This window comes from Ammospiza nelsoni, chromosome 19 (genome assembly GCF_027579445.1).
Source record: "Ammospiza nelsoni isolate bAmmNel1 chromosome 19, bAmmNel1.pri, whole genome shotgun sequence".
NCBI lineage: Eukaryota > Metazoa > Chordata > Aves > Passeriformes > Passerellidae > Ammospiza > Ammospiza nelsoni.
Window position 1 is genome coordinate 6798208 of NC_080651.1, and position 124719 is coordinate 6922926.

General features: G+C 43.0%; 1 protein-coding gene across 1 annotated transcript; it reads left to right on the forward strand.

Moving 5' to 3' along the window:
* Positions 1-14888: 14888 nt before the first annotated feature.
* TNRC6C (trinucleotide repeat containing adaptor 6C) lies at positions 14889-120338 on the forward strand. Its single transcript, XM_059486098.1, has 24 exons — positions 14889-16204; positions 36757-36856; positions 37402-37423; positions 62076-62429; positions 80524-83109; positions 89888-90097; positions 91326-91492; positions 92131-92235; positions 92678-92758; positions 93357-93414; positions 93622-93767; positions 99102-99251; positions 100462-100608; positions 101012-101134; positions 102436-102519; positions 103070-103301; positions 105708-105875; positions 106938-107129; positions 107883-108026; positions 110718-110834; positions 113053-113250; positions 114526-114596; positions 116198-116337; positions 117908-120338. The coding sequence occupies exons 2-24, from the start codon at positions 36794-36796 to the stop codon at positions 118266-118268; spliced, it is 5919 nt and encodes a 1972-aa protein (XP_059342081.1). The 5' UTR covers positions 14889-16204; positions 36757-36793; the 3' UTR covers positions 118269-120338.
* The last annotated feature ends 4381 nt before the right edge of the window (positions 120339-124719 follow it).

The following is a 124719-nucleotide window of genomic DNA, read 5'->3' on the forward strand; positions in this document are numbered from 1 at the left end:
GCAGGGGCAGGCAGCACCTCGGCCACAGCAGCTGTGCTTTGCCCACAGGATGGGTGGGCTCTGTGGGGCTGCACAAAGGGGCTCATTCCCAGGCTGTGATCTCATCCCCATCCCTGGCCAAGCACTCCAGTCTTTAGAGAGCCAGGATATACTCCTTGCACAGACCTGTGGAGGTGAGGGTAGCACGGGGAGGGGGGAACAGGGGCCATTTTGTGCCAAACCACTCCTGTGTGTAACACGGGGTTCTGCCCTGTGGTGGTTTGGTGGCAGTAGCTGCTCTTTCCAAACAAAGGGCTCCTTTCTTCCCAGCAAGCAGAGGTAGCTGGTGTGAGCTGAATACAACCTGCCTCCAGCCTTTGTTCCGTGCTACCTCGCCCATCCCAGCACTTGGTGCTCGGCATTTGGGCAAATATACAGCAGGAAAGAGATGGTCCAGCCCCCGCAGGGCTCAGAGGAGCTGCCTGGCTTTGTCCCACCACTCCATCCATTCATGGCCTTTCCCAGAGCCAGGGATGTCCCAGCTGAGGGGGGTGGCTCTATTCCTGCACTGGCTTGTTGTGCCAGCTGTGTGCAAGCACCTGCCCCAAGCTCCTGTCCCCTGCCCCATCCTGGCCCTGGACACGCTGCCACGCTGCTGTGCTTTCAAACAGGCACAGCTTGTCTTGGGAGGCAGCTCTGAGGTGGGGAATTCGGGCATGGCTGGGGCTGGAGGCTGGGGCTGCAGCAGGGGGAGCACAGCAGCACTGCTCAGCCCTCAGAGGTGGAAAGCTGGTGCCAGGAGCCAGTACCATGGGCTGGTGTGGATGTCCAGGCTGTGATCTGGTGCCATGGATGTCCAGGCTGTGTCCCTGTGCCATGGATGTCCAGGCTCTGACACAATGCCATGGATGTCCAGGCTGTGTCCCTGTGCCATGGATGTCCAGGCTGTGACAAGTGCCATGGATGTCCAGGCTGTGACACAGTGCCATGGATGTCCAGGCTGTGTCCCTGTGCCATGGATGTCCAGGCTGTGACAAGTGCCATGGATGTCCAGGCTGTGACACAATGCCATGGATGTCCAGGCTGTGACACAGTGCCATGGATGTCCAGGCTGTGTCATGGTGCCATAGATGTCCAGGCTGTGACAAGTGCCATGGATGTCCCAGCTATGTCCCTGTGCCATGGATTTCCAGGTTGTGACACAGTGCCATGGATGTCCAGGCTGTGACCCTCTGCCATGGATGTCCAGGCTGTGACCTAGTGCCACAACCCATCCAGCTTTGACAGGGCTCTCCTGTGCTCCAAAGTGCAGCTGTCCATGTCAGCTCCCTCACAGTGCCAGCCAGTATCTAATGAAGCAGAGAGGCACCAAGATCGTTTCTGGCTGACACATCACTTGGGAGGAAATTTTAATGGTTTGTTACAGTGTTTTAAAATCTGGGTTAAGCCCAGATATGGCTCAGCAGAGGTAAATGTCAAACAGCAACAAAACGGTGCCATCTCCTCTTCCCAGCTGCACAAGGCCACGTTATGACCAATCCTCCTTTCTGCTCACATCACCTTTCTAGATTTATCATTTTAATGTTCTCTGGGCCACCAAGCCCCACAGCTGTAAATTAATTTTTAAAGTAATACAGGTTTTAAAACTTCCATCTGCTTTAATGAGCTTGGGGGAATCCTGTTGTATTAAAAAACATGCATGCAATTATTTTTCCATCTTGGGTTTCACCAGCTCCCAGCACCACTCGGTGATGACATCTTCCTCCCCTCTCCAAAGTGTTTTCCTGTGATAATGTGGCATTGTATCCTGATGGTGTGTGTGTGTTTTGCTGCACGTGGGCAAGGCTAGAGAGGACTTCTCTGAGGACACAGCAGTTTCATTAGCAGGTCCCTTGGTGGCTTCCCAGTCACCTTTCCATTAATCCAGTTCTGCATCACAGAATTACACAGCAGCTAATGAACAGCTCCAGCGCCGGGAGCCTGGAGGTACCGCATTAACCGGACGTCTCTTTGAACTCTCTGATTTCTGGTGGGAAAACTTCATGGAAAAACGAGATTGTGTTTGTTTTCACAGCCTTCTGCATCTGTTTTTAAATATTTGCTCACAGTAGTTCTGGGCTTCTTTTCTCTTTTTTTTTTTTTTTATTAGCAATTAGCCTAATAAGGCACCTTTTCATTGCTTTGCATGTAGATTAACCACTTCAGAGAGTACAAAATAAACATTTTGCAATGCATGCGTGTATCTTCTGGAAAAGATGAGCAACTTTCTTCCACTGAGACAAAGTCCTCTTAACATCAGGGTTTTGCTCTAATCATTAGTGCCTGAGATTTTTTGTTGTTGTTGTTTGTTCCCCTTTATTTCCCCTTACAGCATTTGTTAACCTGAATTTTAAACACAATTAATTCTTATTTAGCCAGTACATTTAAAAATATATTCTTTATAAGTAACAAATAAATAGCCTGAGATTGTGCAATTTCCTTCTGGTATCTGAGCATTTAGAAGATGCATCTCGATCAGCCTGGCTGGCTCTCAGTTGAAGCAGGAGCACAGCCAGGGAGTTGCTGTGCACTTTGTAGAGACCCTCCTCTAGTTCTTCTCCCCCACATTTGTAGGATCTAAACATTGTCCTGGCTTCTCTCTAGGTGTTCCCACAAGAATGTGTCCCCAAGGACGTGTCCCCAGGATGTACCCCCAGGACCTACTCCCAGAATGTCACCTTGAGGATGTACCCCAGGATATGCCCCCAAGGATGTCCCCCATGATATACCCCCAAGGATATCCCCCCATTATATCCCCCAGGATATGTCCCCCTAAGGATGTCTCCTAGGATGTCCCCCCATGATGTCCCACATGATATCCCCCCAGGATGTTCTCCAGGATGTCCCCCCGGATGTCCCTCCTGATGTCCCCCATTATGTCCCCCCTGATGTCCCCCAGGCTATCCCCCCGGGATGTCCCCCATGATGTCCCCCAGGATGTGCTCTCATGATGTACTCCAGGATGTCCCCCCATTATGTCCCCTGGGCTGTCCCTCATGATGTCCCCCAGGCTGTACCCCCCATGTCCCCCTAAGGATGTCCCCCCTGATGGTCCCCCATTATGTCCCCCCCTGATGTCCCCCGGGCTGTCCCCCCGATGTCCCCAGGTTGTCCCCCCGATGTCCCCAGGTTGTCCCCCAGGCTGTCCCCCCGACGTCCCCGGGCTGTCCCCCTGATATCCCCGGGCTGTCCCCCCGATGTCCCCAGGTTGTCCTTCAGGCTGTCCCCCCGATGTTCTTGGGCTGTCCCCCAGGCTGTCCCCCCGACGTCCCCAGGCTGTCCCCGGGCTGTTCCCCCGATGTCCCCAGGTTGTCCCCCGATGTCCCCAGGCTGTCCCCGGGCTGTCCCCCCGATGTCCCCAGGCTGTCCCCCGGGCTGTGCTGGCTCCCCCGGGCCGGCCGGGCACGCCCCATCTCTAACACGATCAGCGCTGGGCGCTTTCCCCGAGTAGCAGCGGGAACAATGAGCCTCTGTCCCAGCGCCGCCTCAGCGCGAACAAGAACCAGGCCGAAAAACAGAGAGCAAAAACAGAAGGAGGGGAGGAGAAAAATCCTCATTTCTGAGCGAAGCTGTGCCCGTGTGCCCCTCCTGCCTGGGCAAACTGAGCCGCTCGGTGCCCAGCCACAGCATCACCTGCCAGCTGTGCCCAGGGACAGTGTGGGGTTTTCCATCAGCCACCCCCTCGGGGACCCTTCGCTCCTCTGTGCCCACACGGCCCCTCTTCAGAGGGGTGACAAATTCCACATCATTGCAAAGGAATTTCCTTTCACTTCCCGAGGTACTGGGCCAGGCTGGGTGCAGCAGGGTGGCCCCTTCCCCGTTGGCATCTCCCGAGGGGGTTTGCTGTGCTGCCCAGGGGGCAGGGAATGCCTCCTCCTCTTCCTTCTTCTCTTCCTCCTCTTACTCATCCTCGTCCTACTCCTCCTCCTCCTGCCATCAGCAAATGGGGTCCGTGCTCCAAACAGAGGGGGCTTTCCTGTGCTGCCCCGGGGGCAAGGAATGCCTTCTCCTCCTCCTTCTCCTCCTGCCATCACCAAAGGGGTCAGTGCTCCAAACACGAGGATAACCAAGCACTGAAATGGAGATGGGTACGTGGGCACCACACTGTCCCAAATCATGGAGTCACAGAAAGGTCTGGGTTGGAAGTGACTTTAGAGGTCATCGAGTTCAATCCCTACCACGGGGGGATGGAAGTGCTTTCACTGTTTTTCCAGGATTTTGCCTAAATGACAGCTGCAGGTTCTTGGGGAATTTGATCTTCCTGCCGCTCTCAGGGCCTGGACAAGCCCAGGGTTTCCTGCTGAGCTGCTGGCCCTGCTCCAGGCTGGCTCCTCTGAGCACTCCTCACCCTGCAGGAGTGTGGCCCCAGCAGAGTCCAGGGCTGTCAGCAGGACAGCAATGACCTTGGACCAGCCAGGCTGAGCAGGCCCCACAGGATTAACAGAAAATCCACTCTGGATTTTCTTAGGAAAGGTGTTTTTTTGGAGAGAAGTTCTCAGGAGAAGGTCCTTCCAATGAGGCAGGAATCGTGCTCTTCCCTGCTGCTTTTTTGCCTAAATCTTTCCCATGGGCCAAGCAATTAGTTGGTGTGACTCAGTGGCTTTGATGGAACAACTGCTGATTTACACCAGTTGATGAGCTGCTCTGATTTTCTTATAGAAAATCACAGTTAGGCTGTTACACTTAACCTGTACTAAACTGTGCATGAATGATTTATTGTGAACTTCTCATGCAAATGACATTAATAGACTCTGTCATACATAGGAGAAGATGCTAGAAGATTACTAAAAGCTGCTGCACTTAAAAATGTTTCAGAAGAAAATAATGTCTTATATTGTATTACCTGAGAAATCCATCTGATCTCCCCTTGAAACATGAACATGAGAGAACAGTGTGAAGGTTGTGCTGTTCGTGTGTAGTACCTTGAGGCTGTACCAGAAAAGCTACAAGAAGTGTTTTAAAGGAATAGATATTGATACCCAGAGCTGCATTACAAGCAGGGAGAGAGCTGTTTTCCTCACACACATCCTTCACCCCGCCTCGTGATCCAGGAGTGTTTGATGACTTCAGGATCACACTGCAGAGAAGAAACAAACCAAAAGCAGTCCTGTCTAATTAACTGAACATATTTACATGTGTAAAACTCTCCTGTAGTCCTCGTAATGACTAATGCATAATTATGCACAGACAAATCCCCACAGTAAACACAAATATTTTTGTTTGTGATTATTTATCTCAGGAGAGCTTGGCAATTTGTCAGGGCTTTGCTGAGCTTCTCAGCTGAGCCCAGTGAGGTGTGGGCAGAGAGTGGCTGCTGTGGTCACCCCAGGAGCCCTTTCAGCCATGCAGCAATAGAGGAGGGCAGCTTTGGGCTCCCAAAATGCCTCTGCATTGAGAAATGTAGATTTGTGGAATCACAGGATTGTTTAGATTGGAAAGAACCTTTAAGATCAAGTCCAAGCATTAACCCAGCATTGCCAAAACCACCACTAGACCATGTCCCTCGGCACCACAGCTACATATCTTTTAAATACTTCCAGGGATGGTTTGGATTAAAACAAAGTATTTTGCAAGTTTATTCCAATTCCATGGAAATCCTGTGATTTTTCCCAATTTTAGGCAACATTCACAACCTTTTCATTTGACAACCTTCTTTCTTTTGTGCTGTCTCCCTCAGGTCGCTGGGATGGAACAGGCTCATGTGTGCTCATCTTGTCTGGATGTTACCAGGTGATGTTTGCCCACAGAGAAAAGCCATGTCCCAGTGGCTCCTTCCTCTGTCCATGTTCAGTTATCTGAGCTGCAGGAGCCAAGCAGGTTTTGTACTTTGTACTTTGACTTCAGCTTTTGTTGTCCTGGCTCACTCCAGGGCATTTCTGCAGGGACAGACAAACCTCCCCTACCCAGCCCCTGACCAGGGCCAGTTTGACATCAGCCCTGATTCCCCTCGTTTCACTGGGGCATCTGCACCAGAAAATCCATCCTGTTTTGATTCTCCACAGCACATTGTGGTGCTCTGGAAGGCTGTGGGGAAGGAGGGCATAGGCACCATGGCCAAACCAGCACTGCAGCAGGTACAGGCAGCTGTGGTGTGGAAACCCAAAACATCCCTCTGGCTGTCCAGGACAGCCAGGATCCCTGCCAGGGGTCTCAGAGACCCTGGCACAGAGCCCAAAACTCCTGTGACTTTGATTATGACCCATGGAGCAAATTACCAACCTTATATGAGGATCAGCAAGCCACAACAGTTTAGGTAGAATAATAGTGAAGTTATCACAGGGTGGAAAAGTAGATTTTGGGGTTTCTGGTATGGGGGTTCAGGAGGCAAGATGGAGGGAACTGGGTGTGTCCAGCCTTTCTCCTTCTTCTTCTTGGCCTCCATCTTCTGCTGTGATGGTGGCACTTTTGGATTGGTTTAGAGTAGAAGCTCACTGTCTAACATAGGTGAGAGGTATTGGAAAGCAATTGTAAACATTGTATATGTAGTTTTTAATATAAAGCCATAACACCGCCCTGGGGGCAGGCAGAGTGCCTGGAACTGTCCTGCTGGACAGACCTCGGCAGGGCAGGAGAAAGAATTTTATAGGTAAAATACAATAAACAACCTTGAGACTGAGAACTGAAGAGCCCTGACTCCTTCTTCAAGTGCTGGGCTGGGAAAAGAGACTTTCAAACTCTTCTTGGGGTCGCTGATAAGCAGAGATCCTGACGCTGTGGGAGCATCTGCCCAGTGCCCTGAGCCTGTGTGAGAGCTCTGACCCACCCCACTGGTGTTGTGTCTCCTCCCTGAGCTGCCATCACCCTGCCTGGGAGCTGTGTCACATCTCAGCCCATGTTGCTCCTGCCTGAACCCCCCCAGGGCCACCAGGAGCTCTCCGAGCCCTCTGTGCCATGTCATCTTAATCCATGGAGCCAAGCAACCCCCAGTGACAAATTCATCACTTAGTCATTGCCTTTCCTCCTAAAATCCTCTTCAGGGAACAATTCTCCCATGTCTGATGCAGTGACTAATTGATAACTTTCTTTAAGGGGACTGCACAATAACTTTCTTTAAAGCAGTGTGTTATGATCAGTGGATTTTCCAAGGAGCGTGCTGCTCTCTTAATTCTCACCTTCATTATTTTAATATCTCTGTAAAATGGATTTCTAATGGATCTATATTGCCATAAAATTTTAGGGATGGTGGGTGGGTGTCAATAAATTCTTTGCAATCCGAGCGGCTCCGCCAGCCGGGTAGGGAGCAGAGTGACAGGCTCTGGGGACAAGCCAGGTCTTGACTCAGGATTGCAGCTTCCAGCAGTGTGACCTTCCCTGATTTGACCCCATCCTGCTGTTTCTGAACACCTTGCAAAACTTCATTAAGCAACATGACTAGTATCTGTCAGAAGCAATTCTTTCTCTCCCACCTCCTCACCCCAGGGATAAGTCATATCAGCTCTGGCAGGAATACAGAAGCTGCCCTAGGTACAATCCAACCCCAAGTGTTGATACCTGGTGAGTCTGTGCAGAGCAGCAGTCATCACATCTCAGTGTTTTCACCCAAAGTTCCCAAGGCATGTAATAAATGTACATTATATTGGCATCAATCCCCTTCAAAACGTCCTCTGCCACTGACAGAGAAGGAAAGCAGCAGCCAGGGTGCCCAGCTTAATCAAAAAAAGAAAGAAAGCAGTGGATGTTGTGGCTCTCTGAGGATTTTACAGAGGTCAAATTATTCCCATGTGTATTAGCCAGCACATTGGGAAAAACTCCTTTACCACTGGGTCCCATAAAAACTGCCCAAAAATCTCATTTTTTTCTCATCCATAGGGGCTATCATAACTCATTTTTACCTTGAAGACTGAAATTGCTGGCCCAGTAACTGCTCAGGAAGGAGCTGCAGCTGTAAGCATTGCCACTCTGCCATGCTTTACCCTGAAGAGCTCCAGGATTAGGAGGTGATAGAGGGAGGGTGATGTCCACTGTTATGAACAAAAATTCGGTTAATATTTTTTTCTGTGAGAAAAAGTTACCACTACTGCTGGGCTGCTGCCTTTGTTATTGTAATCACGGGTCGTTGTCGTTAATGGTTGTTTTTGTATTAGTAAAAGCCCTGGCTGGGGCGAGTTAATGGCCCTTCTCCTGAGACTGTAACGGGTGGGGACCTTCCCAAGGCTAAGTTTTACCTTTCCCAGAATAGTGAAGACACCTGAGAGGGTGGCGGGGGTTATTCAAAGTGACTCCCAAGACCAGAATGCTTTGTGGAACCCCCGACTCCAAACCCACGGAGAAACCCCAAAAACAACGAGCCACCAAAGAGTTGAGAGACTGGAGTGATGTCTGGACGTGAGGAGCCGAGTGCTGAGCCTGCAGAGACGCGGAACACCTTCGGACCCTCTCGCCCTGACCACGAGAGTTGACCCCGGCGGTGAGACCAAGCTGACGGAATGGGAGGGGCACCATCTGACGGGATCAGCAGGCCCTAAAGGCTCCCAAGAGGATCTGATCCCCAGCTCTGCTCCTGGTGGACAGAGCTGTGCATATCCTCCTCCTCTGACTCGCCCTGGGAGAGACGACAGGAGACTGCAGCCCCGCCGAGCTACCCGATCCTGAGCTGATCACTTTTAATAAAGGCATTAAACAGGAGAAGAAGTCTCCTGGCCCTTGTTTATTTCATCCACACTCAGCATATGTGACATGAAGAAATCCTCTGACAGAAATGGTGGGGGCTGAAATCTGTTCTGTTGTTCCACTGCCAGCATGGGATGACTGGATATTATAAAGTCCTGCTGCAAAACCCCACCAAAGGCTGGTTTGCCCTGAGGAAATGGTGTTGGGCTGCCACAGGCACTGCTCAAACCAGTGTGGGAACAGTGCCGGGACCGAGGTTTATTTTTTAACTTAAGCATTTGCACGTTCTTTCACCACTGCTTTAATGGCTGATGGGGTGCTAGGAGGTATTCTCCCTAGCCCTGGTTTCTGAAGAGTTTTCATCCCTTAGGTGCTTCTTGGGTGCAGCTGTTTGAGCTGCCAAAAAAAGTCAGACTGGTGTATACAGCAAATTAACCTTTTTTGTGGCCCCAAATCTGCTTTTTTTTTACTGGGGTGAGAGACTTGCAGACAGGTAAGAAAACCAAAAGCACCTTGACTTTTAAGCACATCATGAAAACAGTTCCAGTGCTTCCCATGTGCAGGAGGCTCTGTGTGGGGTGAAGATAAAAATCTACAAGCTGAAGGAGACTTGGAAAAACCTTTTTGGAAAGGCTTCTTTTCAGCAAAGAAGCACTGGCAGCTTCCTCCCAGTTAATTGAAATGTTGGGTAATCAGGGTTTTTTCCCTTTCTGCTGCAGGATTTTTATTACAAACACTTGGCTTGGTGCCCCTGTCAGTACCAGGGGTGACAACTCCAGTATTTCACTGGGGTTCACATGCTCAGCAAGGGTTTTCTGTGCAAAACCAGGGATTTCTGTAACATTTGCAGTGCCTGGATGATGAGCACTGCCTGTGCCACTGAAACACCCTGTGTCTTCCCTCTGCTTATTCCAGTCCCCTTGTACCAATATGTGATGACCTAAAAAACAGAGGAGGAGAGGCTGATTAATGGCAATACTTTTATTCTCAGAAGCACAACGGGAAATTTGCATCTTTGCACATTCCTCCAGCCTATAGACTTATCTCAGGGTGCCACATTCAAAGGTTCCAACCTCTAAATCATTGCTTCCTCCCCCCCAAAATAAGCTATGGGGCAAGCAAATCCTGGGCTCTGAGCCCTCTGTTCAGGGCAGATTATGTATTTATTGTAAAACAGCTATTGATAATAAGCAGAACATGTTATCACTGCTGTTGTGGCAGGCAGGGTAGGGAGTCATGTGCTTCTTGCTTGCTTTTTGGCCTCAGGACACTTGTGTTCCTGTTTGTACAATAGCTCTGCTTGGAGAGCAAGAATAAAAAATCCCATGTTTTCCCCCCTGCCAGATTGCTGTTTAGCATCGTGCTACATCTGTCTCGTGGGAAATACAGGTTGGAGACTCTCGGGTTGGGGAGGGAATTGAATCCAGATGTTGTGTTTTCTGGGCAAATGTTTCAAGTATTTGGTTGTTACACAAAAATAAAAAGGGGAACCAGCTCATCCAGTGCAGGGTAAAAGGTGAACTGGTGTTTTCTGGGCAAATGTTTCAAGTATTTGGTTGTTACACACAAAAAAAGGGGGAACAAGCTCATCCAGTGCAGGGTAAAAGGTGAAGTGTCAGACTCCTGGGATGATGCTCACCACAGTGGGTTTGCTGATGTGAAATGTCTGTGCCAGGCATCAGGAGGAACATGGGGTACCAGGTTTTCAGGAGCTCTTTCTGCTTGGGCCAGTGCCATGAGAGGACATTTCATAGTTGATGTGGAGGTGTCACAGCAGGGCATGGTCCCAGCAAGTGGGAGGAAAACATGGGGAAAGAAATATAAGTTATGAAAGTGAATTTTTCCAATAAAAAATTATGTATAAGCTCAGTACAGTTCATTAATGGTTGAATCAAAGACCTTTGAGGTCTTTTCCAGTTCAACAATTCTGTGATTCTATTTAAGTGTTCACCCTAAAGACACCATTTGTGTTAGGGTGGTCGGGGAGGGATGTGCTTTGCATCCTTCAGAGGGACTTTGTACAAATGGTTTGCACATTCATATTTTCATATTTTCCTTGGAAAATTTGGGAAGAGCCTGTGGTGTCCTGGATCCTGGCTTCCCAGAGTGATCCTGCCCTCTGAGCATCACCTCAGACAAGGGAGAGCCTTGGAGCTGTAGCTTCACTTTGTGTGGGCTCTGGGAAATCCTGTTCAGCACCAGAGACTGGATTCTCCTTAAGGAATGGGGCTGTTTGTCTCACAGGAGCACAGCACAAGGCTTTCACTTTAATTTTGTGTGTGCTCCTTATTGCTGGGTTGTAGCCCCACAATTCTCTTTGCAGAGAAAAGCAAGGCACAATTCTTCCCAAGAATATTCTTATCTCGTTTGCTGTGCCTGTGCTTGTGCAAAAGTAGGATGCAATATGGAGATTGTTTCCCCACAGTGATGGTGTTTTGTTTCCTTGGCCTGTCAGGGCCAGGTGTGTTTGTGTGGGGACTGTTGAGTGACAGTCACAAGATTTAGTGCAGCTGGAGTGCAATTGTGTGCAGGGTTGAGTGCTTGGCAGGTTCAGTTTTAGATGTATAGAATAATAGAGTATAATCAAATAATTAATTAGCCTTCTGATAAGATGGAGTCCTCCTCATCATTCCTCCATCGTTGGGGCCTTCTCAGCACAGCAATACTGGGTAAGAACTGTAAGAAATGCTGAGTGATGATTTTGTGCTCGGTTGGGTGATACAAAACCAAGCAAGGAATATTTTGCCTGGGTGTTGAGCCATTCCAACACAGCCCTGAACGTGTGAAGACCTTTGCTTAGCTTGGTTTTGTCACTCTCAGCAGAGAAAAAAGCTGTATCTGCGTGAGTGCCTGGCTCTGTGTGCTCAAAGCCACCCACCCTGGGGACACTGTGGTCACAGCCCTTTCCCTAACACACAGGCAGACTGGGCAAGGAGGTTTACAAGGCAGCAGAGGAACTCCTGCTCTGTGAGCACTGAGCCCTGGATCATCTGTCCCTTGGCCTCCCTTCACCCCAGCTGACATCTGCTCTTACCCACATGTGACAAAAGCACTACCTGGCTGCTGGGGAGAAGGAGAGCCTTCAAAGGCAGCAGGGGCTGCCTGGAGTGATGGTTCCTGTGCTGGAGCAGCTCTGGAAAAACACAGCTCAAGGAGAAGCCTGTGCCCTGCCACGGTCCTGCAGCTCAGGGCAATTAGGGGACAGATGTGCCATGAGTGGTGACAGCAGCCACCAGCTGCTACAGAGCCCTAGGTGCTGGGGTGACAAACCCACCTGGATCTGTGTGAGCTCCCCAGGAGAGTGGGAGGGCAAAACCCCAGTGGGAGACCAAAATAGGGGAGAAAAAAAATCAAATTACATTGGATATAGCCCTGTATTCAATGGCAAAGAGCTCAGGTAAGACAGGAAAAGTTTACTGGAATGTGTTTACTGGAACAATCAAGGACAGTATTTCAGAACAGGGGTGTCAAACACAACAGGCTCTCTGTGGGGCTGTGGTTATATCATGCTTTTGGTGGTAATTTCTCCAGGGCCAAGAAAACAGATTAGTACACAAATCACTTTCAGTTTTATTCCATTTTGACATTTCAGGGTCTCCAGCAACTTGGCATCACTCTGCGAAGCCAGAAATATTTGTGTGTTAAGAGCGTGTTTTGAATTACAAATATTTCAACGTTCACACCACGGAATTTAGGGGACCAGGAACATTCCTGGGCACAGTTGCCAAGCAGAGTTTTTGGTGCAGGGCAGCCTCCTGTAAGTGCATGTTGTGCCATAAACATGACATCTCTGGAGTGAGAAAGGCAGAACAGAAGAAATCTCCTTTCCAAAAGGAATCTCCTTTCCAAGTCTCCTCGGAAAGCAGCAGTGGTGCGCTGCTGCAGCTCGGGGGTGTGTTGGGAAGGAGTCTATAGGTGCTGACCTACATTTAAGTGAGGAGAATGAGGGGCAGCTCAGCTGGCCCTTGGGATGACACAAGGGCATTTTCCCTCCAAGCCAGGTCTGTCACCATCCTGGCGTATGAATTCACTCCCGGTGAAAGGTGCCAGACTGACATTCAAAATAAGAGAGGAGAAAAAAAAGAGCCTAGTTCTTAATAATTCTTTCTCTTCTTTGTGCTGATGAAGTACAATGGGACATTTAAATCTGATTTTTTATAACATTTTGCATTGCTATAGATCACGGTCTGACCTGGAGAAGACACTTTGTTCTGACTACAATGATCTGATATTTCATATTTTAGTATTTTTTTTTTGTCTTCCCCGTAGTGTTTCTCTTGCATTCTGGCACAATATGGGCTCCCTCCAGTGGTCAAGGGGCTCCGGGCTCCCGGTGTTGTTTGCCCAGGGGCTGGCACAGGGCGGCTTTGGGGCTGGCATCAAAAATGCCAACGGGAATCATGCTGGGATTGTGCTTCTTTGCCCCCAAATCCCCCTGCGGGTGCCAGGAAGCAGAACCACCCCTGCTCTGTAACCCCTGCTCCATTCACATTTCAGATTTCAGTGGAACAGCCCGAGAAAATAAAGATTGAGGCTCTGGATTTCCTTGCAGTTCCCAAAACGTTCGCTGCAGAAGGGGGAGAGGAAACAGGAGAGGAGAGGGAACCGGAGATCTGCTGGAAGACCCAGACACAACAATTTTTAGCAAAAAAAAAAAAAAAAAAAAAAAAAAAAAAAAAAATCTTCCCGTGGGATTTTGAGATCAGACCCTGACTTTCTCCTGACAGAAACACTTAATGTGGTTATTGTGGGGGACAAGTCAAGCGCTGCCACTCTGAAATGTGACATTTCCATGTGCTCAGCCAGGGTTGCATTTCAAACTGGGGAATTGTTTTTGGAGTCCCCGTTTAGGACGGGGATCCCCTCCGATGGCCCTGAGCCCAGCAGGGCTGTGCAGGGAGGTGCCCTGGAGGGCAGGGCCGTGTCCCTGGGTAGCCCAGAGTGTCCCCAGGTGTGTCCCTGCAGTGTGTGCTCACACCTGCCACAAACAGGGGTGCTCTTGGGGTGCAGCAGGGATGTGTGTGTGATCCCCCTTTCCACCCCTGGACCAGCCCCACAGAGCCCCTGCCCGCGGGAGGGTGTAAGGAGGGGTGAAGGCACCGACCCCCATTTGCAGGGGGTGGAGGTGAAGCCCCACTGCACCCCTTTATACACCTTTGGGGGGGTCAGATCTCCTGCCACCCCGTTCCCAGGGGTTGTGAGGAAGGGATGAATGCACTCAACCCTGTTTTGCGGTTTGTGGGTGTGAATGCACCGACCTCCATTTGCAGGGGGTGGGGGGAGCCCTCTGCACCCCTTTATACACCTTTGGGGTCTTCAGCTCTCCTGCACCCCCGTTCCCAGGGGTTGTGAGGAAGGAGTGAACACACCTAACGCCGTTTGCCGTTGTGTGTGTGAAGGCACCGACCCCCTTTTGCACGGAGGTGGCGGTGAAGCCCCTCTGTGTCTTTTGGAGGGGGGGCACAGCTCTCCCGCTCCCACCACCTCTCCGTGGGGGTGTGCGACCGAGGGATGAATGCTCCGACACCCATATGCACGGGTGTGTGTGTGTGTGTGTGCATGTTTTGCATCCCTTTCGCAGCCCTTCTGGGGGGACACAACCCCTTTGGGGGGGACACTTTTCTGTCGCCCTCTCTCTCCCCTCACGCACGGGGTGGAGGGAGGTTTGCGAGGGAGGAGTGAATTGCCGTTCGCTGCCGTTGTCACGGGGGTGGCGTGTGTGTGTGTGAAAGCACCGGCCTGCCGGGGTGGGGGTGACCCCCCTGTTCCCCTCTGGGCTGTGAGGGGATGTGGGGGGGGGGGTCACATCCCTCTCCCCCCTCCCCCCGCGCGCCTCGGCGGGGTGGGGGCGTGGCCCGCGGCGCGCGCGCGCGGCTTCGCCGCCGTTCGGCTGCGGCCGCCGCGCTCATTTGCATACCGGCGGGGGCTCCCCCTCCCCTCTCCGCGTCACGTGGTCGGAGGGGCCGGGTCGGTGGTGGTGGTGGTGGCGGCGGGCGGGGGGGGGAGGGGGAGCGCGGCACTTCCTGTTGGCAGCCAGCGCGGGAGGGGGCGCGCGCGGAGCCGCCCCGCGGTCTCGCGCTGCCTGGCGGGGCTCTGTCAGTCAGCGACAAAATGGCCGCGGCGGCGGCAGCGGCGGCAGCGGCTCCTCTGCTCCCCAGGGCGGCACCGGCGGCAGCGGCGGCGGCGGCGCGGAGGAGCGGGGGACCGGCCCGGCGGCACTGAGCCCGGCACCGCCTGCCCTGCGAGCGGACGAGGCGAGAGCGAGCGGGAGAGACGGCGAGCGACGCTGCGTTCCCTCCCCCCTCCCCTTCAGCACCCCGGCGGACCGACCGACCCTGCCCGAGGCGCTGCTGCGGCTCCCCGGGGACACGCCGCCGCCTCGGCTGCCCCGCTCCCCGCCGGTCTCTGCCGGATCCCTGCGGAGCACACGGAGAGAGCCGCGGGATCGCCCCGCTCCCGCCTGCCCGCGGATCCCGCTGCGAGCCAGGCACACAGACTGTCGGGTTTCCCCGCTCCCTCCTCCCTCCGTGAAAGACTTTGCTGGATCCTCCTCCCCGGATCCCCTCCCCGCGCTCGCTCCTTCCTGCGGGAGCGGCTGCCGGATCCTCCTCCCGCCGCGGATCGCCCGCGGGGTCCCTGCGGAGCCGCGGACCCTCCTCCCCTGGCAGAGCCTCCGCTGGATCCTCCGCCCCCCCGGAGCTCCCGGCGGGATCCTCCTCCTGCCCGCAGCCCCATGTGAGACTCCGCATCCCCCGTGCCTCCGCCGTGCTCTTTCAGTTGGGTTTTTTTTTTTTGTTTTGTTTTTTTCCACCCCCTCCTCCTTTTATTTTGAAGGGGGGATCCATCTTAAAACTCTTTTTCTGGATCCCGGTTTCTCTTTTTTTGATTTGCACTTTTTGAAAAACCCTCAAATGCTCCTCCATGTGGACTGAGAACCCATCAAGACACACACACGAGAACTCATCCCGATCAACTCCAAATCCTGGCTTTCCGTGGGTTTTGCTGCAACACATGAAAGCAAACTTGTATTTAAGACACACTCGTGCAGAAATTTAGCTGGGGACTTGAACGTGTATTTTGTCTTGGTTTCTTGGTCTTGGTTATTTTTTTGTTGTTTTATTTTTCTTTCTTTTTTTTTTTTTTTTTAATTTTGCTTCACTGGAAATCAAAAGCTTGTTTTGGAATTGGACCTGCTTTTGCTGCACTTCTCCTCTGGGCTGGATAACACTGAAGCTCTTCGCTTTTCTACTTGGATAGTGTTTTCCTGTTGATCTGTTGGGTTTTTTTCATCTCCTGTGTGGCAGACTTTTTTTTTTTTCCCTGAGGGGGGTAAACAAACGACGACAAAACAACAAAAAACTTAATTTTTTTGGCCGTGTGAGATTTTTTTCGTATTCATATTCGTGAAATTACGGGTACACTTACAAAAAAATTGAAAAAAAAAAAAGAAGCATTAAAAATAAGAAAGGAACACGTCAGAGAGACCCCTACACGCTAGACAAAATACTCACTTGTTTCCTTACAGCAAGACTGAATCGAAAGCTGCCAAAGAGCCCCATAAAGAAAAGACTAAAAGGTAAGAAGGGGTAAGAGCATCTCTTAATCCGGGCACGGTAGAAGTTAGCAGGGGAAGAGACCTGCAAAGCCGGTGCATTGCTCCTTTTTCACAAGTCTAAACTAGATTATTATTATTTTAAAACTGTTTATTAGTCAGCGAAGCAAGAAACACCCCAGAACATTTCAAAATCTTTTATTTTTATACGATTTTTTTAAAAATACGAGCAACCTCCGGATGTTTTTTAAATGTAGAATTAACTGGGTGTTTTTTCTGTGTCCGGAATCGCTGTTTCTCCCCGCACAGCGAGCAGAAAGTGCCATTTGTGAGCGTGTTGTGCCATTCAGACATGACACGAAGGCAGCTCCTGCTGCAAGGCACGGCCGTGTGCTCTTGCTTTAGAACTTACACGTGTGAAAATTATCGCACAGCGCCTTGGAAATGATCCCAGGGCTGGAAAATTGTGGGCATGGCCAGCATTGCTGCCCTGTGGGCGAGCACATGAGCTCCAGCTTTGTCCTTCATAGCTGCTTTCTCTTAAAAGTTCAAATACCTAGCTTTGGGTTATTTTTCCTCTTTTTAACCCCCCCCACTCCGCGAAATGAGATTGTGAGGATCCGCAGTAATTTTCTCCTGAGTATTCACAGAGAGATCTTCGTCTAAACCTGGAATGTCCAGGGGGAGAGAGAATAGTAAACAGAGTTTTATTCCTTTAACTGCGACGCAGAAGGGTAGGAAAATGGGGAGGGCTCAGTTGTTAACCTGAGAAATCCTGAAACACTGGAAGTTTATTAATTGTTCGAGGCTTCTTTGTTTGTATCACAAGTTTGTGTCAAAGGTTAATCTTCTTAATATGTAATTAGTTGAAGGTTCAATTATGGGATTTATTGAACTCAATTGGGTTTCCCCCCCCTCTTTTCCCATTAAAAATAATACTGCAGGTCTTTGTGACTAGTTTATTTTCTGCTACAACTCGAGTGTATCTGCGAGATGAGATTTATTCAATTATTCTAACAACCAGTTTAAATTTAGAAATAATCTTTGGGACGTCATACCCATGTCTGTTGCATATTTTTCCTTCTCGTTTGCATATGTATGTATCTGGCGAATTATGCTAATTTATGTACAGAAATTTGCTGTGGACATTAGGCCGGTTAAGGTAATTAAAATTCCAATAAATCCCGCTGTTAGTGGTGCAAAGCTTTAAATCAGGTGGGTGTTGGTGGTGCTGTGGACCTGAGGACAATGCCAGAGCTGAGGAGCAGGAGAACATCTGCACTGCTGCTGGGTGCACTGGGAGAGCCAGGCACGGCTTCCGGATCCTGCCCTCCTTCCCTGCGGTGGGTGGGGTTTTTTTTGGATTTTTTTTTTGGATTCCCTAGCAAATTTAAATGAGAATTTAAATGGAGTTTCCTCTCAGATATTACATTAAAATAAAAAAAAAATTTCGACAAGGTACACACGGGTTCTCACTGCTTCCCCTGGTGTTTTCCAAGGAAATAGGAGGTGACTTGCAACCTGTGCTTAGCACATCACAGAGTTTCCTTCCCGCGGTTCCTGGGCTTCAGGAATCCCGGGGATGTCTGGCTGGCTGCTCCTGTGTGTTATTTGTGAGCTCAAAATGGTGTGTGCTGAGCAACAGCCCCCGGATGTGCTGGCGTCCCTGCTGTGGCTTCTGGAATTCTTTCCAGAAGGTGAAAGCAGCAGTGTCAGCCCTGGATACCCCAGTGAGGAAGCGGCTCCAGCCTCTGGAAGCTCGGGCTGCTCTGGGGAACACTTGGTGTTTTTTGGCTGAGATTCCTCGTGGATAACGTGGCAGCTTCTGAGCCCTGGACTCAGTCTGTGAGAAAAAACCAAACCTGTAGTAAATCAGATTAATTTCAACTTTTTTAGGGAAAATGAGTGCTTCAGGGCAGCAGCAGTAGTTTAATAATGCCTTGTGTGGCTTTGTCCTTATCTTCAAAGGGGAACGGATCATTTCTGAGTGGAAGTGATCTGCCTGGCTGCCTGAGATGAGGAGGGTTCATTGCAATCCAGCCCCCGGAGAGCAGGTGCTGCCACGGGGAAAACTGCTGCAGCCAGGACTTGCTCCAGGGGGAAAGGGGTGGGCATTAGTAGGGGCTCATTTTAGCCAATATTTTGTACTTTTGTCTAAAGGTTTTGTTCATAGCAATGAAAGAAACAAGACAAACCTTTTATTGAGAGCTCCTCTGGATTGCAGCAGGATATATTCATTTTTCTGTTCTATGTGTGGATTCCCATATTGACAGATTTAAGTCTGGGATCCATCAGCCTAAGAGCTGTTGTGCGTGTGCTGTACATCAGCTTTGCAGCACATGGATTATTTTGGGGCTGTCAGCGGTGCAGGTTGCCAGTCCCAGTGCTGGGAATGTCCTTGTGGGCAGCCTTGGGCTGTGCCATTTCCCCGCTGGCCACAGCACAGTGGAGTTTGCTCTGGGACACTGCCCTTGGGCTGAAAACCCTTTGGGGACTTGGAGGTTCACCCTCAGCCATGGAATCCTGGCTTCCTCCAAAATCTGTCTCTGATCGCCTGTGAGTGGATGGGTTTGCCCGTTGCAAAGCCTGCTGGATTTGATGAGATCAATGAAAACCCCAGCTCCGCCTTAATTTCTGGTTTCTTCTCCAGGATTTGCCTTTTCTAATAACATCTCGCACTCTGCTTTTAATAAGTTGAGGTCTCTCGCTGATGTTTGTAGGAAGTAAGGTAATTCTGTACTCTTTTTGCTTGAAAGAGGTTTTTAAGACTTAGAAAATAATGAGATGAAATTTCCTTAAAATAAGAAAAAGAATTGGGCATAAGACTATTTTAATCTGAAGATTCTTTGTTGAAGTTCTCAAAGCTCTTATGTTCCATACCTTGCCCAGTATGGACTAACAATAAAACAAGATCGAGTGAAAGGTTTTGTCAAGCAGGGGTTTATAATCTTGTGTAGTCAAGCAAACTGTTGCTGAGTGGCAGTCTTATAGAGAGCATAGCCTTAAATTAATCTAGAAATAAACCCGCTTATTTTTCAGTTTTTCATTCACTTCATTCAGAAAGGGCAGGAATTTTATTGACAGAGTTACTGCCTGCTGTTCACTCTAAATGACCGGGACCTCTGCAGCCCCTTCAGATGCTCCGTGCCATGGAGACTCCTTTTCTCTTTCATGTTACATTTATTAAAAGCCCAATGGCAGCGTTTACTTTCAGTTTTAGCTGTGAAGACTTAACCAAGAGCGGGGGATGTGGGAACGGGTAATATGTTAACTTAGCAGCTGGCCTCGCCGAGATAAACATGCGCTTTTCCAAATGCTGTCATCTGGCCCCTTTCCAAAACAAGCTGAAGGAGGAGGTCAGGGGTGGAGCCATCCCCTGCTTCAGTAAAAAGAGGCTTTCATTTGGAAAGAATTGCCAGATCGTATTGACTAAAAGAACTGCAGATTTTAAATAAAATGACCAAACCTTTCCTGAGTAAATCAAATGGTCTCTCTTGATGGCTTAAATTTAAGTGCCTTGTTACAGTGCTGCTTCTCTTTGAAGGTTCAGCAGCTTTAGTGCAGAGTGCATATTTCTGCATTTTTTTAAAAAAATCAGTGTTTTATGTAAGACTTTGAACACGACAACTGATAAAAAATGTATCATCTTTGGTAACACTAAGAGACCTGCAACACAAAAGTACTATTGTTTTAATTGTTTAAAATTCAGATTACAAGATAATGGTAATACCATTAGAAGGTTTCCCCTTGGCCTGGAAGCTGCAGGTAGGAATGTGTCGATCCCTCAGTATTAAAGATGAATGATAAGGAAACCTCTTAAATGCCTGTGACGCTGCAGTCTAGCCAATTTAGGATCAGCTGATGCTTTCTAGTGATAATGGCTTGAGGTTTTCAGCTGTATTATGAAGATATCAGCCAGGGCAAATAGTGTTTAGAAGAGAAGTATACTTTATTGAATGGGGAGATGATCTAGAAGTGACAGTAAATTGCATTACTAAATGATCTATGTGCTCTGTGCCGTCTCTTCACTGGCAAATGGTGTTGGTAAAATGAAAGATGGTTATTCTTAATGTATGAAAGCAGAGGAATCAAAGTAGTATTTGATCTCCCTTTAGGAATCTGTGCTAGTTAGGAAAATTGTCAACTGAAGGCATGGCTGAGTTGTACATCTTAAATACCAGAAGGAGATGTACTTGGGCTTATTTTATCATTACTTAATCATGGTTAACTTCGCTGTGGATTCCCAAATACAGTTACAACTGTGTTTTCTGAAACTTCATTGTGCTCCTTCCTGCCTCGTCACTAATATGTTTTAAAATCTCCCGCCCAAGGTACAAATGTGTGGATTTGATCATAAAGAAACTGGCACCGAGCAGTCCCTGGGCTCTTTGAGGTCGTGTCAAAGATGGTGGAAAATACAGCACTACTCTAAAACATGCATCTGATTCTTTTGTCTTATTTTTGAAGAGAGTAGCATGTCTGTCTCTTCCTCCCAATAAAAAGGCTTCTGTCACTGAAGGCAGCTGTAAAATCACTGGCTGTTCTTGCATCTCGAGGTTCAGGGTACCGGGCAAATCCGAGTGAGTTTTGGTCTCAGCCCTGGGTGTGAATCAGCGCTGTAATTTTTCAGCGCTGAGGTCTCAAACGTAGTTGTAATTCAAGTTCATAAAATATTAGAAGCCCTGGCAGTCCTGAGGTCTGGTTTCTGGAGCTCTTCCCCGTGGGTTTGCAGCCAGGGATGGCTGAGAGGGAGAACAGTTATCTGTGCTGCAGCAGTGATGGTTTATGGCTGGGTGCCCAGATTGTCTGGCTTTGCACACAGCTTTATAGTTTGCCTTTGAGGGCTGTGGAGGAGGTGGAAGTCATTTGTAATAAACAGCTATCTGCAGCCTGCTTTTTCTGGGGTTTGAAATGTACAGCCATTTAAAAAATTGCAAACCAGATGTACATTTACTTAGATTTCAGTCCGGAACCTCTGTGTTTTAGGAACTTGGTTATGAGAAATGGTAACAATTGCTTACTGCTTTGTATTGAAAATACCTAATATTTATCCCTTGGATGTTGCGCTGTTTTTTTTAAGCTCTGCATTGCTAGACAATAAGATTTTTCAGGTGTTTTTTTTTTTTTTTTTTTTTTTTTTTTTTTTTTTATTTGAGAGAAAAATTGACTTGTCAAATCGGTTGGCATCCTTTGTGGTAATTAAGCCCTAGAGAAAAAATATGTTTATATATCTCAAAATAGTTATCATGCAGCTACCAGGTATAGGCTCATTTAGGAAAAGATAACAGCCACCCCCCTTCCACAGCAAGGAAAACAACCACCCTGGGCTATGTTTAGTTGCTGCCCATGGGTGTTTTCAGAGGGAGATCCATTCCTCCCTCTATTTCTCTCCCCCATCTCCTTGTTCTGGGGTCTGTGCGTGTTTTCCCATGCTGATTTTCTGTAGGGATGGTGCTGCTGCCTTTGTTACAGTGTTGCCCAAGAGGAGTCTCTTAGAATGACATTACCTGATTTTTCTTGGTTGTGCTCTTTTCCTTCCTATTCCTTTCTTCCCTTCCCGTGCTCTGTATGCACAAAGTTTACAGTTTTCTCTCTCATCCTGCATTTCCAAAGCTTCCCCATGGGAAGTGGGAGAGCTGTTTGTTTTGGTGGAGGGATGGGGAGTGCTTGCTGCGGCTTGAACACATTCTGGGTGGTCAGTGTGTCTGTCTACAGATCGATTGTTAGTCCAGGCTGACTTCTGCCATGTCTATTTTAAGCTCAGCCAGATATCTGTGTTGTGTCAGTTTGATTTCAGTCCTGCTCAAGCCTCCAACTCTCAGGTCTTTGAGTTCTTCAGAATTCCAAAGTGTTTTCATGGCTGATGCTCGCGTCATTCATTGGTGCTGACAATGGAGATCCTTGTTTTTAAACAGTGGCTGGTTACTGGTAAACAAAAGAGCATCAGCCCAGTGCTTTAACACAAACCGTTCTAGAAAAAAGGAGCAGTTCAGGGAGAATGCCAAGGGAAAAAAATAAAAATCAGCTGTACAGATGCATAATGTGCTGACTGCCATTTTCCTGTGTTCCTACAAGGTCATTCGTAGACCATGGAAGGTGCTCTTGGTGGTGTTTGTAATGTTTTTGCTTGAACTCAGTGTGTGTTCACAGTAGCCTTGAGGATGATCCTGCGCATGAAATATGGAGCTAAAATCTTCAGTAGCACTGCAGGCATAACCTAATGGGGGTGTGTGTAAAACAAGTAAATCACTCCTTACACTACACGAGTGTGTTACCAAAGGCAGGAGCAGGATTCCTCATTATCTCTGTGCTAACATAGTTCTGTCCATCTGCAGGTCTCAACTTTCCTCTTCCCTCAGTGTTTTTAGTTGCACTTTCCAAGTGCCCAAACTTAACAGAAGAGAATTGCTCCCAGTGTTTGTATTGTCTGAGTTTTTACCACATCGGCAGCTTTCAAATGGGTGCTACCCTGAAATTCTTTCTCTTACAAAAGATGCTCCATCTCTGCAAATTGAATCATCCTTATCTCCTTCTGGTGGAATGCTGTAAGTGCCCAGTACTCATTCCTGTTTTGTGATGCAGAAGAAATTGCTCTTAGTTAAAAATAACCTGTTGGCATACATGTGCTGTTCACATCTTCCTGCCTGTGAAATTATTTGGTTTCTCTTTGCTGATGTAAACTATAATGAAGTATATGTTTATCTTGAATCTTTCAAAAATAAATTAATATGGGGAATGCAACATCTTCTGATAAGGAAGGAGGAGAGCCTAGTGGTAGCAAACTAAATGCTATTTAATGTTTTCTAGTATGATCATAATAAAAGATGTCTGATCCAGGTGTGGAGCTAAATTTGGTGTCTCACAGCAAAAGAACTGCTGCTGTTGAGAAGCAGTCTCTGTATAAATAGCTCTGTTTCAGGTGAAAGATTTATCATCTAGGTGGAGTTTGGTGAATGTGGTGAATTTTTACTATTTTTATTCTTCTAATCAATCTCATAGAATCAACTCCTTCACTTGAGAAAAGAATGGTCCAAATAAGTCTCATTACACCAACAGTGCATTAGAGATGTCAGTGTTTATACTCTGCCACCACATTTACATGTATTAATTGAATAAAGCAGTGGTTGGCTTAGTGGATGGATGTTTACGTAATGATTTGCCTAAAAAAAAAAAACCCTTTAATTTTTTCTTAGAAATCCTCTCCCTTAACTTTAAATTTTTCTTACATTTGTGAGAATGAAATGTACTTCACAGATCTCTGGGTGAAATACTGCAGTGATGACAAAACTCATTGCTTGTGAAACCAACAACCCAGACTGATAAAATCTTTTTTATCTAGGTGATATTGCAGCACTGATAGTCCACCTGCCCTGAAATTGTGCTTCCATCCTGCCCCATCCCCAGTCCCTCAGCATCCAGACAAGCAAGAGTTGCTTTTTCTGGGATTCTGGCTGCATCTACTGATCAGATAAAATACTTGGAGACATATTGGATATATTTCTGAGAATATTTGCTCCCCTTGGCATTTCATGCACTAAATGAAGGCATAAAATAGTTATTACTAAGATCATAATTGACCATAAATTGATTTCCAAAGTGGTATTTACTGCAACTAGTTTTCCTGTCCTGGAAGATCATTTATGGCTATTTCCTTTGCCCATCTCTCCCCCACCCTGCCTCTCCTCCCCCGTGGAGCTGCTATTCATTTGCCAAGTTGAAAAATGCATGATGGCCCATTCTGATGCTGGGTCTGATATTCTAATTTATGCTTTTAGTATGGAAAGTGAGGAGAGGAGCAGAGAAGTTGATTTTCATTAAGCACAAGTTTTAAGGATTACCCTTTCAGCACCCAGGGCTAATCTTTTAAACTCTGGTAGGTTTGTGGAAGGAAAGGTGGTTGGATTATGCTGTTTCCTTTATTTTGGATGACAGGATAAATCTTGAACTGAATCCAGTTTCCAGCCTAAAGATAGGTACAGAGTTTTTGTTTCTTATCTTACTCAAATTATGCTGCCATCTTAATTTTCAAAACAGTCTTGCAGCTGAAGATGCAGTGGAACAAAAACTTAAAAGCTTTAGAAAGTATTTTCTTTAAGTTAAATGACATTATTAGGGTGAACAGTGTGTTTTGATTTTTGCAGTGAAATACAAGGAGTGTATAAAGTGCACAGACCAAGTAAATTTTCTTCATTTGTGTTTAAACTTTCAGAAATTCACAGTGCACAACTTTTAGTACAGTTTATTAGTCTATAGTGTGTTTTGTCTTCCTTGACTCGGATCAAATTTGGTGTTAACCTCCTGCCGAGAATTCCAGGACCCCTGACATTTTATTGTGACTCTTGATTAGCTCACCAGGGTTCCTGCTAAGAATTCTTCTTTCATTCATTTGATAAATTGAATTCCCTATTCACAGTGCCTTTAAATAGAATGGTATTTGGAAAACTTGAAGACAACAGCTTGAATGTTCAATGAGCTTACTCAGCAAATTTAAAAATGCAGCAGAAGGAAATTATGGGTTTGTGTATTCTGAAATCTTCTAAAAGAATAAACATCTTACAAAAAGTTAGATCTCCATCCTCAGATTTGCTTTGAGTGTATTTCCCATTTGGTTTCTAAGACAAGGAGTTTTTTTTGACATCTCTTTTCCCTTTTTCATCTCGTTTTGCCTCGTTGTGTCAGCAGCTGTGGATTTAGCTTGCCTTAGTTTACCTGTGCCTGTGGAGCAGGTGTGGTGAGGTGTCACAGCACAGAGGGACAGAGGGACTTCAGCTGCCCAAGGCAGTGTGGGGAGAGAGCACCTCATCCTGCCCACCCTGGGCTCTGCAGCATGAGGAGCAGTGTCCTTATTTTTCTTCTGATTGTAGATTTGGGGACATCCCTTCCCTGTGGGGCTGCTGTCCTGTGATTCCCCCACCCAGTGTCCTGCATCTCACCCACCTGTGCCCCCAAGGTGACACCTGGAGGTCTCAGTGCTGTGGTAACAGAGGCTCACCCCCTCTCTTCCTAGAGATTGGCTTCTACAGCTTCAGCCACACATCTAGGAAATTATTTTAATGTCACAGGACAGCCCAGGCTGGAGGGGACCTCAGGTCATCTCAGCTGGGCAGATGAGTGTTCGGCTGGGGTGACACATGTGTGTCAGGTCCCTGCTGCTGTGCTGTTTTATTCCTGGACCTGCCTGGTGCAGTGTCCCTGCCTGTGGCTGCAGTGAGGGTAGTGTGTGTGCATTTTTCCACTCTGCCTCAGGGGAGGTGTTGCTCACCTTCCTGGGCCTGTGTCATCACACCGAGCCACTCATGAAGGTGGACACCCAATGGAGCTGTGGCTGCTGTAAGCTGGGGGTCTTTTGCTGAAGGTGTTAACACCACCTTCTTCCCAGAATAATCACAACGGTAGCACCACAAACCCTGGCTTCAGAGTAAATTCTCTTTCCTTTTTTTGATGCTGTGAGTTGTGTTGTCCACCCCACCTGTGTGACAGCACCAACCTGGTCTTCAGCTCTGGCAATAAATAAGTTCACTGTGCTTTCACCTGCTGCTGACAAAGTGATTGGGCTCAGAGATAATTGAGCACTGGCACCTAGCTGTAATGGAAGGGGGAAAGGAGGATTAGGTGGAAATCCTTAGAGGTAAAATGGTGCATCATTGTAGTAACACAAAGTTGATTTTCAAGTTTTTTTCAATAGAGGAGCATGAAGGCTTAGCTTTGCTTGCTGGAGGGCTCTGAGGGTTCACTGCACAGTGCTCCCAGCTGTGGCCTGTCCCTCCTGACCCCGTTGTCCCTTCAGGATGACAGGTGACTGACTGGCTCCAGCAGCCTCCCTCCCTGGGAATGGCAAAACATCCTGCGGAGCTGCTGCTCCTGTTCCAATTTCCTGGCCTCCTACATTGCAGTCTGTCTGTGCAGCTGCCCCAGGAAGCAGAGCTCCTCTAAATTGTTCTTGGAGTTCAGCTGCATAGAGCCATCAGCTTGTCTGTGGCTCCTGGGTCAGCTAAAGGGTGACACTTGGTCACTGAGGGGGACTGGCACAGGGCTCTCATCTTCTGAAGTATTTCCAGAAACCAAAATAGCCAGCAGTATCTGGAGAGACAAACATGCTGTGCTCTTGCTGAGCTGCTGGATTCCAAAGCTGTTTTCCTTTGTGCATTATGTCCCAGGAAGATTTGGGACGAGCTGTGGAGCAGATGCCAGATCAACTGCTGGTAACTATCATCAGGCCTGGGAGGGAATGGAAATCTGGTTATCTGCACCCTTCACTGTGTGGAGCTTAATTTTTCCATCACTCTGTGTTTGCTGGGGGAGGAGAGTTGTTTTTCAGAGTGTGTTCCTTGCTGTTTGTAGCCTGCTTTCAGTGATGAATTTAAGGCAAGCTTTTTTTTGGGCATGTGGGGCTTTTTTACTTTTGGTGCTTGCATAGCATGAGCGGTGCCCGTGAGCTGTGGTGTTGTCAGCAGATTGAGGTAGTAAATTCTGGTATGGTTCATGCCTGAAATGCACAAATGGCTGAGGTTTGGTGTAGAACTGGGTGCTAGAACTGCCCATGGCCACATTTACCTATAACTCCTTGATCTGCTCCATATTGGAGCTTGTATGAGCACTAATGTCCCTGCACTGTGGAGAGCAGCACTCCCACAGGAGCGGGGATGGACCTGTGTGCTGGCATCCCTGTGGGATTATCTACATGAATCTCTTCATTTGGATTGCAACTTCATGATTGATCAGGTGATTGTCCCCACTTGCTGTGCTTTGATTGGTGTCATGTGTCTTGGAGTGCAGTTCTCAGATGCCTTTTAAATCAGATGTCACTGGGTGATGAGTTCCAAGGGTGCAGTTAATGCTCTCCTGCTGCATGGGAGCAGGCTGGAGCTGGCTCCACCGGGAGCAGGGATGGTGTCAGTAGGAAATCCTCTGCAGTGTCACTTTTGCTCAGTAATAAAGGGTTAACAGCACCTGCAATATTCCTGGTTTTACTCCAGTGCTCTCCTTAGCACCCATCCCTCTCAGCTAACACACCAGGAGAAACTGGAGTGTTTAACAAAACCAAAATGAAGTCTTTAGATGAGCAAAAAAAAACAACTCCAAACCCTGCAAACATTTGCTGGAACTTGACAGTGTTCAAATATGGGCTCTTCAAACTTCTGGTTTGCCAGTCATAGTTCATCTGCATCTTTAGTTTATAAAACTTTTTCTTCTCTGGAATTTCCCTCCTCTTCCAGTCATTGGTGATAACCAGGAGAAGCTAAAACAAGGCCAGGTTGGTGTGCTTCTGAAAAATACCTTGAATTGAATGATAGTAACTACCTGTTCTGCCTTATTTTTGTTCTAATCTAATCTGCTTGAGTGGTTATTTACCTTATGTGCACACAAAGGAGGGTCACAGCAAGTTAACACTGGCTGAGCTGGAAACTACCAGTGGGAGCCCAGGTCCTGCAGCTCACACCAGCTGCAGTTCTCTTTTTCTCTTCTTGGGGTCCTGCCAGGATTTTATTGCTCTTCAACCAATATTCCAAAGTGACATCTTAGAAACACTGTGTGCTACTGAGACAGAGCATGGAACACAGACACTTTCTGATCCTGGAATTTCTGTTTTACACTTTGTAGGAGCAGGATTATTAATTTAATCTCTTGGACAACCTAAAATCTGCCTCTAGTTTCAGCAGTTTTAATAGAATGTTTTTCACACCATGTTCTCAGCTAATGCTGTGATGTTCTTGGTTGGTTTTGAATGGCAGCTCCATTCTGCTCCTGCAGACTCCAGGTTTGGTGGAATTTCTGAGTGGATGCAGAAATCTGACTGCTGCCCCTGTTCAGATGAATTTTCTGTTACACATTTCAAGATAAGTTCATCAGAAACTGGAGGTAGCAAAGCCCCAGCCCACATCTGTTAGCAATGGATGATATCTTGATGTTTCAGAGGAAGCAATCTCCTGTCAAGGCAAATAATCTATTAATGAGGGTTAATTGCAGGACAGAGACATAATTGGACAGTGAGAAACCCCAAAACATGGCATCAAGGAATCATAAATTATGGTCAAACAAAAACTCTCATTGAACTTATGACTCCCCACAGGAACAAATTTTGCACCCAGACTTTCAAATTACAGGGTGAAGTTTCAATCTGAGTGCTCACAACTGTACCTGTAACTCCTCCATAGATTTATCTTGTGCACAGGGTGTGACTGGGGGCTTTCCCCCACTAATTCCCTGGAAAGGAGATTGTAGGATTTCACTTTGTACATGGGCAGAGGCCTCCAGTTCTCTGTCTAATTGTTTTTGTGTTTAGGAGTTGGTGTGGCCATATATCAATTTTGCTTCATAAAAAAGAAATAATCTCTTCTTTTTATGTTTTTCCTCTTCTCCAAATGTATATTTATAAAGATTTGATATACATTTTAATGTTGGGAGTTTTAAAAATGCTTCAGTGTGGAGGATTTTTCTTTACCTAATCCAAATCTTCTTTGTTGCAATTTAAATTCAGTGCTACTTACCACAGCTAAAGGAGAAAGATTTTACTCCTTGCTTCTCTACCTCTGTCTTTAACACCTTTTTGAATAGCAGGGTTGCCATTTCTTTAGATTAAGTGAAGTTTTTACCAAGAGCCTGTGCTTTTTTGATTTCTTTGGTGCTGTATTCTGGGTTTTCTCCAGCTGACCTGTGTCTCTCTTGCTGTAAAAGTCCCAAACTGGACACAGCACACCAGCTAAAGAACTTCTGACCATCTGTGATGTTGTTGATTTACCTTTGGAGTGAAATCCACTGCAGCACCTGCTTTTTTGTCTCCCCAAAACTGGTGTTCTCCCATTTGTTCCCTATGCTGTATTTATATAGGATATTTCCTGCCAAACATGGTACCTTGTGCTTTTTCTCACTGATTCTCTGCCTTTTTGAGTTAATCAGGGTGTTCTGAGTATTGTCCCTCCTTAATTGTTTTCCAGCCCCATGACTTGATATATTCTAGAAACTAAGTGGACACATTTTCCCAGCAGCCAAGTGGTTCATTAAAATTTTACTGCTGGGCATGTGGCACACTGCAACAGAAATTCATCAGGTCCCTGCCTTGGGGGAGGAGTTTTGTGGGTTTTTATTGTTTTTTTTTTATTATTTTACATACTACTGATTTTGGTATGTACCTTAAATTACTAAATAATAGTTCTTAAAATGATTAAATAATAAAGCAATCATATTCCTACTAACAAAAATCTCCATGTGGATTGAAAAGTAGTTTGGTTGCTTCTCTTTCATCTTTTCCAAAAATACTAGGACTGTGCTGTAGGGAAAAAAATCAGGCTTTTTTTAACCTCCACAAATCCTTGTTAGCTCTTGCTGATATTTTTCTCTCTTCCCTGTAAGTTTTGTGCAGTCTTTGCCATCTGCTGCTTTTCCAGAGTGCCATCCATCCACCTGCTCGTGCTTTAGGTACCCTGCAATGACTTAGAGATGGTAAAATGTCAGCAGGCCCAGCCAGGGGGGAACATCCCATTTCTCTCAGGAATTTTTAAGCTGTTCTTGCCTTTGCTGGCCTGGTTTCCTCTTTGGAGTGGTAGCAAAATGTTTATCTCCATCTCCTTTTCTTCCCTGCTATATCATGTAAGTTTTCCTGAGACGCCAAATCATCTCAGATTTTGGGAAAAGGGACTTTTAAACACATCTTGAGTGTTTTGCCTGTATGGTTGTTTGGTTCTCTTGATGGGGGAAACTTTTTTGTAACAGTTTTGTGTTAGGAAAGAGAGACCTATGGGACTTTTTTGGTCTTCAGTTTGTTGTTTATTGTTATCTTATTACAAGTTTTGGTACATTGTCTGTACTAGATTTAGTGTACAGGAAAAGCACTGTAAGAAGACAAAGACAACATTAAAATATTTAATCTTATTTCCTATTTATGTCTATACTAAAAGTCCTAAAACTTAAATTTCTCACCTGTGGTGGTGTTTGCAGGGGTCTTAGGATGAGGGAAGAGATAAGAATGTTGACTCCATGTTTCAGAAGGCTTGATTTATTATTTTATGATATATATTATATTAAAACTGTACTAAAATAATAGAAGAAAGGATTTCATCAGAAGGCTAGCTAAGAATAGAAAAAAAAATTAATAACAAAGGCTTGTGACTGACTGAGACAGTCCAATACAGCTGGACTGTGATTGGCCATTAATTAGAAACAACCCCATGAGACCAATCCCAGATGCACCTGTTGCATTCCACAGCAGCAGATAATCATTGTTTACTTTTTGTTCCTGAGGCTTCTCAGGAGACAAAATCCTAAGATTTTTCAGAAAATATCATGGCTACACTCACCTAATAACAAACTACACTGTTCTCTATTATCTGTTTTACACTCCAGTGAACTTAAGTCTATCTCAAAGTCTTAGTAGCCCTCTCTGTAAGCAAAAATCACAACCAGTACTTCAAAATATTCTCTGTCCCCTAGTTCCCACATATAGCTAGTGCTATATTCATCAGAGCTTTGGGAAGGAAGCCAGAATGGGCCATTGCAGGGATGGAGGTGGAGTGTGGGTACCCAGGGCATCCCTCTGGCTCTCCAGCATGGCCAAGACCCCTGCCAGGGGGCTCAGAGACCCTGGCACAGAGCACAAAACACCTGTGGGTTTGATTATGACCTGTGGAGCAAGTTACCAACCTCAGATGAAGATCTGCAAGCCATGGCAGTTAAGTAGAATGGTAGTGAAGTTATCACAGGGTGGAAAAGTAGATTTTGGGTTTTTTTGGAATGGGGGTTCAGGAGGCAAGATGGAGGGATCTGGGCATGTCCAGCCTTTCCCCTTCTTCTTCTTGGCCTCCATCTCCTGCTGTGATGTTGGCACTTACAAACTGGTTTAGAGTAGAAGCTCACTGTCTAACATAGGTGAGAGGTATTGGAAAGTAATTGTAAACATTGTATATGTAGTTTTTAATATAGAGCCATAACACTGCCCTGGGGGCAGGCAGAGTGCCTGGAACTGTCCGGCTGGATGGACCTCAGCAGGGCAGGAGAAAATTTTTTATAGATAAGAAACAACAAACAACCTTGAGACAGAGAAATGAAGAGCCCTGACTCCTTCTTCAAGCACCAGGCTGGGAAAAGAGACTTTCTAACACATCTTGGGTCACTGTGAGCAGCAAAAGATCCTGACAGTGGAGCAGGAGCAGGCCTGGCTGTGGGTGCTTTGCTGCCCCTGGCACCAGCTTGGCCAGAGCCCATGAAATCCCTGGGAGAGGAGAAATCCCTGGGAGAGGAGAAATCCCTGGCAGAAATCGGTGTCGTCACCACAGCAGCGTGGCCGTTGTTGGCCATCTGTTCCCTGCTGACCTCTTTAGGGAGGGCTGAACAGAGAGACAAGTGCTGTCACTTCAGCCCTCACAGGGTCATCTGTCACTGCTCCCCCTTCCCCAGAAAGAATCAAAACTAATATTTCCTCTTGCATGTTAATGAAGCACTTAAAGGTTGATTTGTTGCTTTTTGCTGATATTTTTTTGGCTTTTCTCAGTTTGTCCCTGTGTGTTTGCACTGTTTTTTTTTTTTTTCATATTTCCTTCTTATTTATTTGACCTAGTTTTGCATGCTGCGTTCTTTTTTGAGGTGATTGGAGAGCTTGTAATTAGGGACCAGCTTGACTCTTTTTGATTAATGACTGAGCCTGGATATCAAGGGAACAAAGCTGGCACTTTACCAGTCACACCAGCTCCTTCCCTTCACCCATAGTTACTCTGCAAAGGTCACAGAGCTGCACCGTGCAAAGATGAAGCAGGAAACAAAATTAGCAATAGGCAAATACAGATTTTTGGTTTATCTGTTGCAGCACTTGTGAAAACAAGGATTGCAGATGCTCTGGTGACCTCCTGCTTTGTGTAGGATTCCTGCTGTACATGTGGGTATCTGCATTGTTGTTTAAATTCCTGGTGACTTCCAAGAAACAGCACCTGCCTCTTCATGTGGGACAGTATTTCAGGTGTCCTGAAGGAATCCAAGTCTGCCTTTCCAGAGTTTGATACTCTTATTTTGATGTTAATTTTTAATCCCATTTCATCACCACCCTTCAAGCTCTTTTCTGCCCTAAAGATTTCAGCCACTTCTTTCTTGCAATGGGATCTTGAAGAATTTCTTAAGTAGCCATTTTCTTCCTTTCTGTTTGAAACTGTGATACCAAATTTGGAGAATTTGTCTTTGAGAGCTCATGTCTGTGCTGTCCAAACCCTCTGTTATCTGTTCCTGTAACCATGCATGGATCTATTCATTCCTTCCATAAAACCTCTACACCCTGCATTTGGATGATTATTTGCCAGTTCCTTACAATTCCAGTTATAAGATTTTCCTTTTTTTTCCCATTTTTTCCCCTGCTATCATCACTGTTAGTAAAAATGCCTGTGCAGGAATGCACAATGACCTCTTGTATGGTGAGGAAAGTCAAAACCAGAGCAGTGCTTGAGCAGCTGTGTGCAAATTGTGGATTTCTGTCAGTAAGAGCAACTTCCACCACTGTCAGGGGAGTTTGTTCCAGCATAAAATAGGATTTAAGGTGCAAGAGGTACCTTGGCATTAAAGTATGGTGGCTAAACCAGACAAAGGCATCTGTAGGCAGGGATTAGGAATGCTGTGCTGAAAAGGCAGTTTTCCTATGTTAGTAAATAAACCTTCAGCATCTTGCTTGTACAACAAAATTAATGAGGTTGTTGAGGTTAGGAGCAGTGTGACATGGAATGACAAGAGAGACAGGTCTGTGTTTAGCCCACAATTACTGCAGGAACTTCTGAACTCTAAAACACTGTGTGGGCAATAATACAAATAGACTCTACCTGAAGGGTGTTGAAGAACACTGTTCCCAAAAGGAATATTGCAAAATATGCAGTATTCATCCAAAATGTCCCCTCAGTGCTGGTCCACAATGCCAGCTGTGCCTTAAGCTGTGGAAGCAGGAAAACTCAAGTTCCTACTTAGCTAGATTTGTTAATTTTTTAAAGGGATTAATAAACCTTTCAGCAGCAGGCAATGACAGAGCCACAGTGCTGGAGTTGTTGTGGCCATGACCTGAGCTCCTCTTGCTTTCCTGCTCTCAGAGAGCTCTCAAGCACATCCACTTTAAAGATAACCTTGGCTTAGGCTTGGATTTCATAAGCAATTTGCAATCTGTGAAAACACCCCTTCATTCTGTAGTAAAACTCCTTGCTCATAAAAATCCCTCCCCATTCAGATCCATATGTAAGAACAAGGCAAACTCCTACAGGGATATTCTGAGACACTCCTGCTTTAGAACTTGAGCTTTGTATTCAGAAATGTTTTAGCCAGTTTCCTGCAATAAAGATTAAATTGTCGCTCAGGAAGCAAAGCTGTAACATGTGCCTTTGACAACGTAATCAAACTTTATATAGCCATGTTTTTATTGTTTTCCTTTTGTTTTGCTCTTAGATGACTAATTTCTGCCTAAAAGTGACAGCAAGAGTTGCCATCTGAGAGGCCGCTCGGAGCTTTATTTCTATTTTAAGCATATTTAAAGCACATGTATTCACAAGTGTCATTATGTAAATCAGGTTTGAAAATTGAGCTCCATTAAAAATTGCAGTATCATTTTCTGAGCTAATCCAAGGCTATTTTAATCTCACAAATGAAAAAATAACCCCACAACCAAACCTCAGGTTTTTGTGAGGAGCGGCGCTTCTACCTCTGATGTTGTAATTGCTGTGCTAATATTGTCATAAAATACATTGGATTCTTAGTGGAGGAAAATGTTTGCTCTTCTTGGATTTCCAACTATTCCAAATTTCACTGACCTGAGATTTGGAATATTTGGAAATTCCACTACATTGCCTGGAAACAAAAATTGATAGTGGAGTCCAGTGTAAGGAATGATTTTGGCAGTGGTGAAAATGTCCAACCCTTTAAAGACTTGGCTGGAACAAGAAAGGTTGGACCAGATAATCTTTAAGATCCCTTTCAACTTGGTATTTTAGGAAAAGAACTTGATATTATAAAGGAGGCTTAAAAAGGAAGTTGGGTAATAGATAATTTATAGCTTAAAGAAAACTCTGCATGTTAGGCAGAGTGGTGATGGTGGTTTGTTTTTGTGTGTGGTTTTTTGTTTTTGTTTTTAAATACTGCCCTGAGTATTGAAGGGGATTTAAATGTAACTGTGGTGTTCTGGAATGGCTGTAATGGCATGGGGTTTCTTAAATACCAGCAAGAGAAAACCAAAAAGTTTCTCATTTTACATGGACTTGTTTCATTCACCTGCTTTCAAAAACCAGAAAAAGCTGAACTTCCTCTGGCAGCAGTGTGAGGGCTTGGGGGAGTTCACTGGAACTGGGCCTTTGTAGAGTCTGCTGTGACTTGGGTAGGGAGCACTGCAAATGAAGGGCCTGGATGTTGTTTCTTTGTAGTTTCTGAGGTCCTGGGGACTTCAGTTCTCCACTGAGCTAACAGGGATAAAGGCAAATCTGTTACAGTTCCAACTCCGTTTCTTTTGGCAACCGAAGTCATCACTTTTTGTAAAGTCCTACAAGAAGCCATTTAAAAGTACAGTTTCACGCACCTTTGTCTTAAGTGTGATTTAACAATTTTGGATCCCCACCTGCAGTTCCTAAGGGCAGATATTTCCCAAACCTCAGTTTACATACAGGGTTTAAAAGGTGGCCCCTTGGGACTGGCAGAAGCTGAGCAGGTGGTGAATTTTTGGCCATGACAGAAGGTAAATCAGTATTTAAAAACCAGATACTTAATGCCACATTCTCCACTGAGCTAATAGGGATAAAGGCAAATCTGTTACAGTTCCAACTCAGTTTCTTTTGGCAACCTAAGTCATCACTTTTTGCAAAGTCCTACAAGAAGGCATTTAGAAGTTCAGTTCCATGCATCTTTGTCTTAAGTGTGATTTAACATTTTTTTAGTGTAATGCACATCCCCACCTGCAGTTCCTAAGGGCAGATGTTTCCCAAACCTCAGGGTTTAAAAGGTGACCCCTTGGGAATGGCAGAAGCTGAGCAGGTGTGAACTTTTGGCCATGACAGAAGGGTGAATCAGTATTTTAAAAGCAGATAATTAATGCCATCCCAGCTGCCTGGACCTCCAGTGGTGCACCAAGAGCTCCCAGATGTGCCCAACCTCTGGCTGCTGTTCCAGGCCCTGGGTCTTGCCATATCTCTGACTTCTGTAAATAGTCTGAGTGCTGTAAAGTGCCTTAAAAAGGCACCAACGCCTAAGCTTAGAGCTGTGAATTGCTTTCTGTAGTGTTTATAGTTTGGGGTGACACAAGGAAAGGGAATCTGCTTTTAATTTAGTCTGGAGCTCCATACAGGATCTGTGTAAGCATTAAAGCATCTGCATGGCCAGGGTCAGTATTTACAGGCAAGGGAAAAAGCCAAATCCCAGAACGCCCTCCAGAACCAAAATATCAGAAGTTACAATGTTCCCTTTTTTATAACAAAGGGAAACTATGTAGGAAAATGGAAACTTGTTAAGAGGCAAAATGTTTCATGGGGAATGTCTGAAGACACAATCAAAATCTGAAGAGTGGTTTGTTTTCTTCTTTAGGTAAAGAGCAGTCTGACAGATTGTGACCAAAAATAAAGAGTTTTGTAACTAAAAACCTCTTTTTTTAAACACCAACAAAGATCCAAACAAAGAAAAGGGAGGGGGGGGGGGGCTACAGGCTTTGGCAAGGTAGATGTAAAGCAATAGTAAATTAGGCTAAAAGTGATCTTGAGGAGTAATTGGAAGGCTTTGAATCTAATAATAGTGATGGTAATGGCTTCAGCCCATCGGAAACAGCCTTCTCAGAAGATCTGTGAGACTGATAAATGATCAGGACCTGAAGAGCTGTCAAGGAAGATAAAGCAGTTATAGAGAAGTAAATGAATTATTTGCATTGGTATTTATTGGAAAGGATGTTGGGAGGGTCATTGCTATAACCATTTATTTCAGTGATGGACATAGGAAGCAGAGAAAATGTTTCAGATGGGTTTCCTTCTTGATTTGGGAGTATTCAGGTTAATTTTTAATCAAGATGATACTGGAACAGTCTTGTTTTGCATTAATGCAAATTCTTCAGCAAGAATTTATAGGATGAGCACAAAATATGATTATTGGAATTCATCTGGGCCTTAGTTTACAACTCTTGAGAACAAAATTGATGCGTGTGGAAAATTAATGCAGCATGTGTTTGATCAAAAAGAGAAAAATAGTTGCAAAGTAATGAAAGTAATGTAGTTGCTTATGTTCTTCAAGGTGTATTGTGAATCACAGCTGCTGAAAGCCAGCAGAACTTGCATTCATTACTTTGTTCCTTTTTTTTTTTCCAGTTTCAAACTTTCTTTACCCAGGATATGCTAATATTGAACAGTGCTTATGAGTGATTGTGGAAAGACATTCCAAATAAAATCTGTCCTTTCTGAATTCTCACTGCCTGCTATTTTATTTGTTGTGAGTTTCAATTTTGGAACAGCTCTTTTTTAGAGCTTTTATTGCAGCATTAGAAGCAGCCTTTTTTAGACATGAGATGTAGAAAGTTAGCAATGCAAATATGGATTATTCACCTTCCTGGAGAAACTTCATCTTACTGGAAAACTCTTCCTAACTTTTGTTCTTACCAGGGAGAAAGAACAAGAAACACAAGAAGAGGAACATTTGATGGAAGAAAAGAAAAAGAAAAAGCAGGAAGAAAAGAAAAAGAAGGAAGGTGCTCAGAAAAAGGTTTGTTCATGTTCCTGTTGTAATAATCCTTTCACTTTTTAATGTGATTATGGCTACTGATGCTGCAGCTCCACTTGTGGGAATTTTAATTTGAAATAAGAATCGATGGCTGTCTTTTCTGGTATAAAAATCAGGCATCATAAAAAGTTCCAGACAGATTATAAAATAAACAGGTCCTCTGTGCAAGGTGCTGGTGTGGGTGGGTTCAAAGGGATGCTGGATAAAGTCACAGAAGTTCATTGTGCTGGGTGCTCAAGGGCCCAGAAAGGCTCTGCCCCCCAGGAGAGGGAAGGCTGGCTGGGTGGAAGGGGCTGCTGCCCTCTCTTGTCATTCTTTACACTTCCTCTTTGGCATCTCCTTCTGGCTTCAGGCAGACATTTCTGTCACATGGAGTTAAACTAAAATTCTCTAGTCCTTAAATGAAACCAATGCCTGATTTATGTAAGCAGTTTCTGCAAAAAGTTAGGCCTGCAGCCCTATAATTGGTAGGTATCATTTGCAGTATTGACAAGTGGTTGATTTGTTTTGTTCTTCTTTTCTTTCAGGCTGCTGAACAAAAAACCAAAGGTAAATTCATGTTTATTCTCTGTGAAATGTTTGATATTTTGATAAGCTTGTTTAAAAAATGTGCTTGTACTTTTTATTCATTGTGTCGGTTTAATGAGGGGAGTATATCTTACTAGGATTGTTATATTCCTAAAGTTTTGTTGGGATTCTCAGCATAAGCTGTGGCTTATCTTGCTGGGTGTATTCTATGGCAGCCTTTTGACAAGAATATATGGATTAATTTTCTGTGAACCATAACACAGCATGTGTCATCTCTTTTGTCAAGACAGATGCAGTTTTCCATTTAGTTGTTAGTAGTTATTTATCTGTTTCAAAGACAAGTAATTGCCCCTTTCCCCTTACACAATTCAACTCAATTTAATGTGTAAACTCAATTCATGGAGCTTAGAAGAAACTATTTCCCCTGCTGCCACCGCTGCCTGTTTTTCTTTCTGTGTGGCTTTTCTGCCTGGGAAGTGAGTGGAGCTGCTTTGCAGCAGGGTCAGGAAGCAGCAGAGGTAAGAAATGCCTTTCTCTTTGGGGGCACTGGGCTGCCAGCTTCCCTGGGAGAAAAGTTAATGAAGCTGTGCCTTTCAGAAGGGTGAGGAAGAGAGGCAAGGTAATGTCTTTCTTCTGCATCTGGTGGCCTACAGAGCTTTTTGTGTCTCAGTTCTGAGGCAGCTCAAATGCATTGTCATTTCTTGGTGGGTAATTAGGTGACAACCAGGCAAGTGGAGCTTCCCAGAGTCCCAAAGAATGAGAATTAGGGAAGAGCCAAGCCTGACATAAGGGCTGGACTAAACAACTTATGTTTCTAACACTTATGATGTATTTATGTTTCAAACACTTATGATTTATACAGCAGAAATTAAATATTACTCTGATGAGATGAATTCAGAAAAATAAAGTAATAACTGCATGATGAAGATACTGTAACAGTAATTTATCAAAACCTTGTCCTTTTCTTTCTGAGTTTTTCTTATGTAGAAAGGGAGAGGTCAGAAAGTTTTAGTTTAAATTCTGTAGCATCTGCACTGTGAGATTTCATGTCATTTATAACACTGGATTTTACTTTCAGGAGAAGGGAGCAGAGGTATGTGAGTCCCACCAAAACTTAGGTACATGAAAAACCTTGGAATTCAGATACATAGGAGCAATTTCTATCTAAATGGAATATTTCTGTTTTCACAGCATTGCTTGTTTTGTTCTCTGTATCAGCTCATTTCTGTGTGAAAAGGTTTCACTGTTCTATAATGGATTATAATGACTTTTTAATATCACAATTCAGCAGCAGATGTTTCTGCTGTCAGGGTAACTAAATTCATTTTCACGTGGTAATGCAGTGGCTCTTCATTTCTGTTAGGAGTGAGACACGGAGCCTTCTGCTTTCCCTCTGTGGGATGTTACTATTTCTGTCTGTGTTGTGACAGCTTTGCTTTTAATTGCTTGAAACTGCCACGTTTAAGTTTCTAGTTAATAACCTCAGTTTTTCAGGTATGCTTGTGAGTTTGTTTCTTTCAAATTTAGGGACTGCATTTCTCCATCTGTTGGATTTTTTTGTTCATTATCCATGTATTTAAGAATCTTCTATTGCCATAAAATATGGATCAGGGAGAAGACAGCAGTGCATCAGGATAGTTGTGTTAGAGATTAAGCAGCTTTGGCATTTATTGTTTCATCTGTGAGAGCAGTGATGCAGCTTTCTGTGGTTCAGCATCACTGGAAGGGGGGACCTGTCCTACAGAGAACCCAAACCTCCTGTTCATGCTCAGGGCAAGGGCTAGGGGTTATTTACAGTCCTGTGAGTGACCCTTCTTTGAATTTCCTTTGTCTGCCAAATGCCTTGTTACTTTTCAGGTTGCTTTGTGGAAATGTTTTATTTCCTCTTTATAGTGCAGTTCCTTACATTTATCTTTAGGAGGGATGTGCATGAGCTTAGGAGAGGTAGCAGGAATTTCTTAAAATAGATAAAATATTAATACAAAATTAACGAGAGGAGGAATCTGACTGAACTTTTTTCCTACAATATTCAGAGCTGACTGTAAACTTTATTGCAATGCTGCACCAAGTGCTTTATTTGGATACATTTTTGAGGATAAGTGACACATGCTACTAGAACTAAAAGGCAACACAGGGATTATCATTGAATTTAGTTAATTTATTTCCTATCTGAGACACAGCAATTAAATTAGTTTTGATGACAGCATGGCACAGCAAAACTGAGTGAGTGGACTGCAGCAGGTAATGCATGCCAGTGAGCAGGATGTATTAAATCAGAGATTAAAGCTGGACATTTTGCAAAATGTAGATTTTGGTAGGTGAGATCTTTATAAATATTATTTAATGGAGCTCTTTGTGGTAACTTAAAAAAAAATTTGCTTAGTTTTATGTGTGTGTCACTGAGTTCTGCAAATGGGTTGCCATGGCAGTGAGAGGTGCTTGCACTAGTTGGGTCCTAGTGGAGAAAAAGAAATCACACAAGTGCAGGTGGGATCTGGCAGGGTTTTTCAGTTTGTTTTCAGCTGGCTGGGGCAGGGTGTTTGTGCAGCCCCTGTTTGCTCTCAGCAGTGTTTGTGAGGAGAAGGCACTTGGCTGAAGTGGGTAGGAAGGGCCAGGTGGTGAGGCTTGAGAGGGAGGGAGGAGTTGGCTTCTTCTGTGCTAGAAACCTGTGACCAAGGTCTAATTGTTTTTAATTAATAGTTAGTTTTTCATGGATTTGTCTGTCCCAGAGCCGTGGAGTTGTTGTGCTGGCCAGTAATGAACTCGCGTGGTTTGTTCATGTAGCTCGGAGCTGGTCTGGGCTGCTGCAGGTTCAGTCTCTGGTGAGGCCTCAGGAAAGAGAAGGGAAGAAAGAGGAAGGAGGTTTCCTGTGGGGGTGTGTTTGTGGTGTGTTGTCAGTTCAGCCTTGCTCTGAGGCCTCAGCCCCAGATGAATGTTTCCATTTGTGATGTGGAGCACAAACCCTTCCAAAATAAACACACATTTCCACCCTTAGGGGAAAGGTATGTGCTGCTGCAGGAGCCCAGGCTAGCAGTGCTCCCTCACACAGCTCTTGCATCCACTGAAATAAATTCTTTTCTCTTTTTTAACAATGATCCAACCATTTAAATCTTCTCTACAGCTCCTTCAGTTTCTATTTTTTTCCCTGCAGCGTTGTTTGCCTGAGTATTTTTGTGAGGCTGGATCTTTTATAAATACCCCGTTGGCAACAATTCTAGGGAATGTGAAAAGAAAAGAGATTGGAGAGCTGATAAAGACCTGAAATGTTTCTCAATTACTTGAAAACAAATGAAAGTAGTCTTCCTGTTCAGCTGGAGAGAAGCACTGCAGAATTAGATGAGGTGGGAAATGAGCAGGTTTTTATTGCAAATTCAAGTTGTTGTTCTTTTATGGTAATTTTTTTCAGAACAGGACTATTGAGCACAGGCTATTAGTGTTTATTTTACATGTATAAACTCTTGCCAGTTTATGTGCACTTGATCAAGAAACTTTGTGTATAAAGGCTTTTCTAATGAAAACATTCAGCTGTAATTGTGAGCTCTGTTCTGTGTGGTAAAGGGTCACTAGCATAGGAATGGCTTTTATTTAATAACCACAGGGGCTTTCAGGGAACTGGGCTTGTCATAAAGACTGCCAGGGTGGGTTTTGCTGCCTGCTTTTCTTCTAGCCATCCTCCTGCAGGTTTAGTCAGCACAGGCGATCAGTTCCTGGCCTGCTCCACTCCCACCTCATCTGAATGCATTTGTTTAAAGCTGATACAAAATAGCTTAAGTGGTTTGTTACTCAAACATCCACCCTGGTAATTGAAAGGGAAAGTATCCATCCAACCCTCCAGCTTTATATGCAATAAAGGTAAGTGCTAAATCTGCAAACAGAGAAGTAAAAACAGTTAAGCCTATATACTGCAGTAAGTCTAACATAAAAAGTGTTTTGGTAAATATTTTTATTAGAATTGTTAGCTGGAAAATATTTTTATCCCTTGACTGTAAAGCAGAGCTGGTCAATCTGTGCCTTTGAACCTCCATGATCCCTGCAGGTCTGTCTGGCATGTTCATGGCATGGGACCAGGCAGGGAGAGGTGGGCTTTCCAAGGGGAAAATGGGAATTTCAGCTCATGCTGGGAAGTGATGGAGCAGGATTGCAGGAGCTGGAGTGGCTGCAGTGACCCTGGGGCTCAGCACTGGCTGTCCTCTGTCCCAGAGGTGCAGTGGCTCCTGAGCTGAGCATCATCCCCTTCCATCTGTGCTCTGTGAGGAGCTGTCCCCTCCCCCAGGCCGTCTGGGCTGTGTGCCTTGGGACTCCTCAGAGTGTGATGATTTTAATATGCAGCTTGCAGAGTCAGGGAGCTTGTCTGCAGGCTGGGAGATTGCTCTGCCAACGTTTATGCTTTCATACATTTTATTTTGGGGGACTGAACAGAAATCATGTAACAGTGTGTGGTTGCTGGGTAAACCATTGTGGTGTCACAAATGTTGGCATACTTCCTTCAGGTTATCTGTTACCCCACAGGCAGAGCTGGATATTTTACCTGGAGGAACATGCTCTGCTCTATTAGAAAAGAGAGTTAAAAGGAAAAAAAGAATGGATGAAAAGATCTGAGATCCCACCCCCTGCTCTGGCATTTCTGTTGGGATGACAGGAGTTGCAGCATACCTGTTTCCAAAGCTGGGTTATTTTTATTTCCAAATCAGTCATGTAGATCATTGCATATTTGTAAATTGATTCTTTACTTACCCTGCTCAAATGGGCTGTTAGAATTTTCTCTGCCTGTGCTCATGTGTGTGTGAATCACCTTCCTGTAACCTCCATCCTGCTCATACAGAAATGAAGTTTGTGTATATTGATAATATGCTCCTTCTGGCTGTGGTAGATGTTACTGATGTTTAGTGGTAGTTCCATAGGAAAAAGGGAAAATGAAACTTTTTTAGAGAATCTCATCAGGATTTTAAGTAGAATTCTGACAGAGTGTAACACAATCAGTCTTTTTTCAAAAGAAAAGTCTTGAGTTTTTCTAGTTTGCGTCATATTATTGTAGGAACCAGCAGAGGCATTTTCCATAAGATTAGAAAATGTGTTCCAGCCTACAAATCAGGTATGATTTACAACAGATTTACAACCTCTGACTCATTTGAGTATTTATAGCTTGTGCTGGAATATCTGCCTCTGTCATCTTGTTAGTTAAGTGCTGTGTTTGTACTGAACTGCTGCACATTGTAGTGACAAAATGTGCCATAAATCATCATTGCAGAAGGAGGGGGAGCCCTGCAATAAGTTCTTCAATTAGATCTTAATATGCAGTCAGTTGATAACTTAATGATAACCTGTGGCCATACGTTAAGGCTTTGTAACACAGAAATGTTTTGTTTTTGATAAACGTTATCATGGGGGTGTTCTGCTGCTATAAGTATCTTTAAACAAACATGAATTTGTTCATAAAACCCACTGAGATATCACTTCTCTGATAGAGCAGTAATTACCATTTTACAGCCTGCACAGAACAGAGGATGGAGGTAATTTGTGAGTCCAGCACTGGGTGAAGAGAAGTAGAAAATGCAAAAAGATTGAAGCAGAGAGGAGGAGTAATTTGCATAGTCAAGGAGACAAAGCAAGAAGGATGAGCTGGGAGAATTGGAGTTAAAATACTAAAGAAAAAACTTTGCTTTCCTACCTGCTTTTCTTTCAAGTGGAGTGACTGTGAGGTATTTAATAAGCTTTTTGCTCTCACAAGTGCAAGAAATATTATGAGTACCTTCAGTATTGCCTTTGTGAAGTATAAAAGGTAAACAGTAAATGTATAAATAATCTGTGGTAAACATTATTTGGGTTTGTAGCTCTTTCTGAGTGTGTCTTGCTGTTTGCAAGTCAAAGGTGCCCAAAGAGAGATTTGCATTGATAATTTTTGCAGGGTTTGTCGGGGCTGGACAGCCTGAGCCCTGCAAGCAAGCACTGACACTTCTGAAGGTTTAAATCTTCTGTAGCTCCTGGGAAGCTACAGATTCCCCAGCTTTCAAAGAAATGCTCTTTTCAGACAGCAGAGCAATTAGTACAGGCTTTTGGGAAGAAACATTTATCTCTTAAAGGAAAACAAACAAACACATAACTCTGGGGTTATTTGAAAATAAAAGAAGTAACCATGAAATATATTCTTCCTAATGTACTCCAAGCTTGAGCTGGATTTACAGAACAGCTGCCCCTCAGAGGTGCTTTGATGTCCTTGCCTGGAGCTGCTGCTGCTTTGCTCCAGTGAAGCACCTCCAGTCCTGGTGGTGCCTGGAGAGGCTCCTGCAACAGAGGCTGGACAGAGCTAAAGGAATAAAAGAAGGATTTATTTGTCACTATGATATTTTCTGTAAAATCCTTTTGCCAGCACTTCTTCTCCTAGGAAGCTGAGAAGCCTCAGAAAAGAATGAAAACAATAATTATCTGATTGCTTGGGAATGTGGTCTGGAGATCTTTTACCAAAAGGTGCATCTTCCATGTGAATTGTTTTTAATAAATGACCAATCACCATCAGCTATGTTGGGCTCTGAGGAGTCAGTCACGAGTTTTTATTATCATTTTTATTTAGCTTTCTGATGTATCCTTTCTCTTTCTTTATTGTAGTTTTAGTATAGTATTTCTTTAAATATAATATAATAATAAATCAGCATTCTGAGAACATGGAATCAAATTCTCATCTCTCACCTCGTCCTGAGAACCTCACAACACCATATTTATTAAAAGGCCTTCAGAGGATACACCTGGGGCAGTACAAGAGCCCAGTCTGGGCTTACACCCAAGATAGACCTTGAGTCATGAGTTTTCACACTTTTATAGGTTTTGGTCCATTTTGGTATTGGGGTTAATTGTCCAATTACAGCTCCAGCTTGTGCAGTCCCATCCTCCCAAACAGCTCTCTTCAATTTATTGTTGTTTACACTTTCTGTCCTGAAACAGCCCAAAAGCCCCAATAGTCTTCTCAGACTGGAAAAGGATTGTTTTGTGTGACTGAACTGTGCAGAGAACCTGCCAACACTTTATATGAAGTTCAGAGTCACACACTAAGGCGCTATAGAATCTGAAAAATGTGAAAGGTAAAACTTAAGGCATCACTGATCAGTGCTTGCCTTGTGAGCTTTGCAGATTCCTCATCTAGGAATGGAAAAGCAGGTAAGGGCTCAAGCAGGTACTCCTAGTGCTCCTCAGGTAGTTTTTATTCTCCTTAGAGATGGTCTGTTGTAGTTTGCTGTTCTGCAGATTTTGGCATGTGCTCATAATATAAATACAGGCAGAATATTGCTTTTTCTGTTTCCTCAGTTAGGAATGATATGGGTTTATCAGGTTGAAGATGGCAAGAGCCTGACCTGTAAATAGTTAGTTCTAAAATTAGATAAAAATGGGAATTTTCCAACACTAGACACAATTGGTTAAAAGCACTTTTCAAATGCTCTAGGTTGTAAGGGTTGATACCCTGTGCATCATCAGATTTCTCTTTACATGATCCATTGTCAGATGCACTTCTAGCCTAGGACATTTTCTCTCCAAGAATACCCTTTGAAGAGAGAGCAAGCAGAGACCGGGTAACACAGCTAGGCTTTTCTAGTTTAGACTAATTGTCAGTGGGAAATGCTTTCAGATAAATCCCAGTTTGCTTTCCCAGCAGCAAAACTGCCAATGCAGGTGTGGACAACTGGGTATTTAATGGATAAATTTTAACCCAGCTGCACAGTGCTCATGGTGTTGGTTATGCTCAAACTGCACGCTGGGTTATGGGCATTTATCTGCCCACAGTGGGTGCTTTGCTCCCTGCTGCTGTTCCCCAGTGCAGTGTGTGGAGGCTGTGGGCTGTGAAATAGCCAAACTGCTGCTCTTTTGGCATTGCAGCAGCCCAGGCACTGGCAAATGCTCTATTCTTCTGTCAGTCTGCTTGTAAAATAACTGTTTTCCAATTATAAATAGAATGTTGTCTGATATTTGCCCTCCATCAGAGCATGTATGCCCCAGTATTTCCTTTGTAGATGCCACTTCTGTAACTACTGATAGCAACAAACACCCATCCCACATCTCCTCCCCACCCTGCAGAGATTTGTTTCCTTGGAAGTGATTTTATAGCAAAAATATAAGTGCACTGTTCATCAGTGTGTTTCTTTCTCTCTTTACTTTCTGAACTGAAGTCTGCTGTTCACTTTATTGTTCTTTTAGAGAAATATGTCCATGAAGGCAGTTTCTTCTCTGTCTTGAGGCCTGGCTCACACAGGTTTTCATGGAGAAGGCAGCTAACAGTATCCCATTAAAAAATGACCTATCAGCTTTGATTTATCTGCAGTGTGCTGACCACTTTCCATTATTAGATTATCATCTTGCTACCTGGAGGAGGCTTGTAAGGCATATAAATATAATGTTGATAAGATCTGCAGACTGTGAGCTGGAGGAGAGGTTCATCAGGAAATGCATTAGCTCTCTTTGGTAATGATTGTTTTGAGATACATGCTGGGTTTCTAAGCAAAGGGAAGGATGAAATCCACTTTGAACTGTAACACCAGTAGGTGCTCCTGGAATAGTCACTGTACAAATGCTGCAGAGGGTTATCTTGGGAAAAGGAAGGGAATGAAAACGTGTTTTTGATTATTTTACACTGTGTGTGAAGTGTTTGGCCTGAGGGACCTTTGTTCTCTTGTTGACTGTCTGGTGTTGACATTCCTCTACTCTGAGAGCCCTTGGCTTCCCTGTGTTTTGCTAGATTATTTTAATGTTTTTCCTGAGTTGTTAAAGGTGGTAGCCCATACTCTACAAATCCTACAGGACTATTTAAAATATCTCTTCAACCACGCTCACTCTGGTAAATGCTCCAAAGCTGCTGCTCAGGTGTGCATGGTGCAGCTGATCCTTCAGGTTATTCCTGAACTGGTTCAGGCAGTGCAGAGTGCATCAGCATCCAGAGAGGAGGTGATTTTCCCTGCAGGCATCCTGCCCCTGTGGGGTGCCAGCAGTGGCTCATGCTCAGCTTCTTGTGGGACCTGTGTTTAACAGCAGCACTGGATCCTGCCCTGGGCGTGGCAGCCACTGTTATTGTCACCTGCCCCATGGGAACAGCTGAACTTGGTGTGACTCAGGCTCCTGGTGACCTTGCCCATGTTAACAGAAATTATTCTGTGTTTTAGCATAGTCTCCTAAAGACCTGTCCTGTTACCAGGATGCTCTTACAATTTCAGGCAGAATTTCTGATTTGGCTACTGTTGCTATCTTTTTTTTCATAAACCAGATTTTTTTCACCTTTAGGAGGCCAGACAGCTCTCATGGACTTCTGTTTTGAAGCACATCAGTTACTAATTGTGAGAATTGATGATTCTTCAACTCTGTTAAAAATTCAAATGCCACCTTGAGGTCTTATTATCAAAGCACTAGATATATCACTTTAGATGGGCAAAAAGGGATGGTCTTAACCCTCTCCCCTCTCTCAGACAGGCCCAACAGATGTTCTTGAAAGATATTTTGATTATTCTTGGAAAGGCATCTTCATATTCAGCCTGTCTTTGCTCTAATTTAAGCCCCTTCTTTGTTAGAACCCCTTCTCCTGCTTGGCCCAGGAGAGCTGATCTTCCCCTCTACTGCAGAGACCTTTTTGTGTCTCCTGTTGTTTACTGAACAGCCCATCCAGTTTTCCCTGGTGCTACCATTTTCAGGCTGTTTTTCAAACTATTATAATTTATGTTTTTCTTCTTTGGAAGTCCTTCCAGTTAGTGGAGAATTATTTTTTTAAAATGCAGTATCTGTATATTGTGGTTTAACCCCAGGCAGGAGCTGGGGCTCACTCCCCCCCTGGCAGGATGTGGAGAGAATTGGAGGAGTAAAAGTGAGAAAACTCGTGGGTTGAGATGAAAACAGTTTAATAAGTAGAGCAAAAGTCACACAGAGCAAAGCAAAGCAGGGAGTTGATTCCCCTCTCCCATGGCAAGCAGGTGCTCAGCCATCCCTGAGGGAAGACAAACACCACCACCCCAAATATCCTCATCTTCCTCCTTCTCCCCCAGCTCTGTGTGGTCACCATGGCACCATCTGGTGTGCAGTATTCCCTTGGCTCAGCTGGGGTCAGCTGTCCTGCCTGTGTCCCCTCCCAGCCCCTGGTGTCCCCCCAGCCTCCTGGCAGGGGAGAGGAGCAGAGCCGGCCTTGGCTCTCTGTGAGCACCACTCAGCAGGAACAAAACCACCCTGGGTTATCAGCACACATCCAAACCACAGCCCCACACCAGCTCCTGTAAGAAAACGAACTCTGTCCCAGCCAAAACCAGCTCTTATTGGAGAGTTATTAAGATGCCCCTGAGTTGATCTGTGGACAGCAACCTGCTGCTGTTCACAGGTAAAACCTGAGGCTGATTTATTGTCTCTGCTTTTCAGGCTCACCCCATTGCACAACTCTGTAATCCAGGCTGTTCAGGGCAGTGCTAATCCTTCTCTTTCACTTTTCTGTCCCCAAACTCATGAAAAACTCTTAAGTTTCAAATACCTTATCCCATAAAAACCTCAATTTGATAATGTGCAGTTTCTTTTTCAATCCCCATTTCTCCTGTTTATTCACTACCCATTTTCTCCCTGCTGTATATATTTAAATCTATTCCTTGCTATAATTTCCCACTGCAGTTGTTTGGGCTTGATTGACAAACCATGAGCACCCTTCCTGCAGGTGCTGGGGGTGTCAGGCTCTCCTGTCCTGCACTGGCAGTTCTGTCCTGCTGTGTGAACACCTAGAATTTCCTTTCAAAACAGGAGAAAGGCTTCAGAGTGGACCAGGATGAAAATGTGTTCAGTGCCACCTTTCTTACACAGGCTCCATTGTAGTTCATATCTTGCTACAGCTTCTATATCTTCCTGCCAGTTTCCAAGAGCAATAATTTAATTTTTTTTCCTTTGTTGTATAGTTATCTCCAATCTTGTCCAGTGATCACTCTGGGAAATCAGGTGAGAGGTTGTCTTCAGCCTCCTCAGTTGTTCAGCTATTCCTACCCAGAAAAGATCTGTGGAAGACTTTGTGATTTGCTGCCTTATTATAGCTACTAAGACTTTAAAAAAATATATATAATTCTAACTTAAAATCTGTGGCTGATAACTTAAAAGCATAGTAACACTGAACACTTAAATCCATAATCCCATTTTACTGATACCTGCAATGGAGGTGGGATGTTGAAGCTCATCCTGCTCCACCCCACGGGGTTGTCACAGCCTTAATTCACATTTGCTGGAGATTCAGGGGATGTTTTAATCCTTATTTACCATTTTTATTCTTTTAGTGGCAGTGCTGCCTTTCCTCTGGGTGTTGGGCTGACGTCATTGTCACCCTGTGGCCAGTGGCAGATGTGACAGCTCCGTGTGCTCCCTCTGCTGTCACCAGCTGCATTCTCAGCACAGGCACAGCTTCTTCCTGAAACCCCAATAATGGATAAAACTGGATCATGTGGTTCATAATTCTGAGTGATTTTTGTTAAATAGCCCCTGTTTTTGCCCAAAGTGTCTTGGTGTGTCATGAGTTCAAGTCAGGGTGGTGGGACAGCACAAACACCATCAGCTGCAATTTTCACTTTTTATTTACATGAGAAATTTGGAGCGTGATAGATTTGCCTCTCAGCTGTCTGTCCTCCAAAGTGCAAAATTCTACCTTAAAAAACAAACTTAATAATGCATTGTTGGATAGATCTGCAAAGCCATTAAAGGGCTGGTTTTTTGTACCCTGCCTGGGCAGACATGGTGTTTTCCTCTTTGTTTGCAATTGGCTTTACTGCAAGACATTTTCATTTTTTTCTGCAAAAAGCAGGAATGAAACCCTTTGGAAACTGGACACACTCATTGAAAGTGTGGAGTTTACCCAAAGTGTGAGTGGGGAGGAAGAATCTTAGGATACCACTCATTAAACCAAGCTGTATTTCTTCTTAAAGTGCTGGTGTTACTTCTTTTAGCTAAGTCTAAGCCCATTTCTATGAAATAACTGTGTGTAATGCATGTGGAGTAATTAGGTATTCCTTCCTAGTGAGGGAAAGACATGTGTCTAAAATAAACTGAGCAGAATTTTTGAATTAAAATGAAGTAATAATATTAAGTTATTATTAGTAATCTTTATTAAAACATCTTTAATTTCTTTTAACATTCATGTAATAGAATCTGATTTACTGGGAGTGGCATTTAATTAATTTAATTCAATTTAGAGAGTTAACTCTATTACATATTAGTACAGAAAATTACCTCTGAACAGTCATTTCTCACTGGTGACATGCAATAAGTTAATTTAGCTCGGAGTTGGTTTGGGTGCATTGTGAGTTCTTGGTGAAAGTTGCTATGGTGACACAGGGTGTGGGATCTCAGCACCCCAGGATGGAGGTGCAGAGAGGCCGAGACCACCCTTGGGGGGCTCGGGAGTCCTGGAATGTTGCCAGAAGTGTCTGGTGGCTGGACTTTGATCCTACACAGGAGATGACACCTGCATGAGGACTGGGAGGATTCCACTGGGTGAATGGTGAAGGGATAAGTTAATTAGAGTGTAAAACACAGGGTTTAGGATTTTGGTACAAGGGGGTCTAAAGAAGTAAGATGGAGGAATTGGGGCGTGTCCTGTTCTTCTTCTTCTTCTTCTTGGCCTCCATCTTCTGTGGTGATGGTGGCACTTTGGGATTGGTTATTACTAGAAGTGCACCGGTTAATAAGGGTAGAAGGTATTGGGGAGAAATGATAAATATTGTACACGTAACTCGGGTATAATGATAAGTGACCGCCCCGGGGGCTCGCAGTGTGCCCATGGCTGACTTGCTGTGCAGACCTCTGTCGGGCTGAAAGAAAATCTTTTAGATAAACAATTAATAAACACCGAGACTGAGACAAGATCAGAAGTCTCTCCTCGTCCTTTGAAGCGTCGGCTCTTCAAGGCCATCCCTGGGCCTTTCCAGGCCACCTAGACAGCACAGAAAACTTACAAGTCTAAACAGCTGAGAAACCGAGCAAGTGGCATCCCTGAGCTATCTCCAGACATAAATCAGCAAAGAAAAACATGAAAGTTACAACAGGGCTGTCACTGGGACAACAACCCTGCTGGAAACATGGGGTGGATCCTGTGGCCTTGTTCTCCTGCTCCACGTGGTACTGGGATCTCAGAAGAGTTTCCCTGGGCTCTGCTCACTGAGGGACTGGGCTGTCCTGTTACAAGGGTTGCAGGTGAAGAGAGGAGATGAGAATGTTGACCTTATGTTCAGAAGGCTTGATTTATTATTTTATTATATATATTACATTATAACTATACTCAAAAGAAATAGAGAGAAAGTTCTCAGAAGCTAGGTAAGCTAAGAATAGAAAAGGAATAAATAACAAAGTTCTGTGTCCAGGCAGAAAGCAAGAACAGTGGTCAGTAAATACAAACATCTACTCGAGACCAATCACAGATGCACCTGTTGCATTCCACAGCAGCAGATAATCATTGATTACATTTTGTTGCTGAGGCCACAGCTTCTCAGAAAGGGGAAAAATCCTAAAGAAAGGATTTTTCACAAAAGATGTCTGTGACACTGTCCTGCAGGATGTGCTCAGCAAATGAACTCACTTGGGGTTTCCTTTGATTCCACCTTACCTGCAGGGAAATGATTGCTGAGCTCCCATCAGCTTTTAGTCTGCTTTTCTTGAAGAAATTTTCCTGAGGAACCTGAGTAGGAGAAGGTGTGTAAACTTCTGGAAGTGCTTTCTTCGCATTCCTGAATAATTTAAATCCTGTTTTTCCTATGTAGCATTAATGCACAATGGTACTGGAAACGTAAAAAATCTGTTCAGCTTAAGTGAATTAATGAAGAGTTTGCTTCAGATTTGGTGTTGAATCAGAAATGAAGAGTTTGTTTCTGACTCTCCAGGTCTGACTGTCAGGTAGATGAGCTTAGAGTTCCAAACAAAAACCTTCCAGCATTGAGAAGCTCATTCAGAAAAACACTTGCATATGAAATGTCATGTTTAGGTTTAAAAGGAAGTATTGAAGAAACTGAAATATGATTTTTAAGTTCAGGGTATTTTCTTCCTTCCCCCACTGCAACTCTGTATGCAGACTTAAACACTCATTAGTTTGTTTTATCTCGAGAGCATGACTTTAATTTCATTTGGTTTAGCTGAATAAGGGATCACTCTTCATTCTGGGCTTCAAGTTCTTCTCAGCTGCTCTTTTCTGAAGGCAAGGATGACATTTTCATGTCTTTCAAATGCTAGGAACTGCATCCAAAGGAGGATGTAGAGCCCCAAACAGGTTTTTATATTAGAAAGTCTGTGACATTTTATTATTAGACTCCCTAAAGTGATAATGATATCCCTATGGGTTCTGTATGTCAAAGACCTACTTGCTCAAAGCAACAATTTTCAAAATAATTTTATGAAACATAAATGAACACATCTTCAGTTATCCTAATAAGGACACAAGATTTTAACAGGTAAGGCCAAAATATATTAGGTTTACCTTTCACTGACTTGGCTCCATTGGCACAATTTCTCAGGGTGATGCTACCTGAAAATTGGAATAAATCCACACTGCCCAGGAGTGGGGGAAGCTGCTCCATGCTGGACACTCTCTTGGCTCTGCTTCAGTTTTTCCTGCTGACTGATTTAAAATGATAGCTCAGATAACTCTACACTATCTTTAGAGCTGTAGTATAAACATATTAAGTCTTCTTTTGAGATAGAAAATTAACTGGAAGGGTTATGCCAAAATTACAGAAGCCGGTTACTGGTTGCTCACAGAATTGTTGCTATTTTAGTGTCACACATAAAATATTCATTTGGTACCATAAATGCCCATGACAGGAGGGCTGAGGCTTGGTGTTTGCACAGCCTTTAGTCAGTGTGACACGTGTGCCCAGTGCCATGGTTCCAGCAGCACAGGCAGTGTCAGGCAACATTACACTTCCCATGTGAGCAGCAGCCCTGTCATCTGCAGGCAGTCCCAACCTGCTGCCATGGGCATGTTTGAGAGGAATTAAATATCCCCCAAAACAGAAATAAAATACCTGGAGGAGCTGTATTTGTGGTTTCCAGGAGAAGAAAGTGCCTGTGTGTAGTGATGGGATGTGTCTGGGCTGTTGGGTGTGTCCACCCTCTCCAGGCCTGGGGCTCCCTGGACACTGAATTTTGGGTACACAAAATCACACAGGCACACCTGGCAGCCCAGAGGTGTCCTGCACTCACTGATCTCTCTATCCACATTAGGATATTGATCCAGAAATACACACTGGTGATTGCAGGCATTCCAGAAAACACCCAGAGAGCCCTTACCTTCCTTCCAGCTCCAATGTCCAAGTGGAAATAAAGGTGTTGTACCTGCTGTAGCATGAGTGTTTGGTATTCCCAGTTGTCCTGGGTGGGATGGCAGCACTGGCTGTGCCCTGGGACACCCTGAAACTCCAGGAGCACCCACCCAGCATGGACAGGCCGTGGTACAGCACACATTCCAAGTGGGAATCTGTGTCTGAGACTCTGTGCACTGTGTGTGCCAGTGCTGAGTGATCTCTGTGGAGCAACCCCAGCAGAAACAAGGGGGATGTGAGGCGTGGGGTATCTTTACAATACCCAACCACATCTGTATGAAACTGGAAGCATTTTCACTCAGATTCACTCTTCAAGCCTCAGCTGAAGAGTGAGCTGTATGTGTAGATTCATCACTATTCAAAGTGAAGGAAATTTCAGGCTCTTGTATCCAGTAAATCAGTGGATACTGAGAATATCCTCATTTTCAATTTCTTAGGAATGTATTATTTACTGGGAATTTGCATATTTAACTGTTTGTGTGTATAGTTTAACAATTTGATTTCTGCTGTAAAGAATATTTACTCCTCAGTCTGTGCCTGGAAGTTCTCTGTGGAAAGGAGGAAGAACACGTCAGGTGTGATGGCTGTGCCATTTGTAAATTTGTTTTTAAAAAATTCTTTTGCATATGAAAACTGTGTAAAACATTGTGTAATGAGATTAAATGCACACAGTCAGTTTAAAATTGAAGGATTCACTTCCTGGGTCTGCCCAGACTTTTCATGTGACTCTGTATGAAGTTATTTAATCTGTTATTATATGCTTGAATTTTCCCACTGGCACTTGCAGTGATGATGGTGTTGGTTTTGTGTCATTTAACTTTAAACTGTGTCCTGTCTTCTCTGACTCTTTTATTGTGTAGTTCCTGCTGGGGGTACCTTGCCTGGAGCAGCACTGAGGAGGGTTTGGATTCAAGGGGGAGCACATGCCCATGGCTGGCTCCTGACATCCTTTGCTGTGTTCCTGAATTGTTGGGATTGTGTTTGGGATTGTGTTTGGGATGCTCTCATGTCCTGTTGGTGGGATAGAACTTATATTTTTCCCTAGTGGGTCTTTATGCAATTAGTTGATGGAGTTCAGATGTTCCTAAATACTCTGAGAAGGAATACAAGATGTGAATTCTCTGTGAAGAGTTCTGAACAGTCTATAGGAAAGTGTTATAAAACCTGAAAATACTCTGCCAGCATTTCTAACCACTTGCTGAGAATCCTTCACTTAAATCTGAGCTGCCCTCTCACTTAAATTTTACAGTAGTAATTTCCTGCACCAGTTAATTCATCTCAGCAATGACTCTTATCTCCCTCCTGTCCTTTTCAGACAGTTGTTAATGCAGTTGTTTCTTGATGTTATTAATATGGGTGATTAAAAACTTCTAATAGCTTCATTATTTTCCTTTAGAATAGCCAAGTTCTCTGGAGGTGGGAGTTGGGTTTGCAGGAGTCTGAATTCCAAGTGTGATGATGTGTTAAAGGAAATACTCCTGTGCTGAGGTGTCAGAGGCTTCAGGACAGAGAGCAGCTTTTAGTTAGGTGAATTCATTGATTTTTTATCTGTTGCTTTTCAGGGGTAGCATTCGGGCAGGTCTGTGTGCAGAGATGTCCATGATTAATGCTGGTACTGGAGAACTCTCGCTTGAAAGGAAACAGATGAATTGTTAATTCTTGAAAGTTACCATCTGTTCTCAGTTCTCGTCCTGCAGGAATGCTGCTCTGTGAATTTAACTGTTTAACCACAGTTCTGGTTCCTTGCTTGGGCTGCTGAGTTTTTGCCTGGTGTGTACAGTCCAATTTGTGCTCATCAATTAGCTGATGGCAAACCCCATGTGTGTGCACTCAGAGCTTTCAATAAACATGAGAGAGTTTGGCTTGCAGTGGGAGAGCATCATATTTACTTTGGATTATCAATCTATTGTTGATGACAACCTATCAACCTAATTAGCTGTACCATTTTTAATGGCACAGCTAATTAATTGTGAATTTAAAATTAAAATTATAATCAGTGTTAACATGGAGGAAAGCAGTGAGGCAAATATTAAAACTGTTAAAAGTATAAGTATTCTTCACAAGATTGCTGCATGTGACACCAACCTGAGTAATGTAGAATAGGATTGAAAAAAAACCATAAAAATACATGTTGAGTCACCCAAAACAGGTTTTGTATCTTTCTGTCAAAAGATGTATTTGTCACCATCTCTGCTGACAGATCTGAAAGAAAAAATGTAGATGCTTTTCTAGAAAGGGAAACAAAATCCTATGTCTGAGCTCTGAAGTACTCAAGAATCTGTGTTTTTGTTAGGAATTTGTCCAGCTCTTAAGAAAAAAGTTCAATTTGTGAATAGAGTTGGGCTCTGACCCTTTGCTGCACAGAAGTTCTGCCTCAGGGTGGGCTGTGCTGGGCTTACACAGAGGATTCACTGTGGTGGTGGATGGATAAAATGTCACTCAGAACTGATATAATTTCAAATTTACATTAATCAAGAACAAAATGGAGAGGATCTGCAAGCAGGGCTAGTGAAGAAAGGCCACATCTGAAACTTATTTAAAAACCAGCAGAAGCTGGGGGGGAGAGTGCTGTGGAATATCAGCCTGAGGGAAAAAGGATTTCTTTGTGATGGCTGAGGGAAGTAGGAGAACTGAGTAAGATGGATTTGGAGCTCTGTTTTACATGCAGAGTGGTAGAAAATGTGCTCTAAAGGTTCTTGAGAGGTCATTTATTCCATCCTCTTGCCCTGAGACAAGATCACCGAACCTGTATCATGTCTGCAGATAATCCTTAATCATCCTTATTGTTGGAAATGTAAATCCAAATCTCCCTGACTGCCATTTAAACCCATCAAGTCTTGTTTTATTCACTGTGGGGCAGAGCAAAATATTTCCTCTTTTTTGTGTTTTTTAAAATTTGTGTACCCAGTGTCTTGTACACTGACCACTCCCTTACCTCTGCCTGCTGTGGTAGTTCCTTTTCCAGATTCCCAATTCCTTTGTGCCCTTTTCAGGTGGTCCAGCTCCATCTGGAAGAGCTGTGGGTACAGCCAGGGAAGGCTTTGTGATGCCAGGCTCCAGTAGATGGGTTACTGGTTGTTTATCCTGTTCCACCAATTGGAATCTTTACAATCCAATTGGAAAATTCCAAATTGGAATTGTTACAATTTTTAAAATGATCTTTTCCTCCTTTTTGTTTTATGATCTGCTAAAACATTGCTTCTTTTTCTGCAGAAGTGCTGTGGGGTGAGTTGTTTGCTGTTCTGCATTAATTCCCCCTGCTCATGACGTGATTCTCCTTATTGAATTGTAGGAGTTTTGTCACATCTCTTCTCCAGTTCCTCACTGCTGAGCTCTGATCCTGTCACACAGTGATCTGACCACCCCCATCTTCCTTCTCCCATCTTGGTGTCATTTGCAGATTTAATAAGGATATTCTCTAGTCCATCATCCAGCTGTTAAGGAAATATTGAACAGCGTAGGCTCGGATCAAGTCCCTGTGGAATCTCTTCTGAAACATTTTCTGTTTTGACAGCAAGCCATTGATTCTCCCAGAGAACATTTCAACCAATTTCACATTTTGCTCACATTTCCCCACTTTGCTTATGACAATATCAAGTAAGAATGTCATTTCAGCAGCCATTACATAGTTAGGATATATAGAGTGAGCTTTGGCTGGTGGGACATGGGTGGGAAATGTGAGCAAACAGACAGAACTTGTTTGAACTGAGGTGAATGAAAGAGTCTGAGGGGTGGGAGGAACAAAGGAGTGTCTGGGGTCAGCTGGGTTTGTGGATACATTGCTTTAGAGTCAAAGTGGAGGTGGGGAATGGAGTCCTCAATGCTTCTCTATTTCATAGCTTTGCATAAAGCCAGCTGTTAAGAACATAAGACCTTCTATTGTTGAGAAATTCCAATAACTAATTTAGAAATTTTCCATGAATTTTGCACCTTCCTGTTAATTCTTACTCTGACTTTAATTGCCTGGCCAAAAAAAAAAAAAAAAAAAAATCAAGTTCTGTATAGTAAGTCCAAGTTGGTAGAAGTCAGAAGTCTGTCAGGAGAAATGGATTTTAGATGAGATTTTTGCACTGGGGTGGTGAAAGACTAAGGAAGGAAGGAAATGTTGTAAAGGACAAGAGAAGAAGGTGGAGAGGAAACCTCTGGAAGAGGAAGCAGAAGAAGCTGCACCATGATCAGCTGTGAGGGGGGGAAATGAAGTTAAACCAGGAAAAGACTTCATTTGTTCTGGGTATTAGATAAATGATATCATCAGGAATTGGCCCAAGGTCAAGGCATTTCTTTAAATAAATGGTGACAAAGTTCTAAAGCCACAATAACTCATGTATTTTTACTTTTATCACTCAGTGTGGGCTTTGATGCCTAACAGCAGCTTCTGGTTACAGTGTTAAAGCTATTAGAAGTTTGGGGGTTATCTTGGCATTAGACTGCAGGTTTTTTCTCCCCAGAAGTTCATGATTTTGGGGGAGGGGATGATCCAGGCAGAAAATTTGGCATTTTATGTGTAAAAGCGTTAGAAATGGGTTTTATGCAATAGTTGTGAGCACCTTTGCTGTTACCAGCAGATGTCACTGTGGATAGCAAATCCCAGCATTTAGGAGACAAAGGAGGTAATTTGCTAAATGAAAATTCAGCCTTTGAAAGTAGATTGGAGGGGGGGGGGAAGGCAAGAATATTTTTCCAGCAACAGACTTCTGTGAGCAAATAAAAATGGGTTTCTCCCTAATGAGGACTTGTGGTTTTGCCCACTCTAATGCTGTGTTTGGTGGCTGCCTTCAGAAGACTTGGGTGAGTTCCTGGTGCTCTGTGTGACCTTGGAGGGGGTGTCTGTGGGTTTGTGCTGCTGCTCAGCTTTATTTGGAAAGCCTTTAGTGTTTGGAGGGAGGTGAAAGCAGCAGTGATGTGCTGCAGTGTGTGTGTGAGTGCAGGGAACTGGCCGTGGAGGAAGTGGCTTCATTAAGGTTGATTTGGAGGGGGGAGCAAGATGAGGGAAAAAATTGCCCAAATGATTGGCTGGGAGAATAGCTCTGAATTATGGGATCCATCTGTTTCCTGTAATGAATTCATAAACCCATCAAACAATGACCTGAACGAATTGCTGAAGGAAAAAAATAATACACTGGCATGATATGTTTAACGCAGTGAGGCATTGGCATTGTATAATCAAAAATTCTCCTCACATCCAGCACTTTGTAATGGAGCTGCTGTGTTTAATAGAAGCTGTAAATAAATCCTGTCACAGTAGCAGCCAAGAATGCATTTCTGGCTTTAACTGTTTCTCTTCTGGAATGTCTGGTCCTGGAAGGCTTTAGAAATGCAAGTTTTATAGAGCTGGAGTGGGGGATTCTGAAATACAGAGACATGTTAATGAGGTGAATGAAAGGCAAAAGCTGCCATAAATCAGTATTATGTGGCTTAACCAGTTTCTTTCATTTATGCATGTTCTTTCCTTATGTCATAGAAATGTACTTAAAAGCTATTGTTGTAATTGAAATCTGTTGGACTGATCCTATTCATTATATTAATAAAATCCACCTACAATTGCTCGTAACACTTTTTTATGCAGTTGGGATTCCCGAGATTGTAATCATCAAAAAGCATATGGAGTAATTATTGGATTTGTTTGGGTAAAATTGGATTAAGAAGTTTAGATACCATTAAGTACTGATAATTATTACAAGCAAGCTCATTGTTTAGTGTGTGTACAGCTCGGAATGGAGAGTAAGCAGATACCCATCACAAACATCTTAAGAGCAAGCAATCTCAAGGCTTTCATTTTATGCCTTTAATTGTATTTTTGCAAGAGCCTTTCCACTTAAATGTTTTTGCTTTAGCTCTTTAATCACGTGCTGGTTATGAAAATCACTGCCTGTTAAATCCTTTCCCCCACATGATTTAAACAACATTTTTTGCATTCAGCTATAAAATGGCTAAAATCTGTGTTTTAATTCCTGCCTTTCCAGCAGCTGCCCACATGCCATTAGCAGTGACAGTGGGTTCCTTGCAGGTGGGAGGTTGGGCAGGCTGCTCCTGGGGCTGCCAGGGCTCTCTGGGGGTTGGCAGCTCTGCCCTGGTGCCCACAGTGGGTGCTGCAAGGGGCACCCACCATCTCAGGGTGTGGGATGGCTCAAGGCTTCATAAAGATGCTGTTATTGCCAATATCACACAGCAAAATTCGGAATTAGGACAGCCAGGGCAGACACTTGAAACATTTGGTATTTCTCACAGTGCATATCAAGTGAAAATTGCTGGTTAAACATTGCTGAGGATGGCTTTTAGAACACAGTCATATTGTCTTTGTAATATATATTCTTTAAGTATTGTTGCTGTGTTTGAAGTCTAAATTCCAGTCTGGTACGAAGCTGGAATTTAGGGCTCAAGCCCATTCTTGTGATGTTGTGCACTCTTCTTTCTTTATTCCCTGTCATTTTGTAATCAAGCAGTTCTTTTCCAGCTACCATGATTTGTAGACATAGTATTCTTGCAAGAGCTTCCATTTAAGCACTCTTTAAAGAGATTTTGATGTACAAAATAAAAATTACTTTGCTGTGTTGATTAGAGAAAAAAACCAGGAGCATGAATATGCAGAAATATTTTCATTCTAAAATACTGTGATAATTTGATTTTCTTTGTTCTTTTCTCTCATCTGTAATTCAGATATGTGGAGGGAACATTGTCTCTAACACTGGGAAAATGGGTTTCTCTGGCCTCACCTTTGTGATGAAACACCTTTGTTTACATTGAAGTGAAAAGTGTTGTCTATTCTATGACTTAGTGATAGAACAGTGATTTCTAAAAGATATATCTATATGCACACCTCTGTGTAAGTATCAGATGTGATTTATATATACAATATTGAGAATATAATGCTTTTTAAAAAGCTGCCTGTCTTGTTCTCTAAAATACCTTTCCATTTAATTAATATTCCTCACGAAAATCTCGGGGCCAGACAAATCCCAGCTCTGCTGGCATGGTGCCAGTGAGTGGTTTCCATTCTCTTGTCCTTTTCCTCCTCTTGCCTGGCATTCCCTCTCAGCTGCTGGCACCAGGGGGTGTGTGCTGGAGCAGCTCCCTGGCTGCCATGCTGGGTTGTTTTTGGTTGATCAGCCTGTGTCTGCAGTGCTCTGAGTGAACCTTGTGGTAAATGACTTTGCAGAAATCCTGAGTCCTTCAGATCTCACTGGTTGTAAATGTTTGCATCTCTGTGATGGTGGTGGTAGTAGAGGTAAATGCTTACATTGCAGTACCAGTAGTAGCAGAAGCAGTAGGAGCTAAAATAAATCCATTACAATGAAGTCAGACTTATATCTTTCACATCAATTATCTATTTGTATTGTGGAAACAGAATAGTTTTCATATGCATGTTGAATATGCAGATTTGGTATTTGAAAATAATTACTCTGCATACCACAATTCTTTCTAGCTACTTTTTAAATTTCAAAACTGTCTGTTTAGGTGACAAAGCTAAGGAAGGTTTGTTCTCTGCTCTTCAGGTATTAGTAGTACTTCAAATTTTTTAATATTCTTAGAGTTCCTTTTTTGTTCAGACAGAGTCACAGGTGAAAGTATTTAGGCTTCCAAAACAAATAGCTTGGAGAAGTGAAGTGCTGATGGCTCTGTCAGACTTTTTGGCATATTTTACTTGGTCAAGTCCCTGCTTGTTTTGAAGCCACCCTGGGCATTCCCTTGGTGCTGATCACTGCTGCAGCTGTAGAAGTTGTTCTTTTTTCTCAGTGTGTCAGAGCCTGGAGAGAGGCTGTGGGTTTGTAGTGGCTGTGACAGAATTCAAGCTACATTTGAACAGTGTCCTTGGGCACTCCTGGGGAGGGTCCTGTGTGAGGCCAGCATTTGGGGGATGTTCCATGTGTGTCCTTTCCCACTCAGCATATTCTGTGACTGAGAGAGCGGCAGTTTTGCACTTGTTGGATGTAACTTGTGATGAAGAGAGTTTCTCTGTGTGACCAAAGAGCTGCTGCCAGGTGAGCTGAGCCAGGGCTGCCATCCCCCAGCACCATGCCCACTCCCTCCTGTCCCAGAGGGACCTGGCACTGCTGGTTACTGGTGCCAGGTGTGCAGGCACATTTCAGGGCGGCCTGGCTGGCTCACTGCAGGCTGGGATAGTGTGGGAGGCATCACATGAATGCCTGGAGTGCAGATGTTGGTGGCTGGGATGTCCTAAGGTTTGGATAAAGACCACAAGAAACCCAAAGTTTGTGTGAGTGCTGAATAAGCTGGTGGATCAGATCTTTTAGCTTGTTTGTTTGGGAGCTTATTAGAAGCTTGAAAATGTTTGTTTTCATGGATGTAGGCCCTGGGATTTGATGTTAATATTGGCAAGGTCACCCCCGGACTAAAAAAGGCAGTGGGGGCTCAAGGTGGGTGCAGCAGAAATGAGTGTTCTGTTCAATACTGAATTGCCAAAGCTTTCTTTTCTCCTCCCTCCTGTTTTAAACCATTCAGATGATTTATTTCAGTAGGGCATAAAAGCTTCCAGTACCATCACAGAGAGCAAACCTACACAAAAAGTAACACACTCTGCCAACTTCTCAGTGGCTGCAAACCATCAGTTTACCTGTTAGTTAAAAACCAACCAGATAGCTTTTCAGATCCTAAACCAAAGATGATTTTTGTTTTCCCCCCTAGTGCCAGAACCTATTAAGACCAGTTTAAGCCAGTTTACCCCAACCTGCCAGTACCAGTACTTCCACCAGCACTCTCACCAACAGCAGCAATGGCAAGCACACCTGCCAATGGGCAGCAGCCTGGTGTTTTAAACCATACAGATGATTTGTTTCAGTAGGGCATAAAAGCTTCAAGTACCATCACAGAAAGTAAACCTATGCAAAAAGTAACAAACTGCCAACTTCTCAATGGCTGCCAACCATCAGTTTAGCAATTAAAAACTTAAAAACTAACCAGATATCTTTTCAGATCCTAAATCAATGATGATTCTTTTCTTTTGCCCTAGTGCCAGAACCTATTAAGACCAGTTTTACCTGTTACAGTTAAAAACCAACCAGATAGCTTTTCAGATCCTAAACCAATGATGATTCTTTTTCTCCCCCCTAGTGCCAGAACCTATTAAGACCAGTTTAAGCCAGTTTACCCCAACCTGCTTGTACTGGTACCAGTACTATCACCAGCAGCAATGGCAAGCGTGTGTCTGCCAAAGGGCAGCAGCCTGCTGTTTGAAACCATACAGATGATTTATTTCAGTAGGGCATAAAAGCTTCCAGTATCATCACAGAGAGCAAACCTACACAGAAAGCAACACACTGCCAACTCCTCAAGGTGGCAAGCCATCAGTTTACCTGTTAGTTAAAAACCAACCTGATAGCTTTTCAGATCCTAAACCAATGACGATTCTTTTTTTTCCCCCCTAGTGCCAGAACCTATTAAGACCAGTTTAAGCCAGCCCCAACCTGCCGGTACCGGTACCAGTACTTCCACCAGCACTCTCACCAACAGCAGCAATGGCAAGCGCGCGTCTGCCAACGGGCAGCAGCCTGCGGCGTCCCGCTACCTGCCCCGAGAGGTGCCTCCCCGCTTCCGCCAGCAGGAACAGAAGCAGCTCCTAAAGCGGGGGCAGCCACTGCCCACCGGGGCTCTCGGTGCCCCCGGCCCGGCGCCGGGCACGGCAGCAGCAGCGGGAGCCAGCCCTCCTCCTCCTCCTCCTCCTCCTCCTCAGCAGGGAGCAGCGGCACAGCAGCAGCAGCATCCCGGCAAGGCGCAGCCAGGTAAGGGCGGGACCGGGGGAGCGGCTGCTGCAGCAGGGAGCTGCCTCCTCCACTGCTGAGATTGGTTTAAATGCTATTTGAAAATTTTGTTTTAAAATGCCATTTGAAAATTTCGTCTTAAAATGCCATTTGAAAATTTTGTTTTAAAATGCCATTTGAAAATTTTGTTTAAAATGCCATTTGAAAATTCTCGTTTTAAAATGCCGTTTGAAAAGTCCCGTTTTAAAATGCCATTTTCAAATTCTGGTTTTAAATGCCAATTGAAAAGTCTGGGTTTAAAATTCCATTTGAAAATTTCATTTTATAATGCCATTTTGAAATTCCGATTTTTAAGTTGCCATTTGAAATTTTTGCTTTAAAAATCCATTTGAAATTTTCCTTTTAAAATGCCACTTAAAAATTTTGCTTTAGAAATCCATGTGAAAATTTCCATTTAAAATGCCGTTTTAAAATTCTGGTTTTAAATGCCATTTTGAAATTTCATTTTAAATTGTCATCAGAAAATTCTGGTCTTTAAATGTCATTTGAAAATTCTGGTCTTGAAATGCCATTTGAAAATTCCCTTTTTAAATGCCATTTGAAAATTCCAATTTTAAAATTCTCTTTTAGAATGGCATTTTAAAATTCCAGCTCATATTCTTTCTCGTAACATCTTCTTATTTGAGGATTACTTGTAATTCTTGGCCATATACTCCTGTTCTGACACAATGTGCCATTTCTGGCATCCACTTGTAAAATATTTTTTTGTTTGTTCATGTGCTCAAAGCTGTGGGGTCTTCCTCCAGTTTGGTTTTTTCCCCTCTCGTGTTTCTTTGGTAGCTGTAATGGATCTTCAGGAAGTGTAAATATTTAGTGGTGATTCTTACAGAAGCATTGGTAATTTGGGTGTTTACAGGTTCTATCTATCATTCTGATAATTTTAATGTTTCTTGATCAGTGTTTTGCAAGTTTGTGAATAAGGAATAGAAACTTATGTTCTGTCGTGACATTTTTATACCTTTGGTTATGCTCTCAATTATTATTTTCACCTTAGGAAAAGAATAGTTTGGGAAAAGGAGTTGAGTGTCTTAGGCCTTTTTACCACTTCATTCTGTCCTTTGCAGGTCACAGAATGGTTTGAGTTGGAAGGGACTTTAGGGAACAGCTATTTCCAGCCCCCTGCCATGGGCAGGACACCTTCCACTGTCCCACGTTGCTCCAAACCCCGTCCAACCTGGCCTTGGACACTTCCAGGGATCCAGGGGCTTCTCTGGTCACCTGTGCCAGGGCTTTCCCACCCTCACACAGGGAAGAATTTAATCTCAATATCCCATTTAATGCTGCCCTGTGCTGGTGAGAAACCATTCCCCTTGTCCTGTCCCTCCATCCTTTGTCCCCAGTCCCTCTCCAGCTCTCCTGGAGCTCCTTTAGGCATTCCCTGGAGATCTCCCTGGATCCTTCTCCTCTGCAGTGAGCATCCCCAGCTCTCCCAGCCTGGCCAGAGCAGAGGGGCTGCAGCCCTTGGAGCTTCTCCATGGCCTCCCCTGGACTTTTCTCTCCTGCTCTCCATCCTCCTGATGCTGGGAGCCCCAGAGCTGGACACAGCACTGCAGGTGGCTCTCGGACTCACAGGCCTTTCTTTGGCTGTTGGAAATTGGACGTTGAGGAATAAATCTCTTCATTTTCCTGAAGCTCCTGATGGGAAATAAGAGCTCTCTTCAATGGTGTGAGCTTTGCAGTGGGGATGGGCTCAGTGCTGCACATCCCCTTTTCCATCTCTGCTTTGTGTGGATGTCAGGCAAAGCAGGGATTGTTCTGCCATACAGTTATCCATGGCTTAACAAAGTGATCTGGACTAAATCATAAAGGAGGGGTTTGATATCTTGAATATTCGTCATGTCTGTGTGATCTCAAGTGTTGCTCATTATCACTCATTAGCACTGTCAAACATCACAAAATCTGGATCTGAACTGTCTGCAGTTTTTCCCTTTGGGCATTAGTGAATCTTTCACTATTTTTGCTGCTGAGCAGAACTACAACAGAGAAAATTCTTTGGTGTTGTCCTTAGAAGTTTTAGTTAGATAAGAGAATAATCTCTCTCTGAAATTACAGCTTCTATGGTTATTGAAATGCATTTGAAAATATCACTCAGCTACTCCCCAGAAACCTAAAACTGAACAGACAAAATGAAACAATTTATTATTTATTAAAGTGGTTCTTTTTTAGGAAGGGTAGAGATTCTGCTTCTGTATTCTCAAGTATTTGGCTTTAGTGTGATGGAAAGTAATCATTTCCCAGCAGTTCTCTAACTTTTCTGACAGCAGTCTTCCCTGCAAATCCCAGTTCATCAGGGATGGTTCTGACATTCTTGGCTTCTTCTGGATTGGGAAATGTTTGTTAACTGTCAGACTAATGTTCTGTGGCAGAGATATGTTTATTATTTTATTATCAGAGCTCTGGAACCATAGAAATCATAGCATATTCTGAGCTGGAAGGAGCCCTCAAGGATCATCCAGTGCAGCCCCTGGCCCTGCACAGCCACCCCAACAGCCCCACCCTGGGCATCCCTGGCAGCCTGGGGGCTGTGCCCATTCCTGGGGAGCCTGGGCAGTGCCCAGCACCCTCTGGGGGAAAAACCTTTCACTAAAATCCATCCCAACCTCCCCTGGCACAGCCCCAGCCATCCCTCAGCTCCTGGGGAGCTGAGATTGGAGCTGCCCCTCTCATCTTTATTTATGTGGCACACTCAGAGCAGCCAACTGCAGTGGCTCAGGCTGCCTGAGGGTCAGGAGGTTTCTTCCAGGCATCCTTGTAGATGGATCTGAAGCATCTGTGTTTGAATTAAATGAAACAAAGGCCACTGTAAATCATAACATAACTCATAAAAGAACTTTCCTTGTAAGAGTATAGTACGAGCTGTCTGACTTTGATCTTGCCAGATGCATTTCTACCTTGAGGCTTTATTTTTTTCCCAATTCCTATTTTAACTTGCTGTATGTGTAGTATTGGCAACCCTCAGCAGATGTTTTACACTGTTGAATTCGTTCAGGGGGTTTTATTTTTTTGCTTCTTTTATGTTACCATTGGAAAAATTCAGAGGACAGTCAAGGTTAGTAGAAATGAGAGGAAAAGAAACAGTGCAGCAGCTTTTCAGCTTCATTTTATCTTATTGCCCTAAACAAGTTAACCAAGATCAAACTCTTTGTAAAAGTGCTACTTGGCAACATAATCATGGAATGGTTTGGGCTGAAGGAACCTTAAAGCTCATCTCAAAAACTGGGACACCTTCCACCAGACCAGCTTGCTCCAAGCCCTGTCCAACCTGGCACCAGTGTCCCACCACCTTTAGAGTGGAGAATTTCTTCCTAATATTTCACCTAAACCTACCCTTCAGCTTACAGCCATCCCCTGTGTGCTGTCCCTCCATCCCTTGTCCCCTCCAGCTCTCCTGGAGCCCTTCAGGCTCTGGAAGGGGCTCTGAGCTCTCCCTGGAGTCTTTTCCAGGTGAACATTCCCAGCTCTCCCAGCCTGGCTCCAGAGCAGAGACATTTCCATGGCCTCCTCTGACCTTACTACTCTGAGTAAATAATTTCTCCCTCGCTTCAAATCTAAAGCTGCAATTTTAATTACTCATAGCAGTTTGTCCATAGAGTCACAATTGTCCTGTTGCTCTTTACTCTCTAAAGTCAAAACAAAAGATTTCAAAGGCACCACAAGATCTGCACCTTTTGGAACAGGATCTTAAACAGACTAAATCTTGGCTACCTTTTGTCTGCTGACACAAGGTGGAGATTTCTTTTGGAGAATGAAATGTTTGGAGATTTCAGTGCTGCCCTTTTGCACTCAGAAGGAACTTGCTGAATTCTGGAGCTCACGTAGTTCTTTCCAGCAGGTGGAGCATCAGCTCATTTGCTGACTGAAGGCACAGGAGGAAAAAAGAAATGTCCAGCTCAGTTTATAATGACAGCAGCTCTGTGCCTGGCTGCCCTGGGGGGCCCAGGAGGAGTATCTCTCTCCTGAGAGACCTTTGTTGCCATGAATTGCACATATCCACAATCTTACTCAATCTCTCATACAGGCTTTGGTTTTAATCTTGTCAAGCACGAAGAGGAAAGAAGTAGGAAAAATATCCAGGGAAGGCCAAAGCCTTTTTATCACAGCTGTTGGGGTTTGAGTGACTGTTAGATTTAGAAAAAATAGGGAATTCTGTGTCCTATAAACATGAAGATTTTCCCAGAAATCTTCAACTGGTGTGGTTTTGTGAATATGAAAATGAAGAATTTTAAACAGGAGAATTCTCACCAAGAAATACTTAATCAAAAGAAAGTTTTTTACCATCCTCCTCTCAGCATCAGTAGGAACTGTTTTCTTTAAATGTCTGTTTCTTGCTCCCTGGATATTTAATTTACTGAAGAGTCTGCAGGTAAAAGGTCTCTGGGGAAATGATGGGAAGGAAAAAAAAAATCAACTTGTCCAGAAGAGGAATTTTGAAGAGGAATTTTGTCTGCCTGAACAGCACCTGAAGTGTGGGAGAGGCATCCCTGCAGGGGCATGATTGGGACATGCCAAGGATGTCAAGGCAGAGATGGAGCAGTGCTCAGGGCATTATTTGCCATACCCAGGGTGTAAAGGCAGAGGTGGAGCAGTGCTCAGGGCATTATTTGCCTTACCCAGGGGTAAAGGCAGAGATGGAGCAGTGCTCAGGGCGTTATTGGACAGGGTGTAAAGGCAGAGGTGGAGCAGTGCTCAGGGCGTTATTGGACAGGGTGTAAAGGCAGAGATGGAGCAGTGCTCAGGGCGTTATTGGACAGGGTGTAAAGGCAGAGATGGAGCAGTGCTCAGGGCGTTATTGGACAGGGTGTAAAGGCAGAGATGGAGCAGTGCTCAGGGCATTATTTGCCATACCCAGGGGTAAAGGCAGAGATGGAGCAGTGCTCAGGGCATTATTGGCCATACTCAGGGTGTAAAGGCAGAGGTGGAGCAGTGCTCAGGGCATTATTGGCCATACCCAGGGGCAAAGGAGCACCGCTCAGGGCTCCCTCCCTGTCCTACCCTGCCCAGAGCCCCTCAGACGTGGGCTGGCTTCTTTAGGCTCATCACAAACCACAGCAGCACATTTTAATGGATGATCTGGTGTAATCAAAGTGTCAGGATTGTCCTACATGAGCATCTTGAACCCAGAAGATTTTTGATGTAAGTTCATGTCTGTAGCTTTTCTTCTTACAGCTTCATATCCCTTCCGAGTTGATTTGTAATTATGCCTCCATGCTCCTTTCAGGCCTTATTTTTAACTACCCAGCTACAAGAAATACTGTTAGAGAGTCACTGCCAGTCTCTCCACTCTAACAATCACACTATTTTATCTCTTTATTCTCTTATCAGCAGCCCCTGTTATCTACTGCCTCCGCCTATCCAAAACACTTATCAGAATTTAACTGCAATGTCATGAATTAAAAAGGATGTTCTGCCAATGTAAGGCAAGTGGAAATTAATGGCCACTAATATATTCTTTGTCAGGTTTATCACCTGGAAGTATCAGTGAAGTGGAAGAGAGTAGGGATCTTTTGTTTCTCTCTTAAGGTAATCTCTAAAACATTAACCAGACAAACTGTTATGAAATGAAAACATTTCAGATTGCATAGAATATTTTAGAAATCTTACCCCTTGAAAACAGTCTTTTATTCATTGTTAACAATTATGGAACTGGTTTTTGAAGTACTTTGGAGTAGAATAGTTATTTGTCTGGAATGTCTGTGTTGAGCCACAGAGCTTGTTCTTGACCTGCCCCCTCTGTAATCCTTTCCAGGATTACACTGAAGGAAAGCTGTATCTCTAATTTATGAGCAGTATTCCATTATCTAGTCCAGTTTGTTATTTTTAAAGTTGTGACTCTCTATCTCTTCCCACTTTGTCATCTAACTCCACCAAACAGGTGAGTAAATAACTTCCCTCATTAAGGTCTGAGGCATTTTCCTATTAATTGAATTATTGGAATGATCCTTTGCCACGTGATCTAAAAGAATTAGGATCATTTCTGGAAGCTACCATGGGAGATTAAAAATAACAAGTAATAGAGATATTTTAGTTTCTTTACAAATGATGAATTTTATATGGGAGTTTCCAGGCAACCAGTGTGTTTGATGATTATTAGAGTAGAGATCAAAAGAAGTAATCAGTTCTCCAAGATATCTTTGACTTTCCTGAAATTCAGGAATATGAAATCACCATCTGTCAACTCAAAAGCAACCTGCAGGAGTCAGGGTGGAACTTGTGCCCATCTTTTTATTGGCAAGTAGATTATTTTGCAGTGGAGATCCACATTATCTGTTTCCAAAGTCCAGAAAGAAATGAGAGCAAATAACTCCTGCAGTAAATCAGAATGAGTAAACACACCAGTGTTGTGGGAACTCGAGTTACACTCTTAATTTCTTCTATCTGTTGTTTGTTGCGAAGTGAGAATTTGACAGCAGTTAGAAACAGAGATTTATTTTCCATGTGTGGGCTGATGCCAGATTTTGTGCTGAACTTTGTTCTTCTTTTCTCTGGAGCTGGAAGGTTTATTTTGTGTTTGAAGATTTCTTTAGCTGCAGTTGAGAGATTCATGCTCATGGCATGGTGTGTTGTGCACCTTGAAGTGGGCAGCTGGAAATTGCTGAGTGCTCTTCTGTGACAGGGTAACTCTTCTTGTAATCCCTTTGTGTTAACTTTCATTTTAATAGTTTTTTAGGAAGCAAGATTAAAATATGCTGGTTACTGTTAAAATCATGTCTGACAATACTCATTCCAAACTCCAATCCTTTAACTGCAGTTACTTCAGAATTCCCTCAGAATTTTATTTGGTTGTAAAATCAAATTTGGAGAGAAGTTTTAGACAAAGATTATCATGCCTTCAGTCAATATGGTTGGAAAACACTGATAAGCTTTGACATACAGTTGTTTCATCAGATCCAGCAAAGTGATGAGACCTTTCTGCTAAAGTCATGCTTGAAGAATTCAGCTTGAGCACTTCAGCTCATTGTGATTTGAGGGCTGTAGGTAAGGCTTGCACGTGCCAAAGAGGTTCTGAAATATATTAATAAAGTTTAATTTCAAAAGTCTGAAATAAGATTTTACTTGATCTCCTGGAGGCATTGCAAACAGGCTGAGCCTTGACAAACAAAGCACATGTGGAAAGTGCTTTTATGGAAATGATTTGCTGAACTTCACCTCTTTGGGCTCATATTCTGCAATTCCATTAGCAGTATATCTTTGCTGGCAAAACATTACTGTGCTTTTGCTTTTAGTTGGAAAGTTACACAATTAAAACCAGAGACTTTAAAATGGATTTATTCTGGATTTCCCAGAGCAGAGTTTTTAATCTGTAATAGTTGAAACACTAAAAGCTTTAAAGTAGAAATTTGGTAATATTAATTCATTGTGTTTGCACACTTGCTCTGTATGTAATTTAACACTTTATATAGAAAATACACTTAAAAAAAATTATCCACAATACCTTGATGATGTGCTTCATAGAATCATGACTGTTGATCTCAAATGGAGATGTTTTTTGGAAACACAGGAATTGGCTCTTCATGCTGCTTCAGTGGAAGGTGACTGTGTGTGACAAACACACAGTTCCATCCTGCAAGAAACTCCTGAGAGCTGCAATCCTTACTCTCCTCTGTTTGCCATGATTTGCAGAGCAGTCCCCTGTACATCAATGTCCACACATTTCTGTAATGTGGCTGTGGAAAAGTTTTCCTATACTGGGATCAAAACATGGGAAAAATCACCAGAATTTGGCAAATGTTGGTTATTTAAAAAATTTGAGAAATTACCAGAAATTTGAAAAATTACCAGAATCAAGAATTTGGCTTGATTGCATTTTTTGCCACTAGTGCCAGGTGTAGGTTCAGACAAAAGGAAGTTAAAACACCACACAAGGCCATAAATGTAGCAGATAACACTGATAAGGGATCTAACCCATGGCTCTGTCTCCTGGGTGAGGAACATTTTCTGAACTGCAGTGAGAGGAAAGTTGTGGGAAGTGAGTCTCAGCTACTTGAGAGTTTTGTCTCCCATTAAAATTTTAAAAAACTCCTTTTAATGCTTTGAATACAAGAAAACGGCAATCTCCTAGCCCAAATATGGGCATTAGGAATGAAAAATGGTAGAAACTCATCAGTAAACTAATCTTTGGAACAAATTTTTCTGTATTGTGGATGTTATCTGACATCAGGCAGCAGAGCATGAAAAATAAATCTGCTGCTTCAAATCTCTTTGACAGTGATTAGAATTTTGCACAGGGAGAAAGAAAAATAGAAATCTGTGGAAGGACAAATAACTGAGGTGCTTTTGTACTTTTGCTGTCCTCACTTTCAAAGAGTGGGGCTGTACAAAAACCTGGCTTCTGCTTCAGGAGCTGCAGCTCTTCTCCAGCTTCACTGTGGATGGCTGTGCTGCAGGGACAGCCAGGGACAGAACTGCCCTGCTGAGGTGTCTGTGAGGAAGAAAAGGTCAGAAAAAGCCTGGCAAGGTGGTCAAATGTGCAGGTGGCAGCCTCTGATAAAGTATGTGAAGAGACCAAGTAGCAGGAGCTGTCCTGATGGTGGAGAAGTAAAAGGTACAACACAACTTAAAGTCACAGTGGCCAGGGGTAGGAAGGAGTTTAGTCCTTGGGAAGATGAGAAAGCCCCAGGTGCACACTCAGGTCATGTGAAAATTACTGGAAACCTGAATTTTTACAGCTCAGGAATTATATATAATTATACTAGGAAGAAATAAAGACATTTGTAGCAGTTTGGAGGGAAAAGAGCCCCAAAGAACAAAAAGCTGAGTCTTTCATAAGTGAGTCAGTAGTTAAGAGCAAGGGCAGTGGGACAGAGGGAACCACTGATGGGTGGCATCAGGAATACTTTAAATACCTTTCTCCTTCATCTGTAAACTTAGAACTAAAGCTAGAGTGAGTTAGAGACTTCAGGAAATAAAGTTTCCAGTTGTGTGGAAATAATGACATGTCATCATGTGCATCATTCATCATGTAGCAGACTGAGCAGAGGAGGGATTGGAGCAATGTGGTCACTATAAGAGTGTGAAAACTACAAAAGAGAAAAAAGCCAACCCATGTTAAGAGGTGAGAAGATAGAACTGAGGAAGTGTAAATCAGCCAGAGTAACTGTTAGAATGATCCCAGGAGGAAAAAAAACCCCAAAACAGCCATTTCTGTGCATGTTGAACTTTTCAGGAGAGAAATGCAGAGTCACTGGGGATTGTGGAGAGCAGGTTATACCAAAGGGGATGGTTAAACAACAGCCTTCAATAAATTTTTGGTTAAAACCAACTGGAGAAGAGTGCTACGTAACAGAAAGGCAAAATTACAGTATGGAATACTGGTGATACAACTGGATAATTGGGTAAGAAATAAAGAAATATAAAATTTCTTTATTTTGGCCAGAGCAGCTCTGTACCCAAATACAGATGTGTGGGTCTCACAGTGCAAAAACGGGTCTGGTCACAGGGTAAGCTTGATTAATGTGTTAAAAAGAGAACAGAGCCTGAGGGATAGAGGCAGAGCTGTTCCTGAGGGACATGTGGGTAAGGCCTCTGAACTTTCCAGCTGGAGGTAGAAGGAACCACTTGGAAGAAGCAGAGGAATGCAACAGGAATGGGAAGAAATCCTGGAGAAAAGCCTTGCAAAGATGGAAGAAATCAGAGCTTCTGATTGAAAGGAAGATTGGAATTATAAATGCTGAGATACTTAAATGGCTGCTGCAGGGAAGGAAATTACACTTTCTACGTGCCTGTGAGGGATCAGATAAAAAATTATGGGCTAAACTTTCAACAAGGAAGATTGAGGGGGGACATTAGGAAAATCCTGCTGTTATGAAAGCAATCTTGAGAAGTGAGGTAGAGCACTTGGGAATGTGCAGGCTCCATTTCTGGAGGCTTCCTTGCTGGGCTGGGATAATGTCACCTTGTGTGTATCAGGAATAGTTCCTCTGACCAGGTGAGCAGGCTGCATCACCTCTCAAATCCCCATTTTTAGTCTTCAGGTATTAATAATTATGAATTTTAAATTTATGAGACACATTCCCCATCAAAGTTTGGCCCAAGACAGGAAGGGAAAGGATGAGCTCTGCCAGCACAGTTAGTTGGAAGCTGCACTTCTTTTTACTCCCAAGCTTTTTATTGGACTGTGACTCATTTCTTGGGGTTCTTCTTTGCCTTTCTGTGTGCCCTGACTGGCAAAAACAGTGCCCTTCAATAGATGCCCTATATAAGTACTGATCTTCATAAATTGGAGTTGATTATAGGAAGTTTATGTCATTTATAGGAAAAATACAAGGAACTCAAGTTTTGACTAATCTTTTTAACTAATGGAAATTCCCATCATATATAGTTAGTTTTAAAGGAATGTAATAATACCACAACAATAGTTACAGTTAAAACTGTTCTTGCAAAATTGACTCTCAAGCCTAGTTCCTGGGTGCATTTGAAATAATTTTCTGACTAGAAACAAAACCAAACAGATTTCATTTCTATTTATCTGTTGTTTCTGAGATGAGGTTGAACTCGATCAGTATTCAGAGACTATTGCAGAGAAACAGAAAATAAATGTCTTCAGGAGGAAACCAACTATTTTCAGGAGTCCTTCAGTGGAGCAGTTCTTTAGCCAAGAATAGCAGCAGTGATTGTGCCTCAGTGATGGAGTGGCAGAGACCCTGAGAGCGTGGCCAAAGCTTTAAAGAGCCATGGTGAGATCCAGGACAGAGGGGCAACACTGCTCTGATGAGAAGTGAAACAGCACAGCTGAAACGTGCCCCATTTACCACATCATTAATATGTATTTGGGGCAGGTAGGAGGGGAAATCATCGTAAAGGAGCATATTGGGCATGCTGGAAGCTTGTGTGAATTAGCCATTGAGATTTGCACTGATAAGAGCCCTCTATGTGCAATTATGCATTTATGATGATCTTTAGGCCCTAAAAATGTAAAGCTGACCCCATTGTGAGTATTCCTATGCTGTGGAGGGAGCTGAGACTGCCAGCCCAGAGTGTTCCAAGATGGTTGGTCCGGCTGTTCAGGCAGCGCTCTCTCCTCTCTCCCTTCTCTCCTCTCTCCTCTCTAACCTTCTCTCCTCTCTCCTCTCTCTCCCCTCTCCCCTCTATCCTCTCTCTCCTCTCTCTCTCCTTTCTCTCCTCTCTCCCCTCTCCCCTCTCCCCTCTTCCCTCTTCCCTCTCCCCTCTCCCCTCTCTCCTCTCCTCTCCTCTCCTCTCCTCTCCTCTCTCCTCTCTCCTCTCTCCTCTCTCCCCTCTCCTTTCTCCCCTCTCTCCTCTCCCCTCTCCCCTCTCTCCTCTCTCCGCATTGTTCAGGCAGCTCTTCCCTGCCTCTATAAACAACCGTGCCGCTGATTAATGCGCTCGCATTTGCCACTTAGAGCTGGTTTAGATAGAGGCAGGGAAGTCATTAAGGGCTTGGCAGCAGTCCAGGGTACATCTGGGACTTGGGAGCTGCCGCTGGGGCAGGGAGGAGGGCGGCGGGAGGGAGCTGGGGCAGGGGAGAGGACGCTTGGCACAGGAAGGAGCCGGGGCAGGGAGGAGAGCGATGAGGCTGGAGCTGGTACTGGAGCAGGGAGAGGGTGATGGGCAGGAGATGGGGCTGGGAGAGGAAGGAGGACACTGGGCAGAATATGGGGCTGGGAGAGAGAGGAAGGCACTGGGAAGAGGCAGGAGATGGGACTGGGAGAGAGAGGAGGACACTGGGCAGGAGGCATAGATGGAGCTGGGAAAAGGGGGGGGAAACCAGGCAGGAGCTGGGGCTGCGAGAGGGGAGAAGGCATAGATGAGGCTGGGAAGAGGAGGAGGGCACCGGGCAGGAGGCAGGAGATGGGGCTGGGAGAGGGAGGAAGGCAGTGGATAGGAGGGAGAGGGATGAGGACACAGGGCAGGAGATGGGGCTGGGAAAGGGAGGAAGGCACTGGGCAAGTGGCAGGAGCTCTGGGGCAGGAGGAAGGAGGAGGACTCTGAGCAGGGGCAGGAGGAAGGAGGAGGACTCCAAGCAGGGGCAGGAGAAAGGAGGAGGACTCCAAGCAGGGCAGGCGTTCAGCAGCGCCCGCATCTTGTCTTGGCTGACTTTCAAAAGCGGCAGAAAAGCAGCTACGGGCGCTAATTGTAGCCAGGTCCCAAAGTGAAAATGTTTTGTGACAGTTGAAAGAATTTAAAGAGGAAGGAAGATCGGTTTAGTGTCAGCTGCAATTAGATAATCAAAGCTTAAAAATCCTGCTCTGTTGATACCTTCACCTAGAGCCGGGGAGCGGAGCAGGGAAAAGGGGGAGGAGGGCTGTGCTGGAAAGGGCATTTCCATAGCCAGTGCAGCCGAGGCCCGGCCGAGCTCGCAGGTTGTCTGGGCGCGCGCTCGCACAGAGAGATTTTCTTGGCAGCTCTACAGGATGAGGCTTACACTGTACACAGCCGACATATTGAAGCCGGGAGCCCTGGAGAACGTAGAGGCAGGAGTAGAAACAGCTCTGCACACAATGTAGCGTCTCCTAGGATGGTTGGGCGGCTCCTTTCTTCAGGTATTTTATTACCCATCAGCCCTTTTTAGAGCCAAAAAAAGAGAGAAAGTAACCCTAACCCTGAGAAAATAGCATCTGCTTCTGTTAAATCAATTTATTACATAACATTTCAGCGAGAGAGCAGCAGCACAGCGTCCTGAGCTTTTGGCTGCGTTTCAGGTTTGATAAAATGGCGTCTTCGCAGCGAGCTGCTTGTAAAGATATGTTGCACTGAGCCGAAAAATGCAATGATTTGATGTTTTCTACTGCTGCTTTTGTTTCAGAGGGGTAGCATTTAGTGGAATCTCTAGTAATAATGAAAAATCTTGTTTATTTTTTTGCTTGTTTTCTTAATGCATTTGAAAGCTTTCAGCATCAGAGGGAAGGAGCGACGTTTGAATGTCGTAGTGCGGAAAATGAAAAGGGGATAACAGGCTTTCCCCCGTGTGGGCTTAGCTATGGTTTAGTTTTAAAATAAATAAAGCTGCTTTATTCAATGCTTCCATCTCTTTTCTGCCTTTCCACATTGTGTGTGCTGTGCAAGATTTCAGCTTCCTCAATCCATGAGACTTGTGAGTGAGCTTTTTAGGGGCTTCAGATAGATGCCAGTTTTCAAATCTGTCTCTGTGCCTAGAGCTGGATGCAGCAGGTAACCTGAAATGTTAGCACTACAGTGCCCAAATTTTCTGCTTTTTTATATTTTGTGATTCAGAGTAGATGCTTATGTCATGTTTTCTTTATGAAATTAGGCTACATTTGATTTAGCACTTTAAATGTTCCTGGCGATTCCTATTTGATTCAGATTTGGAAAAACTCATTTGTAGTATTTTAAAGATCTGCTCACGTTGAATTGAAAACTATATTTTGAGGAGGGGAGAGAAAATAATTTGCCCTTTTTTTCCTCCTATTCTGACTCAGGATCACTAACCTTTATGTGCCAAGGAAAATCCCCAGTGGGACTGTCAGCAGCCCTTGGGATTTTTCTGTGTTCTGCATGTCAGAGCAGGGAGCACCGTCTGTCATCTGTCCTTTGGGCAGCACAGGGCGAGCCAGGGGGTCTGGTTGTTGTTACGTGACAGACGTGGGCTGAAAAACAAAACAAGTCATAAGAGAGGAGTCACTGTTAGATCTGATTTAAAATGGGCTGAGCACAATTTATTAATAATGTTCCATTAAAAGTTCATCCCAGGCTTTGCCATTTCGTACCCTGCCCGTGCTTTGGTTCCAAAGTCAGCTGAATGCTGTGTTATAGTTGGGGAGACAGGGTTTTACTGCACAGCATTTGAACTAATTATTGCAATGGAAGCTATGAAGATACAGTTAGTTTTAACTCACCTGAATAAAAAAAAATTAAATATGATTGTAAATGAGATTTTCACAAGAGGAGGGAAGTTGGGGTCAGTTACTTGTGCAGGCAGAGTATTTTCTTTTCTGAGAAATGCATGCAACAGCTTCTCCCATTTCACTCTACTCATATTTTGCACTTGTAATCTATGTAAACATTAAACTGATTTTGTAACTAATTATTCATTACCCAACACAGCCAAAAATGTTTTCTGTTTTTAATAAGTACTGAATTGAAGCTGGTCAAGTATGTTGGCTACAGTGCATAATAACACCAGCAATCTCCTCCCACCCCATTAAGGATATTATTTTAAAAAACAGCAATCCAAAACAAAACAACTCCCTCATGCTGTTATTTATACTGCTCAGAGCTGTGCATTTTCCAGGTCATGTGTATGGTTGCAGTTGGACAGAAGTTCTGTGCTTGTTAAAAACAAATTTAAGCCATTATCCTCAAATTAATATTTCCTTCCTGATGGCTGAAGAAATGTTGTTGATCAGGGGAATGATATTTTATAAAAGATGCATAATTAAGATATTGAAACACAAAGCATTAATTTAAAAATAGTTCTCACTCTGTGGTGTCCCAGCACTAGGATTTGCTAACACAGAATACCTGTGGTTCCTGTTCCTTGTGCCTTGTTTACAGTCTTTGCTCAGCTCACAGAGGAGGGGTAGAAATGCTTCTGGTGGACTCAGTGCTTTTATTTCACATCTTTGCATAAATTAAGAGGAACCCATTCTTAAGAATTTTGAAAATGAGTTTCCCATTTCAATCTTAACAGCTTTGAAAAGAAAACAAAATATTGTGAATTTCTGTGAACAGTTAGTTTCCTAGAAAGTTGGAGTAAATATGTTTTTTCAAAAAACAAGCAAATAAACAAGCAGAAAAGTTCTCTTGATTTAATCATATAAAATATTTCACATTCATTATTTTTCCCAAATGTTTAAGGTTGTTACAGATTAAGTAAGACTGTGCTACTCATTATTTATTTCATAGCAGCAAGCCCCTTTTAGTTAAAATGGAAAAAAGCCTTTTTGTTATTTGCTTCTAGAGACAAGAATATCAAACTTACATTACTTTATTCAAGATCTGTATTCAAGCTCTTGGTTTGTCTGACAGCTAAGCCCCAGTTTTTGCAGGTGTCTGTTCATGCTGTGAATTTTTTTTCCCCTTTTCTTCATATGTCCTTTTCTTGCGAGCTTTATGACAGCAGCCTTGGTGTTACAACTGATTTTTCCAGTGTGTGTTGGACATTCTGAGGTTATTGTGAAGTTTTTTCTGTGATTTTTGAGCTGTGATTTGTGGGAGGTACCAGCAGGACCCCACTGCTGCTCCACAGTGGATCCCTGGTTTCACATCCCCTCCACAGAATTCCTGTAATCCGTACCACAGCCACCACTGCCAGATTAGCCCATGGGTATTGTTGGGGGAATCATCTGAACCTCAGGGAGAGTGGGACAGGAAAGGGAGCCCCTGGGTTTGCAAAGCCTTGGGAAGCCCAGGGGTTGGAGCTGCACGTTCCTGCTGGGATCTTGCCAAGCTGTGCTTGGCCAACCAAGCCCAGGCACTTGGCCATTTTCTACTCTTAATATGGTCATCTCTTTGGTTTTAACAGTTCTTCTCCATTATAATTTTATTTTCTTCATGGTTTCTCTTACTGCTCCTAAAGATCTGGTCTTGTATTTAACAAATTGTTTTGTTCCCTACTCTCAGCAATCATTCCAAGCTATTTTTTAATCTTCAGTCCCTCTCCTTCCCTTTATTTTGTCTCCAAAGTGTTCTCAAATTTGAGCACTGCTTTAACCAATGTCTTTGGGGAGAGGAGAAAGAAAATGATTAAACAAACAGCTCCCTTTCATCTCATCAGCCATGGTGCTGTGAGCATGGAGACGTCCTGGGTGCTCTCCTGATCCTCCTTCCCCAGCCTGCCCTGCAGGGCTCTGCTGGGGCAGCACCTGCACACAGAGCTGAGCTTTCAGCTTTGAGGAGACCTTTCATTGCAACAATGGATTTCCAGCCACTTTCAAATCCATCTGTCAGCCTCAAACGCAGCCCTGAGTCCCACCACCCACAGGGTTGAATAAAATCTCCTGTAACTCCTCTTATCTGATTCCTTGGTTGCCTCAACTTCTTTTCTTCTGGCCTGGCCTGCTGCTGCTTTTTTCCCTTTGTTCATTCCTACTCTGCTAAGAATGTTCCTCGGCTCATTTCTCTGACCCTGCTGACCCCTTTTTAAGTCCTTGCACAGCCTGCCTTCCCCTTCCATGTCTTATCTGGGATTCAGGGCTCAGTTTAACACCTGTGTAGCAAATCTTAGATCATCAGGTAAATGTTCAACGTGCTGTAGCAGTGACTGTATCCATCCAGGAATAACTGGATGCTTTCTTCCTTTCCAGCCATTGCATGTAGAGGAAGGAATCTAGGTAAATCCAAGTGGTTCTGTTCACATTCTTTCAGATTTTTCATGTGCTTGTCAGTTATTATGGAAGAAATTCTTCCCTGTGAGGGTGGTAAGGCACAGGGTGCCCAGAGCAGCTGTGGCTGCCCCTGGGTCCCTGGAAGTGTCCAAGACCAGGTTGGACAGGGTTGGAGCACCCTGGGACAGTGGAAGGTGTCACTGCCCATGGCAGGGGGTGGAATGAGATGATTTTTAAGGTCCCTTCAAACCCAAGCAATTCTATTTTCTGTGATTATTTAGGTCTTTTCCTGGTATGATGAAAAGATAGATAATCAACTAATACTGTTTTTCCTTTCCTTTCTCTAAAATCCTTTCTTCTGCTTCAATTAATTTAAATTTTTTTTAAAAAGCAATCTGGGTTGGTTTAGCACGTTATTTGTTCATCTTGCAAAATTTTCATAAGGCAACCAAGCAACCACCTTAAAAAGCTACAGGTAAAATGTGTGAACAAGACTTTGTCAGAGAGAAAGCGCTTTTTCTCATCTCTGGAGTAAATTTTGCAGTATCAGAACACCTCTAATTAGAGGAGCTCATCACACCAACATATTTGCGATTTAAATTAATTCATATTAGGCATTCGTTGTTAACAACTTGTTTGGGAGATTTGTTGCATCCATCTTCCCCACAAAAATATTCATTTTATTCACAAAAAGAGTACAAGCCATGTTGCAGCAGATTCAAAGCAAGTTAACATAGTTGACATCCAAAATTCGTTACTTTGATATGTGCAAGCATTTAAGACGAGCTCTTCTGCAGATTGGATCAGACTGAAATACTTGTTATCAAATTCCTGTCAAAAGAAACTGAGAGAAATAATCTTGCACAGAGCAGTTGGGATGGAAAGGAAATGCAAAGCCTTGACCAAAGCTTGAGTTCTTAACATGAGACGTGTTGTGCCTTCCAGTTTATCGTCATACCCTGGTGAGCAAGCAGCTGCTCAAGAGCTTTTGGTTAATTTTTGGGTTAGTGTCTGTGTTTGAGGCTGTGACAGTGTTGAAAAGGCACAGCATCACTTTTCATTGGCTTGGGGACACAGGGGATTGTGTGTACAAATCCCAAATGATGTATTAACCACGAGTAAAGCCTGGGAGAGGTAAGTTTCCTGACAAAGCTGTCAGTTATTTAGAGATGCCCAAGTTCTCTGCTAAAATATACATTGGTGGTGTTTATAACTGGCACCTAACAGTAAAGGTTGCTGTCTGGATTTGTTTCTTTGTTTCCAAGAAGGGTTGCAAACTTAAATACTGTATGAATTTTCTGTGTTGTGATGTGGGTGTGTATGTGATATCTCAGGGCAGGATGACATTTTACATTTTTTTATTGAATGCACTTTCATTGTGTTTCTCTGAAGAATGAGAATTGAGTCAAGATAAATGGTAAGAGTCTGCTAGGTACTCTTCTGTTTTTTTTCCAAATTTGCTTTTTTGACTTTACACATAAATTACTATATTTGCTCTTCTTATTTATTGCCTGCTTTTTATTTTTACTGGTACACTGAGGGCTACAAAACACTTCTCTGTTCTAAAATGAAATTGTTCAGTTATTTTAATTGATAATTTTTTCAGATTAAAAAAACCCCAAACAAGTTAATAGGAGCATCGTAGTGAGGAAAATTGTAGCATTGTAGTGAGGAAAATTGCATTATGTTAGAGAATGTACTCTAAATTTTAGCAGAATGTAATGTTGTAACTAGTGATGTAAAACAGCGCTTTTAATAGAGGGCTTTTGCAGTGCTTGAACAGTGGACTCATTTTTAACCTTGGATCCTTTCAGATCTCAGCCACAGTGGATTGGGAGACCATTATGAGAATTCCCACTGGGGACAGCAGCCCGCTTTCAGGAGTGAAGGCAACTGCAGCTGGGATAAAGTGATAATAGACAGGACTGACAAGGAAGCGTGGCCTTCCATTACCGGAGCTGAGACTGAGTCTGCCTCAGAATGTACTACAGACACTGACTCTGCCTCCAACTGTGGCTCAGAGAACAGTAGCATGGCTACAGGGAGTGCCCAAGGCAACTTCACTGGACATACAAAGAAAACTAATGGCAATAATGGCGCCAACGGAGCACTCGTCCAAAGCACTTCTAACCAGAGTGCCCTTGGAGCTGGTGGAGCCAACGGCAACGGCAGCTCGGCCAGGGTGTGGGGGGTGGCTGCGGGCTCCAGCTCTGGCCTAGCTCACTGCTCTGCCAGTGGTGGGGATGGAAAGATGGACAACATGATGGGAGACGGTAGAAGTCAGAACTGCTGGGGTGCTTCCAACTCGAATGCTGGCATTAATCTTAACCTTAACCCTAATGCCAATCCAGCTGCCTGGCCTGTACTTGGACATGAAGGAACTGTGGGAGCAGGCAACCCTTCCAGTATTTGCAGTCCAGTCAGTGCCATAGGTCAGAACATGGGCAACCAGAATGGGAACCCACCAGGCACCTTAGGTGCTTGGGGAAACTTGCTGCCGCAAGAGAGCACAGAACCACAAACGTCCACTTCTCAGAATGTGTCTTTCAGCGTACAACCTCAGAACCTTAACACTGATGGACCAAATAACACTAACCCCATGAACTCTTCACCAAACCCTATCAATGCAATGCAGACAAACGGACTGCCGAACTGGGGGATGGCCGTGGGCATGGGGGCCATCATCCCGCCCCACCTGCAAGGCCTTCCTGGTGCTAACGGGACAGCGGTTTCTCAAGTCAGCGGGGGCAGTGGTGAAGGAATGGGCAGTTCAGTATGGGGGATGTCCCCAGGTAATCCTGCCGCAGGAAACAGCAATTCTGGGTTCAGTCAGGGGAATGGAGACACTGTGAACTCAGCATTAAGTGCTAAACAAAACGGATCCAGCAGCGCTGTGCAGAAGGAAGGAAACGGAGCGAACGCGTGGGACTCGGGGCCTCCCTCCGGCCCCGGGGTCCTGGCGTGGGGCAGGGGCGGTGGCGGGGTTGGCAGTGTGCATTCTGGAGCCTGGGGCCACCCCAACCGCAGCGCCAGCAACGGCGTCAACGGCGAGTGGGGCAAGCCCCCAAACCAGCATTCCAATAGCGACATCAATGGGAAAGGATCAACAGGGTGGGATAGCTCGAGTGTTACCAGTCCCAATCCTGCCATGCAGCAGGGCAATGAACAAATGAACTCTTGGGCCAAAGCTGCGGCGTCTGGCACCACGGCTAGTGAAGGAAGCAACGACAGCGGTGGGAGTCAAAATGAAGGCAGTACTGGGAGGGAGGGGGCTGGAGAGGGCAGGAGGAGAGACAAAGGGATGATAGACCAAGGGCAAGTTCAGTTGCCAAGAAATGACCTTGACCCCAGGGTCCTGTCCAATACGGGGTGGGGACAGACCCCTGTGAAGCAAAACACTGCCTGGGAATTTGAAGAGTCCCCAAGGTCTGAACGGAAGAATGACAATGGAACTGAGGCCTGGGGTTGTGCAGCTACTCAATCTTCAAACTCAGGGGGGAAGAACGATGGGTCCATCATGAACAGTACAAATACCTCTTCAGTATCTGGGTGGGTCAACTCTCCACCGGCAGCTGTTCCAACAAATACAGGTTGGGGAGACAATAACAACAAAGCACCAAATGGCCCAGGGGGGTGGGGAGAGTCAGCAAGCTCTACTACTGTTAATAATGCTGCTGCTGCCAAAAGCGGCCACACTTGGAGTGGGACCGCAAATCAGGAGGACAAATCACCTACCTGGGGTGAACCTCAGAAACCCAAATCTCAAAACTGGGGAGATGGACAGAAATCAAATCCAAGCTGGACTTCAGGAGGTGGAGACTGGACAGATTCATCATCTGTTCCTGGACACTTGGGTGATGGGAAGAAGAATGGATCTGGATGGGATTCTGACAATAGATCGGGGTCTGGCTGGAATGATTCCACAAAGTCTGGGACCAGTGGGTGGGGGAATGGCACAAACAGCAAGGCTAATACAGGTACAAGTTGGGGGGAATCTTTAAAGCCAGGCCCCCAACAAAATTGGGCTAATAAACCCCAGGACAACAATGTGAGTAACTGGGGAGGAGCTGCTTCTGTAAAACAGACGGGGTCAGGGTGGGTTGGTGGGCCAGTGCCAGCCAAACAAAAAGAGAACTGTGAGGCAACTGGCTGGGAAGAGCCATCTCCACCGTCCATTCGCCGCAAGATGGAAATCGATGATGGTACCTCAGCTTGGGGCGACCCAAATTACAACAACAACAAGACTGTAAACATGTGGGATAGAAATAATCCTATAATTCAGAGCAGTACCACAACCAACACCACCACCACTAGCACCATTATCAACACCAACATGGTTGAACCTCAGCCATCGCACCAGTCAAGTGCCCAGCCGAACCGGTCCCCGCTGCTTGGCCCAGGTATGGCAACAGTTTTGTGAAATATTTCGTAAAATAGGTTTAAGAGATGCTTTATACCAGTACCAGTTGCTGAATGCTGTCTGTTCTGTTGGTGTGTTGGGTAGAAATCCTGTGTTTATGTCCAGAATATGTTTGTTCCTTTTCTCTGTCTTGTCTTGAGGACAGAACCCATGGAACCTGACACAAATTTCCATAATCTAAATGAATGTAAGAAAGGCTTGAAGCAATATTTAGTCATTAGCATGGTAGGTTTTAGGTTGAGGATCCATGTTCATTTTAACATCTCTTCCACAGTTTTTTAACACCTTTTAATTCAGCCATTTGAGAGGCTGGGGGATTTTGGCAAACCTTTCTTCTGTTATTTTCTGCTGTCCCCACTGCGCAGGCTCAATGTGTTTAGACAGTCTGCATCTGTTTCTTTTCTGCAAAACATCTCTTGGCAACAGATGTTTATTAACAATTGCATGAATTTAGGCTGCTGCTGTTTCTCTGTCCAGCTTGTTGTCTTTTATGAAGAATAAAAGACAGGGGTCAGGCACAGGCAGCATCCTGGATTTTGTGTGGTTCTCAAAAAGCAGGACTGATTCAAGGTGTTACTTAGGGTTGCTGAAGTTAGGTTATCCTAATTTCAGCTGTGTTTCAAAGACAAGAATTTAGACATTTAGGAATTTTTGTAATCAAAGGCAAGGTGCTGTTGCAGACAAGCAGCAAGGAATAAAAATGGGAAAAATGCTTAAAAGAGAGGTATTTAAATAAAAGTTACACTAGTAGCCCATATCTATGTCATGACCACAGACCTCTCCAAAATAAATCTAATCGTGCAGTACTCTTTTAAATTCTCCATCTGAGTTTTGTTTCCAGGTTTTTGTTTCATCATGGTCATGGCTAAGAACTGACTTTTTAGCCACGTTTTTCTCCAAGTGGGATTTGTTCTCTCATTCCCATCCTTTTTCTCTTTGATGTTTTGGAATGTTTCAAATTTGCTTTAATGTCTGTATAAAAATAGTCTTAGGTTCCCCACTCTGGTCAAATATGTTAACAGTAGAGGGTACCTATTTAATGAAATAATGTGCTCCAGAAGGAGAATCTTTAAATGGCTTTGTACTTGGTCAGCCCAACATATGTGACTGCCTCATGTAATCCATATTTAAAACTTTATCCATGAAACAACAATTCAGATTCCTGAATTGTAATGGAAGTATCATGAAAGTGGATTTTTGTTTGAGTTGAGGTGAGGTTTTGTTTTTCATTAAGGTGATTTTTGGAGGATTACTTTGGTGCTTGTGAAACTGTTCATACACAGCAATGCATTGTTAATATTATTCAAATAATTATCACCTTATAGAGGAAAACTTAACGGTCCTGAGCCCTTCAGATTTCGAAAATGGAATTTAAAAGCTGGTGTTAATCTGCAGTGATTCCTTTGGAGCATGGACAGCAGCAAAGGAAGGGTTTCTTTGAAGCAATTTGTTTACATATTCAGAAAGCTGCCTATGAGCACATAACCAACCTGCTCAAGCTGCCCCCAACCAGGTTCAAGTGAGTGTAGGGCTTCTTGAAAAATGTGAGCTAGAAAGATTCTAAGATCTTTTAAGATAACAGATCATTGATCTTCTCCTTTATTTTTTTTTAATTTTCCAAGATAAGCAAAGCCAGCTCTCAGAATATATTTCAGTCAGCATGCAGGAAAAGTACAAAATGAGTAATAGTGAAGACAATTAAAAATACGGTTCTGATATGAAAATTTAGATCAAGTTGTAGCAGGCATAAATTAAACCTTATACTTTTATAGTACAGCAATTCTGGATATAGTGTACATAAAGTATATAAAGGTGTATTACCAACTCTTGGTATAGTACAAGTATAAAGGTGAAACATGGAAATATTTGGAAGGATTTTTGTCTAAATGGAAGCAAGGAGCAGTTCCTTGTGTCTTGAGCTCTGCTGTGTTTGCTTGTGGCTGTGCCAGACAGGGAGCTGTGCTTATCTCCCACCCAGAGCAGCAATTCCAAGGGATGGATCCCAGGGGTTTCCCTTCAGGAATTGGGCAGGAGCCCCCTTTTCCCAGGGCAGCTGCACAGCAGCATCCTCGTGCTCTGGGGGAAATGTACACGGACCTGAAACATCCACAAATCATCCAAAACATGGGAAGCAAGTAGTGAGTGTCTTGTCTCCCACACAGACAGGGCCCTGCACTTTGGGTTTGTGCTGTTTAACTCTTTTTCCTACTCCAATCCCTCTCCACTTGTATGAGCATTTGCAGCCTCTGCAGAGAATCCTGTCACCAGGAAACTTCTGCAATCCACAACCAAAGTTCATCCAGCAGCAATTCTTTTCCATGCAAAGCATGATTGTGTTATTAGAGCCTGTTCTACAGTGCACACTCATCTAAAATCCTGCAACTCTTGAACTCTGTAGTTACCATGGGCTTTTGTCACCTGCGTGGGTCATGATGAGCTCTGCCAGTCACTTTCAGGGAGTATAAATAATAAGGAATCATGGATTGCATTCCTGTATAAGTAGAGAGGAGTTGGCAGATGGAAGTTGTCACAGTCACACGTCCTGCAGGCAAAGAAGTGGATTTTAATTCTGCTGCACAGCCCTAGTTAGGAGTTCACAAAGGATTAACAGTTCCTTTTGGGATTGGAGTGTATGCTTTATTAGTGTGGAAATAGAGGCCAAGTTACAGTCTTGTTATTCAAGTTGTCACCCATCCCCAGAAGTTCTCCAGATCCTTTGAAGGCAGAACTTAAAAGCCATTGATGGGAAGCAGATGTTGGTAAACACTTGGTGAAAATAAGGAATGCTCTAAGGAGTTTCATTTTCCATTGGAAAAGAAGAGGGAAAAAAGAGGGGGAAAGAAATAGATGATGTGATAGATACAGTCTTTAGTGGTTATAGGAGCTTATTTTTAAGGTACTAGTGAATTATTTAGAAAGAGGGGCAGAAAGCTGGTGGGTTTGGCTTAGATTGGGGTTTAATCAGAATTACTTGTGCATAATTCTTCCTAACATTTCTAACTCATGCAGCTTTGATATGGGGGGAATAGGAAATAAGAAATGGCTTTGCAAACAGAATTTATTTAAAGAGATTTTTTTTGGATCACAAACAGCATCAGATCCTCCCTCCAAGTGCTGAGGAGTGGGCTTGATGCTTTCCTGCTCATTACATCAGGAGAGCCTGGCAGGGTTCCAGCATCCTCCAGCTGAGGAAAGAAACAACAGAAGATAACACAGCCTTTCCTGTGGGGATTGTAGGTCACAAATTAAGGTCTTTGTGGTTACTAGAGAGTGAGGAGCTTAAGTTTTAAAAACCTGAACTGGGTCTAAGTTCTGAAAGCTCCAAACATCTCTGTTCCTTTTATAATCCTGTGCTGCTAAGTGGAAGCTCACATGGCAGTGCTTTTCTTACTTTGAACTTCCATCAGAATGGATTTGAAAGCAGCTCAGCTTTGGGCTCCTTTAGGGTGCTCATGTGAAAGCCTAAAACCCTCTGGTGGGTGCTCAGCCCATGAATAGCCAGGTTTTGGGGGGCAGCCAAGTGATGCTGAGAGAGCTGCCCTCGATTTTCACACAAGGGTGATGTCACTGCTGAAACCCAAATTAGAGCTTTCTGAATGCTCAGTGATGAACTGGAATCCCTTTCAGAAAATGAGAATTTGAAAGATTAAAGCTTGTAGATGGCTCTTAAATGTATATATATTAAACCCAGAATAATTAGTGTGTAATTAGTAAACAACCTCTTTTTTTGCCTGATATCTTCTTTTTTATCTATATAAGGTTCTAAAATTTTGGGTTGCCTGTATTGTGCTCGTGTGCTTTGGTATTTATCACAGACCAACAACTTGAAAGAAAACAATTTCTGCCATCCAAATAGCTATAGGGTTATTTTGAGGGAAAACAACTGCATCCTGCCACAGCTTAGTTAACATTTCACTTTCCCTTGAGGATTTCCTGTTGGCTGTGGTCCAATGTTAATTATGTTTTTATTTCTATAAAACAAAGCTCTGCCAATGTGTCCATGTTTATTACTTACTGGGATCTTTTCATTTCTTGCAATTCTAACAATGTTTCAAAACTTCAGTACTAAAACCTCACTTTCTTGCCAAAGAAGCCTTTAAATGGAGCACATTCTGTTGTGAAACAACATTTGTGAAGATCTGGGTGGGTTTTGAGGAGCTTTTGCCAGGACAGCCTAAATCTGTATCATTTTCATCGGAAAATAGGAAGTTTTCTCCAAGCAGAACTTTTGAAAATGTTTGGCCAGGTTCAGGTTTTTTCAGGTTTTTGCAGTGCACAGGTTATTTTTTCCAGCAGCCTTCAGATTTTATTTACTAATTTCCTGCACTTAATTTTATCTGTTAAGATAGTTTGGAAAACTTTTTGTAGATTTATTTTGTTTGCTTTTATGTACTTGTACTATTTTCTGTTAGTAAAGGCTGGCTCTTCCATTATTTGTAATCCCATATTATTTCCCGCTCAGTGCATTTAAAAGCACTTAAAATAATTTGTACATGACACATCTGTGGCCTTTAGTTGAAGTTGAATTTCTAAGGGCAACAGAGGAACCAGGTTTTTTGAGGTTTTTACTCTATAGCATAGCACACTTTGGCTTTTTAATGTATAAATTGTGTTTTAAGGATGATTTCCTAAATTGAATTAGGTAAAGTTTCTAGTAGAGGTTGCATGAAGCCAGGGGGATGTTAATACTCTGCACTGTCCCTGTTTGCAGTCTGGGTGGTGTTGTGGAGATGTTTTGTTTAGTGTTTCATTTGCCTGCAGTTAATCTTTTGCAGCTGCCAATATGATTTAATACTCACAGTTGTCTGCCAGTTGCCTCCTGAGTAGTGAGGCAGAAACTCAAACAAAGCCTCCCTTAAATAAAGTTGCCTAGAAAATACAAGCAGGAACCTTGAAATTAGCATTTCAGGTGCAACACCAAGGAAGCTGTCATGTTAAGTACAGGTTCATTTAGGTACATCTGTGGATCCGCCAGTTTATCTTCTTTACACACCTTAAAATAACCAGAAATGTAAGGTACATTGCTGGAGCCTAAACCATGGCATTTTTGTTTCAAATGGAAATAGCTTGAATGAAACAGTGATATTTTGAGTTAATTTAGGAGCTCTCTTTAAATTCAGTGCCTCTTGCTGGTAGAGAAGGAGTTTTCTGAAGCTGCCACACACCAGTGCAGACTTTGGCACTCGCTGTGCCATCTGCACTGGCATCAGTGTCTGAGAGAGCTGCTGTAAGGAATAGAGCCTAAGATAAATATATAATGGAGAAACATGGTATCAATGCACAGCTCTGGGCCCATCTATTTGATTGTTTTCTCTGCCAGGCAATGTTTGAGTTGTTATTGGCAATGGATGCTGCTGCAGCTTCTGGTAAGGGGAATTCTGTGGCATTCAGTGAGTTCTGCAAGGACTTGTTGCTCAGTGAACCATTATGTTTGGGTATTCCAGTGTATTTCAAGGTGCTGTTAGACACTCCCTTGCCATTGCCTACCTATTCTGGGTGTCAATTTGTACAAAAAATGTTACTCCTGCTTTTTGAAACCTTTCCAGAGTATTTTTACAGATGCCATTGTGGAGCGAAAAAAAGGAAATAATGCTGTGGCAAAGCAGCATCTGGTCATTCACTTCGAAAATACTCATCTTAATAACATTCATCTCCAATGAAAAGGGAAAAGTTCCTAATTTAGCAGCCTAGTTACAAGTGGAATTTTTAAACAGACTGAATTCTACAATATTTGTGAAGATCTCAGCTGTCATGTAATGTGATGTAGGTTTTTTTACAATTGTAGAAAAATAGGTTAGTGTCAGGTATCTGTAAGAATTTTGTTTTCTTGCTTGTTGTTCCTCTCTTTGTGCTGGTTTACAAAGTACCTTGAACTCCACCTGTGATCCAAGTCCTCTCTCCAGAAAATCTCTGGTAACAATGGCTGTAAATTCAGTTTACCCCTTTGCTGTGTTGGTCAGGTTGCTCTGTAGGCTCAGGAGCCCTGTGGCTGTTGCTGCAGGGCTGAAATCCTGTCAGATGGATTTAAGAGCATTACATTCAAGGCCAGCAAGACTAAAGCTGTTTCTTTGGAGTAGCTTACGTCTTCAGTGAGTTCATGTAATGCTCTGTAGGAAAACAGTGGCTTCTACCTGCCATTCCCTGTGCTTTGATTATGGATTCTCATTGCAGTCTTGATTAATTCCCCTTAAAATAATATTTATTATAATATTTAGGGTCAGTGATGAGGGATAGGTAGGTAACCATGAGCTGTAATAATAGCTTTAAGGAATACATTCAGCACAGATAATCTTCACTCAGATTAGATACAATCAAACAGCATCTTACTGCCAGGGCATGAGAAAAGAAATTTTATAGTTTTTAAACAGTGAAAAGGAAATAAAAAAGGTTAAGATCTTTCAAGGAAGCAAGGCCCAAGTCAGACTGGGGTCTTGGTCTCTGGAACTTGGCCCTGGGCAGGTGGGAGCAGCTGCACCTTGGGACCAGTGTGGTGCTCACTTGGCAGCCTGGTTGCTCCTGGCGCTGGAGAAAAACCCTCTTTCTGTTGTGTTAACAATATTGCATTAGTATTGAATTAATAAAAAACTCCTAAAACCAAATTTAAGGGATTTTTTTAAACACACTTAACTACAATCACTGTATGTACTTACTGGTTCATGCTCTTTCCTGCGAAACTCATGAGCAAAATTTAAACTTTTTTTGTATTATTTGATGAAGAAACCTTACCTCTCATCACTGTTCTCCTTGCCTTGCTCCAGCAGGCTGGGGAGAGATGCCTGCTGTCCACACCAAGAGTGAAGCTTCCTGGGGAGAGCCTTCCTCCCCTTCTGCTGCAGTTGATAATGGCACTTCAGCCTGGGGGAAGCCCCCCAGCAGTGGGACTGGGTGGGGAGAGAATCCTGCCGAGCCTGCAGGGACCTATGGAAGAACAAATGCTCCAGCTGCTGCCCCAGCACTGTGCAAACCAGGTACACACAGGGCTGCCACTGTCCTGCCAGGGGAGGGGGTTTGCTTTGCCACTTCTGCTTTTCTCTGCATCTCAGTCACAGGAGTTTGCTTTGCCACTTCTGCTTTTCTCTGCATTTCAGTCACAGGGCCGCCTTCATTATTTCATTCTCAAAACTGTTAGCTGTCACAAGGCCACACTAATCCAAATACCCAGTTAATTCAAAAATATGAATATGGTGCATCCATCTGGAAATTTAAAGGAGAGTACTGTTGTCTGATTGAAAAGCAGGATGGCAGAGGTGCAGGAAACTGTGAAACTGCAGAAGAACGTGACTAGGTCTTAAACCCTTGGTGTCTAAAAGAAACCTGTATTGGGATGAGAAGCAGTGGAGAACAGTCAAGATAGAATTGATTCTGGTAGGAAAAGCAACACCTGAGACCCACTAATGATAACAACCTCATGTTGGGTTAAACTGAGTGAGTGGGTGTTTTCTTCAGCCATTAAAACTGTTGCCAGGTTCAGGAACATCCTGAACTACTTCCTGCTTTGTGATTCCTAACTCGTGGTATTTAGTAAATCTCCTCCATCTCTGAATGTCCTGAGGGCCACTGTGATTGCTTTAGACTCTCCTCTTGGCTTTGCAGGTTGCCTAGAGATTCTCTCCTGCATAGTGAGACATAGTTAGAATTCCCAGAAAACATAAAAGAGGGAGTGAGAACTCTTAAGATGAGTAATCCCAGCTTTAAACAGAGTAAACAGGAAAAAACAGACTGAGGTGACACAACCTCATCACTGAATGTGAAGTGTTCCTGCAGCCCACAAGCTCCTTTCAGATTCTTCATTCTTCAAGATGGGAATGAGTGTCTGAGCATTAATGACTTGGAAATCTGGTTTGTTCATGGAAAAATGTGGTAGGTAAAATGGTGAGATTTATTGAAAGCAAAATAGCACTTAACAAATGTGTGCTCATACTTTGCTTCCTTGTTCCTGGGAGAGTGGAGTGGCCATGACCACAGATCTTACTGGTTCTGGGAAAAGCAGGACTTGGAAGTTGCTGGATGTTTTCTTCTCTTAAAAAACTTCCCTTTTTTGTTGCTAGCTTCAAAGAAGACATTCTAAGCTATGTGATGAACAACTTTGTCTCTTGAAAATGCTCACATTAGTACACTGGATATGGCACAAAAGACTATTTCTGTGAAATTTGCAGGAAACTGAATAATACTTTTCTTCTCCCACTTTCCTTCCAGCTTCAAAATCTATGCAAGAAGGCTGGGGCAGTGGTGGGGATGATGTGAATCTCAGTACTAGTCAGTGGGAAGATGAAGAAGGAGATATGTGGAATAATACTGCTTCACAAGAGAGCAGCTCCTCCTGTAATTCCTGGGGGAATGCCCCGAAGAAAGGACTTCAAAAGGTAAGACAAAAATTAAGACACTCTCTTGCAAGAGTGGAATTAGTGTAACGTTTGTGGAATAAGTTGTCACAAATTTGCTGGTGCATTACACCTGAAATTAAAGCTCTGACACCTGAACATAAGCACAGCTTGCCACTACAGTGGTTCAAGTACAGCCTACCTTGTTTTCAGGGGAAAATGGGAGATCTTTGAATTTAGGCATGTCAGATGCTTCGGGAGTTTTGTTGTTGTTGCCTTTGTTTTCTCTAAGTTTTATAAACTTCCATGTATTCTAAAGAAATTATAATGTATTAACAGAAAGAGAAGAAGGTGTTAAGGGGGCTTTCAGACACTTCCCATGGTGGTGGAAAAGCAAACATTGTGATGGAGCTGTTTAACACAAAATGCTGTTTTCTATTTGTGAGGACAGTGTGTGTGTGTGTGAGAACAAAGTGAACTTGTGTTAATGCTGCACTCAACCGAGAACGTAGACAGTTGTGTGAGGAAATTTTCCATTGCACAGCCTTTATTTCAGGACAAGGCCAGGCTGTAACTTAAAGGAATTGGGAATGCTTTTAGCCACTTTGTTTGTTAATCCATTAGCCAACAGTTAGGCCGGTGATTTGATCAAGTATGGTTGTTTCTTGTACTGTCCACAGCCCAAAACAAATCCGCGCTTGTCCCTTGGTACTTTCTGGAGAACTGAAAAGAAGAGACTTCTTAAGGATATTGTGATAGAAAAGCTGCACAAAGATCTTTTAAAGGTGTTTATCTAGACGCTCTTGTTTGTTTTTAAGAAAATACACTGAGTAACATTCTTAACTTCAAGGTTGCAAACTTGTTTTTGGGAATGTTTTTCAGGAAGTGTTGTACTATTTCAGCTTTATTTCGTTATATTTTTCTGCCAAGGATTAAAATGAAATACTTAAATTCAAAGGTGGCTTTAATTCAGTGGCCAGCAAATCAAATACTAAATAGTACACTGAACACCTATTCAGCTGAGATAAATTTTTACACTTTTGGGGGAAGAGAATCTTAGTCGCGTTGCTCGGAGGGTTCTTCAATACTTTCTGAATTAATGTACTAATACATCTTTCAGTAGCATGTGCTATTAATAAAAACCACTTACCATTTCTTTTATGTACATCTCACTACAATGAACGTGGCAAGCAGCCCATTAATGGAATCTCCCATTTATTTACTAAGGGCATGAAGACATCTAGCAAGCAGGATGAGGCCTGGATCATGAACCGTCTGATAAAACAGCTCACAGACATGGGCTTCCCTGTGAGTAGTGCTCAGGCAGCACACTGTGCCTTAGCTTTTAGCTTGTACTTCTGACTGTGGCTGTTTCAGACTGTAGCTACACCAAGATCTTCAGTCTCCAGGCCAGGAAGTAGCTCTGACCTGCATTGAAACATACTGTGATTTCAGAAATCTACTCTAAACGTATTCAGTGCTCTGAGATGAACTGGGATAAGATTTTGAAGTTCATAGTTTTATAACAACAGGTATTACTTTGAAGTGCAGTAATAATCCCCTCCCATTCCTCTTTTTTCATTAAACAGGTGAAATGAGAGTAAAGCTGGGTTGTTTCTTAGAGAAAGTCATATCATTGTGATATTTGAGCTGTTCATGGAAAACAGGAAGATGTTTAAACAGAACAATGTGTTTCGCCTTGTAGAGCCAGTACTTCCTTGACAAACTGAAATACCTGAATTGTGAGAATTGCTGAAAGCAGGAAAAAACCACACACAGACATTATTTAGGCTGCTGAGTAAACATTAAGCCCAGTATTTAAGAGTTGTGTCTGTTTTCTCAGGTTACTTTGAAATCACATGGACATGATTGCTTTTCCTCTTAACATAATTCCTGTTTTTAACAGAGAGAGCCAGCGGAAGAGGCCTTGAAGAGCAACAGTATGAATCTTGATCAGGCCATGAGTAAGTATCTGTGTAAGTAACTTTTTTGTCTTTAAAGCAACACAGGAACCCTGCATGATTATAAACATTTGATTAAACTCCAATTGATTAGAAAATATTTATTTTCTTGCCTTGCTTTCGTAAGCAAGATGAATTTCTCTGAACTGTTGTTGGCAACTTTGCTCCCTTTACCTCACTTTTTTCAATATATTTCCCTTTTCTATGCAGGTGCTCTGCTGGAAAAGAAGGTGGAAATGGACAAGCGTGGAATGGGAGTGACCGACTATAATGGAATGGTCACCAAACCCCTTGGCTGCCGCCCACCACCAATCTCCAAAGAGTCTTCCATGGACCGCCCCACCTTCCTTGACAAGGTGAGCTCAGCACAGGAACGTGGTGCACAAGTCACAGTGTAAAAATGCTGATGATTTCCACTGTCTGCTTAGAAAGCGTAGAAAGAAATGTGATGAATGTGGTTTTGTTCCTTTTCTTGTGTTTTTTCAGTCTTGTGGGGAATTCAGTTCTTGTGGAAAGGAGCAGTGATTTGATTTTTACATAGAAATAAAGAATGATCATCCCCAGTTTTACACTTGAAAACTTGCTAAGGAATCAGGACCACAGTAGAACTAGAAATGGAAAAAAAAGAGCAAAAAAATTAACCACAGCAATCTATGAGAGTGCAGTCAGTGAACCTTGCTCAAATTCACAATCAGGCAGGACCAAGGCCAAAATCTTCAAGAATTAGGCTCTTAATTTCTCTTCTTTTAGTTTTGAGCTTCTTAGAAATGTCAGTGGAAGTTCAGTACCTAAATATGAGGGAGGAGTTCAAAATATTCCAAGAATTAGGCTCTTAGTTTCTCTTCTTTTAGATTTGAGCTTCTTAAAAATTTCAGTGAAAATTTCAGTGCTTAAATACAAAGGAAGAGTTCAGGTATTTTTGTTATCTCAGAGCAGACATGCACAGTCATAAATAGCTTCTCCAATGAGCTTCCCTTTCTGTGATCACATATGACAAATTTTCCAGCACTATTTAATAACTGAGGAAAAGGCTCCAGAAGTTTGTGATGTCAGGGATTCAAAGTTACTAAAGAAAAGAATATATGGAAAAGTGCAGCCAAAATTTCATTAGGAAATTAGATTTACAGCCTTGACAGAAAATCCTACAGAAACTTAACAAATCACCTAAGAATCCCCCTGAAAATTATTGATAAGTAAAGAAGAATCTCAGATGTCATTCTGTGTTTCACAGGTTATTTAAAGGTTCATACAGATGAGTGGTGGAGGATTCTGACCACAGAAATCAGTGCTTTTGACAAACTGTGCTGAAACCAATTCATTTCACATGAGCTGTGCACAGGGTGTGAGGCAGTAATGAAATCCACTCATATAAAGCTCATTCTTTGCCATGGCAGACTTTAATGAATGTGTTAATTGAAGGCCGCAAAAGATGCATGCATGCCAGTTAGCCTTTCCTTTTCTTGGATAACAATACCTTCAGCAGTGAAATCCTTGCCAGAGAGAGAGGTGCATTATGTGCAGCATGATGCATAATTCTGGAAACATATGTTAAACACAACTATTGAGAAGGGAGCACTAAAATCATTAATATTCATACAGTAAGTAAAATCTATCAGTCTAGGCATAATCTGTCACAGTGACTTGGCTCTAACAAAGGAAATAATCCCACACTGTATTTGTTAGCTATCACAGTGTTGAGCAACTTGCTAAGTGAATTAAATAAATATAGTTCCTACTCTAAGAACACAGAGTTTTTATTCCTCCAAAGAAATTCTTTCCAGATTTACAGCTCATGCTAGTTAAGCAGTTCCTCCAAAACCTTTTTGCCCTTTGAGGTACTGTTTCCAGGCATGAGTCTGGAGCTGTCTTGTTTCTGTTTAGGTCATCCTTGGTGAGGAACAAGTTCTCCACACAGCTGGACAGAGCACTCCAGCCAGCATTCCTTGTTTTACTTACTGCTTTATCAACTCATCATCCTTTTGTTTAATCCTCAATAAGTTCTGCAAGGTTCCTCTCCATGAATTTGTAATTTGGGGTGGTGTAATTTGGCTCATTGTTACCACTCAGCTCAGCTCCATTAAAACACCATCATTTTTCTCTAAACAGCTAAAGCCAGCACTTAATATTTTTTTAACTTTATACATTTGAGGAGGGCAAATTTCCAACCCTGACATTTGCCTGTGGACCCAGTGAACTCCCTGTTCTCTCTGCATCAGGAGTGATCTGTGCAATTCAACATCACCTTTGAGTGTTTGTTTTCTCTGCTTGCTGCAGGTGCTCTTTATTCCATGTCACACTGAGTCAATCTTCAGCACTCATTGCTTTGTTAATTTATTATTCCTCAGGATGTTATCTTGACCTGTAGCACCATAAAAGGACAGGGGAGAATATCCAGTGGCCTTGAGGGAATAAAGATGCAGGCCTGATACGTGATCTCAAGCACATTATGTCACACATGGTGGCAGGCATGCTGTGCTTAGGTGTCAGGTTTGCCTGAAGATGTTACCTGGTGCCCTCTGGAGCCATCAGATTTGTAAGAAAAACATGTCAGATTTTCTTGGAAACATCCTTAAAATACCAGAAATAAGCCTAGAGAAGGGATCTTTTTTCCCCAAGTGTAGAGTTTGGCTTGTGACTCTGAAATTCTTACCTTGCAGATGAAGTGTCCTTTTCCCCTACCCTCACAGTCAGTGATCAGCTCCTCTGCTCTACTACTGCAAAATTCAGGTCTACAAGCTTTGATGCCTCTCAGCATCCAAAAAAATCTTCCAAAAATCTTCTGACTAAACCTATTCCTTGTTTCTGATTTGAACATGGTGTTTGTTGGGATTTTTCAGCCTCACATTCTGAGCCCAGTAATCTCTGGGGACTGTGATTGGTTTTCATCTTTGGGACAATAAGGAGAATATTGTGTTAATATGGAGAAACTTTTTTAGAGGTCACAATTAGATAATGATCACTAGGATTTTGAAGTTTCCTTTTCAATTCTTCTTTGCTTCATCTCTGCCACCTGTGATCCAGTGACTGAAGCCATTTTCATCACCCCTTGTATGATGAGCAGTTCTTTGACTATTGCATTTCCTCCAGGTTTCTTTTGCCTAATTCCTGTTTGATTGGAAGATAACTTTATTTTAGATGAGATTTTATTACTTTAACTTCCTCTTTTAGGAAAGGATTTTTTTATTTCAATCTTTTTTTTAAGAAGTCAGTGTATATTTTCCACCAGCTACTTCTATAAGTGACTTTATACAAAGAGCTCTGGCAGATTCATCAGCCTCTCATCTGCCTGTTGAGACATTTTGATTCATGAAGTGGCAGTTGTTGGCAGGTGACTACCAAAGTGTCCAGGCGTCCTCTGCTAAATTGTCCATATCTCATAAGACTAAAAACCTTTGAATAATTCCACTTGCATTCTGTCACATTTGATATGTGAGACTATTGTGAGAGACTTCCTAAAATCCTAAAAAACTCCAGTGTGGTGCTTTGTGTTAGATAACTATAGTAGGAAACATTGCTACCAGTAGGATTTTGTGGGTGTGCCAAATCCCTTAAAATAAAGTTAAAAGCAGTGCTGGATTGAGCATTTATGTGATGACTCAGTTTTTAATTGAGTAGCCTGAGGAAGAAGTGTAACATAAATTTGTAAGAAAATCACTGAAGAGGAAAGGCTAGGTGGAAAGGATTGTTCTTCAGGAAACAATTATTACATAAGGGATCCTGAGAAATAATGGGTCAGAAACCACTGTGAGCAGTAAAATTGTCCTCTAGTCTGGCTTGAAAATGCTAAAGGGTGCCTTAATTTGACAAACTAAAATACTTCTTGTTAAATAAATTGATTTTAGTTCAGTTATAGAGCACAGATTTGTGCAGCACAGTGCAACAAGTTCAAATTAAATAAAATAGAACCAGGTGAATATGAATAAAATGTTATAAACTCACACAAAGCCATTTGCTGCAATTCAGCCAAGGAACACACTTGTGAAGGAGTCTGGAAATGAAATGCCTGAGTCTCCAGTGTGTCCTTCACCACCCTTGGCATTGCCTCTATCCAAATTGAGAAAAAATAATGTCAGCAAGGCAAGACTTGAATAAATTTGGGGGGCAGGGAGGGTTTTTCATGGTCAGTAGGTCTGTCACATAGGGAACAATGGCATCTGAAGGGGAGAGCGAGCACCAAGCTTGAAATTATTTTCACTTTAAAGGGGGAAGGGTAGAATTGTAAACATGTGTCTGTGATCTAAAGAGAAATCCTTGAACCTGTTACTGTCATGCAAGCTGCAGTTGTTTGTGGAGTGTGACTGATGTCCAGTAGAATGTAAAATATCTCAAGCTGAAAGGCCTTGGGGATATCATTAGAAAATGTCAGTGTCCCCCTCAGGATAGTCAGATAGGATGTCAAGTGTCACTTTGCCTGATAGTAAAGAAACTTTTCCTTTGCATCAAAGGACAGCTGTAGAAAATGCATTTTTCAGGATTAACTTAAAACATATAATTCACTGAGCATGCTTGCTGCATGAGGTCATCTGTTTGGGTATGTGGGAAGCAGACTGGGCTTCTTTTTCAACAAAGGAGCCTCACCAGTATCTCACAGTCTTCAGGGGCATTGAATTTATTGGTTGAAATAAAGCTCCTCACCTCTTTAAAAATCCTTTCCTTACAATGATTATACTGCCTGAAAAGCACCAACCCAGCACATTGCAAATCAAAGCTTTTTCTCTCTGCCTGTTTTTCTGGAGCCCTACTTTGTACACAGTGTTATTTGATCATGCTTACCCCAGGCTTCCCAGACATCAAAGCACAGTTTGAGATGGAACTCAGTGCCCCACTGAAACACGAGCAGAGAGATCTACCTGTTTGATTGGGGGTGCTGTAATTTATTTTATTTTCTGCCTTGCTGTTTGCCCCCTCCTGTGCATCAGATCCACGCTCAGCTGTGCTTCCTCACAGCCCAGTTAGCAGAGAGGGCTCCTCCTGCCTTGCTAAAATCTGCCTCCTCCTGGGGATGTTCAGGAAGGCTGCCCAGCTGATATTGTCATTACTGGGGTTGCTGGTTTGTGTTCACTGGCTGCCTTGCAGTGTAATGTTTCAGAGTGTGGTATTAATAACTCAGCGCTGTGTGAATATTAAAAGAGGCTCGTGTGTCTCAGTTAGGAAAGGGGATTAATGCAAAAATGCTTTTTTATGAGCAGAGCTATGATGTGGAACCTAATCCAGACTGGTGTCAAATAAGCTGATTTGGCCTTTCCCAAGTCTTGGGTTTATTAAAGTGTTGGGTTATGTCTGGAGTTTTCCAGACAGACAGAGGGGCTTCCCTGAAATGTGCTGGGCCTCTCCTCTTCCACCTTTCAGTCTGGTGGAGAAGAAAGGAGAAAACCTAAGTGGGGAGGAGGCAGTGGCCACGTGATAGCTCTGCCATCAGCTGCTAAAATCCTCCCTTTCCTCTGGGAAGGTGGGTGAGGGTGATTGTGCATTTGGGGGATGAAGTAACAACAAAGTTACCAAAAACAGTACCTTAATCCTGTTTCTCTCTTTCTTCTCCCTTCACTCCATAATTTCCATTCCCTGCCATTCATCCCTTTTTTTATGTATCTCTTTTTACTCATCCTCACCCTCCTGTGTCTCCATGGGACTCTGGTTTGTGCTGTGGGCTCGTGGCATGCACACAGCTCACCCTTTCTTTCTCCAATCAGGATGGCGGCCTAGTGGAAGAGCCCACTACTTCACCATTTTTGCCTTCACCAAGCCTGAAGCTCCCCCTTTCAAACAGTGCACTCCCTAATCAGACCCTGGGCGGGATTGCCTCAGGGCTGGGCATGCAAAACTTGAATTCTTCTAGACAGGTAAGGCTGTTGGGGGAGATGCCCAGGGGAATTTGGCTCTCTTGGAGTAGCTGCTAGTGCCTGTCAGCCTCTTCCCCAGGAAAAACGGGTTTAAACTGGAGGTGCAACAGCTTTGTTCATGTGAAATATCAGAGAGGAGCTGCCTGCTGTGTAAATGTTTCACCTTACAGGACATAAAAAGCAGTGTAACTGTAATCTGATGACACATATCCATCCAGAAGAGACTGTAATGTTGTGGATTTATACCCCTGAACCCTGGTGTGGCTCTGCCTCCATTGATGAGAAATCTCTTTTTTTGAGGCATTGCTAATTGTCCCAGAATGTAAGGCAGTGAGATTGCTCTAATTCATCTTTCCTGGCTAGTATAAATATTCTGTGATGTGATGGGGGTTTCTTTATCCCTCTCCATGTGTCAAAGCATCTCATGGTTTTAACAGGTGATAAGAAAGAAACGGGGCTTTCAGCACCTGGGTCAGGTAGAGCATTGAGTTAAGGGGGTGTTGTGGCTCCTGTGTAGAACAGGTGAGAGGGAAAAAAAAGGACAGGAGATGAAGGGGATGATAACTGATAAAACCCCCATGAGAGTGAGAAGCCATTAAGTACTGTTGATTATGATAAGGATATTTTTGCCATCAAACTGAAGTCCCAGCAAAGATATGAAATAACAACACTGAAAATCTTCATCATTCTGTTGCGGCTCTTTATTATGTATATTCTTTTAAAGTCAGTTTTCTTAAGGCAATACTTGTCCAGCACCCACAGCCCATTAAGCACAGCTTTCCAAAGCAGTCTCCACTAACAGCTTGTCCATTATCAGTAGCTTTGTAAAATGACTAAGTAAAAAAACTGCTTAGCCAGCTGGAGATGGGGTTACTGTGAGTTTAATGCCTCCATTCTCCTGTCCCTTGCTATACAAATACAAACATTTTTGGCAAGTAGTTTTGATTGTTCACCTTGTGACCCTCTAGGGTCCTGAATCCTTATAAAAGCCGTCTCCAACTTCAGCTGCCTTTTGTTCAGGCAGCTGTAAAAAGTTTTGGGGGTTTGAGATGTTGGGTACATGGCAATCTTTGCCTTGCCTAATTTTAAATTTTGTATGTGCTGGTCTCTTGATTCCTGCCTGTCATAATCACTAAGAATAAAGCCTGCACAGACAAATAGCAGCCAGGTTGTGTCACTAAGTGCCTGTGTCACTGTTGTCCTGCTGCAGATACCGAGTGGCAATCTGGGTATGTTTGGCAATAGCGGAGCAGCACAAGCCAGGACCATGCAACAGCCGCAGCAACCGCCAGTGCAACCTCTTAATTCATCCCAGCCTAGTCTTCGTGCTCAAGTGCCTCAGTTTCTATCCCCTCAGGTCAGACAACACCTCACTCATGTTTTCCCTTTCCCTGGAACTCTTCCCAGGTGCTCTGTCATGCTGCTGCCTGGCTGTGTCTGTGTTATGTGTTTGTTTCCTAGGCAGGGAGATGTGGCATGGCTGCGGTGTTCTTACTTGCATGTCATATAATTACCTCTGAGAGCACACTCTTATCCTCTTTTTTGTACAATGGTGTTTCTGAGGCATTTATTCTCATCTCTTTTTTTATACATGAACACTTGACTACGACTATTATGATTGTATTAGAGCCTCTTCTAATTTTTTTGATAGTTCATGGTGATAATAACATTTTCCAGCTGATGTGACTCTTATTAATGGCTCGCACAGTTACCACTGTTAGAATTAAATGTAGAATGTTTAACACTCTTCTCTCCTTTAGGTTCAAGCACAGCTTTTGCAGTTTGCAGCAAAAAACATTGGTCTCAGCCCTGCACAGTTAACCTCGCCAATTAATAATCCTCAGCATATGACGATGTTGAACCAGCTCTATCAGCTGCAGCTGGTAAGTTAAAAGACATGGCAGATAAGCTCTAAATCAGAATTGAAGGCATGAAGATAAAATAGCAGAATGACTAAATTTTTAAATGACATGACAGATCTTCAAAACAATCAGCTGCTGATTTCTTTGCTAAAGTTTCTTTTTAAAGAAGCACAGTAATTTTTTTTTTTTGCCTCAGGCTTTATAAATAGTCATTTGTGGAATAATTATCCTTTACAGCTGATCAGTGGAACTAAAAATCAGCTGTCTTCCTACTGGTGTGAATAACACAGTGTGTTCTGAAATAGCACTGGCCTGTGTGTTACATGGCAGTGGAAAGATTAAACTGGGCACATGTGTCACAACAGAACAAGAGAAATCTTGGCAGTGCTGGTCACCTGAGCTACCTACAGAACTTCTTCACTTGCCTCACTGAAAAATGAAGCTTAGGGTGAATTTTCTTTAGTTAATGGAGTGTATATTAAACATGTCTGGTGATAAGAACTGCTTACTTCTGTGTACTTCTGCTGTGTTTGCAAATTTTACATCTGTATTTTTAATGCATATGAAAATAGTTAATTGGATTTTAAGAATATTTTAAAAAGAAATCTTGTGAACTCAGTATTGGCCAGGGTTAAAAATAAAATTACAGATGGCAGATTAGTTTAGTTGCTGATCTCAGTGTGCTAGTCAAACTCTTTTCATTCAGTGTTCGATACTATTACTCATTTCTGATTATTTTCTCTAGTTTTGAGGAGCACAGCATTATTCTCATAATAATTGAACAGTACCCAGCTACATGAAAATACCTGTACAGAATTCCTTTGTTTGAATTTATCAAAATGTTGATGAATTCATCAAGATGTTTCAGAGGAACTTAACCTTGCAAAAGGATTTGCCTTGCAAAAGTAGCTGCCAAGCCAGCTACTTGAAAATTGTGGATTTTTTTCAGGAATAAAGCAGCACAAGTGATTTAACTAGAAACTGTTGGCAGAACTTGAAATGGCCAAATCAAAAACAACCATCAGTATTTGTACTATTTGTATAATATCATAAACTTTTATTTTAATTTTTGTTTTGTTACAGTTATCTCAGAAAAAAAGTAGCTTCCTCTCTTTATAGACCACTTTTTGCCACGTGGATTTATTGGTTGTTTTTGTTTTAAAAATAACACGAGACTTAAATAAATGCACTCTAAAATGCAGGATTATTACTGTTGCTTGGTGGAGTGTTTTCAGAGCACTGCAGAGCTGGCCTTTTCTGAGCTGTGGTGCAGCAGAGCAGCTGAAGGGAGGTGCTGTGTCTGACTGTCCCTGTCCCCACAGGCGTACCAACGTTTACAAATCCAGCAGCAGATGTTACAGGCTCAGCGTAACGTTTCCGGACCCATGAGACAACAGGAGCAGCAAGTAGGTGTCCCTGCCAGCTCAATCTCTGCTTCAGGGGTTGGTTTCAGTAGCTTGGAGAGCTCAGTGACATTACAGCAAAGCAGCTGAAGCATCCTTAAATCAGGGATGCAGTGCGTGCCTTGAGTGTTGGGCAGGGAGGGTGCTGAGTAAAAATAAAATAAAAAATAAAGCTGTTCCACAGCCTTGCTGGAGGAAAGCTCTTCAGCCCTTTGCACAGGCAGTTTGTATTTGTAAGGACATATGCAGTGTGTTGTTTCACTGTAGGGAGAGGCAGAGTGTTTGTTGTTACAGCAAAGCAGCTAAAGCATCTTTAAATCTGGGATGCAGTGTGTGGCTTGAATACTGGGCAGGGAGGGTGCTGAGTACAATAAAATCAAAAATCAGGCTGATTCACAGCCTTGCTGGAGGAAAGCTCTCCAGCCCTTTGCACAGGCAGTTTGTATTTGTAAGGATGTGCAGTGTGTTGTCTCACTGTAGGGAAAGGCAGAGAAGCGCAGTGTGTTTGTGTGGATTGCCCACTGACAGCTGTTTGTTGGCTCTCTCCCTGCAGGTTGCACGTACAATCAATAACATGCAGCAGCAGATCCAGCAGCACCAGCGCCAGCTGGCCCAGGCCCTGCTTATGAAGCAGCAGCCTCCCCCTCCACATCTATCTTTGCACCCCTCTGCAGGCAAATCAGCCATGGATAGCTTTTCACCCCATCCCCAGGCTCCCGGCCTTCCTGACCTGCAGACCAAAGAGCAACAGTCTTCACCGAACACCTTTGCTCCTTACCCTCTTGGTGAGTTCCTCCTGCAGCAGCTCCTCACAGGGAGCCCAGCTCCTCCAGTCACACCTCAGTATTTTGCTCCAAACTGTGACAAATACATATCTCTATATCTATATGTTTATATGTCTCTCTCTCTCTATACATATAGATAGATAGATAGATAGATGTAGATATAGACATAGATATTTAGATAGATATATAGATATGTAGATGTATAGCCACCTCCTCAATTTACACCTCAATATTTTGCTCCACACTGTAACAAATACATATATCTATATATATATTTATATATCACTCTATATATATCTATATATCTATATTTATAGATAGATAGATATAGATACAGATATTTAGATAGGTATATAGATGTATAGGCATCTCCTCAATTTACACCTCAATATTTTGCTCCACACTGTAACAAATACATATATCTATATATATATTTATATATCACTCTATATATATCTATATATATATAGATAGATAGATAGATATAGATAGAGATATTTAGATAGGTATATAGATGTATAGATGTATAGGCATCTGCTCAATTTACACCTCAATATTATGCTCCACACTGTAACAAAGACATATATCTATATATATATATATATCTATATATATATCTATATATATCTATATATATATATGTATAGATATGTGTGTGTATATATATATATGTATATATATAGATAGATATAGATATTTAGAGAGATATATAGATGTATAGGTATAGAACAGATATATATATATATACATAAAATATATAGAGATAGATATAGATATATGGAGAGAGAAAAATATATATGTAATTATAATTTTTAAATATACATATGTGCGTTTGTTTTAATTTAAATTAAATAGCACTGAAATCACAGAACAAAATCATGCCTTTATGGTAGCTGTACCTGCTCACCTGTGCTCTGCCTACAAATATCAGAATATTTGCCTAATTAACTACTTATATATCACAGAATAATGAGGTTGGAAGAGACCTCTAAGATCATAGAGTCCAACCCATGCCCTATGCTGCTATTTATGAACTGAATATAAACAGCATCATGCTGTAAAATATACAAATGTCATATTGATAAACAGGAATATCATCTAGGAAAATGTTGTGCAAAGTCATCTTTCTGCTGTAGTCAGCACTGGTGAGGGATCAGTTTTGGTCAATGTATTTCAAGAAATACGTGGATCAGTTTGAAGGAATGCAGAAAGATTGTAGTGGAGGTGATTAAGCATTTCAAAAACACAAGTGGTAAGGAAAAAATAAAATACTCTGCTCAGAAGTCTAAAGAGGAGATTTAAGAATCTTCAAAAATGTAAAGGAGAGCTAGAAATAATTTTTTGGATTTCCTAATGCAAGAGGTAATAAAGTTAAGTTTATTAAAAGATCTAGACATTAAGGATCACTTAAGCAGAGTAGAGTACTGGAATAAATGATCTAGGAAGTTCCTGAAATCTTCACCAGCATTTTGTGGTAGATTAGACATAGATCTGTCAAATATGATTGAAGGCAAAATAATTGATTGGGCCTGGATACAGAGGGAGGAGGGCAACCTTTCAGACCTGTTTGCTGTGTTATTGTTTGATGTATGCTACAGACTTCCTTTCTGACATAAAGGAATTAATTTAATCTCTTTGTGACTCTCTTTATGCTGAATACAATAGCATTGCCAAGCTTTATCTGCCATGCAGCAGTTAAGAAGGTAATTCTGACTGCTGTGGTAAGCTGTTGTGCCTGGCAGCATCAGAATGCAAAAAAAAAATTGTGAATTAAAGGCCTAAGTCTGAGAGGTTCTTATGATATCTCAGCTTTCTGTGATCTGCTAACATTCAGGATTATATATCAAGAAAGACCCAGATTCATGTCACAGAAGCATTTCAAAATTATTCCCTTAATAACAGTCTAAGTGATTCTCTTCTATGTATACAAAATAGAAACCAGTTAGTGCAGAACCTGCTATGAAAAACAGCAGCTGTTTTTCTGACCTTTAATTAGTTCATTTTTTGGGGGATTTTTAGCAAAATTAAGTGGCAGACATTGTGGGGGATGCTGGGGAGACATTAGGAATATTTTGGCTTAGCCATGGAATGGTGCAGACTGGTTTAAACTCAAGATTCCAGTACATTCTTCTGAGACAAGTGAAGAGACTGCAAGTAAAAACACTGACAGCTTTTAAATATTAGCCTTGCATCTTGTTTCGCCCTCTTTTTAGCAAGGTTTTAACTTTTTTCTGAATTCATGGGAGTTCAATTGGTGTTCCATAAAAGCAAAAATTCTTGAAAATGTGCATTGAAAATGCCACATATGCATACAGATAGAAAATCAATGTTGTGGCTGGATTTCAAACCCAGCTTTTCAATCCCTCAGTGTCTGATGGATTTCTAAGGATCTCTTTCCCTTCCCAGCTGGACTGAACCCGAACATGAATGTAAATAACATGGACATTACTGGTGGTTTGTCAGTGAAGGACACTTCTCAGTCCCAGTCTCGCCTTCCTCAGTGGACACACCCCAACTCAATGGATAATCTGTCTAGTGCTGCTTCTTCTCTTGACCAGAACTCCAGCAAGCACGGTAATGTCCCCTGCCATTTTTCCCCCCCATGTCCCCGTGCCTGCCTGGCTTTTGGTGATTCCAGCCACAGTGCAATTGGAATTATTTCCCTCGTGTTCCTTTTTTGTGTAAGTGCTCACAAAAGGTTGGTAGCCTCTGAGCCTGTGAGATTTTATAGATGATTTCTGCAGTGAAAGGCTTGCAGCTGTCACTCCCTGCATGCAGTTGTAGGAATGTATTTTTCATGTGTTGAATTTTGTTGCTGAGAACATGGAGTTCAAGTAAAACAAGCCTTTAGTGTTGGCAAAACAAGTCCCACAATCTTCCCCTTATTCCAGACCTGCATACCTTTAATCCAAAAAAACTTTACATTGGCTTTCTCCCATAATTTTTCCAGTATCATCAACCTTTCCTTGTGCAAAGTATGATGGATTACATAGTTACTCAGCCTAGAATTAGGGGTAAAAACTTCTTACTTTTCCAGAAGTGATTGCTAATCTGTTTGAATACCGTTATCCTTAACACCTCAAGTATCCTGAGCCAGTTATTCCTTTATTTCCTGTATCAAATTTATTCTGTTAGAACATGGGGCTCTGTTAACTTTATTATATCCTGGATTTTATTCTGAGCAGCATGAATTACTTCTTTTACAGCAGTTTTTTATTCTGCAAGTAGCTGCACTGCTGATGCCAAATTGTTGTTTGATAGTTTGTAGGAACATGAGAGCAGCCATTTCAAATCATCCATCCTGTCAGCACTGAATGCTTGGGGAAGGATGAAATGAGGGATATTCCTTGGTATGCTGCCTCAGCAAGTTCCTATTTACCAACAGAGTGATGATTTGAATTACTTAGTCTCTTTTTGGCAGGAATTTAATGCAGAATTCTTTAACTTGAGTATCTAGATTGTACCAGCAATGTGTCTGTTAGCTGTAATCCCTAAGGCTTCAGATGCCATTAAGCTTGGCTTACTGCGTTTGCATTTTAGTTTTCTTTTTATCTTTGTGATACAAAAAAAGGCAAATAATAACAAAATATATCCTGCTGAAATTCCATCCTACAATCTCTGTTTGGCTCCTTGTAGGTGCTATCCCTGGAGGTTTGAGCATTGGTCCTCCGGGCAAGTCCTCCCTCGATGACTCCTACGGCCGCTATGATCTGATGCAGAACAGTGAATCTCCTGCCAGCCCACCTGTAGCTGTTCCTCACAGCTGGTCACGTGCCAAATCCGATAGTGATAAGATATCCAATGGCTCCAGCATAAACTGGCCACCAGGTAACTCAATCCAAAGCCTTGCTGTTGGGCTGCTGTCCCTCAAATGTGTTGTTGAGTCCTCCCGATGTGCAGGAGTGTGGCACTCACATTCTCTGAAAAATCCCTTTGCCCAGGATTTGTCTCCTGGGAAGCTGAGAAGCTTCTGAGAAAAGGAAAACAATTCTTATCTCATTTGCTTCTTGTATTTTCCTTGTCTGGAATGTGTTTGGAGATTGTTTACCCACAGGTGATTGTTTCATTAGTTTCTGCTGTCAGTTGTTTTCACTCTTTGGCCAATTGGGGCCAAGCTGTGTCAGGACTCTGGAGAGAGTCAGGAGTTTTCATTATTATCCTTTTAGTGTATCTTATACTAAAAATATATACTAAATCTTTATACTTATAAAAGTATCTTTTCTGTATTCTTCAGTATAGTATATAGTGTTTACTTGGATTGTGTTTGGAGATTGTTTCATTGGACTCCACTGTGAGTTGTTTTGACTCATTGGCCAGTCAGTTCTAAGCTCTGTCAGGACTCTGGAAAGAGTCACAAGTTTTCATTATTATCTTTTTAGCATTTAGTAAGCAGCCTTTCTGTATTCTTTAGTATAGTATTCTTTAATATAATATAGTATTATAAAATAATAAATTAGCCTTCTGAGAAAATGGAGTCAGATTCATCATTCCTCCCTTCATCGGGACACCCTGTAAATACAATACAGAAGCTTTGGAGAATTACAGCCTCACACATTTCCCTTTTTATTGTGTTTGAAACAGAGTTTCACCCAGGAGTGCCATGGAAAGGACTGCAGAATATTGATCCTGAAAATGACCCTGATGTTACTCCTGGCAGTGTTCCAACTGGGCCTACCATAAACACCACGATCCAGGATGTGAATCGCTATCTGCTCAAGAGTGGAGGTAAACAACAAACTGCTTCCACATCTCTGCATCATTTCTTTTCCCTTCCAAAAAAGGCTTGGCCTCATTTGTTACAGACGAACATATTTTTTGCATGTGCTCCTAATCTAATAATGCTTCTGCTCAGAACTGTCACTGAATATCCAGAAATAATTGTTTTAAAAGAAGGGATTAAGAAGTTTCTTGTTTTCCATGGGAATGTAAATACTTTTATATTGGAAAAGGCTGTGAGATGTAATTTAAACTTCTGTGGTCACTGGAAGTTTTTCTGACCTGTATCACAAGGTTTTGAGCAATGTTTTGCTCTCCACAATGCCCACCCTCCTCCACACTTAGTGAAATTCTCAGAAGACTCAATACAAAGTTCCACAGTTGTTGCAGAGACAGCAGGCTTCTGGTACATTAATTAATTGTAGATTTGTTAGAAGATCAATAAGTAAAATAAATTAGAATTGGTTTATCTCCAAAACCATAAAAGAAAAAATTGGGAATTGACTAGTAAACTAGTATTTCCCAGTACTGTTTCCATTCCTTTTGTCTTGGCAATGCTTGCTTCAGAATAAAAAGGGAATTCTGTAAAACAAGAAAGCATTGTGACTGTGATACTTGTTAGCCACATGTGCTGGAAGTTGATCAAGGGAAAGGTGGCTTGGTTAATTGTGATCTGAGTGCCAAAATAGCCAAGTTACCTGCACTCTGTCAGAGCACTGCAGTTAGCACAGGAATAGCATAACCAGGCTGTCCAGAGGGACCTGTCAGGAGTGAAAATGTGGGGTTTGTTCTAACAGTTACATCTGTGATGCCAGCCCAGATTGTAAATCTGTGACCCCCTTGAAGTGGGGGTCCAGCTCTGGGCTTGTTACCTCAGGTAAAGGCTGTGAAACATGAGGGAAAGGAATGCAAAGTGTTGATTTTGGTTGTGTCTTAGCAAGAAGCAGCCTTTCTTTCAGCTGAAACACGATGTATTTGGGTAATGAGTAAGGCTGAATAAACTTAAATGACTCCAAAGTGCTTCCAAGGGGACAGGCAGGTTTGAAGTTAGAAAAAGAAAAGCTGTAAAATGTTTAATTCAGTGACACTTCAAATAGAGTTCACCCAAGAAATACTCCTCAGGCCAAAAACCTAAACCTGCAGAGCTCTCCCTGTAAAATCAGATGATATCCACTACAGGTCTTGCTGCTTTAGAGAAGGAACATGAGCTCTGTGGGTGCACAATCTGCCTGTGGATTGAAGAAATAGCTCCTCTCATTAGACAGAGTCAACAAAGATGGTCTTAGCAGAAGTAAACTGGCCCTCAAGAGGTCAGACCTTAAAACCAGTGCCTCTGGGGGTCAGTGTGTGCTTCTTTTCCTGATTAGCTTTTTAGCTTGGTAATAATAGAACTTTATTAAGAACTATAGTTGCAGAGTCTGTTTCTTTATGCTTGTATAACTGCAGCCTTAAGCACAGAGCTTGTGTTGACAGAGCTGCTCCTCAGGTAGAGGGTCAGGCTGTGGGGTGTGCTGTCCTTGCCCTGTGCACTTAAAAACAGGTAAAACTTCAGCTTTTGGGTTGATTTTTACTTTGCCCTGTTTGCTAGTAGAACTTTGGAAGGTCAGCTTCTATGAGCTGAGAGTTGCAGCCACAAGGAATCAGCACCATTTTCATCTCTGTGAGCCTTTGAATCTGCTATAATTCCATACTTCCTGCCTGGGAATAGATTATTTCCAGACAGGGTTTGATACAGAGTTCTGTTGCCTTAAACTGATGTCTGCATCAGTGTCCCTTGGAGCACAGGGAGTCTGGTTAAGGTGAAGTTTGGTTGCTTGCTGTTCCATTTGAAAACAAAGCCTGTGTTTTTTATTGAGCTGTGAGGGATGAGATTGTCCTTTTACTTCTTCTCTTCTACCTCAACACAGTGCTCTTTGCTGCAGAGCTCACCTATTTTTATTAGTCAGTTAAAGATGTTTCAGTATCACAGCCCATCTCTGTGTGTCAGAAATGATAACTCACCCAGGATACACACTTGATTTTGTTGGTGGCTAGAGAGAGTAGTTCCAGCTCTCCTGGTCTTTGCAATGAAGATTTTTGATTTTATGTTCAGTTTCTTTCATTTGCTGCCAGTAAGGAAATTGTACATGTGCTTAGATAGCTGCTCAGATTATCAATGATTTACTGAGGTGGTTTTGTGCTGTTTCATTTATGTTATCAGTTTGAGAAGAGATAGCTGAAATATATCTTTGCTTTTACTGAAAGTCTGCAAAAATTTAAAGATACTTGTGGGCATTAGGATGTAGGGGAAGTGTTTACCTTGAGTAATTTAGGACAGATCACCCATGGTAAGAGGTTAATTTATCATACACATCTCTGCTCATCTACACTTCCCATTGCCTAAGTCAGCTGGCAGAGGACATTTATAAATGAAGCCTTTTCCTCTGAGACTAAACACTTTAACACTGACTGTTTGAGTCATGTATCTTAAAGGAAATACAGAATTTACCTTCTGCACTAGAATTGTTCCTGTGCCAGCTTGCTTCTCTTTCCTTCTACTTTATCACGCTTCCAGCAACATTTCATTCCTAGACTTCAGAGACCAGGCTAATTCAGGAGAATTCCTTGCATGGTTTGTATTTGCACATAACAGATTTGCTTATGTCACACCAGACATCATTATGCCCATCTTTCTTAGTTGCTTCTCTGCTGGTTCTGCAGGGTCATCCCCAACATCATCTCAGAATGCCACGCTGCCTTCATCGAGTGCCTGGCCGCTTAGTGCCTCCGGCTACAGTAGCTCTTTCAGCAGCATTGCATCTGCACCTAGCATTGCAGGTACGGCCTTTCTGCTTCCACAGCTTCTGCATTCCCAGGAAAAGCCCCTAGGGAGTGCTTTTCCAGTGCTGACAGGAGGGCTACCCCAGGCAGAAGTGAGTTTGGAGCCCTGTGCTGGGTGGCAGCTCTCCTGGCAGCTCTGCGGTGGGGAGTGGTGGATGGTGAGCCTGGGATTGTGCTGAGGAAAAATGGATTTATTCCCACTTGGTGTCACTCTGGCATCAAGATCTTTGGGGGAGGAACACTGCCCAGGGCCTCAGCAGGAACAGACCCTTCCTGGAAGACCTGATGTGAAATTTGTGTAAAAAACTCACTGTCAAAAGTGAAACACCTCAGTTTCAGTAGTACCTCCAAGGGGTACTTTTGTCATGGCTCTGGGGGTTGGGTTTGGGGCTCTGCAGTGTCTTCTAATAGTCAGGCCAAAGCCTGATGCTCCCCTATATGGGTGAGCTAAATAATTACCCCATTTTCGTTACTGAGCTCTAAATTCTGGAGCTCCTTTTTGCAAAACATGGAAATTTGCTTGCAAACTAGCTGCCTAAATATGCATTGTGTCCCATTATAAAGTTGTGCTGTGTAGATGAATTAGATAAGAAAATGCTGATCCGCTGAAGCCCCTCCACTTCTTTGAGGGTGCAGCCTCTGGGTCAGGCTGCAGAAGGCAAAACAAAAAGAACTTATTTGGGATGTTTTCCTCCAGTGAAAGGAAAATAAAGGAGTGGCTTGCTTTTCTTTATCTGCCATGCATTTCTGCTTTATTTGCTGCCTTTTTTTGCAGTTGTTTTTGCAGTGTCATCTAATGTTTGTTTTACCCCCCATGACAAGTAGTGACATTGCAACACCTGGCCTGTGGTGCTGTGCCAGTCTTGGGGGCTGCTCTGAGCTCTCAAACTCAGACTTCCTCCTCTCCTCTCACCATTTTACACTCATTGATGTCCTCATTGTCATTGTCAAATTATTTCTGTTGCTACAATTTGCCAGAAGATGGGAGAGTGGTTGCCCTTTCACTTAAATTGTTATGATTCAATATGAAATAATTGAGTTAAACGATTGAGATAAATGGAGGCAATTTGGGGAATGTGTGTGTGTGTGTAACTGAGCCTGGGATTTTGCAACTGGTAAATTTGGCTTTGGGACTTATAAAATTACTCAGTGCCTGCCTGATGTCTTAAGCACTGAAAATTAAAACTGCCAGTTCTAGTTTTATAAAAATTCACAAGATCTTTGCATCTTGGACTTTATCAGACCAAATATTTTCTTATTCTGTGCAATCAGCATTAAAACATTGGGGCAGCACAGTCACAGCATCATTTGCTGGGGCAGAAGATGCAGGATTTGTGTCCTTTTCAGTCCATTCCAGCCCTCCATGTGCTGCCAGTGCTGGCAACAGCAGGACTGGGCTGTGACAGGGAAATTGGGCTCCGATTGCACAGCACATGTTGGTATCAGGAAGAAAGGCTAAAGGTGAATAAAGATTTGTTTTGTTATCCATTATTTAAATCAATCCAGTCTGCCCCTCTGAATGCTGTAATGTGTCTGCTGTTGTTGGGTTTGTGTTATTTTATAAAACTTTGAATTGGCAGTTACAGCAGTAAGAGTTTGAAAACTGATCAGGGAAAGTACAAGCACAACAGAAAGTTATAAAGACTGAACGGTTGTGGTGTGCTCTGATCTTCTGAAGACTTAGTTTTTCTCAAAAATACTTGGAAAAAAGAATATAGGTTACTTCAGATATTCAGAAATAAAGTTTTTGTTGGTCTTTGATCTTCAGAATTTTAATAATGCATCAGAAGAACACATAGATATACTGAATTCTTCATATTAGGTACAATGAGTTGTGCAAGAAAAAGTGTTTAAGTCCTGTTAAACCTTTGAGAGAGACAATCTTGAAGTTTTCATTATAATTTTGGTGAAATCAGGTTTCAAATACCTACATTCATTTTCTGGACTTGTTTCCATGTATCATCTTTTACAAGAAAACAAAACAATAGATTTTCAAAAGGGATCTTGTATGTAGCAGGTAGTGTGAGGCTCAGTAAACACAGAAGTACTGAAAATTGTGAACACTGGTTTAAGTAGGTTCAAAAAATACAGGATTTATAGCACTTAATGGTACAGAAAGTTGATATTTTCCTCCTGAGAAGCTGGGAGGATGTAGCCCAGGATGCCCATTGGTGAAGAACACCCCAATGTACACCAAAATGTTTTTCTGTTGCAGGTAAACTGTCAGACATCAAGTCCACGTGGTCCTCTGGCCCAATCTCTCACACCCAAGCCTCTCTGTCCCACGAACTCTGGAAGGTACCCAGAAACACTACAGCTCCAACCAGACCTCCTCCAGGCCTAACCAACACCAAGCCATCCTCCACGTGGGGTGCCAGTCCCCTGGGCTGGACCAGCTCTTCTTACTCCTCTGGTACTCACAGCTCCTTTTTCTGCTTTCTTTTCAGCATTGTTTGCTTCTGCTCTGCCTGTGAGGCTCCAGAAACCAGAGCTTTAACACAGCTGGAGTGTTCTGTGCTGGGGATGCATCTCTTGTCTCTTTATTTCACTTTGAATGAGTTGTAAATGAAGCACCTTTCAGCTGGTCATGGTGGTGATGTTACATAGGAATTGCCCAATTTCTTGAACTCTCAACTAGGATTTTTTTCCCCCAGTTCCTTAATTTCTAAAAATGTCTTACAAACATGTGTCCTGTTCTGTGGTGTGATCTAAGACTCCAAGAGGAGCCTGTGGAATTTTATATGGAAACCATGGATGGGAAGCATTTAGGCCCTGATGGCATTGCAGGGCCCTCAGGGAATGCCTTAATTTTTTCATGCTGGCCCCTTTTTTTATATGCCTTTGTTTGCTTTAATATTAATTTGAGAAGCCATGGATCTGGCTAAATATGTATATCTGTATTTAGGTATCTCTGTTGATATAAATATAGATATATATGCAGATACTACTTCTATTTTATAAAGCTCTTTTAATAATCTGCTTACACTTAGTTGAGAATAAATGTTCTTCCCTCTTCCTGCCATTTATTTTGAATATTTCTTCACCAAACCCACACCTGGAAGGTCAGATAAAGCTCCAGGATTCTCTCTGGAGCACCCACAGAATGCACTGTGACTCTCAAATGCCACTCATAAATATCAAGCTTGTACAGCTTCTTACTGTAAAGCACCAGGCTGAGGTTGTTAGGGCAGGTTTTTTTGGTTATGTTCTTGTATCTTCAATCAGGACATTGTCAGTGCAGAAATACCTGTTTTGAATAAGTCATACACATTAATCTGTCATTGACAAGAGAGCAGAGTGCTGCAGTGCTATAAAAATCTTCATTAGCCGGCAGCAATCTGAGCCTGGACATCAGAACTGCTTTTAAAATGTGTCCTCCAGATTAATTGCAATGCATCCTGAGGATCCAGCTTGTTGCAGTGCCATACCTGCATCTGTTAGTTCCCTAATATTTACTGTGGGAGTATGAAAAATGCCACAGATCTTTGAAAAGTAACAAGAGCAGCTTTTCATTCAGCAGCCTTTCCTTCCAAGGGAGGCAGTAAATCACGATGTGAGGAAACTGCTGTAGGATTTGTTTTCAGCAGCGCTGAGGCTTGTTAGTCTGTTGTGATTCCAGATAAATTTGCCTGTAAGGTGCTCTCCAGAGACCTTGATCAAGTGTTTTGTTGTGGAATTTGTGTTGCAGGTTCTGCATGGAGTACTGACAGCTCAGGGAGAACAAGCAGCTGGCTGGTTCTTCGGAACCTCACCCCCCAGGTAACTGCAACTCTGCAAAACTGGCCAGGAAAAAACACTGCAGTATAAGAGATGATGAGAATAACATCTAGCAGCCTTGGCCATTTGATTCATTTGAAAGAAGAATAATTATTCTGCATTTATCACCTGTCTTCTACAGGGAATTTGTTATGTTTTCAAAGTGCTGTCAAATCAAGTATGAATTTTCAAGCCTGTAATTAGTCATTCAGTGGGCACCATTTCTCTGTGTGTAACTTTGGAGGTGAATGATAAAGCACAGACAGAGATGTAAAATCTGATTTTCCTATGGGTTTTTTGGGTTCTTCTCATGTGTCTGTCACATCCTCTACTTGTCCTTCATGGTGTCATTCCAAAGGGAGAACAAAAGCCACAAAGCCTTGGATGCAGACATCCAAATTAACCTTGGGAAAATTTTAATTACATTTATGTAGTGTGTTTTCCCTTTGACTTATGTCTGGATTTCTATAGATGTCTAATGATAAATATAATTTGTATAACCTAAATTGAGAAAATTTGTGCTCTGGACTCTAAGGAATTCTTTAAAAATCAGAATGTCTCCCTCAATGAAGAGAGCAATAATTGTGCAATTAAGTACTTTACTTTCACTTGTACTCTCTCTTTAGCTTTTAAATACTTGTTAATTAAGCATATAAGGTAAAATGACAATACCACAGGTAACCTGTTGGAACTCAGGATGCTAAGAATTTTAAACTTTCCATACTAAAAGGCACAAACTCACTAGAAAATACTACATTTAACCTAAAGCCATAAAAAAAGCTTCAAAAATTAATTAATAGCACTGGGATTATGGGTGTGTAGTTTAATTAGACGTGTGAAATATCACCAGTTCGGGGGAAAATACTTCTTTGGAGAAAAGTGGGAAAAAACTTGTTTATTAAACAATAAAACTTAAACAATATTAAAGAATAAAATCTAAAGTTAAAAACTTAAAGTTAAAAACTTAAAGTTTAAAAACTTAAAGTTAAAAACTTAAAGTTTTGAAATAGCAATATATATACAACAAAATAGAAGTTTTAGAATAGTAACTAATGCTTCTTCTTCACCTTCTTCTCCATAGTTTGGGGTAATATAAAAATAATTAATAATGGGAGTTTTAGGATAGTAACTAATCCTTCTTCTTCACCTTCTTCTCCATAGTTTTGGGTAATATAAAGCAAAATAGAAGTTTTAGGATAGTAATTAATCCTTCTTCTTCTCCATAGTTTTGAGTAATATTTTGTAATTAGATAGAAAAGTCCACATTGTGGACTTGGAAGGATTAGTTATTGAGTTCAAAGTAAAAATAATTTAGGTATCATTTCTTAATTAGATAATTTAGCCTTAAAAAACCTTATCTAGAAAAATAGTTAACCATTTTTAACTTATTAGTAAAATACTATAGAACTCACAAGTTATAATATGGATAAAAATAATAATATGGATAATAATAATAAATAAAGATAAATAATAATAATAAATATGGATAAAAATAAACATACACGTCTAAACACAAAAGACCATGTGAAACCCTTCAATCCCCCCTTAAGAGGAGCAGAAGGGAAGGCAGGAGCAGCTGTAACCTTTGTGCCCTGTCCCTGCAGATCGATGGCTCCACGCTGCGCACGCTGTGTCTGCAGCACGGCCCCCTCATCACATTCCACTTGAACCTGACCCAAGGCAATGCTGTGGTCCGATACAGTTCCAAGGAGGAAGCAGCCAAGGCCCAGAAGTCTCTGCACATGTAAGTTCCTGCTCCATTTTTCTTTGATTACCAAGCCAGAAAAGATTTTCTTAGGCGTAACCGATCACTAGTTAATTCAGTCTTGGTTTTCAAGATTACCTAATGAGAGAGGAAAAAGTGAACTGGGGGTAGATACTGAATAAAAGGGTGTTAGAAAATTTTGTTCAGCATAAATAATTGTCTTGCTGCACCCTAAGTCCCAGCTAGGTGATATCAGGGGTGTGACAGATCCCCCTTTCAAACTCTGCAGAATCAAAAATGCAGCAGCATGGGCCCGGGGTGAACGGGGGTAACTTTATTTGATGGCAAAACTCCCCAAATCCAGGGTCACAGGACCCCAAACTGAGGGCAAGCAACAGCTTATAAACAGGGGAGGTCTCAGAGGAGGATACAATCTTTAACCAGTCTGAGAACTGGGGTGGAACACAAGGCAGGGAATACCATGGGGAGGATTTCAAGGGAGGAGAGCAGCTTAAGTGAACTAATGGTGTTTCAAAGATACAAAACTGACAGGGAAATTTCTAAAGGGAAGGGCAGGTTCTGGGAGGGATTGACATTTAATGGAAGGAGGAGCTAGGAAGGTTCTGGGGACACCCCCTATAGCAAGCCCTACCATCACAAACAGCCCTATCCCAAGGCCATAACCACATAACCCTATCCCAAACACAACCAACCCTATCCCAAACACAACCAAACCTATCCCAAGGCCATAACCAACAAGACCCCAGTTAGCCCAGGCTTCTGGGTAAGGATCCACCACCAACAACGCTGAATAAACAAACACTACCTCCATCCCCACTAAATAAACAATAACAAGCACCAATCCCAATTCTCTCTGCCATTCCTGACAGAAAGCACCCTTTAACCTGTCTTGGTTTGGAAAGACAGGAGTCTGCTAAGGAAGGCAGGAGCTTCCCCTGAAATGGAAAATGTAAACCCTCTCCCCACCCCTCTGAATTGCTATAAATTTTAAATTAAGGGCCTCTCAGGCAAAAAATATGGGAGCAGGAAATATAGGGAAAAAAACAAATAAAAGGATAAAATAAACAATGCAGTACACTAGAACAACACTGACAGAGTCAGAACCCAGCCTGACACCCTGTGGGTCAGGGTGTTGGCAGCAGTCCCATTGGAATTGTGGCTCAGCCCTCCTGCAGTGTCAGGGGTGGCTCTGCTGGAGCAGGGATCCTGTAGAGAAGGATGGATTCTTCCTCTGAAGATCCAGTGGAAGAAGAGGCAGCTGCTGCTCCTCTGGGAATCCAGTGGAGAAGCTGTGCTGGTGTCTCAAAAACCTCTGAATTATATCTGGGTAGGAATGCTTGGCTCCTCCCCCTGGGCTCACATCTCCCAATGGGATGCTGTAGTTCTTATCAGCCATGCAGGGACATTCAATAGCTGTTATCAGCAATGTCCCCTCCTGAGGGAGGTGTGATTGTGGGCACTCAGAGAGAGATAAGGCAAACTGCCCGCTTGACAAAAGCTAATCTGCCATACAGATGGTAATAGAAAACATAAAGCGATGGTCTTGCATTGCAATCTGGAACAACACTCCCACCTTGCTGTCCCTCAGGTGTGTCCTGGGCAACACCACCATCCTGGCGGAGTTTGCAGGTGAGGAGGAGGTGAACCGGTTCCTGGCGCAGGGGCAGGCGCTGCCGCCCACCTCCAGCTGGCAGTCCAACACTGGATCCACGCCCGGCCGCCTGGGCTCCTCGGGCAGCTCGCACGGGCTGGTGCGCCCCGACGCCGGCCACTGGAACCCCCCGTGCCTGGGGGGCAAGGGCAGCAGCGACCTGCTCTGGGGGGGGGTGCCCCAGTACTCCAGCAGCCTTTGGGGACCCCCCAGCGCCGACGACGGAAGGGTCATCGGGAGCCCCACGCCCCTCAACACCCTCCTGCCGGGGGATCTGCTCAGCGGCGAGTCCATCTAGGAGACACGGTGGAAGTAACAATCATCAGCACTAAAGGAGAACAGAGAATTTAAAATAAAAAAAAAAAATTCAAAAAAAAAAATAATTCAAAAATGGTAACCCTTTCCAGTCCCGGGCTTGATGAAGAATCCAGCTTTAACCCATGAGACTGGCAGCCCTCCTTAGTACCTCTGTCCAATATTGAATCTGAAACTGCAGAAGTCCTTGTGAACTGTTCCTGAAACAGTATGGGCTCCTTTGGTCAGTGTCACATGCTAATGACAGGTTTTACTTTTTTCATGGCTTTTTTTTTTGTTTTGTTTTGTTTTATGTCGTCTTTTTATGTTTGTATGGTGATTTTTCAAAACCAAGTATAAAAGCTGCTTAGAATAGGTCTATCATGAAGGGCACTTTTCAGAATTTGGGCTGGAAAGGGTTATTTTATCAACTTGGGGGGGGTGGGAAGGGGAAATGAAAGCCTATTTAAATGAGCCTGTGACTATTATGCACATTACAGAGGCGGACCCAATAATCAGAAAGGGTGAAGTGTGATATTTTACCATTGGTACAGAAAAGTGACGATTCCCAGTGGCAACTCTGGACTGTACAGGTTGAGAGGGGGGGAGGGAGGGCAGGGTTGGGGTATCTCTGTGTCCACTACTCCCATGGATCTGCCTATGCACATTACCCTTGTTTCATTACTTTTTCATGTCATTTTTTTAATCCCAAAAAATATAAAAAGTAAAAAAAAAAAAAAAAAAAAATCAACAAAGAAAGAAAAAAATACTTAAAAAAAAAAAAAGCAACAAACCATATCAACATGCAAATACTTGAATCCAGCAGGCCAATAACAAAATGTGAACACTTTCTGAGTTGAATTATTACACTTCCAGGTCAGCATCAGTACACAAAAAACAGGCTCTAAGAATTTTGTTTTTTAAAAGTTCAGACTATGTTTTTGTTGGGACAGATGTGAGTGAGTGTGCGTGTGTGCCTGTGTGTGCGTGTGCCCACGTGTGGTTTAACTCAACGTGTGAAGTTTTTTCCTTTGGTTCAGTATATGCTTTTTATTTGCTCATTGGTCAAATGTTTAATTGTTATTAGCTTCTAACTTTGCACTGAGTGTCCGCAGCCCTTCTTGTAGCTAATCCTGTAATGGTAAAAACACACAAAAAACAAAAAAAGAAAAAAAAAAGGAAATATTAAAAAAAAAGGAAAGAAACTGATAGAAGGGGCCGGCGACAATTCACGTGTAAATGTTTACTCAAGGACTCTTATTGCATTTTAAAATTACAGTGTGTATCTCTGGAGAATAATATGTATATCTACCTTTAGCGGCTTTTTATTGTGGACTAATGCAAGAAAATTATTACCGGAGTATTGCACCATTTTTCCATTCGGAATATAAAGTTTAAAAAAAAATACTCTTGTTGAACTGTGGCCATAGATAATTGTAAAGAGTTGATAGTTCCCTTGCAAGCAGGAACAGAAACAAGCACTTGGACATAAGTTTTGACTGCTTTTGGAGGAGCCAGGAGTTTTGGCTCCCACCTGTTTACAGACCTTTTTTTCTCCTTCAAACTTTAAAATAAAAAAAGGAATTAAAAAAATTAAAAAAAAAAAAAAAAGAGAAAAAACAAAACAAAAAAAAAGACTTCCATCGTAAAGAAAACTATTTTCAGAATGAAGATATGCTACTTCAGAGCTCTGGGATTGAACAGTGTTGTTGTATTATCCTTTTCTTTGGCCATTGCTGTGTACTATTTTTGTTGTTGTTTTCCTCCTCTTCGTCAAAGTGGCGAAAACTTTGTGATCACTATCTTGCACATGGTGGAAGATGTCTCAGGAAAGCCGGGTTTCCCGAGGAGCAACTCCACACCATTTCATGTATTTTTAAAACCCAACTCCTAGCACTGAAGATATTATTAAAAAACAAAATAAAATAAAAAAAAAAGACAGTAAGAAAGAAGAAAAATACCTAATCTAATGTGTAGCAGTTACATATTTACCAAATAATGGACTCAAAAGAAATAGATGTTTGAAGAGTGCTTTATATATTAAAAAATCGCTTTATGTTTAAAAAAAGATCAATGTTTTTGATTGTTTTGAAAGGAAGAAAGACAATGGAATAACATACACTTCAAGTATGTTTTAAAAATTATATGAACATTGTGCTCCCTGCCTGCTTGGATCAGGAAACTTGTGCATTACATTTTTTTTTTTTTTTGGAAGATTAGCTTTTTAATGGTTTTATCAGATTTAAAGGGTCCTGCAAGATTGCAAATTAACAAAAGCTGGTTTTATAGAGGATCATGAACTATGCACAAACTGGGTTCAAGACTTGTTTTTTTTTTTTTGTTTTTCCTCAAGTTTTAGTAGTGTATTTAGCTGAATAACCTTTCCTCAGAGTAATTGCATCTCATTGCCATTACACGCCTCCTACATATATATTTTATATATACATATATATACACACACACACTTATATAAAATATGTATGTGTGTATGTGCGTGTTTACATACAATTTTCCATGCTGAAGTTTAGCATTGAGTTGTAGAAAAACTCCTGATATTTTCAAATTGGGAATGAAAATTTCTGTTGGAGGGGTTGGGGTGGGGGAAACGGGTGGGTTTTGTTTTTTAGGGGCTATTTTTTTTTTTTTTTTTTTTTGCCTTTCCTTTTGAATTCAAGATGTCTGTAACTCTGAGATTAAAAGAAAACCAACAATTGTGGCTTTTAATGTTTATTCTCCTCATAGAATGTGATTGTTAAAAGAACATGCACCGAAAGTTGCTTTCAAGAGTACGAAGATTCTTTGAAACTTAATAAATTGCAGTTTTTTCTTGGCTGTTGAAATAATGTGTACTTTTCTTTTATGCAGGGGATACTAAATATATATATATATATATTGTTAAATCTGTGAAGGTATTTCATGGAAGGAGTTTAATTTTGAATGAGAATGCTGTGTACAGACAGGCAAACCCCTCCTGTTGTGGTCACCCCTCTGCTCTCTGCTGGTGACACTCATGAGCTTTTCCATCAACACTTTGCACATCTCATCTAGGACCAGCAGATCCCATTTTTGCCTTCAGATTCTGGTTTTTTCTCATTTATCCATGTCTCCAGTCACACAGTAGGTTGTTTGTTACCCCCTCCAGCCAGGCTGGGGCTCCCCCAGCTCCTCCCCAGTTTCTGGCCCTGGGGTGTCTCTAAATGCCATTTTACAGATCTGATCTTTTTGAGGTGAGCAATAGCCCTTAAAAAGGGGGAGAAACAGCAAAGTATTTTCATTGCAGCTCTAATGAAAAACATGTTCTTCATGGTTTGGCCTTGCAGGGTTTTAGTTTAGGAAGATGTTCACCACTTCAATGTTCTTTTAGCCCCAAGATGTCAGTGCAGGGCTGGGGGTTCATGGAGAGATCCCAGCCTTGCTCCATTCCCTGGGGTTTCTGCCTCCCCAAACCCGTCCCTGAGCCCCCACTGGTGCTGGGGGGTGGTGCTCAGCAGGGTCTCAGGGGTTGTGAGTTTGTGCAGAGGAGCTCATTCCCCACCTCCATTTGGGAAGGAGAACCTGCCATGAACAGTTGGGTCCTTGAGGGTTGTTCCAGCCCTGAGGCACCACCCAAAGTTACTGGGATTGTCCATGAGCCAGAATTCCCAGGAAAAACCCAGTGGGCAGTTGGGTCTGAGTTGTGCTGGCAGATATGATATAGTTAAAATACTCAAATTCACCTTTGGGATAACTTCTGATATGGAAACAGCAAAACCTCCCAGTCTGGAGCCTGTTCTGCCAATTTGACTGATCTGGCCCCAAAATCACGCTGCTGTTTTTTCACTGGAAGCTGCTTCCACTCCTACCTCCATTTTTTTTTCTCTTCCAGGTGTTTATAATGAAACATAAAAGAGAGTTGCCTTTTCTTTTCCTTCTCTGATTCTTTCTTGCGTTTGTGTTTTGTTGGGCATTTTGTCCTTGGTAAGGAGGCTTTCAGTTTTGGTGTCTCTGGGCCTTGTTGCCAAGACATTGAGGTCCCTTAGAGTCAGATGTTTTATTCTTCCATGAGGGTTGGCAGCAACAACTTTTTGTAAACCAGATGCACTCTTAAAATTCAGAACCCCTCCCGATACATTAAAGGAAATTTCAGCTTCAGGCCAAAATTGATCTTTCAGTGTTTGCATAGCTCTTTATTTTTTTCAATGTCATTCTTCTGCTTCAATCCTATCCATTATTTCTTAAATTGTAAAGAAAGCTCCTGATGATCAGGATTCACCCTCTGGCTGCAGAATCTTTACAAGAAAACATTTTTAACAGTTTGTGTTTTTCTGTATATTGCATTTGCTGTACCCTCCATGGCACCTTCACTGCATGGCTCCCTGTCTTTAGGCCAAGAGAATTTCTCTTTCCTAAGTGGTCTGAAACTGTCAGATTTCTTAGTTCTTTGTCTAGTTTGTGGGTGGCACTGGCAGAGCAGATGTTTTGCTATTCTCCCAGAAATATATTATTGTTCTTGCTAATTCAATATATGATTGTGTATGTGAAGGAGCTTTTAATTAAAAACAACAAAAAAAATGTATATGGCTATCTGTATATGTTAAGAATTACGGCAGTTGGAAGAGTCTGGAAATGAAATTAGAAAACATTTTAGGATTTGGGTTGTGGGCAGCCACAGCGTGGAGGACCCGAGGTGAGCTGAGCATCCCCCGATGTCACACGATGTCACAGACATCTTTATGAAAAATCCTTTCCTTGGGATTTTTTCTCCTGAGAAGATGGGAGGCCTCAAGAACAAAATGTAAACAATGATTATCTGCTGCTGTGGAATGCAACAGGTGCATCTGGGATTGGTCTCATGTGGTTGTTTCTAATTAATGGCCAATCACAGTCAGCTGGCTCAGACTGTCCGAGCCACAAGCCTTTGTTATTAATTTCCTTTTCTATTCTTAGCCAGCCTTCTGATTAAATCCTTGCTTCTATTCTTTTAGTATAGTTTTAATATAATATATATCATAAAATAGTAAATCAAGCCTTCTGAAACATGGAGTCAGATCCTCATCTCTTCCCTCAGACCCTGTGAACACGGTCACAGCCCCGGGACCCGTCTGTGCTGCTCTGGGTGTCCAACCCTGGGTGTCCTGCGGGGCCGGGCAGCGCTGCAGAACCGGGCTCCGGGACCTCCGGGTGTCCCCGCACGGTGCCACCGAGCCCGGGGGCCACCGCGGCTCCAGCAGCTGCTGCGGGAGCCGGGACTGTCACCCCGTGTCCCTGTGCCACCTCTGTGAGATTCACTCACCTGCGGGAGCCGGGACTGTCACCCCGTGTCCCTGTGTCACCTCTGTGAGATTCACTCACCTGCGGGAGCCGGGACTGTCACCCCGTGTCCCTGTGTCACCTCCGTGAGATTCACTCACCTGCGGGAGCCGGGACTGTCACCCCGTGTCCTGTGTCACCTCCGTGAGATTCACTCACCTGCGGGAGCTGCGCTGATCCCTCAGCCCCCCCTGCCCTCCGTGCCCGTAACTCGGGAGAGAGAGCCCGGCACACCCAGCTCCTGTTCCAGCTCCTGTGCCCATTCCTGTGCCAGCTCCTATTCCAATTCCTTTGCCCCCTTCTGTGCCAGTTCCTGTTCCCTCTCCTGTTCCCTCTCCTGTGCCCTCTCCTGTTCCAGCTCCTGTTCCCTCTCCTGTGCCCTCTCCTGTGCCTTCCCCTGTTCCAGCTCCTGTGCCCACATCACAGTGCCCGCTCTGCTCCCACTCTCTCCAGGAGGATGTTCCACCAAGAGGAGATGATTTTTGTGATGATTTCTGGATGATTTTTGTCCTGTGTGCCCTCCTCCATGTTCGTTTTTTCCCATCCCATGTGTTGGAAATGAGTCACTTGTGAATGAAATTGTGGTCCCGGCGCTAGTCCTGGTTTCAGGGATATTAAAATGGAATCAAACACAATGAGCTGCTCTGCTGTCAGTAAATGTGGATGTTGGTAAAGGGGGTTTGCCTTGACCCACCTGTGGGGGCTGCTCACTCCTGGGAGAGGGTGTGTCTGTCCCATCTGTCTGTCCTGAGTTAATACTTCATGATTTTAAATGCTCGTTTTGTTCAAGGCATGGTCTTGACAATATTCACCACTGTGGCAAATTCCTCTGTAATTTTTCTGTTGTTCCACCTCCTGGATCCTTTGCCCAGTTCTTAATTTATCTGAATTAATTCTTCTTTTATACTGAGAACATATTCAGACAGGCTGCAGACTTGTGTGACTGGTGGTGTTGGAAAAGAGCAGATCCTCTTTCCATTTTTACAGTAGGCCTCCTTGTTTTTGGTTACAATATTCAGGCTTTACAATTATGTTTTACTCACAGGAATACCCCACAGGGGCAGAAAAACCTCACATTTTTTTCATTATTTTATCCCATTTCCAGCAAGGCCCACTTTTTCTGCCTCTTCCTGTCACTTGTCTCTGTCCCTCCCATCTCTTCCCTA

Excerpts from the sequence above, each read along its gene's own strand:
- TNRC6C (XM_059486098.1), top strand. The coding sequence starts at position 36,794 with ATGGAAGAAAAGAAAAAGAAAAAGCAGGAAGAAAAGAAAAAGAAGGAA. Across the intron at positions 91,493-92,130 it reads CGAAGAAAGGACTTCAAAAG|CCCAAAACAAATCCGCGCTT; the intron begins GTAAGACAAAAA and ends TACTGTCCACAG. Across the intron at positions 103,302-105,707 it reads CTTTGCTCCTTACCCTCTTG|CTGGACTGAACCCGAACATG; the intron begins GTGAGTTCCTCC and ends TTCCCTTCCCAG.